We start from the raw sequence: 144,179 nt of genomic DNA, 5'->3' as shown, positions 1-144,179 counted from the left end.
GTATTTCGAGCCCTTAGGAGCTGCATATATTCAGAGCATACAGAACTTACACGAAAGAAATTTACCAATTGAGCATCCAAACAAATAAAGAGTTCCAACTACTATCACAAAGCGTTAATTAAACAACTATGATCCGAATTCACCAGTCAATTCGATAAAAATAAAAAAATTGTGTGAAATCTTATGGGACTTAACTGCGAAGGTCATCAGTCCCTAAGCTTATACACTACTTAACCTAAATTATCCTAAGGACAAACACACACACCCATGACCGAGGGAGGACACGAAACTGCGCCGGAACCAGCCGCACAGTCCATGACTGCAGCGCCCTAGACCGCTCGGCCGTTAAAAACATTTATCTAGGCAGCACCAAATGGTGCTCACAAACATCAGTGCTTAGAGTAAGCATTATTTAACTTCTTAATACTCTAAATTTCACATTTATCTTAGCATGAACTATAAGACTTCAAAATGAACAGCGATTAATGTAAGTCAGATAAAAGAATTTCTTCCAAATTACATTTTACATTCATGACATTCTTAATATCAATCTCTGCAGACTGAAGAGAGGATAAATGAATTTGTGACATAGACATGTTAGTATAATTACTCCACAAAGTAGTTGACTCTTCGCTTGTCTTATTTGCTATATAGAGGTATATAAAGTGGAGAGTGTGTATGTATCTCTGGGATCTCCTCCCAAACTTCTGAATCGATTTCAACAAAATTTGGTACAGAAATGAGTATCAGCACTGTAGGGTTTAAGACCTCCTAGCTCCACTATGGCAAATGACATCTTATTTTTCAGCACCTGGCAGCAACAGGCATGTTGTGTGGGAAAGGTGCTAGCCTGACAAATCAACCTACTTTTCAGGGGCAAGAATCAATTTCCCATGCCCTGACATGTAGACTGTTCTGCGAGACAGGTGTATTGTGTTGGAGTATTATCGGTCTGCTTTATAGACCTGCTTGCATGGTGGCCTGTATGTCAGGAACAAATAAGTGATTTTCAGGCCACTGATATGTAGCCCGTCCTGCATAACAGGCATGTTGTAGGAGTAGTATCAGCTTGTTTTATTGAACGATATTCCAGGGGCTACACAGCTGTTGAGCATGGCTGAGGATGTGTTGAGACGGATGGAGGAGGGGATGGACAGAGCGAGGTAGAGGAGGAAATCGAAACAGGGAAGGGATGAAGGGGAAATACATCAGGCAGGTGAAAGGTGTCGAGGGGTAGTGAGCAGACAGAAAAGGAATAGGGGGAGGTGGAGATGGAAAGTGAGAGGCAGAGGAGGAGGAGGAGGAGGAGGAGGATGTGTGTTCAGTACATGTGTCAAACACATGCACAGGTGAAGTTGTGGGTAAAAGGCTAATTGTACAATATATGCCAACATAACGAAAAATGTTAGGAGACGTAAAGTCCATTTCTGTTTCTGGCTGGGGAAATTTTCATATCTCCCTCATACTGCACACAAATAATCAGATTATTATGTGGCCACATTTTATTAGGCTTCTATAGAATGTGAGAAATGTAAGGCACACAGTATCTAAAACCTGACCTAAAGTTAGCATGCTATTTCCATATACTACAGGTATTTTTCACAGTAATGAAATTGCTTTTACTACGATGTTTGTGGGAAGTGTGTGGCCTTAAGTAACATTTTCTCTTCAGCCTGTGAGTTTTGATTTAAAATATTGATTCAGATTGAAATACAATATCAAATACAGATCTGTTAGGTATAATGTAATTCCATTAAGAGGACATAATTTATCCTTTGAAAAAATCATATAATGGCTCATCACAAGACCATGGAAACGGTGAAGGTAACTGAAAAATAACACTAAACTGTAGTGCCTCCGTCCATACATCGCGTTTTCAAAGCGACTTAGCACTTTTCCAGGAACATGGTCTGCACTGTACCAAATAAAAGTTTTCATTAGATCAAAAAATCTCATTTAAGGCTGTAGCTAAAAGTTCTGGGGATGCTTAGACTGGAGCAAAATTAATTCACGTGCCATTTAGCTGTTGAGGGAGGAAATACTAAAGAAATGGGGCTTACCCAGGAATACCTCAGCATGACTAGTACAATTCCGACATACCTTCTATGAAATATTTGGCGAAAGAATAAAATAGCCGGTGATGAGATGCTGAGAACGAAATTACGTTCACATGCGCCGCGGGAGAAGGAAATACTTTGTCCGTACCCACTGAGATGTCACAATGAAGAAATAAGAAGAAACCCTTAGCCCTTTGAAATTCTAAATAAGTTCTCGAAACGTCACCCCGTATACAACACGGGTAGCGCAAGCAGAAAATATCTGTTTTTATTACCATGAAGTTTCTCCGTTGAAGCTGGTGTTGAACGCTTTTAATAGGTTAAAATTATGTGCCTGAATGAATGCTTGAACCGAATATTTTGCCTTTTGTGACTCTACCATTATAGGATTTGTTATCTCGGAGATGAGCGTCACTGATACGAATGGGCAACGCCCTTTAATCTAATGCGAAGCAGGAAAAAATATTGTCTTCAAATAGTTATGCATTTTCCAAACAAAAGTCATAACTGATATTTTCTATTTACCTTTCCAGCAATTATGAGTCCAATAGAATATTATTTGATTGATGAGATATATAGTGTCATAAAATTTCATTACATTTATTACTTGTAACTCTTACACTATAGCTTTATGAACCAAACAACAGCCCTGTTTGTTTGAGACTTTTACCAGTGTGTTAATAACCAATTGTTTGGCACGCAAAGAACTCAAACGTATGATTCCCCCTTTCTCGTGGCCGGCCGCGGCGGCCGAGCGGTTCTAGGCGCTCCAGTCCGGAACCGCGCCGCTGCTACGGTCGCAGGTTCGAATCCTGCCTCGGGCATGGACGTGTGTGATGTCCTTAGGTTTAAGTTGTTCTAAGTCTAGGGGACTGATGGCCTGAGATGTTGAGTCCCATAGTGCTCAGAGCCATTTGAACCAGCCCTTTCTCGTCATAGTTGTCATGTTATCACATTACTATTACGCGCGTACTTCTACATTGCTACTTTATATGATTGTTATTCTTCGATAGTGTATTCTAGTAACATTCTCTATCTCTTACAGAGAATGGTTTTAGTCCCGACTGCCTTTTCCAAATAATAATACAAAGCTAGCTGCCAAAATTTAAGCATCATCAGAAAAAGGAAAAAAAAAAACAGAACATGTGTACAGTCATAGTAATTGGGCGTCAAGATTTCGCCAAAGATCAGAATTGTACTACCTGTGTAGGAAAGGTGTGCCCAGTGCTTCGAATGCGTGATACAGCACCCTGCATTGTATCTATGATATCTTAGTCGTGTTTGCACAAAGTGACAAATGGTAACTTGACCTTACAGGGTTATTACAAATGATTGAAGCGATTTCACAGCTCTACAATAACTTTATTATTTGAGATATTTTCACAATGCTTTGCACACACATACAAAAACTCAAAATGCTTTTTTAGGCATTCACAAATGTTTGATATGTGCCCCTTTAGTGGTTCGGCAGATATCAAGCCGATAATCAAGTTCCTCCCACACTCGGCGCAGCATGTCCCCGTCAATGAGTTCGAAAGCATCGTTGACGCGAGCTCGCAGTTCTGGCACGTTTCTTGGTAGAGGAGGTTTAAACACTGAATCTTTCACATAACCCCACAGAAGGAAATCGCATGGGGATAAGTCGGGAGAGCGTGGAGGCCATGACATGAACTGTTGATCATGATCTCCACCACGACCGATCCATCGGTTTTCCAATCTCCTGTTTAAGAAATGCTTCTGCTTTAGCCTTTTCCGTAAGATTTTCCAAACCGTCGGCTGTGGTACGTTTAGCTCCCTGCTTGCTTTATTCATCGACTTCCGCGGCTACGCGTGAAACTTGCCCACACGCATTCAACCGTTTCCTCGCTCACTGCAGGCCGACCCGTTGATTTCCCCTTACAGAGGCATCCAGAAGCTTTAAACTGCGCATACCATCGCCGAATGGAGTTAGCAGTTGGTGGATCTTCGTTGAACTTCGTCCTGAAGTGTCGTTGCACTGTTATGACTGACTGATGTGAGTGCATTTCAAGCACGACATACGCTTTCTCGGCTCCTGTCGCCATTTTGTCTCACTGCGCTCTCGAGCGCTCTGGCGGCAGAATCCTGAAGTGCGGCTTCAGCCGAACAAAACTTTATGAGTTTTTCTACGTATCTGTAGTGTGTCGTGACCATATGTCAATGAATGGAGCTACAGTGAATTTATGAAATCGCTTCAATCATTTGTAATAGCCCTGTATATACACGCCATTAGTTTTATAAAAATATCAGTCGGTTCTCGGTAAACACCCACAACACAGCAGCCATAATTGTTCCATAACATATCCCTTACCGTCTGCTTTACAATGGCACACACAGTAACGGCACATTTAAAATCCAATACGTGATTCATACACAGAACTTTGTTTCATAACACAGAGTTACTATTCTCAAACCATGGAGGTCGACGAGTAAATCATTTTCATGAACTTCACAACTTAATGTCCAAGGTGTCATTCGGATATTGTTTAACACGTTGGCTAAGCAGACGGCTTGAAACAGGCTAGGTTTCTCAGACAAAGGAAATGTTTCTCATAAGCCAATTAAAAGTCGAAGAAAGAAAGACCTGTGCTTGACGTCCCGTCGACAATTAAACCATTAGAGACGGAGTATAAGGTCGACCAACACTAACAACAACTCCATGAGGGGGTTGATACTTGGTCTTAGCTGCTCTATGAAATCCAACAACAGACAATTTCATTCCTAGTCTACAGCTGCCTCAGAAGTTACAGTTTCCCTACAGACTATTTATCGCAGACTCCCAAGTCAGTCCCGTTAGTCTGGGTTCCAGACGCACAACTGCACACGCGAGTACAAAGACAAACGCATTTGTTGTGGAATCAGCAGCATCGAGACTGGACAATGAGTATAAGAATGTCTTCTTCAAAAATTAGCCGGCCGCGGTGGTCTAGCGGTTCTAGGCGCTCAGTCCGGAACCGCGCGACTGCTACGGTCGCAGGTTCGAATCCTGCCTCGGGCATGGATGTGTGTGATGTCCTTAGGTTAGTTAGGTTTAAGTAGTTCTAAGTTGTAGGGGACTGATGACCACAGATGTTAAGTCCCATAGTGCTCAGAGCCATTTGAGCCATTTTCAAAAATTAGTCCAGATAAAATTCCGTTTCGCGATTCAGTTACCACTTACACCATTTCAAAGCGCTTCGCGAAAGGATATAAGGTGTCTTGGCTACCATTGTGTGCCTCGCCTGCAGTGGGCACTCAGCCTCGTTTTGTTTGGTGAGATGTAGATGAGAACAAAGGGCAGTCATTAAATGTTGCCAAACGAACCGAGAACCTGTTCAGGTACTGGAAATGGTCATGATCTCTACCCTGCGATTCACCGGCCAATCAACAAGTATTGAGCTCTGTAAAGGTAAGATGGAAAGCAACCTCACAGACAGATGTGGTAAACTTCGTACTGCCACCTGTGATGCATCCCGCGTGCTAGTTCATCCCGAGGGTATTGATGGTTGCTGACTGTCAGTGCTGCTATATTTTCTTATACAAAGTCACCCGTAGACATGAAACAGCTAATGTAGCAAGTACTCTCACAACGAGCGTGGGTTGTAAATAGCAAGAACTGAAGCGTAGAAGTGTAGATGAACTTTGTGGTCAGCTATTATTGTACTGTGGGCATCCATGGCTGTAGAATTGTACCAAGATGAAGAAGACTGCTTCAGCTGCATCATAAATTTGTGATCCAACTAGGTTCGAAGCATTAAAACCATATCTTCAGGGATACACACTTATTTCATAATTTATTTCAAACGGTAACCAGTAGATGTCCCAACACTCTTTGAGTAATTGTGAAAAAAGTTTTCAACCGTCGACCTCTCGAAAGTTGAATATTTGCATGACAATCAGACAAGGAACGTTGGGTCAGCTACTGGTTGCCGTTTGGAATAAATTTTGAAATAAATATGTATCTCTGAAAATGTGGCTCTAACGCAGCGAAACTAGTTTGATCACAAATAAAGAATTATGACACAGCTGAAGCGGTCTTTTTGATCATGGTAAGCGTGAGTGTCTTGTAGTGTACTAGTGAATAAGTTCAGGGTCATGTGTGGTACGGTACTGTAAGTGTGTGAACTGCACCAAAGACCAGAAGCAACAGCTTACAGTTTAATTGGCAGACAAAAGAGAGAACTAAAAAGTTAGTGCTCACTGCGTTAAATGAATTTTAAGCAGTATTTTTCATACATACAGATTAGAATATCGTTAAGACAAGAGATCGCATACACAGGACAGTAGGGAATTTATTCGATGCTATTTATTCTTTTTCTTTATTCACCAACGACAGTATCAGTTTACAAATCTATAGATACGTAAACCTTTTTCTCTGCGACCTATTGCAGGCATTGTTCACGCTTCTTTGATATGTCTCATTATAGGTGTGGATTTCTGAGAGTATAAATGACACAAAAGTCACATATTTCTTCTACTAGTCTTATTTAGTATGCCAAAAACACTATCACGTATAGGATGGTCAGAAACAGTCAGATATCCTTGTAAGGGTGTTGCAGAATAGGTTGTGCTGAGAAAAATTTGTCAAGAAAACAATTCGTTAGGTCTCGCCATTTCTGACTTGATTAGCGTAGATGACAGCGCACGAGACTGCTAACTTTTTGGCTCGGGTTCAGTCCTTACTACCGTCCCATGTCCAATTTTTGTATCGCTCTCTTGTTCGGTTTTAGGAAACCAAACGAACACATTTGGCGACACCATCCCTCGCGGGCCACTTGATTTTGCGCACGCAACGACCTGATTGGCTACCTTCAATTCTAATTAAATCAGAAACGTTCCAACGTATCGCATTTTCTTTTTAAAAATTACTTCTCCGCACAAACAACTATGCAGAACCCTTGCAAGCTTGCCACTTTATAATAATATATCAAGTAAACGACGTAAGTAACAGCCTAAGTAAGTAACACTTTAGGAAAGAGAAGCGTCAGATCTAAAATATACATCAACAAGCTAATGCTGGAAACTTCGTATGGAAATAGACAAGTGTATGTGTGGATAGAACAATGACCTACTTGTTTTCTCAGTGAAAATTGTCGATACCGCCAAGATTTTCATTTACCACTCATTGTGACATAAGTTCTCCCTTATCACTCGAATGAAATATGTCCAACCTCTCTGAACCTAGGCACAAAAAAAAACCAAACAAGCATTTAGAAAAAACGGGAAGTTGTATTGTGATTTACAAAAAAACCGCTGTAGATTTGCTGTTCCAGGAAGATTGACGCCAGCGCCGAGAGCTTGCGATATTGTTAGCTTAGTGTTCCGGAGCTGACCGCTGACGGAACTCCTCACTTTCCCTGCCCCATCCATTAACCCACTTAATGCCGATGTCACATGCGAAACCTCGCTCTTGACAAGCGGCCGTCTGGTACGCTTGAACGTTCATCTCAGACACGTTTATGGTTTCACTGCAAACCTATACGATTTCGGTAATCACAAATTCCTTCTCACGTTTCAGCTGTTCTAAGTATTTTGTAGTAGTGGTAGGAGATAGTTTATATTGGCATGCCATCACACTGAACTAGAAGTTTATGCACATGAGAGAAGTACGATAGACAGTTTCATGAAACTAAATTATCATTTGTTCAACAAAATCACATAATTACACATTATTATTTCATTTTACATTCTCATGACTAAAACATCCGCATAAGACCCATTATAGCGTGGGCGCTATGAAATACAGTTCCACAAACTCTCTTATGGCAAAAGAGTCTCCTGTTTCGTCATAGGATTTTCTTAATAAAAGGTTCATGTCTTGGACGCGAACTCTGGGATACTGTATAACATACGGATTCGCCTACGATTATTTGCAAGTAACAGACTAACTTGAAGAGGAAGCTGGCAAGATGAGCTGCAATCGTTTGATGGGTCATCATGGCAACAATAGCACGGGACACAGAGCAGAGGAAGAAGTTGAGAGACGCTTCTGAACAATAGCAAGATAAGATGGTTGAAATGGCTCTGAGCACTATGGGACTTAACATCTGAGGTCATCAGTCCCCTAGAACTTAGAACTACTTAAACCTAACTAACCTAAGGACATCACACACATACATGCCCGAGGAAGGATTCGAACCTGCGACTCCAGCGGTCTCGTGGTTCCAGACTGAAGCGCCTAGAACTGCTCGGCCACTCCGGCCTGCGAAGTACTGAAAGAACTCAAAGTTATGTCGCTGTGATTGGGCGGGGAAGTTCATCAGCAGTTTCCGCCTTCTCATGGCGTGTTTCGGTTAACAACAGAGGTATGAGACATTACAGCGGTAGCCCACAGTAGTAATGGCTGGTCGGCAATTTTATGCTTCAAAGCAGAGACGTGGAAAGTGGAGGCGCAGAAGAAGCTGGTATTGCTAATGTAAGGCAGCACATCGTGAAAATAATTAGCAGTTCATGCTTCTTAAATGGAAAATGAACTATGATGTTCCCGTGAGAAATGATGTGCATGATTTCCTGTGACTGCTGAATCTTTCTTGGTCTTTTCCTTTGCTCAGTGTTGTAGTTAGGAGTTAAGTGGAGAATGGAGCAATGTATTTTTCCTGTGCAGTGGTACGAATTTGGAACTTAAAGTATTGTAATGAGGTCTGTACAGAGCTGATAGTGGAATACAGGTGGTAACGTTTTTATCCTCTACTCGCTGGTCAACGCGAGGCTCGCTACCCTTGTCTAATCTATTTGAGTAACTCGTATGTGGTGGGAGTTGATCCGGGTCCGTTGATAAATGGCGTAGTTTTGTCACGTAGTGAGACGTCGTACGTTATCGCACCGGAAATGGGTTGACGCTCGTCACCACGATCACTAGCTGCGAAAACAAGAAAATGTCTATAACGCGTATTAGGGATCTGTCTGTTACTTAGGGACAAATCAACATAGAAAACTAACAGACGCAATGCTGTCTAAATGTTTAACATGTTCCCCTCTCATGTCATCTAATACCGTTGCTTTAGCATTTGTCGACTTCTTAATGACTTTGCCGACGGTAATGCCAACTATTGGGTTCCTAGTCTCGATATTTATTTCTCATTCTCTTGTTTTATGTTTATGCGACCTACTATTTGTCAGCTAAGCAAGAGATGATGAGCAATAGTATCAGCAGACAGTTTAATGTTCACAGGACGTATCTTGATGACATTGTTCTGTCTCTAAACCTTTTGACTGATTTGAAATCAAACGATTTCATTTATCTGCCGTTAAGCATTTCGGATACATCTCCCTATTACAGGATTCAGCTGAAACAAGGAACGATATTTAAGATATTCATGTTACACAACATTAGATTACGTCCAGGAACATAATTCACATTCCATCTACATGCTGGAGTTCAATGTGGGGTGAGCGCCTGAAACTATCGTTTACCGCTTCCACGACAAAGTCTCAGTCTGACACGGACGAAATTAAGTTGCCACCTAAATAGGTAGTTGTTCAGTATTACTCAGTATTTAATCAATTTACGTATGCGCAAAAAATTTTAATGTTGTTGGCTGACGCTGAGAAATTCTGGTATTACCAAGTGTGTGATTGAGGAATTTCAGATGTTTTTCATCTACAGAGCTAAGAGGTAGTGGATGAAGGTTATGAGAAGATGGTATACTGAGTGATAAAACAAAGCAGTAGGATTTTACCAGAAATATTGACCCTTAGACAATGTGTCTAATAGTGTAGGCACTGTATAACATTAAAACACTTGGTAATGGCATTGTAAAGCCGAAATCATGATCGTGTAAATGTAACACTGCAAATAAAAAACAGTCTAATGGCAGTACTGACTTTAAAGTTATGAGAAGACTTACGATGCAAAGGTTTTCTTAAGATTTCCTTGCCCATTGTCGGTCTGACAGATTAAAGAAGAGGAAATATGCAGACACGGTATAGTAGTTCTCCAGCCAGTTTCGAACCCATAACTAATAGAGTCATCGTTTCAGACGACAGTCACAGTAATGATGAGCTACCAAGCTACTGCTGTGTTTTCTGCTCTGTCATTGCCATAGTGGTGGCTAATTGGCTAATATACATAATTTCCCATGTAAAAGACGAGATTAGTTGTATTTTCTCCGTGGAATGACCTTCATGGACTCAGAAGCATAGATCTGATCAATTGATGTTAAAACTTACATGAAAATCATTCAGATATACCTAGTGGTTTTAGGAGGATAATTATGTGCCATTCCAGGAAGTAACGTTATCATCACGATGTTGCTAAATATATTATGCGATGTTGCCATGTATACTAGCCACAGGAGTAATACGTTTGCAGAGTCAATGGTTTCCCTGAGTGGGTTTGGAAGTGAGGAGCGTAGATCGCGTCTCAACAACAGAATGCCTAGATGAACCACGGCCATAATATCAACACTATAAGCCATTGACACTACTCTAATTTCTGTCACTAGGTTTACGGGCTAGAGCGTAGATACTAATAACACTCAGTGCACCAACTACAAGCTACAACGATAAATCAATAGCGGTAACAAGTATTATTGTTTTTCTTCATTAAGCCCATTGAAAACTCTAAAACTCATTCATCAGAAATTTTGTGGAGCGTCTATGCTAGTCGTCGTGTAAGCATTATGCATACGTAATACATCCCTTGATCTTTACGGACAGAAACAGGTATTTCTTGAGAACTCTGTCATTGCCACTACTCTCAAAACAGAGCAACGCAGATGAGAAGACTACAATAGAGAAATGGTTGCAAAACGCGAACATCCACAGAGAAATTCTGTAACCTGCAAGCAATATATAGCCTCAAATCATTCAAGGGAACTCGGAAAAGAAACAATTTGCCATAACCAAAAAAGTGGGCTGGGAAGGCAAAAAGATGTGGAACAATATTGTAGAACGGAACATAATACGTTGACAGTAGAGTCAGTGTCAGTCTAAAGTAAAACTCTCAGTCAGTCTACAATAACCAGAAGAAGGAAAAGTAACTTCTACCTAAAATGATGGCAAAACAGTGATTGCTGATTCATTTTAATAAAAACGAAAATCTTCTGATGAAGAAGTTCTTCAATTTGTTGTACCATAGAGAGATGAAAATGGCAATAACAGACTCGCCTTGCTGAGCGCAGAGCACATTTGCAAAGCAATGCCTCACAGCCAGTGCAGTTTTTCTTAATTTCTGTCTGGTGGCTTCTTAGTAACAAGTTCTCTTCGCCATCACAATATTTATATGAGAATCTTTGAGGCGTAATTGCTAGGACAAGTCGCTAGGTCATGTGTGACTTTGTGGAATGAAGCAGCTCTCACTGTTTGATCAATCCTTGAAGCGTACAGGATGTCCCAAAAGAGTCATAGAGCATGTAGACTACTGTATAGGTTTAATAAGGCCTTCAAGATAGCTATTGAGCATATTTACTTGTCTACAGATATTGTTCAGCTCTTTTTTTAACTCAGACCAGTCACTGAGGCAACTAGTACAAAACCAGAACGACTAATAGACGCTAAACCTAGTGATCTCACACGTGACATCACCATGGAGAAACATGGGGAAACCGGAAAATGAAATAGAGTCATACATCGCTTAACCCAACTTGCATCCTACAATGTCACAGAAACGTTTGCAGAATACGCAAATAAAAATAAAAACACGGTTTTTCCAAGTTTAACAAGCCTCATAGCCACCATCAAGCTCCATACACGGTTATATTCTGGATAAGGCTGCCCTCAGTTAATTGTACGATCTTCTTCTGTCGCCATACACTATACTTTGAAGAACTAAATAGCTGAGTCAGGCAGCAGCAGCCGTCCGAGACAGAAGCAGCAACAGGGAAACAACCGATTTTGTGACTTTCACGAGTTCCTAACCAGGAGCTCATTGTATAGTTTCATCTCTGTGCTATGATAGCTTAGTTTCTTGAGTTTCTGCGTGTTAGTTTAATATCTTGTAGAAACAGTTCTCGTATTTTCGTTTGTGTCGGAAAGTAATCCGATTTTGTGACATATTACAAGTTCCTAATCAGGGGCGAATTATTTAGTTTCACCTGAGTGCTTCGGTAGTTCGGTTTTTGAATCTCTGCGTATTAATACAATTTATTAAGCACAGGTCTTGCGTTTTTGTCAGGGTTTGCAGTAGAGGTCTGCAGCAGGTGTCGATAGTCCATTTGTCTTAGTAGTGTAATTTTCCACGGTCTTTAGTATGGATACGTACTGTGACTGTTTTGGGCAGATGCAAGCCGAGTTGGTGACACTTCGCTCTCAGCTCCAGGCCATGATGGCTTCGGTTACACAGCTTGAAGCTTCAGTGGATGGACATCACTGGTTGTGGGCCGACAGTGGGGATCCAACGGACGTCCAGCACGTCTTCCAATCGGTCCTCACCGATGACCAACCCACTTACTGCTCTAACTGAGGTTGGTCCCTTAACCACCGTCGAATGGGAGTTCGCCTTGGGGCGTGGCAGGTGAAAGACTCCCCAGTAGGCTGCACGTAAGGTCTCCCCAGTTAGTCTCACAAACAGGTTCCAGGTGCTGACTGTGGCGGACACCGTCACTCTCCCAGATGTAGCTGTATGGCCTGTTTCAGAGGAAATCTCCCAGCCTGCAAGACCTAGGAATTCACATAGGGCAGTTGGGAGCTCCAGCGTTAAGCGCATTATTGGGCACCTTAGGGACAAAGCTACCAAGAAGGGGAAGAAAACCAATGTGCGTTCCGTGTGCATACCGGGTGCAGTCATTCCAGACGTGGAACGGGTCCTTCCGTAAGCCATGAAGAGCATGAGGTGCAGCCAGCTGCAGGTGGTGGCCGGCCGGTGTGGCCGAGCGGTTCTAGGCGCGACCGCTACGGTAGCAGGTTCGGACCCTGCCTCGGACATGGATATGTGTGATGTCCTTAGGTTAGTTAGGTTTAAGCAGTTCTAATTTCTAGGGGACTGATGACCACAGATGTTAAGTCCCATAGTGCTGAGAGCCATATGAACCATTTCTGCAGGTGGTGGGTGACTCACGTCGGTACCAATGATATGTGTCGCTTTGGATTGGAAGAAATTCTCTCCAGTTTCGAGCGGCTAACAGGACTGGTAAAGGCTGCCAGTCTTTCTTGCAAGATGAAAGCAGAGCTGACCACATGCAACATACTCAGGGCGTTCCAAGATGGCCGCCGAGTAAGTGACGCCAGAAACCATTTCCAGAAAGTTAAGTGATTTAGACAGGAATATAATTTAGTTTAACGCCGACAACAAATTAAATACGTGCATTAGTGTATCGTTTAGTCTTGCCGTTAAAGGTTTGACTTTTCTCTGCGTAGTTTTTCAGAAAACACGAAAAGATCGTAACTTCGCGAAGTCGCGCTTAGGCTTGAATTTTGTAAACGTGTTTGTTTCTTGTTTCACGGTAATTTAACTAGTTTCTCGGTAACAAATAAGTAAACTACCGTAAATAGCGTATAACTTCATTGTTTTAATACAGATTTCAGAAAAACAGCGTAACTTTATATCAGAAACTTGCCTATATACATTTGTTTATAGGTCTAATTCTCATAACGTTTTTGGAGAATCAAAGTTGAAGTATCTCGTTTAACTGCCCTTTTTTTCATTCCATCGAGTGAAATATATAATAAATAGCGTATACCTTCATTGTTTTAATAAAGATCTCAGAAAAACAGCGGAATTTTAAATCAGAAACTTGCATACATTTGTGAATAGGCTTAATTCTTGTAACGTCTTTTTTGATTTTCGGTAATTTAATTGATTTATTCTAGCTAAAGTATTATTTTTGCCATGTGTGAGAAGTGCCTGACTTGCTGTAGAATTGTTAGTTCCGGGGTTTGGTGTGATGGATGCAGTAGTTTTTTTCACTGGGGGGACTGCAGTGGCGTGGGTGTTGGGAAAGTGGATCAGGCTCATCAGTGGTTATGTAGGATTTGCAGCAGGGATAGGAAGATAGTGGAACAGGAGGGGAAAATTGCTGCCCTTCAGGCCGAGCTAGATCAGGCTAGGGAAGATCTGGACAGGTTAAGGAGGGAGAAGGTCAAAGAGAGGTGGGAAGTGGCAACAGGTAGCAGAAGGACCAGGCCTAGAATCAAGTCTGACAGTTTTGTGGTGAATGTCAAAAATAAGTTTGACCTGTTGCTTCAGTTAGAAACTGATGAGCCTCAAGCAGAGGTAGGTGTAGACAGGACACAACAAACTTTCAATAGGAAATTGAAAAAGAATGTAGGAAAGTCATCGAAAAGGAAGAAAGTTTTGTTGTTAGGCAGTTCTCATGCCAGAGGTGTAGGCCAACTTCTGCAGGAGGAATTAGGACCAGAATACCAGGTCACAAATTTTTTCAAACCAAGTGCTAGTCTGGATCAGGTGACAGAGGATTTAGGTCACTCTGTAAAGGATTTACCAGGGAAGACACCGTGGTTATTGTGGGACGGCCAGGGAACAGCATCGACAGAGATCCTGGGTACAGTATAGAGTGTGACCTGGTAAAGATTGCGTCGGCATCGAGACACACCAATGTTGAATTTGTATCTGTCCTGAGACGCCATGACCGGCCTCATTTGAATTCTTCTGTTGGGAGAGTTAATTTGGAGTTGGAACGGGTGCTTGGGTCGGGTGCGGGGGCTCATATTGGTGTGGTTCCTGTCGATTATCTCAGTAGCTGGAACTATACCAGGCACGGCCTACATCTCAACAGGAAAGGGAAGGGGAAACTGGCTGGGGTAATAGCAGGAAATTTAAGGGGGGGAGGCACTACCATGAATGGTAAAATACCAGTGGTTACAGGTGTTGGAGCAGCACCTTTTTTAGGATAGGTAAGACAGAAAGATGTCAAGTTCTACGAGAGGTCAGGATTGAAACAAATCTTCAGTTCAGGAAGGAAATTAAACAGCACAATTCTAGCACATTGGATCACCAATCACAGCTACCAATTATAAATTTTCACCAATCACCAGAAATTTTATCTCCACCAAGTTGTATCTCAGTCCTAGGTAATTGCATTGATGAATTAAAGTCACCCAACCCAGTTGACATAATCTGCCTCTCTGAACACCATGTGACCACTGGTATAGGAACTAGGCCTAAGCACAATGAGAAACTCAGACAGGAGAGTACTGCAAATGTTAGAATAAGGAAAGGTTCTCATAAAAGTATAATTAAAAATAATGTAAGTATATTTCATCAAAATATTGGGAGTTTAAAGAATAAAGTAGATGAGCGTCTGGTTTATTTAGAAGATTTAGAAGCTGAGAATGAAATAGACATACTATGCCTGTCTGAGCATCACACTGTTACTGATATGGATAAGGTAAATGTAAGTGGATATAAGCTCTCTGCACATGTAATGAGAGAAAATATGGAGAAAGGAGGAGTTGCCATATACACTCCTGGAAATGAAAAAAGAACACATTGACACCGGTGTGTCAGACCCACCATACATGCTTTAACACTGGTAGCATGCCGCGACAGCGTGGACGTGGACCGTATGTGCAGTTGACGGACTTTGAGCGAGGGCGTATAGTGGGCATGCGGGAGGCCGGGTGGACGTACCGCCGAATTGCTCAACACGTGGGGCGTGAGGTCTCCACAGTACATCGATGTTGTCGCCAGTGGTCGGCGGAAGGTGCACGTGCCCGTCGACCTGGGACCGGACCGCAGCGACGCACGGATGCACGCCAAGACCGTAGGATCCTACGCAGTGCCGTAGGGGACCGCACCGCCACTTCCCAGCAAATTAGGGACACTGTTGCTCCTGGGGTGTCGGCGAGGACCATTCGCAACCGTCTCCATGAAGCTGGGCTACGGTCCCGCACACCGTTAGGCCGTCTTCCGCTCACGCTCCAACATCGTGCAGCCCACTGAGCGCCACAATCAGGACTGCATACGACCGAGGCACACAGGGCCAACACCCGGCATCATGGTGTGGGGAGCGATCTCCTACACTGGCCGTACACCACTGGTGATCGTCGAGGGGACACTGAATAGTGCACGGTACATCCAAACCGTCATCGAACCCATCGTTCTACCATTCCTAGACCGGCAAGGGAACTTGCTGTTCCAACAGGACAATGCACGTCCGCATGTATCCCGTGCCACCCAACGTGCTCTAGAAGGTGTAAGTCAACTACCCTGGCCAGCAAGATCTCCGGATCTGTCCCCCATTGAGCATGTTTGGGACTGGATGAAGCGTCGTCTCACGCGGTCTGCACGTCCAGCACGAACGCTGGTCCAACTGAGGCGCCAGGTGGAAATGGCATGGCAAGCCGTTCCACAGGACTACATCCAGCATCTCTACGATCGTCTCCATGGGAGAATAGTAGCCTGCATTGCTGCGAAAGGTGGATATACACTGTACTAGTGCCGACATTGTGCATGCTCTGTTGCCTGTGTCTATGTGCCTGTGGTTCTGTCAGTGTGATCATGTGATGTATCTGGCCCCAGGAATGTGTCAATAAAGTTTCCCCTTCCTGGGACAATGAATTCACGGTGTTCTTATTTCAATTTCCAGGAGTGTATGTCAAAAGTTATCATTGTGCAAAAAGTATAGAAACAAAAAAGTTTTGTGTAGAGAAACATATAGAAGCATGTGCCTGTGAGCTTAAATTAAAGAAAGGTACATTTATAATTGTAACTGTATATAGGTCCCCATCAGGAAATTTTCATCTATTTCTGAAAAATTTGGACTCCTTGTTGTGCTATCTGTCAGACGGGGGAAAGCAAATTATTATTTGTGGGGACTTCAATGTAGATTCTCTGAAAGAGGGTAATAGGAAAAATGACCTTGAAGTATTACTCGGTTCTTTCAATTTGACACCCGTTATTGATTTTCCTACTCGGGTGGTAAAGGATAGCAGCTCACTGATAGATAACTTCTTTATAGACCAAGATAAGTTTAACCAGATAAATGCTCAGCCTGTTGAGAATGGTCTTTCTGATCATGGTGCACAGCTAGTTACAATATATGACATAGCTCCATTCAGCAATACTAAACAGTCCTCCAAAGTAGTACGTTCAGTCAACGATTTAACAATTGCAAATTTCAGGGAAAGCCTACAGCAGTTAGACTGGGATGAGTGTACCGTGAACCTGATGAAAATTTAAAATATAATTTATTTCATGACATTTTTGTAAGTGCATTTGAAAACTGCTTCCCCAAGAAAATAGTTAAATATACTCGTAAGAAACCTTGTAACAAACCATGGCTTACTAAGGGTATAAAAATATCTTGTAACCGGAAAAGGGAAATGTATCTGACAGCAAGAAAGAGTAGTGACCCAGAAACTATCAAAAATTATAAAAACTACTGTGTTATATTAAGAAAAGTTATTAAAAAATCCAGGAGTATGTGTATCATGTCTGAAATCAGCAACTCTGATAATAAAATTAAAACAATTTGGAATATTATTAAAAGAGAAACAGGTCCACCAAGAGCAGAGGAAGACAGTATTACCATCAAATTGAATGAAAACTTTACGAACAAAAAGTCAGAAGTTGAAAATATTTTTAATAATCATTTTCTAAATGTTGTGGATATAGTAGGATCTAGGTGTTCATTAGAAGATGCTAGGCTGTTAATGGAAGAGGCCATACCTATGCAATTTGATACAATTGAAATCTCACCCACTTCTCCCTCTGAAATTAGGAAAATAATAAACTTGCTTAAAAGCAAAAACTCACATGGAATTGATGGCATTTCCAGCAAAATACTAAAAGCTTGTTCTCAACAGATAAGTAAGATTCTCAGCCACCTGTGTAATAGCTCTCTGGAACAGGGCATTTTCCCTGATAGACTCAAATATGCTATTGTTATACCTTTGCATAAAAAGGGGGATAGATCTGATGTCAACAATTACCGTCCAATCTCCCTTCTAACAGCTTTATCCAAAATTTTTGAGAAAGTAATGTATTCAAGAGTAGCTTTACATATCTGTAATAATGAAGTACCAACAAAATGTCAGTTTGGTTTCCAGAAAGGTTTTTCAACAGAAAATGCCATATATGCTTTCACCAGTCATATTTTGAATGATCTGAATAACCGAACACCACCCATTGGGATTTTTTGTGATCTCTCAAAGGCTTTTGATTGTGTACATCATGAAATTCTGCTAGACAAGCTCAAGTATTGTGGCATGAGTGGGACAGTGCACAAATGGTTTAATTTGTACCTAACTGGAAGAGTGCAGAAAGTTGAAATAAGTAGTTCTCGTAACATGCAAAGATCAGCACATTCCTCTAACTGGGGAACTATCAAGAATGGGGTTCCACAAGGGTCACTCTTGGGTCCTTTCTTGTTCTTATTATATATTAATGACTTGCCATTCTATATTCATGAAGAGGCAAAGTTAGTTCTCTTTGCTGATGATACAAGTATAGTAATCACACCTGAGAAACAAGAATTAACTGATTAAATTGTCAATACTGTCTTTCAGAAAATTACTAAGTGGTTCCTTGTAAATGGACTCTCACTGAATTTTGATAAGACACAGTACATACAGTTCCGTACAGTGAATGGTATGACGCGATTAACAAATATAGACCTTAATCAGAAGCATATAGCTAAGGTAGAATATTCCAAATTTTTAGGTATGTCCATTGATGAGAGATTAAATTGGAAGAAACACATTGATGATCTGCTGAAATGTTTGAGTTCAGCTACTTATGCAATAAGGGTCATTGCAAATTTTGGTGATAAACATCTTAGTAAATTAACTTACTACGCCTATTTTCACTCATTGCTTTCATATGGCATCATATTTTGGGGTAATTCATCACTGAGGAATAAAGTATTTATTGCACAAAAGCGTGTGATCAGAATAATAGCTGGAGTCTACCCAAGATCATCCTGCAGACATTTATTTAAGGATCTAGGGATATTCACAGTAGCTTCTCAGTATATATACTCTCTTATGAAATTTGTTATTAACAACCAAACCCAATTCAAAAGTAATAGCAGTGTGCATAACTACAATACTAGGAGAAAGGATGATCTTCACTATTCAAGATTAAATCTAACTTTGGCACAGAAAGGGGTGAATTATACTGGCACTAAAATCTTTGGTCACTTACCAAATAGTATCAAAAGTCTGACAGATAACCAACAAGTATTTAAGAAGAAATTAAAAGACTTTCTGAATGACAACTCCTGCTACTCCATAGAGGAATTTTTAGATATAAATTAAGAAAAAAGAAGAAAAAAAACAAAACAAAAATATTAAAAAAAATTTAAAAAATAAAAATAAAAAATAAAGGAAAACAAAAAAACACAAAAATATAAAGTTGTTATATTAACTTAATTATGTTGTTAAATTAACCTAATTATGTCATGTATTGGAAAATTCGACTCGTTCCACATCATTACGAAATATCGTATTCATGATCCATGGAACTAATATTAATCTAATCTAATCTAATTTAACTCGACAGCGCCGACTACGGACCTCTGGTACAAAGCCGAGTGCAGGGACTGAATCAGAGTCTCAGGCGGTTCTGTCACCATGTAAGCTGCAGATTCCTCAACTTGCGCCCAATTGGTCAGGATTCCACTACACGCAGGTGGCGGCTACACGAGTAACAAGGGCTGTGTGGCTTGAACTGTGAGGTTTTTTAGGTTTGAGGGTCTCGGGAAAACACAAAAAGTACTTCAGTCTCAAAGAGTGAAGGTCGAACACAGGAAGAACGTGGATACAAGAACCATCGGTGTAACAGTTGTAAATTGTCGTAAGTGTCTCCTGAAAGTACCAGAGCTCCAAGCGCTAAAAGAAATCTCCCATGCTCAAATCATTATAGGCACTGAAAGCTGCCTAAAGCCAGAGATAAGTTCAGCGGAAATTTTTGCGAAGAACCTAATCGTGTTCCGAAAGGATAGGCTAAACACAGTTGGCGGTGGGGTGTTCGTTGCTGTTAAAAGTAGTTTATCTTGTCGCGAAATTTAAGTAGATATTTCCTGTAGGTTTCTATATGCAGAGGTCGTTCTTGGCAACCGGAATAAAATAATAATTAGATCTTTTTACTGACCTCCCAATTCAGATGATAAATTTGCTGAAAGGTTCAAAGGAAACTTGAGTTCAATTTGAAACATATACGCGACTCATGCCATTATAGTTGGCGGAGACTTTAATTTACCCTCAATATATTGGTGAAAATGTATGTTTAAATCCGGAGGTACGTATAAAACATCATCCGAAGTTGTGTTAAATGAATTCTTTGAAAATTATTTCGAGCAGGTAGTTCATGAGTCCACACGAACAGTAAATGGTTGTGAAAACTCATTAGTCCTCTTAACAACAAATAATCCTGATCTAATAACAAGCATCAAAATGGATGTAGAGATTAGTGAACACAGGGTTGTGATAACGAGACTGAATATTGTAACCCCAAATCCTCCAAAAAGAAAAGAAAAATATATTTATTCAAAAAAGCAGATAATAATTCACTTGACACCTTCCTGAAAGACAGTCTGCACTCCTTCCATATTAACAACATAAGTGTAGACAAGATGTGGCTTGAATTCAAAGAAATAGTATCGGCGGCAACTGACAAATTTATACCAAATAAATTAACAAACGACGACGCTGATCCTCCTTGGTACACAAAACGGTTCACAACACTGTTGCAGAAACAACGAAAAAAACATGCCAAATTTAAACAGACACAAAATCTCCAAGATTGGCGATCTTTTACAGAAGCTCGAAATTTAGAGTAGACTTTGATGCGAGATGTTTGTAATAGATTCTATAACGAAGCTTTTTCTCGAAATCTGGCGGAAAATCCAAAGTGGTTCGGGTCGTAGGTGAAGTATGCTAATGGTAACACACAATCAGTGCCTTATCTGGGAGATAGCAATGGAAATACTATCGACGACAGTGGTGCCAAAGTAGAGTTACTAAACACAGCCTTCTGAAATTCCATCATCAAAGAAGACGAAGTAAATATACCAGAATTCGAATCAAGAACCGTTTCAAACGTGAATAACGTAGACATAGATATAGTCGGAGTAGTGAAGCAACTTAAATCACTTAACAAAAGCAAGTCTTCCGGTCCAGACTGCATACCAGTTAGGTTCCTTTCACAGTATGCTGATACAATAGCTGAACACTATAAGTCATATACGGCCATTCGCTCGTCGGAAGATCTGTACTCAAAGACCGGAAAGTTGCGCAGGTCACACCAGTATTCAAGAAAGGTAGTATGAGTAATCCACTGAATTACAGGCCCATGTCACTATCGTCGATATGCAGCAGGATTTTTGAATGTATATTGCATTCGAACATTATGCATTATCTCAAAGAGAACGGCCTATTAACACACCGTGAACGAGGTCTAGAAAACATCGTTCTTGTAAAACACAACTAGCTCTTTAATCAGACGATGTGTTGAGTGCTATTGACAACGGATTTTAAGGCAGAGAAGTCACAGTTCATAGTAACTGACTCAAAGTATTCAAGTAAAACAGAGTGATTTCTGACGTTTCCCAGGGTAGTGTTATAGGCAATTTGCTGTACCTTATCCATACAAACGATTTATAAGACAATTTGAGCAGCCCTCTTAGGTTGTTTGCAGGTGATGCTGTCGTTTATCGAGTAGTAAAGTTATCAGAAGATCAAAACAAATTGCTAAACTATTTAGAAAAGATATCTATATGGTGCAAAAACTGGTAACTAACCACAAATAACGAAAAGTATGTGGTCATCCACATGATTGCTAAAAGGAACCCGTTAAACTTAGATTACACGATAAATCAGTCAAATCTAAAGGCCGTAAATTCAACTCAATAGCTAGGAATTACATTTACGAACAACTGAAATTGGAAGGATCACACAGAAACTGTTGTGGGGAGGGCTACAAAAGACTGCGTTTTATTGGCAGGACACTTAGAAAATGCAACAAATCTACTAAGTCGACTGCCTACACTACGCTTGTCCTTCCTCGTTTAGAATACTACTGCGCGGTGTGAGCTCCTTACCAGATAGGACTGGTGGAGCACATCGAGAATGTGCAAAGAAGTGCAGCACATTTTGTATTATCGTGAAATAGGTAAGAGAGTGTCACTGAAATATACAGGATTTTGAGTGGACATATTTAAAACAAAGGCGTTTTTCGTTGCAGCGGAATGTTCTCACCAAATTTCAGTCACCAACTTTCTTCTGCGAATGCGAAAATATTTTGTTGACAAGGACCTACATAGGGGGAAACTATCATCATAATAAAATAAGAGAAATCAGAGCTCGCACGGAAAGATAAAGGCGTTCCTTTTTTCCGTGCGCTGTACTAGTTTGGAATAATAGAGGATTATTGTGAAGGTGGTTGGGTGAACCCTCTGCCAGGCACTTAAAAGTAATTAGCAGGTATCTATGTATTTGCAGATGTAGATCACCTGTCAGCACCGGAAGCTCCCATCATCCAGTCAAGCACATCTGCTTAAAACCACAACACTGGTTTTTAGATATTGGGTAATGGCGATGAAACTCAACATCCACTCATAGAAACAGAACTGATTCTTGTAGTCTTTCCATACACGAAATGAGCGGTATTAAGCCCTATGGATCTCAAGTGTCAATTTCGATAAACTGATATAGTAATGAAATAAATCTGCCTCCATTCGACCGGTACGACCTCTGTTGCATCTCCGACAAGGGGCAACAACCGACTCGTCGATTGCACGAGTTCCCAACGGTCCTTCAAATATTTTACGAACTATACATTTTCACTAATCGGTGCTTCAGCTACAGTTTGTTTAGCATCTTGCACACGTAGGCCTTTGAGCAAGTCTAGCCTCCTATGCTCCTAAAAGCAGTACTCTGTAAGGTACTGCCTTCTAGTCAAAGCTCAAGTAACTTTCTCGCTGTAAACATAGAAACGTTCTCATGACGTCAGCCAAAGCCGTCACATCATGTCCAGCACAAACGTGGGATCTCATCGTCAATGGCTGTACACAAACAGAGTCAGCCAGCTGCCGCAACAACCTCAGCCCCTTGCTCTTTAAATTCAATATAGCTCCCACAGATCGTACCATGATTAAGAGAAATCATATTTCAACCATTAATTAGAAACTGATTGGATCAAATTACTCCTGTACCAGTTCATTCCTGTAAGCTTGTAAATTAAAGTTTGCAAAGTAGATCAGTATTAACAAAGCACCCAATTATGACTGTTCGCACAAGATACTCAGTCAGGGCCACCAGGGAACATATGAATAGTTTTCAGCATGATATGTAACGAGAGAAACGCGCAGTATGTAGCTCTGTGAATTTTTCTCAAAACCAAGAAGTACCCGATACTTACAGTCAGGCTGAAACTGATAAGGGGTAACGCCACCTTTATAGGTGTATATGCGCCTGAAGAAGGGAAAGAAGATGAGTCTGAAACCTTCTATGAAGAACTACAGAAGACAGTAAATACAGTGCTACTGATAAGATTATTATGATGGGTGATTTCAGTGCCAGAATAGGAAATATCCCAGTAACAAACGTTATAGGTCCAGTTGGAGAACCGATATGTAACGAAAATGGAAAATTACTAAGAGATTTGGCCACTTACAACAATTCAAAAATCACAAATTCACTTTTTAAGAAAAAGGATATACACAAATACACTTGGGCCAGCAGAGGTCTTAGATCAATAATTGCCTACATCTTAGTAAATGATAAGCTAGTAGGCCAAGTAACGGATACAAGAGTTTATAGAGGACAAGATATAGGATTAGATCATTTCTTACTAATCTCCAGAATAAATCTTTTTACAAAATGGAAGAAAATAACTAAGAAAGTAACAAACCAACAAGATCAAAGCTTTTATAAGATATACTTGCTTGAAGAGGACAGTATCAGACACACCTATCAAAGGAGATTAAATGAAGAACTAGCAAATTTACGAAATAATGACAATATAGAAGAAGAATGCCAAACTATGAAGAATACTGTATGCAGAGTAGCATGAGAAGCTCTTGGTAAAAAGAAAAGAATAAGGAAAAGAAAAGGCCTAAAAATTTGAAACGAGGATATAATGAAAGCTGTCAAAGAAAAAAATGGATGCATACATAAAATACTTAAGCTCCCCACTATTGAGAACAAACAATACTATGAGGAGAAAAGAAATAACGCTAAATGTGTAGTAAGGAAAGCACATCAAGAACTCTGGGATAGGTTTATTTCTAATATCGAACATGATATCCACGGAAGACAACAAATGGCATATAAGGTTTTAAAAACCTTAAACACAACAGAAAGATAGAAGATACAAATACTTAATATTGAAGAACAGTGAATAAATCATTAAAGCGGATTGTGGTATGATCATAGAGCACAAGAAACTGAAATTGAACAACTAGATGAGAAAGGATTAGATGAAATACAGTCTGATGAATTAACATCTGCACATTTTTAAATGTGTGTGAAACGTGTGAACCTCCCCTCGTACCCCACTGCGCTGAGTTCCAGTGGACGGGCCTGGCCACCGCCACATCCACTCTAGCCGGCAGCTTGTGCGCTGCCCGCTGATGACAACACAACGCGCCACACAGTCTTGCGTGTAACTTCAGTGGTTTTGAAAAACAAAGACACTTGGCGTGTATGCTTGATTCAAACTATTAATTTCTAAGATGTTTTATTCACACTTGTTAAGTCATGTAATTTTCATTTGATGTTTTATGCTATTTATTCCTTATTCTTGTGTAAACATAATATTGTTGAAGTGTGTAAGTCCCTTTGTGACTCCTAGGAGGTCTTCAAAGTCTCTACACCCACCCCTAGTTTAAGGCCCCTGCCGTCTTCTGTGGGAACCTTTAACAGTCTAATAATGTTTACTTTGTTTTGCAAACTAAAATTGTCTACATTTAAATAACAATTACATTGAGCGAATTCAAATATAGTCTCCGCTCCTATGGAAGGGGGAGGAGTGTAAGGTTAAACCAGATAGTAGGGGATTCTATCGTTAATTTATTTGAAAAGGTTTATTTCATTTTCTCGTTATGGTCAAGCATTAGCCGGCAGCTTCAGCTGCCTGTAATTTTCTAGTCCCACAGTCTGTCAACAGCAAGTCAGCACTGCGGTGGGCAATCTCGATCACACACCTCCCCCGTGTGCTGAAGAGGTAACGCCACCTAGGCGACGCTGACCAGGCCACGCTTTGGAACTTTCCATGCCGCCCCCGCGGCTTCTGACCAATCAGGGCAGAGGAAGCTGCGTAGCCGTGCTGGATGTACCCTTCCGCCCGTCGCTGAAATGCTCTCTCTGACGCTTGCCCCGTAGCTGTGAACACCACCTGCCCCTCCCGGTGCTGCGGTGCAGTGGACTTTGTTTCTGTAGCTGCCATGCCATTCAGACTAGTCAGAATGGCAGATACCACTTTTCATTAACTTCGCCCTAGTTTGATGTGAACTATGCATCGCCTACCACTATGCTCTGGCTCACCCTCGCCTCCCTAGGCCTGACTCATGTTGCCCATTTGAATGCATTTTCTGTCAATAAATGGCCTCATCACAAAAATTGTCCAAATGATTTATTTCCGCCCACCGCCTTAGCCGCTCCTAACAGAGCCGATCCTGAACAACAACTTATGAAAAAGATCGCAGTATAAACCAATCAGAACCATGGTGCAAGGCTTTATGAACTTTTATAGGCTGTACTTCCTATAATCAGTTATTAAATAATACAGGCATCTAATGAAAATATGCGATTTGAAATCACATAGTAACATATCGAAAATCTAGCCAAAAGGCAAAATAACTGAACAAACACCACATAAAGAAGGAAGAAAGGATGAAGGCGGTTTGTTTTGACGATTATATTGTGACGTAGCACATAAACTGCATATTTTTTCGTAATACGCAGCGAAAACTTCTATTATGTTTAAACGCACGTCGTACTCAAAGACTACAACAGAAATGAAACATCCCCAAGGAAGATGGTGTAACAAGAGAGACCCAATATCTCTAAACCAAACACACACATGCAATAACATATGACATACACACACACACTCACTCAGCAAGCATGAGCACCATAACATGAAAGTATAAGTACAAACCTCAACGAAAATCCGAACAAAATCCGAAATTTTGATATTCCAACCACAGTTTTCAAGCACAGTGGACCTACAAACAAAATACTTCTGCACCCAAATTGCCTGTACAACTAATAATATGGAAGTGTGGTTCTGCCTTGACGAACATAGTTCTTCTCGTTTTAATACCCAGACATATGGTGGTGAAGTTCCTTGAGCTTCAGGGCGCTCATTTATTCTGTCTCAAATAACAAATGGTTCAAATGGCTCTGAGCACTATGGGACTTAACCACTGATGTCATCAGTCCCCTAGAACTTAGAACTACTTAAACCTAACTAACCTAAGGACATCACACACATCCATGCCCGAGGCAGGATTCGAACCTGCGACCGTAGCGGTCATGCGGTTCCAAACTGACGCGCTTAGAACCGCACGGCCACACCGGCCGGCCTCAAATAACACATAAACAACTTCTGCATCATTATACACAACATTTTTTGGGATTATGGTATTTATATTAACAAAAGTATTAACAGAAAAATATCAAAAGGAAATATATATATATATATATATATATATATATATATATATATATATATATATATATATATATATATTCGCCGTACACACTTCCGTACTCGACTCAGTTATTGACTTCACGTCTCCCAATGAAAGAGTCTCCCTGTTATCAGTAAAATCAGCTAATAAAGCATACACTCTGATCAATGTGCACGCCCCCACAAATCACCACAATAAAATCTACCCTGAAACAGTGGACAATTTCTGGGAAACACTAGAAGAAACAACAAATAAAGTACCTAGGCAGGATGTGAAAATCTTAGTAGGCGATTTTAATGCACAATTCGGGAAGGAAAAAAAATTCAGAGATACCACTGGACCCCACACCAAACACAAACGTACCAACAAGAATGGTGGAAAACTAATCGACTTCTGCAGAAACTTTGGACTTAAAATGATGAGTACCCAGTTTCAAAAACCTGCACATAAATTAACCACATGGAGATCACCCAGTCTTAGACAGCGTGAATACCAAATAGACAGTGTCGCAATTTCCAAAGAAAACATAAAAGAAATTCAAAACATCAGAACCTGCAAAGGTGTCTTTGAATCAGATTATCATCTTCTCCAAATAAAAACAAAATTCCAACCCAACAGAATGCTAAAAAGGCCACCCAAAAGTACCAAACGAGATCCGGAAAATCTGCAACTGAACATAGAAAAAATCATCATGCAAATTAATCAGGAAAAATCAACAGACTGCAAAAAACTAACAGAGAAAATTCTGGAAGCCCTCAAATTAGGACAACCCCCTCGCAACAGGAAACATCGCTGGTGGAATGCAACCTGTGATGAGGCAGTTGACAACCGAATAACTGCATGGAAAAAATATAGCAGTCACAAAACTGAAGAAAACTGGGAGAACTTTCTTAAAACCCAAAAACAGACCTCAAAAATAATTAGAAAAGAAAAACGGGCATATGACAACAACAGACTCTGAAATCCAGCAGGATTTCATCAAAATTAATACAAGAAATTTTTATAAGACTTTCAGAGAAACCTTACAGGGATACCAAGCGCCTAGCTTATGCTTCAAGAAACCCGATGGCTCTTTGGAAACCAACACGAAAAATAACTGCAAAATCTTAGCCGAATATTTCAGTTCCCTCCTCAACTGCGAGCCACCCCAAGAAAAACTTGTCTTCTCTTCTCCAGTATGCACACACCCAGACTCACATGCCCCGGATCTTGAAGAAATTATGGAGATAGTCAAGCAGTTGAAAAATATCAAAGCACCAGGAGAAGATAGGATCATTGCTGAGTTCTGGAAACTAAACGATCCTATACTTATGCAGAAATTACACCGTATAATATCAGACATATGGATAACGGAGCAGATACCAGAGGACTGGAAATGCGCTCTAATTCACCCGCTACACAAAAAGGGCGACAAGACAGACATGAACAATTACAGAGGAATTTCCCTGCTCCCAGTCGCTTACAAAATCCTTTCCAAAGCGCTTTTAAACAGGATAGAATCCCAAGTAGATACACTAATTGGTGAATACCAGGCCGGATTCAGAAAAGGACGGTCATGTGCGGAACAGATCTGGTGCTTAAAGACAATATTACAAATGAGGAAATGCAGAAACACAGTAGTTACATTCATCGACTTCAGGAAAGCATATGATTCAGTGGACCGTGGAACCCTGTTTAAAATCATGGAAGAATTTGGGATCGACCGAAAGACACGAAAAATCACAGAACAGACACTTACAGGAACAACGGCCAAAGTGAAATTCGTGGGCGAAGTATCAGGACCCTTCGAAATCAAATCTGGAGTCCGACAGGGGGATGGACTATCCCCAATCCTTTTCAATATTGTTCTAGAAAAGATAATCAGGGAATGGGAACCTCACGTAAAGGGTATCCAAATTGGTATCAAGAAAGAGAACCGAATTAAAGTCAAGTGCCTTGCTTTCGCTGACGATATTGCAATTATCACCAATAACAGAACAGAAGCGATTCACGCAGTGGAAAAACTACATGAAATTTCACAAAAAACCGGACTACAGATATCTTATGAAAAAACCCAATATATGGAAAGGCAGCCAGAAAATAAATCCCCTTTAATAACAATATATGGTAAAATTGCACAAGTCTGCCATTTTAAATACCTCGGTGAAACTATACAGTCCTCAGGATTAAACCGAATTGCCAATGAACAAAGAATCACCAAGCTCCAGAAAGCCTACAAGCTAACATGGACGCATTACAACAAGAAGTGCATTTCGACAGACGCAAAATTAAGGCACTATACAACAGTGATTCTTCCAGAAGTAATCTATGCAGCGGAAACAATGGTGATTGATGGTCATTCTAAAATTAAGGAAATAGAAAAGCAGGAAAGAAAAATTCTCAAGAAGATTTACGGTCCAATCAACAAAAATGGCATTTGGATGAAGAGACCACAAAACGAGCTCTATAGAAAGATCAACATAGTGACAGATGAAATCAGAAAGCGCCGAGCCAAATTTTATGCACACATCTACAGGATGGAAGACTCCAGAACAGCAAAGAAATTATTCAATATTATAACAAGGAGTAAATGTGGCACGGAATGGCTGAAAGAAGTCCAGAGGGATCTACAGCAGATCAACATAAAAAATCTCGAAGATCGCACCGAGTGCCGGCATAAAATCACAAGTGTGAAGTTTGGGGAAAGAACATCGCATCAGCCTGGTAAAAAATGGACAGAGGAACGGAAGAAGAGCATTCTGAGAAGATGAGGAAGTTTTGGGAAGCAAAGAGGAAAAACACCCGAAGATGAAATTATGACAACTATTTTTTTCTGCAGTTTGGCATTTGCAGTTAATCATGGTTTTTCATGTTATGTTATATAAATAGCAAAATTTCAGGCCTAAAATGAAATTATTGCTTTTTCGTTTACCTAATGTCGTATTATAGTTCTCTCGTCACTATATTACGTTCTGTTGTCACCAAATATGCGCAGTTTTATTCTTTAACTATCGTTTTTTAGGCTAAAGTACTAGGTGTTGTACATGGATATTTTCAGCTATTATAAGTTTCTGTGGAGGGCTGTTGCTGCATTTAAGAATTTTTATGTCTTTGTATATGTCTGTTCAAAAAATAGCTCTGATCACTATGGGACTTAACTGCTGAGGTCATCAGTCCCCTAGTACTTAGAACTACTTAAACCTAACTAACCTAAGGACATCACACACATCCATGCCCGAGGCAGGATTCGAACCTGCGAGCGTAGTGGTCACGCGGTTACAGACAGTAGCGCCTAGAACCGCTCCGCCACTCCGGCCGGCTTATGTCTGTTGGTCTGTGTTTCATGTCCGCAAGGTGATCAGCAGATGTGGAATGACTGCTCTTACTTAAGTTCCGCTCTGTTTTCAGTGTGTCTGATGCTGAAATTTCTACTTCTATGTCCAATAGAAATTGAGTTGCACCATGTAATCTGGTAGAGTCCAAAGGAGTTTTGTTTGCCTCTGTTAGTGTTAGCCACCCTCAGTTTCTTTTTTGTACAGAGCTGTCTATCAATTCGCGGCCTGCTGTCTTTATCACCCGTGTTCGAAAGTTCATTACTGGAATCAAACTGTAGAATCCAAATAAGGTTTCCAGATCATTTTTCCTACCAGAATCCATTAGAAAATCTATATTAATATCTCCACAGATTATTAAAGTTACTGAGGTGTAACCTATTGGGGAAGGTGATAGCTACTGAGTGTGTTAGTTAGTGAGAGAGTAGTGTTATCTCGGAAATAAATTTTTTGATTCAGTGTGTGAAATAATACACACACACACACACACACACACACACACACACACACACACACACAAAAATGGGTCAAATGGCTCTGAGCACTATGGGACTCAACATCTATGGTCATCAGTCCCGTAGAACTTAGAACTACTTAAACCGAACCAACCTAAGGACATCACACTACACCCATTCATCACAAGGCAGAGAAAATCCCTGACCCCGCTGGGAATCGAGCTCGGGAACCCGGGCACGGGAAGCGAGAACGCTACCGCACGACCACGAGCACACACACATACACACACACACACACACACACACACACACACACACACACACACACGAAAGTATAATAACTGATCTCCATGAAAATAACAGTGTATTATTTCTCAAAAATTATAGCATTTTGCGCACTTTGTAAGCACAACGGGGTTTCAAAATAAATATTTTCACATCTAAATTGCCTGTATTGCTTGTTAAAATACATGCAGCTGACTAATTGGCACTACTTAATAACTCTCATAGCCCATAACCTATTATCCATAATCATAACCCAAGAACTGCAACCTGTAACCTGTAACCTATTTTCTGATCAGCTGTCACTGGAGTGGCCAGTGATGGTCAGCGGTGAATGATGGTCAGTAGTCAATGATCATGATCACTGATCAATAATGATAGTTGGTTGTCAATGTTGGTCAGTGGTGAATTATGCTGATTAGTGGCCAATGATGATCACTGGATTAGTCAACGATGGTCAGTGGTCAGAGATGGTCAGTGGTCAATGATAATCAATGGTCAATGATAGGTGGTGGTTAATGATGATTGACAGTGGGCTACAATGATGAAAGCATTGTAAGTAGGCTGTTCATGTTTTCTCTATGTAAGTAGGCTGTTTATGTTTTCTTATTGGCAATGTTACGTAGCGCTCAATATGAAAATCACTGGCTGTGCTGTGTGCAGTCTGTGGCTGCTTTGCATTGTTGTAATACTCGCCATTGTAGTGTTAGGCAGCTGGCTGTGAACAGCGCGTAGCGTTGCGCAGTTGGAGGTGAGCCGCCAGCAGTGGTGGATGTGGGGAGAGAGATGGCGGAGATTTGTAATTTGTCATGAACTGATATATATATATTATGACTTGTGATGATATTAAGGTAAATACATTGTTTGTTCTCTATTAATATCTTTCATTTGCTAACTATCCCTATCAGTAGTTAGTGCCTTTAGTAGTTTGAATCTTTTATTTAGCTGGCAGTAGTGGCGCTTGCTGTATTGCAGTAGCTTGAGCAGCGAAGATTTTTGTGAGGTAAGTGATTTGTGAAAGGTATAGTTTAATGTTAGTCAGGGCCATTCTTTTGTAGGGAATTTTGAAAGTCAGATTGCGTTGCGCTAACAAAGTATTGTGTGTCAGGTTAAGCACAGTCCTATATAAATTGTTCAAAGGGGACGTTTCATATGTCGACCCTTAGCCTAGGATACCTCACTGGAATCTTCTGATTTTTCTTGTAGTTTGTGTATTTAGTGTAGCTTTTGTTTATTGCTAGCGCGTAATTGTAGAGAGAATCTCCTTTGTAGTTGTAGCCTTTCATTGTTGTACAGTAAAACAGTTGTGGCATGCATATAGATTTGCACCAAGTATTTCGCAGCTGTAATTAACTAGATATTATTTTCAGTGTTATGTTAATGTGTTCTCTTATTTTTGCTCTTCAAATTGTGTTTTTCTGTGTTGTCGTGTGAAATACTGTGACAATAATGGCGTGTGAAAAACGTAATACTAGGCTCCAAAGTAAACTGAGAAATGACAGTGAAAATGAGAGCAGTGTGTTAGCGCCACCGAGTAATGAATTAACTGATGTTCAAAGTAGTAATTTGGTAATTGTGCATAGGGAAATGGAGCGGGCGTCAAACAATGGCGTGGACAGTGAAACAATTAGTGAAGAGGGAAGCATTATCGATCGACCGGTCGGCAATAGCTCGCCTCAGGAAGCCGAAATGACACGACACGATCTCGCAAATACTGTAGATTCAGGTTTTGGGTCATCACCGTTTTCTCAAATAAGTCAAGACACATTTTCTGCTTGTCAAAATGTGAATGTTGTCGGTGCAAATGCACTGCCTAAAAGCGTAGAGAAACAGATTCCAGACACTAATACATTATTATTGCAATTAATGCAACAAATGGAACAAAATCAGAGACAAACACAGCAACAGTTAGACACAGTGGAACAAAATCTCAAAAAGTTAGACACAGTGGAACAAAATCTCAAAAAGTTAGACACAATGGAACAAAATCTTCAAAAGTTAGACACCACACTTGAACAAACACGTGAAGATTTAGCTAGTGAGTTACATAACATTGAATCGAAATGTCAAAAAGTCTGTAATGACGTAAAATCACAAATTTGTGAGCATTTCCAACCTATTTTTTCGCGGCATGAAAATGCATTACAGAATCATGAAGCAGCCATAAAAGAACTGCAAACTATTTTTCATGAAAATCACAACACCTTGCAAGCTAAAATTGACTCAGTTGCATCTATCGATTCGGTTACGCAACTTGCAAAAACTCAGGAAAACTTAAAGATCACAGTAGACACGATTGCAACACAAATGGACACTCTGAAACTTGGTTCAGAAAAACATACAGAGGAAATGATTTCACTATCGGATAAAGTAGCCGAACTTTCAGATCAGTTCACTAACTTATCTACAAAGGTAGATGATGATCTGAATGACACAACACCTGTAGCCTTCACTGACACAGAAGAGTATGAACAAATTAGAAAATTCAAACAAAATCAAAATCAAATCAATACACAGTACAAAAGAGAAATCCGGGAAGTGCAAGATCAGTTGGCACAAGTAGTACAAGAATTACGTATTTCAGAGGACACTCGCGCCCCAATACGGGAAGAGGGACATACAAATACGGAACAGACACAAAATAACAACACAGGGCACTTCGGAAATTGTGAAAGAAGTTGGCAAGGTACGCCGAATTTTGAGATGGAACCGCCGAAACGACGTAACTATGACCGAGATGCTACTCGCCGACACGATGATTTTGACTATAAGCTGTTCATTACTACACGTAAATTCAAAACGTTTAAGAATTCTGCCAACGACATTCATCCACAAGCATGGCTCCATCAATTCTCTCATTGTTTTCCTCCCAACTGGTCGTTGGAACACAGATTAGAATTTATGTGTGGCTACTTAGAGAATGAACCAGCTGTAAGAATGCGATCGGTAATTCACGATTGCCACAGTGAAGGAGAATTTTACCATGCCTTCCTCTCAGCATATTGGTCTCAAGCCACACAAGACCGCGTAAAACATGGTATCATAATGATGAAACATTTCGAACAATCTGAATTTTCCAGTCTTGTGAAATATTTTGAAGACATGTTGCATAAGAATCAGTATCTTTCAAACCCATACAGCCCCTCAGAACTTATCCGCATTTGCTTACTCAAATTGCCTGATCATTTACGACATATTATTTTAGCAGGACGTTGCAAAGATGACATTGAAGCATTTCAGGGTCTGTTACAAGAATTGGAAATTGACACTGACAATCGGGGTACGCGGAAACAGGAGCACAACAATTACAGATCACATCAGTCGCAATTCCGCGATGAAAGAAATAATAACTGGACGCGACAAGGCTATTCTCACAACACAAATCGTGACCGAAATAGACACTACCCGTATTACAACCGTTGGCAGAGTAGTAATAATTACAGGGAAAGATCACCTCTCCGCGGTAGTGACTATCACAGAGACAATCAGAGAAACAGACAATTTGGGAACCAAAATAATTATTATCAAGGGAGACAGAATAACTTTAGACGCAACGGTCCAACGCGCAGTTACGATTCAAGGATAAATTCTCCACCACATGACCGACACGAAAGAAACTGTGTAAACTACCGACAAAACGACAGACCTGAATTCCATCAGAACTGGCGAGCTTTAAGCAGAGCTGGGCCCTCTCGGCAAGGTGAATTTGTGGAAGTTAGGCCTCCTAATCCCAATAACGACGCGCGCCAACAAAGAGGCAGACAATGACTCGCGCCGCAGGCAGCCACCTGCGCCGGCTGGCTCAGGAAAAAATAACATAGACGCTAACCTTGAGCAAAATTCCAGTATTCTTTACCGACGAATACCGCATGATAATTGCGTTGAAGTTGAAACTCTGCGTACTAGGAAGAGTAAAGGTTTACACCACATTTCACATGTAAAACCATTTATTGAAAGATAATCTGCTTTTTAACTTTGTCTTTGTCATATAACTTTTCACTTCACATTTTTAGTATGCTTTGTCAGACTTAAGAAACTGTTAACATGCAACAATGTTTGAAGTTAAATATCCAGTCTAGAACCTAGGGAACATTTTTAAAACAGAAATTACGAATGCATTGTTATAGTGAACAGACGACACAGTGTTGTATTTGTACATTCTTGCTTGTTAGTTGCACGATTACGTAACGACTATCAGGGTTACATACTTAGGACACATACTGGTACTGCTAATGAGATTTTAATGCAACATTTTGGTTTACTTGAAAATACATTCTGGGTTTAAAGTACTTTCTGTGAGATACCAGACGACACAGTAGTTAGTTTATGTGACAGCTACACGATTTTATCACGACGCTACTAATGAGTGACAATTTACAATGTTGCTTTTGCGGTGTATCTGTTTTATATCTGCACAGTTTTCTAAATTCTTCTGGAAAGAAAAACATGTTTTAGTAGTAACTTTTGTGGTACAGCAACAATGAGACAGCCTTTTTCGTGGCGCAACATTACGTTACTGTACAGTACTTTCTTCATCACGCCAATAAGCATTATAACTACGATATCTATACGCAAAGCATTTCACTTTTGTTTATCATGAGGTAAGTACATTGGCTTCTGCAGAACTTAGCTTTCGGAGGACGATAACTACGACACTTCCACACAGATTATGTTGCAACAAGACGCACATTTAGCGCTACAGTACACGTATTTGAGTGATTAATTTTGTACTTGAAACATTTATTTTTAAAGATTTTTTAATTACAAAGAAAGTTTTCCGTGATACATTTCATTCCATTGCTGTAATTTGTAACACCTGAGGGCATAATTACATTTATCCTCAGGGGGGTACACGCTTACTTTGTGTACCATGTGTGTGGCAACCACAAGGAACCCTAGCTAATATGGTATTTGCTTATACAACTTTACACATCGGTATCATATTTCTCTAACACACAAATTATACAGCTATCTGATTATTTAACTGAGAGAGACAAACATTTATTTTACTACATCAGTGACACATGTTTACGCAATTATACAGTTGGATAACTTCACACTTATGAAACTGTATTTTGTCTGTACTTTGTAAACTGTTCATATTTTTTCGGAATCATTGTGATACTATGAGAGCTTTGAATGATGTATTTGGTATGAGATCATGATTTTTAAAGTACGTTTGAGGCAGCTGACACTTTTGACATGAGCAGAGAATTTTTTTAGGCTTAGAAATTATTGGAGGAAGTTACGACGATTTTGAGATTTGACTGAGGTGTTATGATGTTATTATTACGACGACAATGTGTATTATGTTGTTGAGGAATGTTTATTATGCTACGTATTTCTCATGATGAAATATTGAAGAAGTGTCGACGAATATGTATATGTATAATGAGGTAAGGAATAATGAGTAGTGTTTAGGGACTCTGATTTATGAAAAGGATGTTGGAAACCAAGAAACGTACTTTAAGAGTTATGAAATGTGTGTGTATATTCGGGAATGTATTACAATGCAGACGAAAATTTTTTTTGGACACTGTTATAACAATAGCATTTTGTTTCTACAGATTTGTAACGCAAATTCTTGACCTGTGAAATATTTTTATATGCGACTGTCTCTGTAGCGGAAACTGCTGTCGTAAATATTTCCGTAAGAAAGTTAACGGACCACCTACACATAATGCGTCGTGGGCACCCAGCTGTGTCAGACGCCTGGAGAAAAAGCCATTAGCGCGTGCCTTTCAGAGCACAGGAAAACACCTGGAGAACAAGCCATTAGGGTGTGCCTTTCATCGCTAATGCGACACCCTCGTTACTTGAAAACATATGATTACTCGCACTTTGTGCTAATTGCTGAAATGCTTATGAATTGATGGGAAATATTCGTACATCTGCACACCTGATTATGACAAGTGTCTTTCTATGAGAGTTGAGAGCTACTGACTTACGAAATGCCACATGACTATTGAATGATGTTTTTATGCTTTGGTTTGCGTAATTGCTTATTTCACTTGATATCTGGTTTCCAGCTGTGTTGCAGCATTGCTTTTATAAAATAAAATGCATTTGCTAATGTGAACACTTTCTGTCAACAGATCTATTAAATAATTATTTTATGATCCACATTCTTTAAAAAAGGAGCACTTGGAAAGGAAAGAACAATAAGAAGGAACTAGTAACTGCATACATAATATTCTTTTCAAGTACATGGTAATATTTCTTTTACAATAAGTTGTTGTGGTGCACCACTTTAATTACATAGATATTAAGATGTGAATATACATTTCCCTTATCTGCATTGTTGTTTTTACTGTATTATTTTTTTTGCTTGAGCTATGTCATGTTTCGATATAAGCTGCTGTTTGCTAGGCATAGTGTTATTGAATTTGACTTTTGCTCATTTATGCTGCTAGCTTTGCCAATTTGCATTTTTTGCATTGCTGTTTGTGTTGATTTGTTATGTGATGCTGCATTGCCTCGTCCCTTAGTTTAGTATCTGAGCTCAGTAGATTTAAGTTAGCTTAAGAGGAGACTATATAAGAAACTAACTATTATAAATTTATAAGAAATGCATTGAGAAGCTATCAGAAAATGGTCTGGCAAAATAAAAAGGATACTGTACAGTGGAGAAAAACTGTTATTGACAGAGGATATGAACAAAAAAAGTAGGGTTTAGGGACAACAGGTTTAGGTAGGATTTTCTTGGAAATAAATGTTGAAGTAAGAAATGTGTGAACATATAAATACAGAAAGCATGCTTAGATAGAATTTTTTTGGTGGAAACAAAGGATGAAATAAGAGGAAAGATATATGAAGTTTTGGGTTGGACTGCAGTACCAAATGTTACACTGAAAACGAACCCTGTCCTTTCCTTTTGTGTTATCCCACTATGTGTTTGTGTACCCTTGAGTATTTGTTTTCTTCCTGTCTCTGTGTAGTTTCATAGAATTTTTTCTTCTTTTAATATTAAGCTACATTCACTATGATGAGGAATACTGTTATCCTCAAATATAATTGGCATTAATAATATGTTATTTACTTTGTAAAGATGTTAGACATTATTCATTCTGTTTAAATGCTCATGTGTGAAGTTGATGTTTCAATAATTATTCTGATCTTCTATGTATGTACTCATGTCATAATTCCTGTAACACTGACGTATATGTCTATTTCTATTTTTTGTAAAGCCTGTACTACAAATGTTATCTGTATTATTATGTTTTTAATGATGTATTTTGTACCTTTGTAATTGTATTCTCATGTTATAAAATTGTAATTGTTACCAGTTCTTCAAATTAAGTAACATTTCACTGCACACGTTTCTGTTGGTCATAGTACATGGACAATATGTGAGAAGTAGGGACTGATAGTGTTTGCACGTGTGTTAATGATTCAGCAAGGGACTGGATAACAGCATTGCTCGTTCTAAGGACAATTCCAAAAACTTTGTGAGTGCACAAGTGGTGGTTTATGGACTTGCTATATTCTCCGCAAGACTCTTCGATGGTGAATGTGCACCTGCACAATCGCAACAGATGGCTGCTGGTCATCTCTACAAGGACTACAGTGGGTCTGCATCTATGATGACCCACCAACGCCATTATTTCTACAAGGACTGCAGTGGGTCTGCACCTCTGGTGGCCCACCAATACCACAATCTCTACCAGGACTCCAGTGGGTCTGCTCTGTGATGACCTACCTACCAATATTCTTCCAAACTACGACTGACTCTGCTGTGGGTTTGCTCCATTGTGGCCCATTACCTGTCTGCATGTCAAGAGTCAGCACTGTCTTTTCGTTGGAAGAACAACACTACTTCTTCGAGACTGCATGGAAATCCACTACTTCCATGTGCATTGTGTTTTACTGCTCAGACTTTGAGAAAAACACTGCTATTCTACTGTTATGTACGATTAGGACTGTCTTTATGGACTGTGAGAAAATTTGAGCTTTTGACCAACATAATATCAATAAGTGTGTGCATTTGATTTCTTTGTTATTGTAATTATGAAAAATTTTATCAAATCATTATTGGCCACTGCCCAAAAAAATTTTGTAAAATTTTTTGTGGGGAGCATGGGGGCTATGTAAGTAGGCTGTTCATGTTTTCTCTATGTAAGTAGGCTGTTTATGTTTTCTTATTGGCAATGTTACGTAGCGCTCAATATGAAAATCACTGGCTGTGCTGTGTGCAGTCTGTGGCTGCTTTGCATTGTTGTAATACTCGCCATTGTAGTGTTAGGCAGCTGGCTGTGAACAGCGCGTAGCGTTGCGCAGTTGGAGGTGAGCCGCCAGCAGTGGTGGATGTGGGGAGAGAGATGGCGGAGATTTGTAATTTGTCATGAACTGATATATATATTATGACTTGTGATGATATTAAGGTAAATACATTGTTTGTTCTCTATTAATATCTTTCATTTGCTAACTATCCCTATCAGTAGTTAGTGCCTTTAGTAGTTTGAATCTTTTATTTAGCTGGCAGTAGTGGCGCTTGCTGTATTGCAGTAGCTTGAGCAGCGAAGATTTTTGTGAGGTAAGTGATTTGTGAAAGGTATAGTTTAATGTTAGTCAGGGCCATTCTTTTGTAGGGAATTTTGAAAGTCAGATTGCGTTGCGCTAACAAAGTATTGTGTGTCAGGTTAAGCACAGTCCTGTATAAATTGTTCAAAGGGGACGTTTCAGCATCTTTTATCAGGCTTCTTCACAGCATTCTCAAAGAGGGCTGGATTAGTTGAAGTCGACTCAGGAACGGTCTTCTACATTTAAGAGGTGTAGTTTGAGCTACATTGCCAGTTCTTGCCTGTACGCTCAGTGAGTAAGAATGATTGAAACTGTAGTGCGTATCTCACTTCCTTTCCTGTTTCATTGCTTCCGCTATCATATTATGATTACACAACATCAGTGTAAATCCCACTTTGCATCACACAGTTGTTGAATGAAACAATGCGTTTGAAGTTCTGGCAACTCACTGCATCATTGTCTCAATAGTATTCATTTTCTTTATGTTTCAGATGGTTAGAGAACATGTACTGAAGGCACAGCAAGCTAAATCTACTACAGAATCCAGTGATGACAGACCATCATTAACTACTGACCATTATTGATCGCCAAGCATCGTCATGACTTCTAATCATAATCACTGGCCATTTATCGTCACCACTGGCCATTGTTCATAACATTGACCACTGAATGTCGTCGGTCATTGAAGCAATCCAGTGATCATCATCACTGACCGTTAAGGACCACCAATCACTGACCATCAATGGCCAATAATCATCATCGTTGACCATAGGCCATCATTGACCACTCCCAATCATTGCCCACCGACTATCACTGACCAGATCACCAATGACTACTGATCATCATCATTGACCACAGACCATCATTTACACAGACCACCATTTACCACTGAACATCATTTATCAATCCAGTGATCGTTGTTGATCATTGATCATAAAACAGGTCATAGAGGTTATAAGTTCCAGGTTATGAGTTATGATTTATGAGCCTATTAAATAAGCAGTGACATTAAGAGACCTGTGTGTATTTTGGTAAGTAATGCAGACAATTTCAATCACGAAATAGGCAGCTCACAGAAACGGGGCTCAGCTCACAGAGCCCTTACACCGACTACTATTGACCTCTGTACCCCAACAAGCCGGTTTGCAGTTGTGTCAGGCACATTCGGCGTGGAATCAGATTTCCTGGCGTAATATGTTCTTCAGTGACGAGTCCTGCTTCGAACTGCGCCCCGATGACCAACGAAGATGTGTCTGGAGACTCCCCGGACAGTGGTGGTATGCCAACTTGACTGTGGCTGTCCTACAGCTCGACAAACAGGAGCTACGGTCTCCGGTGCCATTTCATTTCACAGATGGACCCATTTGGTTGTCGTTCGCGGCATCCTTATAGCATAGTGGTACGTCGACGATATTCTGCGCCTCGGGTGGTTGCCCTTCATGGCGAGCCATCCTGGGTGTACATTTCAGCAAGATAATGCCCGTCCGCACAGGGTGAGTTTTTCTACTGCTTTTCTTCATGCTTGCAAAGCACTACTTTGGCCAGCAAGATCGCCAGATCTCTCCACTGTCGAGAAAGTTTGGAGAATTATAGGCAGGGACCTCCAGACACCTCGGGATTTTGACGATCTAATGAGCCACTTGCACAGAATTTGGCACGATATCCCTCAGGAGTACATACAGTTCCATCAGTCAATGCCAAGACAAATAACTGATTGCGTAAGTGCCAGAGGTGGACCGACGCGTTATTTACTTGCTCAATTTGTAAGCTCTTTCCCTTAAATAAATCATCCAATATTTCTAAAACTGTAATCATTTGTTTGTCTGTACATCTACCGATTTCCGTCCTATTCGAATAACTTCTCCATGCAAAGCATAACACTCACTTCAATGTGCTGTTACCTGCGTGCTGTCATCGCGAATGTCTCTCAGCAGAATGTCTCGATGCGTAATGCAGACGTGACGTCAGGTACTTCTGCCTGAACACCCTGTAAGCCCGACAGCTGCGTCTCGTTCGCTGTAGCCTACTCACCCTCGTTGCCTTCTGTGATGAGTAAATCCGTCTCATGACGAAATCTTCTTAATGAAAACATTCACGTAATCCAGAGACCGCGCACGTGAGTGCTACTTTCATACAGTTCGGAAGCGTCTAAGTTAAACACAGCCGCTAACCAAATATCCAGCACTCGCAATCACCTGGCATCAAATACCATTCAAAAATCCTTCTACACAGTTCCAACAAACTTCAAACAATTGACTATCTTCACTAGTTGTTGACAGCGTCACGTATTCAGATAATTATTAATTATTTTTCCCCACCAGGGTTGATCCCATCTACAGCGAAGCAGTACGACAGGGGGTGTTAATTGTGGATGGACACTAATTGTTAGGGTGCCAATTAACATTTTCAACAAGAAGGAATCAAAAGTCAATCTTCATCACAACAAGCGTCTTTTGTACTGCTACAGATGACAGGTCAATGTACAAATTTGTACTTTGAATGCAGAGCGTGCGAAGGACCATAGCTAGTGATGTACTAACGGATTGGCTTTAACAACCGACTGGCTAGCCGATTTTTTTTTCGTTCAGTCGTTTTCTTTTTCTTTTTCTTTTTTTTTTTTAATAAAATGAAACAACTGAATGAAACTAGTCCGTGTGGCAACGTCAGCTATATGAGTGTTTCTCACTCACTCACCGGATTTTAGTGGTTTTTTGCTTAATGTGGTACAGCCGATTGGCTCAAGATTCTGACGGTTACGTCTGTGTTTGAGTGATTTCACATACATTTATTTTCAGCATCAACTGCGACTAGGATTGCCAACATTCTCAGAAACAATTAATGTAAATGAGAGCTGAATAAAAACTATACTTGATGAGGGTAGTCGTCATTTACTTGTTTCACACTATGAAACATTCAACAGGCCAGTACTGAATACTGTAGGACCTGTGAAACCCAACAGATGTGCTGAGAGCTGCTTCATACGAGCGCCTACGCAGAAGTTGTTTGCGCAACTTGATTGCCCGATCTGAAACAGAAGTACAAGACCTGTGGCTACGCCTTCAACGTTGGTGGTATATGAATTATATAAAGAATTATATCTTATAAGACTGTCTTCTTGGCTTCTGCTTTCCTGCTAATACATTGGCATTTTGTGTTGACTAATACATAAATAAAAAGAAAACAGAATTAATATGATGCACAAAAGGAATATTTTGTTAATTTGTGTTTTCTAATTTTGTGTTTTCTTGGAATTTGAATTTTTTGTGTTCTTTTTAATGCTTTCCAATTTTTTTTTCAACTTTAGCTGGGCACGGAGTGCTGAGTAGATAACTTACACCTACGTTTGTGGGCTTGAGAGTGCTTATTTCAACATAGTAGTTGTACTGAAGTGATTATGCCCGCTATCATTGGTGGTGATATGGAGATAATGACAGTAGTACGTTAATTGGCTAAAGTCTACTGGGATGACTTAACCTAGGATCCTTAATTCTAATGATTAATGAATGTCAGTGTCCTGTGTTTACATGGGCTGTCGTATAGCGGTCATTTTGGCTGACACCGGTTGGTATGGTGATGGACGAGTGATGGCTGTATGTTATGGATGCCATTTAGCACTAATTTACACCTAACACATGTCTGACTCAGATTACTTACTTCCATCGTATACAATAAATTACCCCCCGTGTACCACAGATCTTGCCGTTGGTGGGTAGGCTTGCGTGCCTCAGCTACACAGATAGCCGTACAGCAGGTGAAACCACATCGAAAGGGTATCTGTTGAGAGGCCAGACAAACGTGTGGTTTCTGAAGAGGGGCAGCAGACTTTCCAGTAGTTGCAGGGGCAACAGTCTGGATGATTGACTGATCTGGCATTGTAACACTAACCAAAACGGCCTTGCTGTGGTGGTACTGCGAACGGCTGAAATAAAGGGGAAGCTACAGCTGTAATTTTTCCCGAGGGCATGCAGCTTTACTGCATGGTTAAATGATGATGACGCCTTCTTGGGTAAAATATTCCGGATCTCCAGGCGGGAACTACTCATTAGGACGTCGTTATCAAGAGAAAGAAAACTGGAGTTCTACTGATCGGAGCGTGGACTGTCAGATCCCTTAATCGGGCAGGTAGGTTAGACAACATAAAAAGAGAAATGGATAGGTTAAAGTTAGATATAGTGGTAATTAGTGAAGTTCGGTGGCAGGAGGAGTAAGACTTCTGGTCAGGTGAATACAGGGTTCTAAATAAAAAATCAAGTAGGGGTAATGCAGCAGTAGGTTTAATAATGAATAAAATCTAGGAGTGCGGGTAAACTAATACAAACAGCATAGTGAACGCATTATTGACGCCAAGACAGACACGAAGCCAAAGGCTACCACGGTAGTACAAGTTTATATGCCAACTAGCTCCGCAGATGACGAACAGATTGATGAAATGTATGATGAGGTAAAAGAAATTATTCAGATCGTGAACGGAGACGAAAATGTAATAGTCATGGATGACTGGAATTCGATAGTGGGAAAAGGAAGAGAAGGAAACGTAGTAGGTGAATATGAAATGGGGGTAAGAAATGAAAGAGGAAGCCGCCTGGTCGAATTTTTTCACAGGCCATAACTTAATCATAGCTAACACTTGGTTCAGGAACCATAAAAGTAGGTTGTATACATGGAAGAGGCCTGGAGATACTGGAAGGTTTCAGATAGATTATATAATGGTAAGAAAGAGAGTTACGAACGAGGATTTAAACTGTAAGACATTTCCAGAGGCAGATGTGGAATCTGACCACAATCTATTGGTTATGAACTGTAGATTAAAACTGAAGAAACTGCAAAAAGGTGGGAATTTAAGGAGATGAGACCTGGATAAACTGTGAGAACGAGAGGTTGTAGAGAGTTCAGGGACAGCATTAGGGAACGATTGACAGGAATGGGGAAAGAAATACAGTAAAAGAAGAATGGATAGCTAGTTGCTAGTAGCTAGTAGGTAAAAAGACGAAGGCTAGTAGAAATCCTTGGGTAACGAAAGATATGGCCAAGCGGTTCTAGGCGCTTCAGCCTGGAACCGCGCGACCGCTACGGTCGCAGGCTCGAATCATGCCTCGGGCATGGATGTGTGTGATGTCCTTAGGTTAGTTAGGTTTAAGTAGTTCTAAGTTCTAGGGGACTGATGACCTCAGTTGTTAAGTCCCATAGTGCTCAGAGCCATTTTTAACATAAGATATATTGAATTTAATTGATGAAAGGAGAAAATATAAAAATGCAGTAAATGTAGTAGGCAAAAAGGAATACAAACGTCTAACAAATGAGACCGAGAGAAAGTGCAAAATGGCGAAGGATGAATGGCTAGAGGAAAAATGTAAGGATTTAGAGGCATATCTCACTAGGGGTAAGATAGTTACTGCCTACAGGAAAATCAAAGAGACCTCTGGAGAAAATAGAACTACTTGTGTGAATATCAAGAGCTCAGATGGAAACCCAGTTCTAAGCAAGGATGGGAAAGCGGAAAGGTGGAAGGAGTATATAGACAATCCTTACAATGGCGATGTACTTGAGGACAATATTATAGAAATTGAAGAAGATGTAGATGAAGATGAAATGGGAGATATGATATGCGTGAAGAGTTTGATAGAGTACTGAAAGACCAAAGTCGAAACAGGACCTTGGGAGTAGACAACATTCCATTAGAACTACTGACATCCTTGGGAGAGCAGCGCTGACAAAACTCTACCATCTGGTGAGCAAGACGTATGAGACAGGTGAAATACCCTCAAACTTCAAGAAGAGTATAATAATTCCAATCCCAAAGAATGTAGGTGTTGACAGGTGTGAAAATTACCGAATTATCAGTTTAAAAAGTCACGGCTTCAAAATACTAACGCGAATTCTTTACAGACGAATTGAAAAACTGGTAGAAGACGACGTCGGGGAAGATCAGTTTGGATTCCGTAGAAATGTTGGAGCACGTGAGACAATACTGCCCCTACGACTTATCTCAGAAGACAGATTAAGGAAAGGCAAACCTACATTTCTAGCATTTGTAGACTTAGTGAAAGCTTTTGACAATGTTTACTGGAATACTCTTTCAAATTCTAAAAGTGGCAGGGGTAAAATACAGGGAGCGAAAGGCTATTTACAAATTTACAACCTGTACAGAAACCAGATGGCAGTTATAAGAGTCGAGGGGCGTGAAAGGGAAGCAGTGGTTGGAAAGGGAGTGAGACAGGGTTGTTGCCTATCCCAGCAGTAAAGGAAACAAAAGAAAAGATTGGAGTAGGAATTAAAACCCATGGAGAAGAAATAAACGCCGGCCGGTGTGGCCGAGCGGTTCTAGGCGCTTCAGTCTGGGACCGCGCGACCGCTACGGTCGCAGGTTCGAATCCTGCCTCGGGCATGGATGTGTGTGATGTCCTTAGGTTAGTTAGATTTAAGTAGTTATAAGTTCTAGGGGACTGATGACCTCAGATGTTAAGTTCCATAGTGCTCAGAGCCATTTATTTTGAAGTAATAAAAACTTTGAGGTTCGCCGATGACACTGTAATTCTGTCACAGACAGCAAAGGACCTGGAAGAACAGTTGAACGGAATGGACAATGTCTTGAAAGGAGGATATAAGATGAACATCAACAAAAGCAAAACGAGGATAATGGAATGTAGTCGAATTAAGCCGGATGATGCCGAGTGAATAATTACATAATGAGACACTTAAAGTAGTAAATGAGTTTTGCTATTTGGAGAGCAAAATAACTGATGATGGTCGAAGTAGGGAGGATATAAAATGTAGACTGGCAATGGCAAGGAAAGCGTTTCTGAAGAAGAGAAATTTGTTAACATCGATTATAAATTTAAATGTCCGGAGGTCGTTTCTGAAAGTATTTGTGTGGAGTGTAGCCATGTATGGAAGTTAAACATGGATGATAAATAGCTTAGACAAGAAGAGAATCGAAGCTGTCGAAATGTGGTGCTAAAGAAGAATGCTGAAGACTAGATGGTTCAAATGGCTCTGAGCACTATGGGACTTAACTTCTGAGGTCATCAGTTCCCTAGAACTTAGAACTACTTAAACCTAACTAACCTGCCCGAGGCAGGATTCGAACCTGCGACTGTAGCGCCTAGACCCGCTCGGCCACCCCGGCCGGCGAAGACTAAATGAGTGGACCACATAACTAATGAGAAGGTATTGAATAGAATTTGGGAGAAGGGAAATTTGTGGCACAACTCGACTAGAAGAAGAGATCGGCTGGTAGGACATGTTCTGAGGCATCAAGGGATCACCAATTTAGTACTGGAGGGCAGCGTGGAGGGTAAAAATCGCAGAGGGAGACAAACTGATGAATACACTAAGCAGATTCAGAAGGATGTAGGTTGCAGTAGGTACTGGGAGATGAAGAAGCTTGCACAGGAGACCTGCATCAAACCAATGTCTGGACTGAAGACCACAACAACAACAGCAATAAATTAATGGGGGTGAGGGTTCTTGTGATTTACACTGAACACATCTCCGCCTCACGACCCCTTTATCCATCGCACCGGTAATATCTGTGCCTGCAGCACAGAAAGGCGCGCAGCCAGGCTTCTAGTCTGCCAGGAGAACAGCCGGACGTACTAGGTAACGATCTCTAGCTCCCAGCGGTCCATAGCGGAGCGACCGTGGATGGAGCTGTAGAAACAGGCTTGCTTAACTGTTAGACTGAACTACCAGTACATGACTGTGAATTGCACTTCTTCATGCTAGGTAAATACTATACCTGCAATTTCTCGAAGGCTGAAAACCATAAACAGATTTTGAGTGCATGCTTATGTTGTATAAGTAGCCGGTAACGTTATTTCCGCACAACGTATTTTACTTTCTATACAAATACAAGGCTGAATAAATTTTTAGTAAAGTCTAGAGTCAAATAGCTTGTAATTAATGGACATGATCACACCTTTCCAGTAAAAGCCTTGCACACGACATAGTAGCGTGGAGAGCTACATTAAATCAGTTTTCAGACTGAATGCTACAGCAACACCCAAAACAATAACGACAACGTGTATATTGCTTATTTTAACTTTGGCGTGCTCCTGGGATTTCTTTTCGTACCCACGTATGTTAGGGCTATCCTCCGTGATATGTGTATCCCAGTTGTATACTACTGCCTTAGTTCAACTAATGAGAGTATTACACACAAGTTTCACTCGAACAATGAACAGCTAGCTTAGTTAAATACATTATTAAACAGTTATTTCAGTTGAAGGAACGAGTATATATGGTTCAAGTGACAGAAAAGCTACAGACTGGTTTCACTTTAAAGGAAAAAGAGAATAACTCAGTAAATATGCAAAACTAACAGACTGAGTCGTCTGTTTTCAACCGACTACTCCCACAGACTGGTTTCACAAGAAAGAAATGAATGAATTATAGTCCACGCGTTACGCGGAACTACAACCGACTGAATCGACTTTCCTCATTTGGTTGCTCTCACACACTGGTTTCACTTGAAAGAATGAATGACTAACTCGACCAATATCTATATCTACAATCGAATGAGTCGACTTAATCGACTGTTTTCATTCTGTTATTCTCATCACTAGCCATATCTGTATTCTGCCATGTCAATGCAGAACCCGAAAAATGTAATTTGACCAACCCACTGCCTTCTGCGGATGTCCCAGTGCGGAAGTAGTTGGTAGGTTGTGGAGTTAGGCTCTCTCGACATGAGGCTGATAGAAAATTATTAGGGAGTGGTCTAAGGCTCTCTAATTACCAAATGATAAGTCCTGTTTAAATTCAGGGATGCCAACAGCCTTACTTAAACCAAAGGACGTAGTGGACAAGGCTGCAAACCGCTGACTACCAATACAATAAAAGTTTGACTACAACGTCACACGTTACACAGTTCGCACGGCTAACACTGCTAATACTTGTTCATAAAATTTTACACAAATTACTTGACAAAACGTACTTCTTGTATACACATTCGGCTCTGCACTGCACGCAGGTTCACGGTACATAAATATTTACATAATCGCTGAACAAATGACATTTTATACATGTAGCCTTTCCAACACCGCTGCAACAGCGGGCTGACCCATCTCCCTCCAGCAGTAGACTACTATAGTCACCCAGAGATACTTTGTTTGGCTCTCATTGTTGGTACACCGATGTCGCACGAAATACGTCGTCTGCATCTACTAACGTAAGTAACTAGTAATGGGCAGAATCTGAAAATTGTGTATGGCAGCTTACTTTCGAGTCTCACTGTTATAATTATCAGTCAAATCTGAACGTAGACATAAATGATTGGTAATAAATGAAAATATGTCTCCACCACACTCCATTCATACGTTAAACGATCACCAGGAGTTGTTATCAAAGTCTCTAGTAGGCCCAAGTCATTTGTAATAAAGGCAATAGCTGCCAATCACTATCATCCATTATATTTTTCTGGTGTATAACATGATGCAGTATTTTTGTCCCACTCAGAATTATGCTTCAGAAAATGCAAAACTATTTAATTTGATGCTGTACTGCACTTTACACCAAGAGTAGATTTAACTAATTACATTCTTCCGATAAATCATAGGCCTATTGCCTATTTGTTTGTGTGCCTGCCTGCTTAGCGTAGTATTTTACTCGTAGCTAACATAGGTTTTCTCCAGTTGCAAGCCTGGTCACGTTAGTTGAATCACATTTGCGTTCTCTTTACGAAGACATTCTACAATGAAAGTCTGATTACGAAGTATACATACTTGTTCAGATTTTGCATCAAATGGGGCGTTCTATTGTGACAACTTATACAACCAATGTTACTTCGTGTGTTGACAACATCACTAATTTTCATGTCTAATCTTTCGATAACAATTACAGCTTCGTTTATTTCGTCTGTGCTAAGTGATTCTACATTAATAGTCTCACTGCTAAGTTTAGATTCTTCCTCAGGTACTGAAACGATATTTCTTATCTAATGTTGTTTATTTATATGACTAAGCTCCCTGACCTTACTAGGTATTTCGTCAGCTTTGCAAACTTTAGAATCTAATGCCTCAGTGACAGTCTAATTACATTTGTGTAATCTTCGCTAGCTGATTCTTCGTCAGAAATTTTACTGTTGACTTTCTATTGATATTCGTAACAGTGTCTAAATCCGGACATTGTTGTTTGTGCCTTTGTTGTCATGTTGCAACACCTTCGGTTTGTATGTGACTGAGTTTGAAAAGCTTCTCTTTTAATCCTTTTATAATCTTTACTTGAGTTTCAATACTCCCCTTATAAGCGTTTATTTAATTCTCGGTTGCTGTCAAGTCATGAAAGTAAACACTGCGAAGACGAATTCACAGTAGCCAGATATTGATAGCTCCAGTACGCAAGTATCGCACATGGAGTGCATAGGGGCCTGATGATGGCATTACTGAGATGCAAAAACTGCTCTAGGCTAACTAGGTGGTGCATGTTTGAGACACGAACTATGCTCCTTGTGTCCTAGCCCGTTCAGAGAAATCATCGGTTGTACAAACATATTAATCCACTGCCTTATATAACGAGCAGCATTGCGTAATAAATTTCGCAAAACCGTGACCATGAAGTTAGTTCTTTGACACAGAATTATCCTACTAAATTCACTAGACATTTTCTTATCATTTACATTAAATGATCTGAGTGATTAATACATTGGGTGTGACGTCGGACAACCATATGTATGGTTTCGAGCCCAAGAACGTCGTTCGTCAGTTCCTTAGTTGCAGTGACCGAGCGAGGACGTTTGTCTATGCTCTCTCCTGCGGTGCGCCTGCGCCTCCGAGGCACCAGAAAAGGTAAACTTTCTGTGGTTACCCAAATAGTAAATAAGGAAAGATCAATACGAAAATCTAGGATTAAGTTTGGATTCGAATGCAATTAAGAGTGACTCACGATTGCAGAAATAGACATTTGGTTTCTTGACAACACCAACTTAAGAGACTGTAATATCCAAGGCCTTCAGTAAGATTTCGTGTCTAGTACTGTTATCTCAAACTGTGTGATGAGGAAACACGTTTAAGAACAATGAAACACGATCGCCAAGTTTTGTCATACGATCGGGGAAGTTAGTAACGTAACGATTACTTTTGCCGAATTAGGGCAGAGGACCATGAGAGTATTCAGTTTACCTTTTGAAACACCACATGACATGAACCGAAACGCAATTGCACCACATCGCATAGTGCTACAAATGACCAATGAGAAGTGGAACACGAACAATTATTTTAGTGTCGATACTGATAAAAGAAACGTAAAAATGGTAATGGAGAGACACGTCAGTATGATAGAAGAGGGCGTTCTGGAAAAACGCTGATGTCAGCATTTGTTAGCGTCATCTCACTAAAAATTTCACTGTGTCAGCGCATTTCAATGTCAGCATTCCAAGAACTGGCGACGTCAGCATTTTTTTGCTGTCAGCGTTTCTGGTGCTGTGGCAGTTGTACGTGTTACATTCAAGATCATTTATCTCCACTACCCTTCCTCATTTTGCTCTCGACCGACTGCGAAATGTCATCGTGCACTCAGCCAATTGCCGGGAGGATCCAATTGCTTTTTTATGCTGACATGTATCTGCCTGCTGTGTATATGTGTCTATCCTTGCAGATAATATCCGTGCAATGCAAATATAACCACATATTCTAAATAATTAACTGTCTGGCGTTAACTGCAGGTCTTCAACCCACTGCTCTCGAGCAACACCAATCATAATGTAGCTTGTGCTCCAAATTATCCGGAAGGTCTGAATAATTTATCAGCCATGCACTTTTGTTCTCAGACAGTAACCACAGTGTTCCACTGCCCTCAGGCAGTTTTCAATACATTCTAGGCCTTTGCTCTGTCAGGAAAAATTAATTTAATTACACTACTGCTCATTAAAATTGCCACATCAAGAAGAAATGCAGATGATAAACAAGTATTCATTGGACAAATATATTACACTACAACTGACATGTGATTACATTTTCACGCAATTTTGGTGCATAGATCCTGAGAGATCAGTACCCAGAACAACCACCTCTGGCCGTAATAACGGCCTTGATACGCCTGGGCATTGAGTCAAACAGAGCTCGGATGGCGTGCACAGGTATAGCTGCCCATGCAGCTTCAACACGATACCACAGTTCATCAAGAGTAGTGACTGGCGTATTGTGATGAGCTAGTTGCTCGGCCACCGTTGACCAGACGTTTTCAATTGGTGAGAGATCTGGAGAATGTGCTGGCTAGGACAGCAGTCGAATATTTTCTGTATCCAGAAAGGCCCGTACAGGACCTGCAACATGCGGTCGTGCATTATCCTGCTGAAATGTAGGGTTTCGCAGGGATCGAATGAAGGGTAGAGCGACGGGTGGTAACACATCTGAAATGTAGCGTCCACTGTTCAAAGTGCCGTCAATGCGAACAAGAGGTGACCGAGACGTGTAACCAATGGCACCCCAAACCATCACGCCAGGTGATACGCCAGTATGGCGATTACGAATACACACTTCCAATGTGCGTTCACCACGATGTCGCCAAACACGGATGCGACCATCATGATGCTGTAAACAGATCCTGGATTCATCCGAAAAAATGACGTTTTGCCATTCGTGCACCCAGGTTCGTCGTTGAGTACACCATCGCAGGCGCTCCTCTCTGTGATGCAGCACCAAGGGTAACCACAGCCATGGTGGCCGAGCTGATAGTCCATGCTGCTGCAAACGTCGTCGAACTGTTCGTGCAGATGGTTGTTGTCTTGCAAACGTCCCCATCTGTTGACTCAGGGATCGAGACGTGGCTGCACGATCCGTTACAGCCATGCGGATAAGATGCTTGTCATCTCGACTGCTAGTGATACGAGGCCGTTGGGATCCAGCACGGCGTTCCGTATTACCCTCCTGAACCCACCGATTCCATATTCTGCTAACAGTCATTGAATCTCGACCAACGCGAGCAGCAATGTCGCGATAAGATAAACCGACCTTTATCAAAGTCGGAAACGTGATGGTACGCATTTCTCCTCCTTACACGAGGCATCACAACAACGTTTCACCAGGGACGCCCGTCAACTGCTGTTTGTGTATGAGAAATAGATTGGTATTTTCCCTCATGTCAGCACGTTGTAGGTGTCGCCACATGCGCTAACCTTGTGTGAATGCTCTGAAAAGCTAATCATTTGCATATCACAACATCTTCTTCCTCTCGGTTAAATTTCGCATCTGTAGCACGTCATCTTCGTGGTGCAGCAATTTTAAAGGCCAGTAGTGTATTATGTCAGTTCCGTGAGTTGCATCGTTTGAGGTTAGTTCGTTGTAGTCAGAAGACAATCGGCATCAGAATTATCCTACTTAAGGGATGACTGCAAATATTATCAGGTAAGATACTTTGAGTGATTAAATTAATGAAATCAGCGTATTGCTCAGACTCTCGGCAAATATTAACGTAGGATACTTTGACATTATAATTTAATACGTATTGGTAAATTCTGCAAAAATGTTAATCCTCTAGGCGAACTGTGATGACCATTGTCTAACCCACCAAAAATGCGTGCCAGTATTACAATAATTAATGGCTGCCTTCAACTTTCATAACTTAGCACAATTATCAGCAAAATGCTCGGCATATTCTGTATTTTTATATAATTGCAGCTAATTTTTCACATAAATGCACACTCTAAGTGCGAGACTGACACAACTACTACAAGGAAACATATCTTCCACTACCTTCTGTGTACATTGTCACAAAATACTAGCTGAGTACCATGCTTTGGCCAGGCATGTATTTATTCCAATTCTGTTAGTCCATCTCGTGATGCCCCCTCTTTGGACATCTCCTCCTGTCCCTCTCTCTTCCATCTGCTCCTCCCCCTCTGTCCATCTGATCTTTCCCCCTATATCCATCTCCTCCTTCCCTCTCCTTCATTCTCTCTCTCTCTCTCTGTCTATTTCCTCTTCCTTCATCTTTGTATTTCCTTCTCGCCGACTCTACCCGTCTCCGCCTCCTACCTCTCTCTGCCCTTCTTCTCTTTCCATCCTCTATCCATCCACTCCTCTCCCTGTTTCTTTCCTTCTTCTCTTCTTCACCTACTCTGCTCATTTCACGCTCTTCCTCACTCTGGCCATCTCCTCCTCCCTCATATCTGTGCCCGTAACTTTCTTCCCTCCTCTCGGTCTGTTCATCTCTTCCTACTCTCTTCTCTCACCACGTTATCACCCTCATTCCAACAGGAGATTACTGGTTCACACTCTCGTAGTATTTGTTTCCAAATAGTAAGTCATATGTATAAAAAATTTAGCTTGTTACTTGTTTACGATATTGTGTAGTGGAAGTTACGTGAACATCTCAATAAAGTACAGTTTATGTTTTAGCGTATTCTTACACGCCATCCATTTGATTCTTTAGTAAGTAACCGAAGTGAAAAGTTCCGAAATAAGTGAAAAGTTTATGTAGTGTAGGCTCAGTTCCTTGTTTACTTTTTGTTACGTAGAGAATACAGGTTTCATCGTTTCTGTTTCTTCGAAAGTCCTGAATTAGTATCCGAACTTTAGGCCAAAACTTTCTAAGAAATTTAATATGTTAATTAAGTAGTCTAGGAAGTTATTCTTGTTCAACTTATAATAAAGCTAAAATTTCTTTGCGATAAGTGAGAAGCGTATGACCTGCCGTTGGACTGTTAGTTCCGTGTATGGTGTGGGAGTTGTTTCAGTTTCTTTCATGTAGGTGACTATAGCAGCATGGAAATTGGGGAAATGAACAAGGCAAATTGGTTGTGCATGATTTGCTGTAGAGATAGGAAGATAGTGGCACAGGAGCAGAAGATTGCTGCCTTTCAGGCGGAACTAAATGAAGCAAAATAATATATGGAAAGGTTAAGGGGGGAGAATGGGAAAGAGAGGTGGGAAATGACAACAGGTTATAGAAGAAATAGGTGTATTACTTTCTCAGACAGTGTTGTTGTGAATGTGGAAAACAGGTTGGATCTGTTGTCACAGTTGGAAACTAATGAACCACAAGTAGATGCAGGAGTGTTTGCAAAGTAGGAAGTCAGAAAAAGTTGTGAAGAAGAAGAAACTTTTGTTGATAGGTATCTCACATGGTAGAAGTGTTGGTTAACTGTTGCAGGATGAACTAGGGTCAGGTTACATGGTTTCCTAAACCAAGTGCAAGTAGATAGAGGATGTAGGTTCACTTTGCAAAGACTTGACAAAGGAAGACACCGTGGTAATAATGGGTGGGGTGGGCAACAGCATTGACATGAAAGCTAATAATTCAACTTAGAGTGACCTGGTAAACATAGCTTCAGCAGCGAGACATACTGGTGTTGGGCTTGCGTCTGTTTTGAGGCGCCATGACCAGCCCCATTTAAACTCTTCTGTTACGAGAGTTAATTTAGAGGTGGAACGGCTGCTTGGATCAGGTATGTGGTCTTACATTGGTGTGGTTACTGTTGACTATCAGCAGGTGGGACTACATACCTACCATATACTTACATCTCAACAGAAAAGGGAAGGGAAAACTGTCTGGACTAATAGCAAATACTTGAGGGGGGTACTATCGCAAATGGAAAACTACCAGTGGTTACAAGTGACAGAACAGCAGTTTTTCAGGGTAGGGAGGGTAGAAACAAAAGATGTTCAGGGACAAGGCTGAAAATGGCATTCACATTGATAAAACCGGCAGCCAGAAAGCAAATTTTAATGTACACAATTCACGCAGACAGGAACTGATTGAAGCTGGAGATATTCAAAAACTGACAGAAAATTACGTTCATCCGGTTATAATTCGGCCAGTTCACAAAATATGTTATCCTTAATGCATCAGAATATCTGAGGACAATGCGGTAAGCTTAATGAGTTGCTTATTTGTGTTGAAGAACTAGACTTGAGCAAACCAGTTGATATAATCTGTCTCTCTCTAAAGCGTGTGACCACTGGTATAGATATGTTAAATGTTACAGGATTCAAGTTAGCTTCTTACTTCAGTAGCGAAAATGTGGAGAAAGGATGGGTTATAATATTTGTCAGAAACTACTTTGATTACAAGAATACTAATATTAATAAATTTTGCTCAGAGCAGCACTTAGAAGCTTGTGCAACGGAATTAGTATTTCATAATAAATCCTTTATAATAGTAAGTATATACAGATCACCTTCAGGAAACTTAAACCTCTTCATAAAAAATCTGGAAGCTCTGTTGTCCCATCTCTCAATAAAAAACAAGGAAATAGTGGTTGCTGGTAATTTTAATGTTGAATTATTAAAAAGCTTTGTCAGTGAACAGTTATTGCTATCAGTAACACTGTAATTCAATTTAGTTCCCACTGTGAACTTTGCGAATGGAATATGTAAATGGTCTGAGACTGCTATTGATAATATGTTTGTACACAAATATAAGGAAAAATGTCATATCATAAAACCAATAGTAAACAGACAATCTCATCATGACATGCAGTATCTTGTCTTAAATGTTGAACCTTGTCAGGATAAAAAATCAGGAAGATAGTAAATCAATCAAAAATTGAGAAATTCAGGAAACTGCTGAAATACGTGAAGTGGTTGGATGTTTACAATACTTCTAACTCAATTAGAAAATGCAAAGCATTCATTAATAGAGCTATTTCCACTTCTGAAAATTGTTTTCCCCTAAAAGTAACTCAAATCACATAGATGTTAAAAAATACACCAAATTCTGCCGAATGGAGCCAAATTTTTACGTATGATACTTCGACATTACAATGTGTAAAAACATCCAACACACAATGCCAACTACGAAATCCAACTCTTATATACACTGAAACAGATACATGGATTGCTAGGTAGATATCTTAAATACAGATTTATATCTACTAATTCTTATTAAAAAGGGCTGTCACTCAATAGCCATCTAACAATGATGACATCCATCTGTACTTTCCAGTTTATTAATAACACAGACTGCCGTTCAACTATGGCTCTTACATAAATCTTGCAACTTTAGAGTACATTTATGAAGTTTTGCCAGCCGTACTTGGACTGTATTTGTTGTGTCCTCGCCAATGCACAAAGGCACAGCTGGTGGGCTGAGACAGATTCTGATTGGCGGCAAGGGCGGCGCTTTGAAGTTAGCCATCATCCACAAGCACATACCAATCAGCAACCTCTGTGCCACCACCAGTGAGAGGGACTTACACGTTGTGATTAGCGGCAGCCACAGGCAGCAACAGATGGTTGATGTTTGGCATTGGCATACGACAGTTCTAGTATGGAGTTTCAGGGTTGCAGTTTGTAGCTATAGTTCGTAGTGGAGATCAGCCTACTAGACTTAGTCTATAAATAGAGTCGCCTATAGCCTTTGCAGAGGGACAACTGTTTACTACAATGAGTGATTGGGTGACGCCCAGGGCGGACATAGGCTTATTGATATTGTATTCGTTAATGCACGCCTTGACAGACCACTGCTTAGTTGTATCTGTCCGCAAGCACATGCAACGAGTTGCTGTACAGCTTAAGTTAAGAATAGCAGTGCAATGAAGTGTATATTTTTGTGTCGCTACTTTGTTTGCACTGTCACAGTTCCTCTGTCCACCTCAGGGTACGTAAATCTAAGAACAGTGTGTGTGATGCGTTCTGCCCAGATGACGCATACACATCAGTATTCTGTGTTATCAAAATGTGGAAAAGTACAAATGGATGCCATCAGTGTTAAGTGATCATGGCGTGATAGATTTTTTGTAAGAATAAATAGACATAAAGCTGTATTTAAAACATCTACAATCAGCAATCAATGTGCGTATGTTTCAGCGTGTATAATGGTTGCTTTTGATAGTCAGCATTGTGTGCTGGATGCCCATACACAACGTAAAGTCGAAGTATCTTACGTAAATGTTTACCACCTTTTGCAGTAATTTATACACACCGTAATGTCAAAACATTTTAAGTAGGATAACTCTGATGCTGAAGGTCCTCTCACTCCAGCATATAGATGTTAAATGACAAAATTTGTCTACTGCATATAATAATAAAATTAATTTGTTATAATAAATGCCCACACCCTGAGCCTCTGGCCATACAGCACAGGTATGGAAAGGAGAGTAAACTTCCTGAGAATAGTGGAGCCCTGCAGCTATTACCTGAAAGTAACAGTGCATGATCGATAAATAAGATCATTTGGATACTTTTGAGCACTGGCTACATTGTGTTTACTTTTGTTCGAGAGCAATGAGGCAAATACCTATACCTAAAATCACGCAGCTAATCATTTACAGTGTGCAGTTATATCTGTACTGCAAGAATCCCTATCTGCAATAATGGATGCATTTATATAGCAGACAGATGCACATCTGAATAATGTGTTGTGAGTTGAGGTGTGATGTGTGTGACATGTGTGTTATGTGTATGGGCTGTCAGCACAACTGTGTGTGATTTACATTAGCATAAAGTGTTCAATTTTTTGACAAGTACATCTGCATAGTTAGCATGTCCTGGAAATTTTACAAGCAGTTTTCCAGAATAATTGTAATCCTTGCACTACAGAACACAGACCTCGAATGGAGAGCAAACGATCAGAAAGTAGTGGGAGAGGGGGTAAGGAGTCAGCTGTACATGTGGTTCATATGGCTCTAAGCACTATGGGACTTAACATCTGAGGTCATCAGTCCCCTAGAACTTAGAACTACTCAAACCTAACTAACATATGGACATCACACACATCCATGCCCAAGGCAGGATTCGAACCTGCGACGGTAGCAGGCGCTGTTCATGTGCTACTGTCATGAGCATCAATGGAAAGTTACTGAAAGGTGGTGAAACCACAAGTGGGTGACAAGGTGTCAGAAGTCTATGCCTCCTCACAGAACATGGAGGTCGGATGCTTGCTCGCTCTGTAAAACAGGATAGACGGCGAACTGCGGGAGATCTGACGACAGAGTAGAGCGGTGGTGCAGGCATTAGTGTTTGGAGCGGACCCTTCAGTACACATTGTTGAACATGCAGCTCCACAGAACAAAACCCTTAAGTGTTTGCATGTTTACCCAAAGGCATCGTCAGTCAAAATTGCAGTAGGCACAGGGTCTTCCAGATTGGACCGCAGATCAATAGAAACCGGTCACCTGGTCTGATGAATCATGGTTTTTGGTACACTAGGTCGACAGTTGTTTCCAGATATGTCGTCATCCTGGACAACGACTGCTCTAAATATACACAGTGCCACAGATACAGGCTGGTGGAGGCAGTGTCATGCTATGGGGATCATTCACTTGCGCTTCCATGGGACCTATGGTAGCATTGAAAAGCACCATGGCAGCTGTGGATCACATGAACATTATTGCAAACCATCTGCATCGCTTCGTGCTCGATGTGGTAGGTAAGGTAAGCAAAGAGAGCCTTGGAGGGAAATTTTCGGAAAATATAAAATACTTATCATCTACTTATCAAATCCTGCAGGCAATAATTTTTGTGAAACTAAATCCAGAACATAATGTAATACACAGTAACGTATATAACTACAATACACAGGGAAGGGAAAATTTTGACAGAATCGCAAGTAAAATTAAAAGGCTGCAGGCCATAGTCCATGCACAACTGAACAATGTTTTAGAACAGACTGTCATCCGAGCTCAAGATAGTTAATTGAACCACCTTAAAGAATAAACTGAAGCATTTGGTAACAGAGAAAAGCTGTTATTCAGTAGAAGATTTCAAGCTGTAATGTCTCTTTGTAAAAAGTGTAGATAGCCATAAGTTTGTTTTTGTAACAAAAGGCTGACAATTTCTGACCTTCAGTCTTTATACCTATGTGCTCGTACACAAACACACACACACACACACACACACACACACACACACACACACACACACACGTGTGTGTGTGTGTGTGTGTGTGTGTGCGTGTGTGAAATAAAGCTTTGTATATGTGAACTAAATGTATGAAATGTCCGAAAACTGATTGTTATATGGACAGCAAACAGATAAGTAGAAAACAAGATGAGACAAATTGGGGCTCGTATGGATACTTACAGACAGTCGTTTTCCCTCCCTCTATAAGTGAGTGGGATAGCAAAGGAAATTAGTAGTCGTACGTTGTACCCCCACCATGCATCACACGGTGGCTTGCGGCTTATGTACGAAGACGTAGACGTAAGTTTAGATGGCTTCTCGGATAGCGATGGCTTCTTCCAGCAGGACAACAGTCCACATCACAAGCCAGAATCATGCGACCAGCGTTTGAGGAGCAAGGCAGTGATCTTACTTGGCCAGCAAATTCACTGATGTGAACCATACCGAACACATCTGCGACGCCATCAGATGCCACGTCCGCAATCAGCAAACACCTGGCCGTAATTTTTGGGGACAAACGTGAGGTGTTACGTACCTACAGAGGACTTGTCGCATCCATGCCACGCACAATAGCTGCTGTAGTGCAATGGATCAACAGGCCACTAAGAAGATGCTCGTGTTTCGCTAGTCACTGTGCATATAATTATAGGAAATCTTCATCTACCGTGGAATACTTTTTGTAGCTACATGTCTACAAATACCATTAACTGTGCTACTTGACGGGATTAGCCAAGCGGTCTTAGGTTCTGCAGTCATGGACTGTGCGGCTGGTACCGGGGGAGGTTCGAGTCCTCCCTCGTGCATGGGTGTGTGTGTTTGTCCTTAGGGTAATTTAGGTTAAGTAGTGTGTAAGCTTAGGGACTGATGACCTTAGCAGTTAAGTCCCATAAGATTTCACACACATTTGAACATTTTGATTTTGTGCTACTTGAAGCGTAATAAAATAATAACACCAAAACATAAGTATTTCTAATGATTCTGAAGTATGTGATAGCCAGTCACTCAATGAGATACTACAGTCTTCTTGCTCCTCACTAATACGATTACCATATTTTTAAGAACAGAAAACAAAAAAGTCTCCAAATTTAGCATCTGAGGTAGTTTCTGAGGATAATGATGTCTGCTGTAATCTGATAACGTTATATTTTTATTTGAAGTTCCTCGCGTCCTCCACTTCACGTCACACAGCTATTAAGATATAATGGAATGAATTAAATCGCTGCATAGACTTCGCGTTACGAAAAATTGAGTTCAGTGCCACGAGAGATTCGGTCCGATAGGAGATGAAGAAACCCGACACTGTGTTCGGCTGCGGAAGGCGGCACTCGATCGTCGCACATTAGAGCGACAGCATTTACGTCGCAAAGAAAAGCAATTTCGTTGGTGGTTTCGTGCTTCTGTCATATGTTATTTCGCTGAGAGTATTGTAGTAAGAATTGGAAATATAAGTGTTTGACATTTGCTTCTAGTTTCACTGCTAAAAGTGTAACACGTTAAAGATGATCATTTAATGCAACTTGAAATACGAGATTTATTCTGCAGATCACTGCTAATGCAATGAAAATATGCACACGAGTATTTATAGCAGTGAACACCATTACAACTGTCATGGGATAAATTACTCTTCTTTAGCACTCATTCGTTTCCACTGATTGGTTGCTTTACATTCCATGTGAATAGTTTTGTTATACCGTAGTTGTATCCATATTTGCCTTTTACGATAAACGGTTTTCACATCATCGTTGTCAAGGATACTCAAAAGTTATCGATAACTGGGGGTTTGTGCCTTTTAATAGCATTTATTCATATATCCAGTTCCTCGGCAATTTTGCATTATCGTCCGCTTCACATCCCATCCTCAAAATTCTCACCTGATGAACTGAAATTATAGTACATATACGAATCTTAAAGTTACACGTCGCCTTGTTTCCAAGAAACTTTCAGATCGGATAGCAGTTGTCTGTGGCCGTTGTTTTCCATGCCCTTGAAATACGAATAACTGCCCACTTTTTAGGTGTGGTGGTGGATTAGTTCCAGCTGGTCTTAATAAAGTTCTTATACCACTCGCACACAGCTCGCAACCAAATACATATTTTACACGTTTGCAGGGAAACCATAACTTTAGCACGATACATGCCTGAAATCTTACAAGTTCGGCTCTTCTCTCATGGTCCGTCAGCGAAGCCTAATTTCGGATGATGTACCGTGTGATTCGAATGATTGGTTTCTATCGTTTCGAGCAACAATTCTGTAATACCTCTCAAAGTTATATGGGCTATACAGTATAAATTGAGTATTTTGAGATAAGGAGGCAACGGTCGGATATTAATAGTTTAGACCGTACAAGGTCTTGAATGAAGATTACACGTGATTTACGTGTTTGTAAACCGAGCGCGCTTCGTAAAGAACAACTGCATCAATTAGCAACCGTCCACTTGTCCGTGAAATGCACCTTTCAAAGAACACAGTGTAAAAAGTACTGGGCGGCAGCTTTTACATCCTATCACAAATAACACCAGTAAGCAATGGTGCTAAAAGATCAGAGATCAGTTGTGTCGATGGATATCACGCAATGCGTGCATCGAGACTGCCAGTCTTGCAATGAGCTTAGTTGTTGCTATAAGGTGTAAGTTGCTTTTTTCAGTAGTAACTTGAGCATTCATTTCATAAGTTTCTTATCTCAATGTACTAAGGTTAACACCCATATATATTGACCCTAAAGTTTCGCGCACACTGTATACATTCATGATATGGGACTGTGTAATATTTTGAAATACCAAGGAGGAGTATTTGCTGCCGTTCATATTAGTCAATCCATTGAACAGTGTTGTTATACCCTGTATGCAGAAAATACTTAGAGTTTTATGTTGAATACGCTTAGCTTGGTATTCGGTTTTCTCTCGGGTGAATAATACGAGGTGTGTTTTGTAGGACGTCTTGGAAACCCGCAACCTACCCTGATTTGAATGTTCCATGGGCTGCGAAAACTAGAATGGTGGCTGCAATTACTTCTCACTTTTTGTCTTGTCCGGGTGTCAACTCATGACACGCCGTGATCACTATCATGCAGTAGTGTAGTGGAGTTCAGTACTGAGCAAACCAATTAAATTCCAGAAAGTGCATGAAATTTTCTCAAACTTTTCCGTGCTAGTGGGGAATGGTAGCTTATGGTTACTGACCGGTCGAATATACATCTAGTTCGAAATAATAATCAGTCTTGATCGCAATTTTTATTATAAATTAAAAATCACATGTCACTGATAGCCGGTTTCGATCATATCTAGATCATCTTTAGACCACGTCTCTAAAGTTCAAGGAAATAATTCTCCTTACAGGGCAACAAGTACCAGAATTATACAGTCCATATACATAATAAAATATGGAAACATGATCATAATAAAATACAAAGTTTTTATATCATTAGGTGGTGAGCAGAGACGTTAAGCCCACACTGACCAGGCACCTCCGGCAACTACTAAATAGCGTCAAAACGCTACGCATGATGCAGGGGAAGCTCCGCCTTTCGCCCACTGCATGAACTCGTGTGGAGATAATAGGACTTAACATTTGTAACCCTACGCTCGGGCGCACGATACTCTTTAAAGCCTGTTCTATGGTAAGTTGACGGGCTTCACCTTATAAGAAAGGATTTTGGTATATATGTTGACCGCGTGTACCTGAATGGAGGCGAAATCAGACTTTCACGCACTCATTAACAACAATGATACGTCAAGCAAGTCTGAAGTGCAACTACACGTTAGGACGGACAAGAAACAACACAGCAGATGCTACCAAATTGTTGATAATACGGTCGCCAGCCTAATTAGGCATTAACTGAGTTTCTTCCCAGTACAAGTTGATGCACGTTCATACAAAACAACACGTAATAACACTGCATAATATGGTAAATTTTAGAACCAGAAAATCTACTGGACTAATAATTTCACTTTCTGTACTAATATGGACAAGCCATAAATACACAACAATACACTACAATGTTTACTACAAACTTCGTACTGTCTATGGATCTGATTAAAATCGGGCATAGGTTACCCTAGAAATAGCACTTTCGGAACACACATACAATGTCAATTTTGTAAAAGGTAAAACACTAATAAATTTTGGTTTTATATTGACTTTAACTTTGCTGGTCAAATCTGTTCAGTACACTTCAGAATTTAAATGAATAGAAAAGAAAAGGGGGGGGGGGGGACCCTGAAACTGTTATGATCACTGTACTGAAATTTTTGATTATCGAAATCGTTAAGCACTCAAGATTTCCAATATATGAGTTACTACTCTTTTTGTCTTATTTCTTGCTCATTTAACTACCATTATTTTTTGTCTCAAATGAATTAGCCTTCATTACTAAACCAATTTCAACATTATCTTCCAACTTTGTCAGACCTACATTATTATTTACCTATATATTCATTAACAACAAAGTTCTTTAAACATCATTCTAACATAGATAGGTCTGCAGGTAATTATTATTAACATAAATTTTAAATCTTCATCTCGGGACACTCGGATTGCACAACATGTGGAAAGGACCCTGTCTAGGTTAGTGATGAGGATAATTAAATGATAGGACAGTTCTGGTAAAAGTTAAGTTGTTATTGAACAGTAAGGAATAAAAATAACGCTGGTCCATACGAATACAGTACTAAAAGTTTCAACCTGTTCGTATCGATGCGGCGAGATGGCAAGGCGCAGAGCACACATACAATCACAGCTATGGCTCTTGATGTATCGGCACTTTACTTCTTCATAGCGTCGCAATATTTTTCCATTTAGTGCCTATGGAATTTTGCCATGCTGTATAGTCGTCGGAAACGGCACATCCGAGGCTCAATGAAACTACGTCTTCCAGGAGAGCCTCCTCGATCCAGAGCGTGTTTCTCAGACCGATGCCCAACTCCGACTACTACTGCTGAACCCGTTATGCCGTACAGTGCCCGTGTGCATTTTCCCGCGCTCGCCTACCATCCACCTTTTACCGCTCCCCTACAGACAGGGTATTCACCCAAGGTTTTGCATTCTACATATCCTAATACATTGCCTACGTATGGACCAGGCGCACAATTACAACTTTAACATCTTACAACAGTTTCAACATTTCTTACATTTCAATTTTGTTATAATATTGCTTGCAATTTGACATAAACCTTAATATTTACATCGAAAATTGTTTACAGTTTCTTTAACATAATGCCATGAAAAGAAAAGAAATGAATTCAGAACATCGATTACACTAATTTATCGAAAATCAGAAGAAAAAATTATTATATGTACAATAGTACAGCGTTGTTGTTGTTACACATTCACTGATAACGTGTGTGTAAACTTAAAATACAATCTAAATACAGATAAAATATCACATAAAAGATTACGTAAATGTAAGTTGGCCGTTGTAATAACAACTTTACATTTCCAAAGGATATTTACAAACGTGCATAAACAACTAAAAGAATTAGATGTCCGAACACTAAACTGCCATTTACGGGAGTTGCGGGAAAATTCAAACTGAGATGTGGAAGCAAAGATAAGCACAGAGACGCCAGCCGTTGGCCTGGAGACGGTTGCGTAAAACCTCTCGATGTGCAGCATCAGTGGCAAGGAGGTACAATGGCGGAACAACGCCGTCGCCCGCCATGGAGACAGGGATCGATGAACGGCGATGAGTATTGCAACTTTGAAAACATAAAACCTAAAACTCGATGATAAAAGCGTATAAGCGGCGAAGAAATATCTGAACACATGTCAAATTGGTCGCACTTAAAACGATACAAAGATAGTATAATGACAACTAGTCCGAAAAAGGACCATATATATGTTACTAGCTTCTTTTGGTACCTGTTACCCTCTCAGGAATCATTTTCTTGCGTTCTAGAGACATGGTCTGATGCTGATCTAGATGTGATATGATTCTGAGTTTGAATATAACAAAGATCTGGAGACTGAAAAGCTTATGTTTACCATTCAGCTTAGAAAGCGTTGCTCTTCTCAAACTCAGATTTCTCTTTCCTCTCATGATATACCGCGAACTATGGATGAAGGGCAACAGATAGATCCCATATATCTAGATTTTCGAAAAGCATTTGGCACGTTGCCTCACTGCAGACTGTTAATGAAGGTACGAGCATACGGAATAGGACCCCAGATATGTGAGTGGCTCGTAAACTTTGCGAGGTGCCGGGGTGGAGAGATGGGATGTTCAATTGCCTGATACAAAACTGTATCAGAAAAGCAAGTACACTCCATCCTCCCACCCTCTCCTTGAGCTGCCACTTTTCCTATCACACAATAGATAATAATTAACGCTACAAGGAACTGTTTGTGCCACCGTTTGGACATGTCAGGAGTTGACACCTGCGTCATAGCTTATTGTAGTGATAGTTTAATTAACTAATATCTCCCAAAATGTATGGTACAGGGACAGGATATTAAAAGTGGTACTTTAACTCCAGAAATGATAATGAGATTAGATATCGTTATGAGAGTTATTATCCTAGGACAAAGAGGTAATTCAGTACACAAAGCAAACACTCTGTAATATAATCAACAACAAAAGTAGTTCAGAATGAGCGGTGGGCAAAATCAAATGGGCCCTACTATGTAACTACGGTTCCATACGATCTATTCTGAGCAGAGTGGAATTCCAAATAGATTAAAAACTCAACTACGCTGTGGAACAGTGATCGAGTAAGGTTACTAGCGATAAACTCATGCGTGCAAGTAATCCCTAGTTGCTCACTGTGAGATTGTGCACGTAGCCGAGAGTGGCAGCATGAAGCAGCAAGTCCCTACTTTGCCAGTGCTGCATATACTTCCCCAGTCTGAGAATTCGGGTCGTGGGTAGACAGCTATCAGCTCTTGATCGCTCTGTAGGCTGAAAACAGGATTGCCGACCTCCGTTACAAGCTGCGGCCGTGGATTATTCCCCAACAAGTCAGGGATTTGGAAGATAACTTATTCTGACCAACTATTTCAAATGGGACCTGCGAAACTCTGTCCGGGCTACCATGACAGTAATCACTGTTATATAGATCAATAATTTGGTCTTCTACTCCAAAATGAAACACTAACTCAGCAGTCCAGAAGAGACGCCACGATCTCTCCATCTGGCAGCCTACATGAGACACTCCGAAAAACTCTCCTCTGTGTACCAACTCTGGAAAATTAGCGGACCTCGGTTACTCCACGGTTCTATACTTCCCATCGTGGCTCTGCGGGGGATAATAATGGTTCTGAGCACTATGGGACTTAACATCTATGGTCATCAGTCCCCAAGAACTTAGAACTACTTAAACCTAACTACCTCACACAACACCCAGTCATCACGAGGCAGAGAAAATCCCTGTCCCCGCCGGGAATCGAACCTGGGAACCCGAGCGCGGGAAGCGAGAACGCCACCACACGACCACGAGCTGCGGACAATGCGTTAATCGTTTCCTTACTGTATGCCGTACGCAGGCCCTCCAAGAACAACATGCAAAATCCTGCTCCAGTGCTGAGACTTCCAAATTTGAGCAGCGCTCTATGACTTCAGCATCAACCATCTGCAGTCCTCGAATCATCTAACTCAATTTTGCGGCGTGCGTGACAGATACGTGAGATATTGCACACGAGAACTGTAAAACAGCGTCTACGTCTGGCACCACCACACGGTGCCAGACATCAAGTTCTGATAACGGCAGCCTCACAATGCACATGCCTGCCACCGAGACGGCAACTACCACGTCATACTCAGCAGTAAAACTATTTGGCGAGGCGCCAGCCAGTCGCTCCAAACTTCTGCGGTGCCGCTGGCCTCTACATCCCAGCTGATACAAAGGCGTGCCGCAGACCGTCCCCCAGGGGCAGCTTCTGTCGACACTCCGCTGTTGTTACCAACCATCCGCCTTCCGGTAACTCTCCGGCCCGACCACACGCGATTCTCTTTTGCACCACTGCTCGCAGAACGGCAACACTAACAGACTCAACAAAAAAGTAGGAACGAGACCAGAGCCAACACCCAGTTTAATCAGAGCAAATGAAGTTATAGCTCTCAGTATCTGATCACGTGTTATTCCATGACCTTCACCGGCCCACTCCCAGTGATGACATTTCGAGTGAGTGTTAAAAAATAGAGAAAATGGAAGACGCCACAGTCTGGAACCGCACGACCACTACGGTCGCAGGTTCGAACCCTGCCTCGGGCATGGATGTGTGTGATGTCCTTAGGTTGGTTAGGTTTAAGTAGTTCTAAGTTCTAGGGGACTTATGACCACAGCAGTTGAGTCCCATAGTGCTCAGAGCCATTTGAAAATGGAAGACGACAAGCCCACAAGGGCTTGGAATCTTTCAGCTTCTTAAGCAATTGAACCCAGAATGTTGTCCTGGATGCTGGTGTTCATCAGAGACGTGGGTATCGTCAGGAGTGCCCCAGAGAAGTGTAATAGGATCGCTATTCTTTCTTATATAAATAAATGATCTGGCAGACAGGGTGGACAGCAACGCGTGGTTGTTTGCTGATGATGCTGTGGTGGCTGTGGTGTACGGGAAAATGTTGAAGATGAGCGACTGTAGAATGATACAAGATGACTTAGCAAAAATTTCTAGATAATGTAGTGAATGGCAGCAAGCGCTAAATGTAGAGAAATGTAAGTTAATTCGGATGAGTAGGAAAAATAAACCCGTAATGTCTTGATACAGCATTAGTAATGCCCTGCTTGACACATCCATGTCGTTTAAATATATGGATGTAACGATGCAAAGCGATATGAAATAGAACGAGCATGTGAGGAGCGTGGTAGGGAAGGTCGATGGTCGACTTCAGTCTTTGGGGAGACTTTAGGAAAGTTTGGTTCATCTGTAAAGCTGACCACGTATAGAAAGCTAGTGCGACCTATTCTTGAGTACTGTTCGGGCGTTAGGGATCCGCACCAGGTTGGATTAAAGGAAGATATCGAAGCAATTCAGAGGCGGGCTCCTACATTTGTTACCGGTAGGTTCGAACATCATGTAAGTATTACGTAGATGCTCTGGAACTCAAATGGGATCCATGAAGAGAAGGCGATGACCTTTTCGAGGAATACTATTGAGAACATTTGGAGAACTGTCATTTGAAGCTGACTGCCAAACGATCCTCCTGTCGCCAACATACATTTCGCGTAAGGACCACGAAGACAAGATATGAGAGATTAAGGCTCGTACGGAGGCCTATAGATAGTCGTTTTTCCCTCGCTCTGTCTGCAAGTGGAAAAGTAAAGATGATGACAAATAGTGGTACAGAGTACCCTCCTCTACGCACTGTTCGGTGGCTTCCGATGTAGATGTAGATCGAAAGTTACCATTGACATGTGATTTTTAATTTTAATAAAAATTGCGATCGAGACTGATTATTATTTCATATTGTCTAATCAGATCGCTGCTGCTTTCACATGTTTTCAAAAATTATGAATGTACATATGTCCTGGATTAAATTACGAACTTCTTTGCAATGTAATGGCTAAAAACTCCTGTCGTTTGTGGTCCGCCCGGATGTTAAGCTCTGACATATATCATTGAATTTACTCATTTTGAGAAAACCGTAGGAGCTATCTGTTTTATATGCTAAAAACATTCCAAAGCCAACATCGCATAAATATTTCTTTACTGAAAACAGCCGATTTCGGCAGACGTTGCTGTCATCTTCAGATAGTAAAAAATGTTTTGTTATAAAATGTGTTCATTTTAAGTTGGACCTTACCCCAAATTGTCAAGTGAATAAAAGCCAGCACATTATAAGAGTGTTTTATACGCTTTAAAATATTTTAGTTATGATAAACCTTTTATAACATGCTGTTCTTTATCCAAATTACAACTTGGCATGAGGTACAACTTGAAATGAACACGTTACATAACAAAATATTTTTTAAGATCTGAAGATGACGGTAAAGTAAACTAAATTTCTGAGAAGGAATGGGTATGAATGTTTGTCCTGTTGACGTTGTTGCACATACAATAACATTTGTGGTATTACTTTATCAGCGCATTGTTGTAACGGAGCAAACATCTGGAAAGCTACCTGATATTTCATACTATTCCTTCTTTTTTAATAAATTATTATTGACTTACATGTTCATTTGAAGATAATTAAGATCGTATTACAATATGTAAGCGTATTCATAATAAGTATACAGGAATGTTTTATTCCCGGAGAATAAACTGAGCGGTGCTTCCTCTAAAGAGATATGGAACACTGTCTACAAGCTTCTACCCGAAACTAGTAATCAGTGCTAGGTGTCGTGTAGACGAGTCATAAGTTCCGAAAATGTGAATCAGAGTAGTAGAAAGGCGAGTGGAGCTACGTACGGTATGTTAAAAATGTAGCTGTAAATATTTTTCTCCATAACAACGTAGCCATTAATGAAAGTATTCAAAAGCTTACTTATCCGTTTCCTCCAGCATTACATAAGTAGCCTGATACACAGAATCAGAGCCGTACGCGCGCAACTGTGGCGTACGTTAGCGCAGGAAACCACGCTCGTAGACTGCCAAGCGGTGTCGAGGTTTCTCCGGAAATCGAAAGCTTATGCGTTGTTTAAGCATCCAGATTTAACGTCTACCTGGAAATTGCCTTCGTGCCAGAAGGGTGAGATGCATGAAAAATCCCTATACGTGGATACTCGGCACACTCGAGCTACAGTGCCACGGGTAGAGTTAACGTGCTATACTGCAATCAAGCAGTAAAGGAAACCAAAGAAGAATTTGGAATAGGAATTAAAATCCATGGAGAAGGAACAAAAACTTTGAAGTTTGCCGATGACACTGTAAATCTGTCAGAGATAGCGAAGGACCTGGAACAGCAATTGAACAGAATGGACAGTGTCTTGAAACGATATAAGATGAACATTAACAAAAGCAAAACGAGGATAATAGAATGTAGTCAAATTAACTCAGGTGACGCTGAGGGAATTAGATTAGGAAATAAGACACTTAATGTAGTTAATGAGCTTTGCTATTAGGGAAGCAAGTAACTGACGATGGTCGAAGTAGAGAGGATATAAAATGTAGACTGGCATTGGCAAAGAAAGCGTTTCCGAAGAAGTCGTTTCTGAAAGTATTTGTCATGTATGGAAGTGAAACATGGACGACAAATATTTTAGACAAGAAGAGAATAGGAGCTTTCGAAATATGATGCTACGGAAGAATGCTGAAGATTAGATGGGTATATCATGTAACTAATGATGAGGTACTGAAGAGAATTGGAGAGAAGAGGAATTTGTGACACAACTTGACTAGAAGAAGGTATCGGTTGGGAGGACTTGTTCCGAGGCATCAAGGGATCACCAGTTTAGTATTGGAGGACAGCGTGGAGGGTAAAAATCGTAGAGGGAGACCGAGAGAAGAGTACACTCAGCAGATTGGAGATGAAGTGGCTTGCACAGGATAGAGTAGGATGGAGAGCTGCATCAAACCAGTCTCAGGACTGAAAACAACAACAACAGTGCAATCAACTAAGAATGCATGTCACGAACCCGACTTACCATTATTTGTTGTACATCACACATTGCTACTGACTGTACATTATCACTACAGGAAAACAGAAACATTCGCTGTCAACGTCTTAACCTAAGTTCACTGTCAATCACTTCAAATGAATATGTAAGTCAGTAATAACTAAGTTTTGAGACCATCTCTAGCAATTCCTTCATTCAACAATTATAAACTTTTTTATCCCACTAGGTTCAGATGAACTCTTTGACCGTTTGATTGATCAAATGACGAAAAGGAAAAACAAGCTACTTGTACAGGGTGTTACAAAAAGGTACGGCCAAACTTTCAGGAAACATTCCTCACACACAAATAAAGAAAAGATGTTATGTGGACATGTGTCCGGAAATGCTTAATTTCCATGTTAGAGCTCATTTTAGTTTCGTCAGTATGTTCTTCCACCTACGCTCAATGGAGCACGTTATCATGATTTTATACGGGATACTCTACCTGTGCTGCTAGAACATGTGCCTTTACAAGTACGATGGAGCTCCTGTACATTTCAGTCGAACTGTTCGTACGCTTCTCAACAACAGATTCGGTGACCGATGGATTGGTAGAGGCGGACCAATTCCATAGCCTCCACGCTCTCCTGACCTTAACCCTCTTGACTTTCATTTATGGGGGCATTTGAAAGTCCTGCCTACGCAACCCCGCTACCAAATGTAGAGACTCTTCGTGCTCGTATTGTGGACGGCTGTGATACAATACGCCATTCTCCAGGGCTGCATCAGCGCATCAGGGATTCCATGCGACGGAGGGTGGATGCATGTATACTCGCTAACGGAGGACATTTTGAACATTTCCTGTAACAAAGTGTTTGAAGTCACGTTGGTACGTTCTGTTGCTGTGTGTTTCCATTCCACGATTAATGTGATTTGAATAGAAGTAAGAAAATGAGCTCTAACATGGAAAGTAAGCGTTTCCGGACACATGTCCACATAACATATTTTCTTTCTTTGTGCGTGAGGAATGTTTCCTGAAAGTTTGGCCGTACCTTTTTGCAACACCCTGTATATAAAACAAATAATTACAATACGCAGACGTGAGACACAAACATTCTTTAGCTAAGTTAACTCTTGTGGCTAATATGAGGCACAGGTTAATTATCGTAAGCAGGAAAAGTATAAAAGCACATATAGAGTAAAAGAATCAACATATCTGATTGCATCACCTGAAGACATTTTCTAAAGGATAAAGTGAATTCGTGTATTGTCATTGGATAGAAACTCAGTGGAACGCCCTCCATTGGATACACTTTTTTCCACTTGTCTCATGAGTCAGATCGTCGTTTCGAAGTAAAAGCTTAGTGTGTTATACGGTACTATTTACTGTAGACAGCTGTGAAGAGTGTGTTTACAATAATGAGAAGCAAGAGTGTGCCTGGAAGGACAGCGCTGTATTTTGGGACTACCTGACGTGCAATACGCCCAGCGAGTCTTTGATCTTTATTACGTTGTGTTACGTCGCCTAAAGCTATGCGCTGTAAAGGAGACAGTGCTTCAGCTTGTATATGCCCGAGTTTATGAACAGAGCCACCTGATTCTCTATGAAGCACAAATAGGCACAGTCCTGCCATCAACGCTGTTGCTTACCCAAACTAGAGGGCCTATTCATTTGTTCCTGTTTTTGGTGGCAGAAAGGTGTCTAAATTAAATACACCGTTAAACTCACAAATTTTTTCAACACCATTGAGTTTATAAAATGTGAACATTGTGGAACGATACATAAAATAATGGAATCCATCCAGAATCAAATTTTCGCTCTGCAGCGGAGTGTGCGCTGATACGAAACTTCCTGGCAGATTAGAACTGTGTGCCGGACCGAGACTGGAAATCGAGACCTTTGCCTTTGGCGGGTAAAGACAAAGGTTCCGAGTTCGAGTCCCGGTCTGGCACACAGCTTTGATCTGCCAGGAAGTTTCATAATGGAATCTGTGCCACATATGATTGCTGCTAATGGAGTCACATTTTTGAATTATTAAAAATGCCGTTTCATGTGAACTTCAAATCTTGTGTAAGGCTCACTTCGCGGTCCGCAGATATGTGAACGACTGCTGTTACACATCCGGCCGTTAACTATTTTTTACAAATTTTTTGAAGGGAACTTTAAATTCATTCCGTCAGAGGTAGACACGAGGATTTAGAAATAAGTGGAATGAGCTACTGTGTAAAGTCACTGCTCAGGCATGACTTCTACCGTTACGAGTAAAGACACAGCAGACTCTCCATTTCATTGCAATTCTAGCGCCTTACATTTTTATCAAATGTTTGACAGAGAATAGAAGCCTTCGAAATGTGGTGCTACAGAAGAATGCTGAAGATGAGATGGGTAGATCACATTACTAATGAAGTGGTATTGAATAGAATTGGGGAGAATAGGAGTTTGTGGCATAACTTGACAAGAAGAATGGACCGATTTGTAGGACATGTTCTGAGGCATCAAGGGGTCACAAATTTAGCATTGGAGGGCAGCGTGGAGGGTAAAAATCGTAGAGGGAGACCAAGAGATGAATACACTAAGCAGATTCAGAAGGATGTAGGTTGCAGTAAGTATTGGGAGATGAAGAAGCTTGCACAGGATAGCGTAGCATGGAGAGCTGCGTCAAACCAGTCTCAGGACTGAAGACCACAACAACAACAACTGACGGAGGCGCAAACAAGACTAACTAGAAATTACACAATTAATTTTTGTCTGAATTTTCATAGCCAAACAATGAGCGAGGAGTGAGCAGATAATTTATCAAACTGACAACGTAAGACCTACACTTGTGTTCAAAATTAAAGCAACAAATCTTTGTTTCCCCGGCCTGTATATTATTCACGATGTAATCATAGAAACTGTCAACAGATGTCCGTACGATGGTGTTCTGGACGGAAGATAGCATTCCGGTCAATGGACAACCACGCCAGCGATGATGTCAGGGCACGTAACGAACGGGGTAGAGTTTGCCGGGTAGTTCCACATCCACAATCGCAGCATGCTGTCACAGGCGATGCAGCGTGGCACAGAGAAGACGCCTTCCAGGCTCATTGCGGTGGAGGGCCATAGGAAGAATGGAAGCAGGACAGTCGCAACCTGATGTGCCCCGATGGCTTAATGTGAATCGTTCTGTCGTTTCATGGGTGTGGCGACAGTTTACAGGGATCGAGACTGTATTCCGAAGACCAGCGCATGGCCGACCACGTGTGAAATCAGAAAGAGAGGACTGTTATTTGGCTGTAAGGGCACTACGGTACCGCATTGGTACTGCAAGGCAACTGGCATCTGACCTCAAAGCATCCACTGGACGTGTTCTACCGGGGCAAACTGTGTACGAAAGGCTTCAGCAGAGTGGCCTTTATTGTTGGAGACCTGCTGTATGTGTACCACTGACACGTCTTCACAGAAGGAAACGTCTAGACTGGAGTCGTCAACATGCCATCTGGACTGTCGAACAGTGGGCCAATATTCTTTTCACGGATGAGTCCCGATTTGGTATGGAGTGCGATTCTCGACGGATTCACATGTGGAGGGTACGTGGAACACGATTTCTGGAAAGAGACCGATATCGAAGATTATCCGTAATGGTCCGGGCAGGGAATTGTACGGGGAAATCGGCAATGTTTAACTGCTGTCAAATGCCATGACGAGATCTTGGGATCTAATGTGCGTTTGTTGCGATTTGCTGTGGGCCCAGACTTCGTATTAATGGACGATAATGCTCGACCTCATAGAGCACACGTGATTGATGGTTTCTTGGAAAAGGAAGATACTGCAAGCATGGAGCGGCTTATTCACTCTCGTGATTTGAATCCCATAGATCATGATTGGGATGCACTAGGAAGACGGATTGCATCACGACACCATCCACCAACCATTTGTCCATACTTGCGACCAGATCTGCAGGAATAATTGGCGTTATTGCCTCAACATGATATTGATGATATCATTCACAGCATACCCCCTCTTTATCAGGCCTGTAATCCTGGCAGAGGTGGTCACACTCCACACTGAGCACATTAAACAGTTGTAGCTGCAACTGCGTTAAGTTGGAAAAAACCAAGAACATTTTTGTCTGTCGTTATGTACGTTGCACTTATTTACGTTCTGTATTGGCTCAAAAATGGCTCAAATGGCTCTGAGCACTATGGGACTTAACAGCTGAGGTCATCATTCCCCTAGAACTTAGAACTACTTAAACCTAACTAACATAAGGACATCACACACATCCATGCACAAGGCAGGATTCGAACCTACGACCATAGCGGTCGCGCGGTTCCAGACTGTAGTGCCTAGAACCGCTCCGCCACCCCGGCCGGCCCGTTCTGTATTCTTTACATTGTTGCTGCTTTGCTATCACGTGTTTATACTGTTTTCCGACAAAATAAATGCGATCTTTTAAAATTTCTGTTTATTGCTTCAATTTAGGACACCAGTGCACTTTCACAAAAGAAGGATTTGATTGCTTGAAAGTAGTCGAGCAATTAAGAAAAACTTAGCGATTTGATAGAAAACTGAAATATTTTGCGAACAGCTGCTACTAGCCATGTAGTAAATTAAGTGTCAAAAAGTTCATCTCTTCAAGGCCTAGCTATTGTATGCGTAAGAAGTTACTTTAGTGAAAAATATTTGAATTCTTTCTTTCGCGTTCAAAACATAAAATGAATGCCCACTAACAGCATAAAATGAAACTTCTTTGCCTTCTCTTGACCTATATTCTCTTGATAATAGAATAACTATCGATATTTCATGTTTTCTGAACAAAATTATAGGAAAGATTGAAAACAAACAGGTGGAATGTTTTGTGAAAAGGTTTGTCTAAACGAAAGTAACGAAATACATTAAAGAAACGGTTGACGCACTTCATTTGCTGTACGTGATTTTGAGCATCATTCAAAGGCGAGTCAAATGTTTTTCTGAAGTGTTTTATTTCTTACTTCCGGACAGTTCATTTCACTGCTTTTTTATTATTTTTTAATCCTGTGTACAACTGTGAGTCTACGGATGTCAAACACTTTGCTCAGCAGGTTTCGTTTTAGAGTGTGACGGATGCTGAGGCACTTGAAAACTACTTGAAAATGGCTGAAGGCTGAAATCTGTAGTGCGATATATTGAATATCGTACCACAAAACTTTGCCTGGTGAAAATATCGGATCGTAAATAAAATTCGAATGTGATACCACCTAAGATTAAGATATTGAAAACATGCTCGTTTCTCAAATCTTTATATATCTCAGAAGTTCTTATATATTTTCATTGTAAATATATATGTATAATGTTTAGGGCTTAACCACATATTGCTCTACGATTTGAATTGTTGAAAGGATGAAACTGCTTCGCAAGCAACGAGTAATAGATATTGTCTTCTATATTTTACTTACCTCATGAGTTGTGGAACATGATGTAGTAGATGAGCAGTGGCTATATTTTGCAGCTATGGAGCCACGCAGTGTGGTGCTAAATGAGCGTAGTAATAAGGCGATGGCGCACTCACAAAGACTCTACGTCGTAGTGCCGGTGATTGCGTGGCTGCCTAGAAATTGCTGAGCTTTTCGTTGGAAGAAATGCCATTTGACAGTAACTGAGTCTATTTTTTAAGGAGTATGTCGACTCAGTGGACTATGTAAGACAATGAAGACTTCATATATCAGGATAATCGTTCAAACACGAGTTGCGTTGCTGCCGGCGCTCGTATCCACTGTACATGTATACACTATCTCGTCTTACAACTAGCGAACGATATTGTTGCTCGTGCACTTAACTGCCGTTTTGGGGGCATAACCGAATATTGTACTTGCTAGTACCGAATAACTTAATCTTCCAAAACTTCATAACAATATTTTTGTTTCAGTCTTCAATTGCATGGACACACTCGTGCGTGAATCAAAACTAATAGATCCTGAATTCTGTGGGAACTTAACGGATTTTGAAGACAAACAGTTACGGCTAAATAAACCAGTGTAATGGGACTGGTGGATTCCTAGTGATTATGGAACATGTGATTAGACTACATTCCTCTGATTCAATGTACTAACACATGCAGGAGTCCAAAAATGTTAAATCTAGTAGCCTTCAGCTCGCTATAGTCAAAGATTATGTGACAGTAGCACATGTATGCTTCTATTATGTTTATTTGCATTCACAACATAAAATGGGTCAAATATACAAATATTAGTCACTATTAGGAACTTCCCATGGAGATATGCACGCATAGTAATAATGATTTATCAGTCTCAGCTGCTAAGATGAAGTTCAGCGTACTTGGGGTGGCTGACGGTCTGAATTTTAGGTTATGACTTACAAAGAAAACTACGAAATAGATAGGAATTTCTCTTGCAGGTTAGTAACCATTACGCTCGGTGCAGTAAGTTTTATCGTTTAAGCAAGCTCATGAAGCAAATGGACTCTAATAAGTAGCATGTGGAGAGCTAATAGTCTGAACCATGGCTGTCAGTTAAAAATAAAATTCAATCGAATCGAGAAAAATGAAGCAGAGAAGTGAGATATTGAAACGTCCCCTTAGAAAAATTATATACGACTGTGCTTAAACTGACACACAATGTTTTTAGCGCAACGCAATCTGACTTTCAATAATCCCTACAAAAGAATGGCCCTGACTAACATTAACCTATACCTTTCACAAATCACTTACCTCACAAAAATCTTCGTTACTCGAACTACTGCAATATAGCGAGCGCCACTACTGCCAGCTAAATAAAAGATTCAAACTACGGAAGGCACTAACTACTGATAGGCATAGTTAGCAAATGAAAGATTTTGATAGAGAACAAACAATGTATTTACCTCAATAGTGTTCAAAAGTCATAATGTATATAGCAGTTCATGAGATCCAGTCTAACAAATTTCCAAACTCCGCCATTTCTCTCCCCACATCCACCACTGCTGGCGGCTCACCTCCAACTGCGCAACGCTACGCGCTGTTCACATCCAGCTGCCGCTGCCCAACACTATAATGGCAGACAACAATGCAAACTAGCCACAGACTGCACACAGCACAGCCAGTGATTTTCATACAGAGCGCTACGTAACGTTGCCAATAAGAAAACATAAACAGCCTACTTACAATATGAAAACACATTGTAATTATATCGTGACTTTCTAATATTACAGCCGCAAGGGCAGAACACTGACGCGTTTGCGGTCCACACAAAACACTTCACTGGAAGTTACATTTTTCACACGCATTCTTGTAAGAATGGTCTTACTGAAAATCAGTCTGAAATCCTCTATTTATTCACGCAGTTACTACGATAGCACTGAAAGGAAGATACTACAGAGAAAGCCGAAATAGTGAATATGTTTTCACGTAATTCTTTCACCGTGCAAGATCATAGCACAGTCCTTCCGTCCAACAATCGTCTGAAGGCCGAATGGCACTTTCTGAGGTAACAGATCGCGGAATACAAAAGAAACTACTGTCGCCTAATAGTGGAAAGGCTTCAGAACCAGAAGATATGCCTATAATATTGTACGAAGGTTATGCTAAAGAATTTGCTCCCATTCTAGAAGCAGTTTATCGTAGATCTCTGGAGAAACGAAGATTTATAGCGATTGGAAAAACGTGCAGGTTATTTCTGTTTTCAAGAAGTTTAGGACAGATGCACATAATTACAGACCTACGTCGTTGACGCCAATCTGTTGCAGAATTATGGAATACATTTCATGCTCAAGAATTATGACGTTCTTTGACAACGAAAATTTTCTCTCTAAAAAGCAACATGAATTTCAAAATCAAAGATCTTGCGAAACTCAGCTCGCTCTGTTCATCCATGAGTTCTATAGCGCTGCAGATTACGAGGCCCAGGTTGATACCGTGTCCCTTGACTTCAGAACGGCATGTGACACTGTCCCGCACTAATGCTTTGTAAAAACATGCGAGCTTACCGAATATTGGACCGGATCTGTTACAGAATTCAAAACTTCCTTGCAGAATAGAACTCAACAAGTTGCTCTTAACTAAACAAAACGACAGACGCAAAACTAATTTCCGGAGTACCCCCAAAGAAGTTACTTGTTTACAATGTATATACATGGTCTAGCAGAAAGCGTCGGAAGTTCTTTAAGACTGTTCGCAGATGATGCGGTTGTCTATAAGAAAGTAACAACGCCAGAGGAGAGTATCGATTTGGAGAATGACCTGCAGAGGATTAATGACTGGTGCAGGCTCTGACAGTTGACCTTCTTCGCAGATAAATGTAACACACGTTGGGCATACATAGGAAAAGAAATCCACTACTGTACAGCTACACTATTGACAACAAATTGTTGCTAACAGTATCCACCGTAAAATACCTAGGATTAACTATCCATAGCGACCTGAAGTGGTATGATAACATGAAACAAATAGTAGGAAAAGCAGACACCAGACTGCAATTCATGGGAATAATCTTAACGAAATGTAACTCACCCACGAATGAAGCTACTTACAAGGCGATTCTTCGAACGATTCTTGAGTACTGTTCATCAATCTGGGACGTTTCCATCGCTACCGACCCTTACCAAACTGGCGATCGCTGATAATGTTAACCTTCTGTGAAGGATTTAGCGTGACCATGACTGTACCTAATAACATGGAATCGGACTATAATTTCGTAATCGCGAAGTAAATGAAACAGTAACAAAAGCAATTCAAATGGCATTTGAACTGGCGTTCTACTAATACGAAAGTAAACTGTAATTATACAGGGTGTTTCAAAAATGACCGGTATATTTGAAACGGCAATAAAAACTAAACGAGCAGCGATAGAAATACACCGTTTGTTGCAATATGCTTGGGACAACAGTACATTTTCAGGCAGACAAACTTTCGAAATTACAGTAGTTACAATTTTCAACAACAGATGGCGCTGCGGTCTGGGAAACTCTATAGTACGATATTTTCCACATATCCACCATGCGTAGCAATAATATGGCGTAGTCTCTGAATGAAATTACCCGAAACCTTTGACAACGTGTCTGGCGGAATGGCTTCACATGCAGATGAGATGTACTGCTTCAGCTGTTCAATTGTTTCTGGATTCTGGCGGTACACCTGGTCTTTCAAGTGTCCCCACAGAAAGAAGTCATAGGGGTTCATGTCTGGCAAATAGGGAGGCCAATCCACGCCGCCTCCTGTATGTTTTGGATAGCCCAAAGCAATCACACGATCATCGAAATATTCATTCAGGAAATTAAAGACGTCGGCCGTGCGATGTGGCCGGGCACCATCTTGCATAAACCACGAGGTGTTCGCAGTGTCGTCTAAGGCAGTTTGTACAGCCACAAATTCACGAAGAATGTCCAGATAGCGTGATGCAGTAATCGTTTCGGATCTGAAAAATGGGCCAATGATTCCTTTGGAAGAAATGGCGGCCCAGACCAGTACTTTTTGAGGATGCAGGGACGATGGGATTGCAACATGGGGCTTTTCGGTTCCCCATATGCGCCAGTTCTGTTTATTGACGAAGCCGTCCAGGTAAAAATAAGCTTCATCAGTAAACCAAATGCTGCCCACATGCATATCGCCGTCATCAATCCTGTGCACTATATCGTTAGCGAATGTCTCTCATGCAGCAATGGTAGCGGCGCTGAGGGGTTGCCGCGTTTGAATTTTGTATGGATAGAGGTGTAAACTCTGGCGCATGAGACGATACGTGGACGTTGGCGTCATTTGGACCGCAGCGGCAATACGGCGAACGGAAACCCGAGGCCGCTGTTGGATCACCTGCTGCACTAGCTGCGCGTTGCCCTCTGTGGTTGCCGTACGCGGTCGCCCTACCTTTCCAGCACGTTCATCCGTCACGTTCCCAGTCCGTTGAAATTTTTCAAACAGATCCTTTATTGTATCGCTTTTCGGTCCTTTGGTTACATTAAACCTCCGTTGAAAACTTTGTCTTGTTGCAACAACACTGTGTTCTAGGCGGTGGAATTCCAACACCAGAAAAATCCTCTGTTCTAAGGAATAAACCATGTTGTCTACAGCACACTTGCACGTTGTGAACAGCACACGCTTACAGCAGAAAGACGACGTACAGAATGGCGCACCCACAGACTGCGTTTTCTTCTATATCTTTCACATCACTTGCAGCGCCATCTGTTGTTGAAAATTGTAACTACTGTAATTTCGAAAGTTTGTCCACCTGAAAATGTACTGTTGTCCCAAGCATATTGCAACAAACGGTGTATTTCTATCGCTGCTCGTTTAGTTTTTATTGCCGTTTCAAATATACCGGTCATTTTTGAAACACCCTGTATATACATACGGTCGCCAGCCTGACTGGGCAACGCGATATCAAGTTTTATGATAAAGCGCAAATAAACTTCACCTAATAAAACTAACCTCACTTGCTACCCTAACTAATCTCTTCTAACACAATTACCCTCAATATTATACAGCAACTTGCCCTAGCAAACAACGCAACAGCAAACCCTTATGCAGAACATAGAATGGCCAATAAATGCAGCATTACACCCTGTCTCACAATAACTTCAGTGGCAGACATTACAAGAGAGACGTTGTGCATCACAGAGAGGTTCGGTATTGGAATTTCGAATGAGTACTACCAGGAAGCACCGGACAACACAATACTTACTCCCACACACATGTCCCGAAATGACCACGACGAGAAAATTCGAGGAATTAGAAATATACAGAGGCTTGCCGACAATCGTTCTTCCCACGAGTGGAACAGGGAAGAGGGAACCAGTCATTGTTACCAGAAGTACCACAAACCGTTAGGTGGCTGCCACAGTATCGTGTAGGTGCAGAAAAATGAGAAATCATGCTAAATTGCGAAGTACCTCTCTAACACTGTAAGAATTTTAAAAAAATGAACTTAAATCTCAGAAAAAACTACTTATACATAGTGGACTTGTGTCCATCTACATCTACATGTCTACTCTGCAAAACACACTGAAGTGCCTGGCACAAAGTTCATCGAACCACCTACACAATAATTGTTTTTTATTCCTCTCGAACAGCGCAAGGAAAAAACGGCACCTGTACCATTCCACGTGAGCTCTGATTTCACTTATAAGTCCATAATACCGGGAGAGCGTTTACAGAATACTTCACTTAGGCAGATATCCCACTATCAAATTTCTTCTACAAAGTTTGTTTGTGAAATATACCTGACGCAGTGTAATAGGGAACTTTCGTCAACTGTTGCGTTTCGTCAAATTTATTTGATCAAATCTAGCACATCGCCTTAGATTCGATCAAGGAAAGCGATCATCATCTGTTTACTGAAAGGAGAAATCTCACCACCTGTTTCTTGCGGATATTGCATTTCTGAAGAGATTTTTGTGTAATATCATAAGCCACTTTCCTGAGATCATACTGAAATGTGCTCTCACCTTTTTTCAAATAATTTTCATACGACTTTATGTCCTCGAATTGTAGCTCCCTTTGTTGAATGCATTTATTGTCTAGCCATGAAACCGATGGCTTCAAGCAGGTACATTTGCTTATTTTTTTATGCTTCTCCTCAAGATGTAAACACAATGCAATTGTAGTACACAGGAGTAGTGGGACTAGGCCAATGTCACCCCACATTCCATTGTTGCCAGATGTATCCAAGATGGCATCGATGACATCATCGAAGACAGCCGCGTGTAGACCTGTGTAACAGTGCATTACATTACGTCATCCAAAATGGAGTTCATGACATCACTCAACACGGCGGCTTTTGGATTTTTGCGGAAAGATAGGTCATTTGGGCTACCTCCACTAACCAAACCCCCCTCCCCACACCTCCCTCCCCCCCAGAAAAGTGGCAGGACATTCAAATTCCAACAGGATAGTGCATCACACCTCTACAGACACGCAAACAACCCTAACTTACCGAAATAATTTCAGTACAGACTTGCAAACTGCTCCTAAATAATGCAGCACACTGATGTTAGACACGCTCAGTACTCGTAAACTGTCCAAATAGTGCATAGCACAGCCTACAGAGCCACTCGCAAAATAATGCCACAGACATGCGCAGATATCGTCCGCCGGGCCCTGTCTATTGGAGTGCACATGCTCCCAGAAGCCGGGATCCACTGACAGCCCGTCAAAGTGATGTGGCTGTCAGCTGTCAAATGACACACAGGCACCAGTTCAGATCCCGCACGCATGAGGTGGCAGTATCCCTTTCATACTCAACACCTGAGAAATTCCTCTCGAAATATATGTTCATATAGGTGCTATTGATGTCGCTACTGCATGGGAGCGAAGACCTATATAGAAAGTGCAGATACTCCAAGGTGGGCTGCTCACACATGTTCACTACTGCTGGCGTGAACCCTCCCTCTACCTGTGGTCCGGTGAAGAGCTTATTGCTGAGCGATGCTGCAGAAATCCGTTCCAGAATAGCACAAGCTGATTTCTCCCCAGCAATTGTAACAGACCATGCATGACGTGTGGCTGACACATCGCTGTATGTAGGTACATGCCATTGCAAGCACATCCAACAAGTTTCTCAATCTTATACTGATGTCACATGACTGTGTAAAAAATAAAAACCGAGTCGACCTAGTGGAAATTGATGTCTCAGCTTGTATGCGCGGAAATTCTTGCCCTAACAGAACCTGTTCACGAAAATAGCGCAGAATAACTTCTAGATCTCTTGGTGGGGACACTGTCTGTTGCTGTCTTGGATTACATCACAGACGACAGTGTCCTCTGGTGGCAGTACTCTGTACTATGTCAGTTGGAGTTCAGACCCGTTGGTGACCACACTGGATGGTGGTAGTGTCTCTAATTGTAGTGCCTCTAATTGTGGAAGGACTCTGTACTACGTCAGTTGGAGTCCAGACCCCTTGGCGACCACACTGGATGGTGGTAGTGCCTCTAATTGCTTCAATAAAATAGTGCATGTAAAATAAAGACTTATGTCCATTACTGGTCGAGTCCTTTTCCCACGAATCCCTAGGAGGAGGTGGTGGTCGGGTTACTTAGGTTAGTGGAGATAGTCCAAGTGTCCTTTTCGCGCCATTTTCTTGGCTTAGTAGAGATACGTGAATTGACCTTTCTTTACCGCCAAAATTCAAGCTTGGCGCCAGTTCCTAGGAATAGGTGGTGCTTGGATGTCTTAGGTTAGTGGAGGTAGCCTAGGTGACCTATCTTCCGACAATTTTCTTAGGTTAGTAGAGGTGTGATACATTATCCTGTTGGAATTTGAACTTACCGCCATTTTTCTGGGGGAGGGGATGGGAGGGAAGGGGATTAGGTTAGTGGAGGTAGCCCAAATGCCCTATCTTCCCACAAAAATTCAAACTTCCCACCAAAAGCCGCCATCTTGAATGACGTCATGGCCGCCATCTTAGATGACTTCATGCACTGTTGCCAAGTCTACTTGCCATTATCTTGGATGACGACATCGACGCCATCTTGGATACATCTGGCAACAATGGAATGTGGGATGGCATTGCCCTAGCCTCACTACTCACGCAACTTCAGAGCATTGTAATATTTGTTGCCACCTTTGTGGCTCTGATAAACGGATACTACAGTCTCTGGGTGGATCTGTTTAAGATGAATATTTCAGACATACTAGTAGTACTGTCTAGATGAATGCAGCAGTTAGGGAAATGATGCAGATGTGTGCAAAACCTGTCACAGTCACGATTGTTACTATCTGCAGCTGTTAAACTATACTGCAGTCACTTGCGTGAAGCTGTTAGGTAATCGTTGAGGTAACGTTTGTGGAATTGGGGAATTGGACGGTGAATAACGTGGAAGCCCTACAGCTATCATCAGAATACGGAACAGATGAGTTCAGGAGTACCATATTCAACTCCATGCAAGATCTCAACCGCTCCAAGTGAGTAGTGACCGACAAGTCTGGCGTACGGTTCGCTCGGCTGTTCAGAATCGTACAGCCGCGTCACGTACCGTGTTTGGGCTTGTCTGTAGCAAGACAAGACGTCCAGAGCACGACAAACTACCCATGACGAATGCTGCGCTCTTTCATAAGGAACTGCGTTTAGCAGCATGATAGGCGATCCATGTATAGAGGCTACAGTAGAACCAACTTTGCCAGATAACATTCGGCATCGTCATGCAGGCCCAGCCCAATGGTGTGGTGCTATGGGGTGCCATTGGGTACGCAACGTGATCACTTTTGTTTCGCATAACCGCTAATTTCGATTCTAACAGTCACGTTTTAGACGTGTTAAGATCAATAGCTTTGCCCTGTCTTCGAGGTCTCCGTGACGTTATCTGTTAGCAAGATAACGAAAGACTGTCAATTAGGTGTCCTATCCTAAGACGTTATCTTTCAACCAGACTTTCTACTCTGAATGTGAAAATATTTTATTTTCGCCAGCCTACATAGGGATAAATGATCATCGTAACGAAATAAGAGAAATCACAGCTCGTACGGAATGATTTAAGTGTTTATTTTCCCCACGCGCTGTTAGAGAGTGGAACAGTAGAGAATTAGTGTGAAGATGGTCCGGAGAACACACTGCCAAGCACTTGAGTGTGAATTGCTGAGAAGTATTGTAGAGGTAGATAATGCAGGACTGCATATTTCCCTTGCTGTCCTGACCTACCTCGATAAACCAGCTGTTTAAATGGTGTGTTCGGGAGCAAATTCTCCAGATCCCTTAGTCACAGGAAACATCTTATCATGTTTTACCGAAAGGCTGTTACGCCAACACTCACAAGCCACTTATAAGAAATTTCGGTCATTTCTTCTTTCTTAATGATAGGATAATACAATTTATGAAGTGCACGACGCAGCAAAAACTATTCATAATTGTCATCTGTTAGGTGTCTATCGCAGAATACTCCATTTCCACTACAGATAATGTCAAAAAATTGCAGCATATAGTATTATGTTTGAAAATCTCAAAAATGTGAGAACTTTTATTTAAAACCAGCTGATAATACCCCCATCGCTGGGGTTTTACTTTTCTGTCAGTAGTTTTACAAATATAATAAAGGACAAAAAAAACTGCAGTGAAAGACTTTTTAGTTTCGTTTCTTTTTTTTATTTGGTCAAATATCTCACATATAAAGTCTTTACATTCTATTACTGTCTTATACTATACTTGATGTTTGATTGTGTGGCGCAGACGCGCATATATTTTCTGCTTGTCCGACACTCGAAAACGCAACGTAGAGCTGACCATGTGAGAAGCAAGGTTTCTTCAAATTAACTCCCCAGTAATGCAATGTTTGGCCCTGAGCCTTACTGACTGACACACATCAGCTAATTTCACAGGAAATTGTAAAATTTTTAAAGAAAATGGCATATGAGTTAAGATCAGTGTGATTCTTGGTATGAACATCGATTTTTCTTTTTGTTTACCAGTTAAAATTATTGCTTCAATAATATTATGAAGTAGCTGTATGACACATAGTCTTATGCCATTACGTAATTTGAATGAGTTAATATTTCGTAATAGTATTATTGGCAATCCAGTTTTCAGCTTCAGTGCATGCAGAGACATACTGGACGGATTTAATGAGTTCAAAAAATCATTTGGAATATTGATACTTTCTTCTTCATCCGTTATTGTACTATCGATTTATACATTGTTTCTTCTCTTGTAATCAGCTTCGGTATTTGCTGATTTATTTGTTGCACTACGTCATTCCTTGGTGTTAAAACTGTTCGCGCAAACAACCAGTCTTTCTTTAGGTAGTTCATTTCTGTCGATAGATACACATTTCAATAAGTTGTTACTCGACTTCTACCACACTGCGTAATTCTTGTATTAAAATAAGCTTACCAGAGTATGGATCAAGAGGGTAAGTGCCATTTCCAATTTTCAGTAAATTTCCGACAAATATGTAAGCTTCTGGATCTCCAGTAGCTATTGCACACACATTTTCTTTCAAAGATAACTTTTCAAATTCATCCTGAAACATTAATCTCTTTAAACTGGTGTTTACTTCGTCTACCGGTGTTGATTTTGGAATTAACTGTAATGTTACCCGAAAGTCTCCTGATAGGAGCAATAAAACTCCTCCCATTAATACACTACTCGCCATTAAAATTGCTACACCAAGAAGAAATGTAGGTGATAAACGGGTATTCATTGGACAAATATATTATATTAGAACTGACATGTGATTACATTTTCACGCAATTTGGGTGCATAAATCCTGAGAAATCAGTACCCAGAACAACCACCTCTGGCCGTAATAACGGCCTTGATACGCTTGGGCCTTGAGTCAAATAGAGCTTGGATGGCGTGTACAGGTACAGCTGCCCATGCAGCTTCAACACGATACCACAGTTCATCAAGAGTAATGACTGGCGTATTGTGACGAGCCAGTTGCTCGGCCACTATTGACCAGACGTTTTCAATTGGTGAGGGATCTGCAGAATGTGCTGGCCAGGGCAGCAGTCGAACATTTTCTGTATCCAGAAAGACCCGTACAGGACCTGCAACATGCGCTCGTGCATTGTACTGCTGAAATGTAGGGTTTCGCAGGGATCGAATGAAGGGTAGAGCCACGGGTCGTAACACATCTGAAATGTAACGTCCACTGTTCAAAGTGCCGTCAATGCGAATAAGAGGTGACCGAGACGTGTAACCAATTGCACACCATACCATCACGCTGGGTGATACGTCAGTATGGCGATGACGAATACACGCTTGCAATGTGCGTTCACCGTGATGTCGCCAAACACGGATGCGCCCAGCATGATGCTGTAAACAGAACCTGGATTCATTCGAAAAAATGACGTTTTGCCATTCGTGCACTCAGGTTCGTCGTTGAGTACACCATCGCAGGGCCTCGTGTCTGTGATGCAGCGTCAAGGGTAACCGCAGCCATGGTCTCCGAGCTGGTATTCCATGCTGCTGCAAACGTCGTCGAACTGTTCGTGCAGATGGTTGTTGTCTTGCAAACGTCCCTATCTGTTGACTCAGGGATCGAGACGTGGCTGCACGATCCGTTACAGCCATGCTGACAAGATGCCTGTCATCTCGACTGCTAGTGATACGAGGCCGTTGGGATCCAGCACGGCGTTCCGTATTACCCTCCTGAACCCACCGATTCCATATTCTGCTAATAGTCATTGGATCTCGACCAACGCGAGCAGCAATGTAGCGATACGTTAAACCGCAATCACGATAGGCTACAATCCGACCTTTATCAAAGTCGGAAACGTGCTGGTACACATTTCTCCTCCTTACACGAGACATCACAAGAACGTTTCACCAGGCAACTCCGGTCAACAGGTGTTTGTGTATGAGAAATCGGTTGAAAACTTTCCTCATGTCAGCACGTTGTAGGTGTCGCCACCGGCACCAACCTTGTGTGAATGCTCTGAAAAGCTAATCATTTGCATATCACAGCATCTTCTTCCTGTCGGTTAAATTTCGCGTCTGTAGCACGTCATCTTCGTGGTGTAGCAATTTTAATGGGTAATAGTGTATGTTGTTTTCCCGAAGATCTTTTAATGTATTACTGAGTGCTTCAAGAGTTTTTTTGTGGGCCATTGTACACTCATCCCATTCCGTAGATCTCGTTTATGACTGACTGGAAACTCTAGGCAGAGATTACACCACGCAGTTTGTGTTGGTAGCGCCGAGTCTTAATTACAATTTTTGTCACCGACGACCACCCACTGCCACCCACCGCGACCAAAACATCATAGTGCACAATGCGAAACTTAAAGCTACTCCCATGGATAAACGCCATTGGTCTGTAGCGAATAGTTTTGGCTACAAAGTGAAATATACGGATACACACACGCACACTCATAACGATTGCAAGAAACGTCATGCGATAAAATCACTTTCGATCATAATGATAACTTCTTCCATTTTCGATTAAGAGAGTGGCGAAAACTTCATTGTGTAGGATGTGCACATATGGACGGAAGAATCACCAGTAAATCAGTGGCACCGGCAAGTATGAAATAAATGAGAATTACCGAATATGAGGACACGAGAAATAACCAACTTTCTTCAGTTTAGAATTAATTTCTTTCTTAAGAAAATTTACGTAAATTAGTACTTCCTAATAGGATTGGCACGATCATCAGCTCTTTGTTAGCTTATCGAAAACACAGGTAAAGGTCTAAAATTCTGCAGGACGACGCATGATATGCAATAGTAAATTAAAGTTTCAACCATTCTGTATAGAAAATAACAAAGTCGGATTAAAGTTAAAGGAATATCAGTCTGCTGAAGTTAAAAACTGACATAGGGTTAAAAACTAAATTTATGATACCCTTCGTTACGATCAGTTCAGTATGTTAAAGTAGAACATGAGCTTCAGAGATATCTAAACAGACGCAATGAAATTCTCTTGGATGTACTGTTATAGACACATTGGGCAACACAGTTATAGCATCACTTCCTCGAAACTCCGTAATTCTCCACCATGGCGAGGCAGAAGTTTGAAACGTTCTCAAAGGTGCCAACAGTCTTCCTCTGTAACGGTTCAAGAGCATAGCGCCCTGCGACGTTACCCTCGGGCACAAAGACGCGTCTGACAGCAAGGTGTTGACACATGCGAGAAAAGGACCGGGGTTCAGAAGGTCATGTGACGGTTAAGAAAGGTTTATGATATATCATTGGTACCATATTTGACCAAAATTCTATCCAAGATTACAGTGGACATATCATATCATGCGAATGTTTTCACATCCCCTCTTACCACATTTCACCCATTACTTAGACGCAGTGCCGGCCGCAGTGGCCGTGCAGTTCTAGGCGCTACAGTCTGGAGCCGAGCGACCGCTTCGGTCGCAGGTTCAAATCCTGCCTCGGGCATGGATGTGTGTGGTATCCTTAGGTTAGTTAGGTTTAATTAGTTCTAAGTTCTAGGCGACTGATGACCTCAGAAGTTACGTCGCATAGTGCTCAGAGCCATTTGAACCATTTTTTTTTTTTTTTTTTTTTTTTTACTTAGACGCATTTGCGATAAAGGTCAGAACAACGATTCCCAACATTGAAATCTCTCTGTTTTCTAATTAGTGGCAGGAGAAAACATTTCAGACACACCACCACTTAGAATCGACACGGAAAGGCCCAAGGGGTGGCATAAAGGGCGTCTATGAAACTGCCCCTTTCCTTGGGTCCTTCAAGCGTTGATTTCCGCAGATATCGGTGTCGAAAACTACAGTTGGCAGTGTGATGAGCAATAGGACAACCTTTAACACTGCTGACACCGCTGGACGTTTGAACAACAAAGTGACAAGGGTGTGTATGAATCTTCTCAAGCGTGCTCACGTTTGTGTTGAAGTGGACAGAGGGCACTTTCAGTACCTACGCAGAAGGCGAGTTATCATTTTCAATACATTACATTTCATTTTACGTTCATGTGTTGACTTTACGGGCCGGTTTTACGTGCCGCACCCTTCGCAATACGATGGCAGTGCAACTAACTGATTCCTGGATCATATAACTAATTTTGCTATAGCGAGCGCTGTTCGTACTAACAATGACTGTAACAACTCTCGACCGCTATTTACTTCAATTCTAGATCCTATTCAACAGTTGTGTCAAAAATAGCCTGTCGCGATATGCCAGTCCAGTTGGCCAGTGTCCCTCAACAAGACTGAGTAGGCAGCCCCGCGTAACTTGCCATGCCGTCTCCCGCAGAAGGAACTGTAGCCGCACAAAACTTGTGGGACATGTAACGAAAGGCAGTACTCGTACGTAATTAACAGCACTATCGAAAATTTCCTCCACGCGCTGAGTATCGAGTAATGGAACAGAAAATACACCAGGCCATCACTGACAATTAAGAAGACGAGCGTCACAACGGAGAAATGTCATTACTATGTACAATCAGAAGCTTCACAATCAAACCACCTAGCAGTCTCCAAATGAATGCGTGTATCTACATCTGTACTCTGCATAGTATTGTAGACTGCATGCCAGGCCGTACTTCCCTTGTAGAATTTATTAAGACTTCTTGTATTGAGCGCGAAGAGAAAGACTGCTTAGATGCATTTGCGTACGCTGTAACCTTGACTTCGCAGACCCTTCGGGAGAGATACGTAGAGACAGTACTCCTTCCCTAGGTTTCTCACATAATGCTGGACCCCGAAAATTTTTAAGCAGGCCTTCTAGGAATAATTGGCGTCTATCTTCAAGCGACTGCCAACTCATGTTTGTAAGCATCTCCGTGACGCTCTCTCTTGGGTCAAACAAATTTGTGAGCGCACTTGCAGCCCCTTTAAGGACAAGTCCGATATCCCGTGTTAGTCCTATTTGGTATGAGTCTCACGTCTCTGAAAAATAGTCTTATAAGCAATCTCCTTTGCAGTCTTATTACATTTTCCCAGTATCCTACCAACGAATCAAAATCTGCCAACTAATTTACCCACAAATTAGGCCATGTGATCATTCTATTCACACCCCAACAAATTGTTACACCCATGCGTACGCGTTTACTGATTTCAAAAGTCACTCATGAACATTCAAGTCATAGAATACTACGTTTTTTCATAACGAAGATAAGACCAAATTACTAGTCAAGATTGTGCTATGCTTAATTACATGTGATGATTGTGATAAGTTTAACATTAGTCAACCAGGCAGATAGAGCTAGCGAGGTGGCGCAGTGGTTAGACACTGGACTCGCATTCGGGAGGACTACGGTCCAATCCCGCGTCCGGCCATCCTGATTTAGGTTTTCCGTGATTTCCCTAAATCGCTCCAGGCAAATGCCAGGATGGTTCCTTTCAAAGGGCACAGCCGACTTCCTTCCCCGTTATTCCCTAATCCGATGAGACCGATGACCTCGCTGTCTGGTCTCCTTCCCCAAACAACCCAACCTCAACCAGGCAGATACGTGATAACAAGCTTGGCTGAACGTGACCGCAGATGGAGCTTGCAATGTCATGACTCCACATTTGCTAAGCATGTACTGAGGGAGGGCCACAGCTACCAGCCACAGTCCCCATGTTTCCACTTTGTGAATAAAGGCCAAAAACTCAACCTGTTGCAAGCCCTGAAAACCAACAAATATCTAGCCAACAATCCTGATTTAATATTAAATGACTCAACACAGTTCAACACTTCCCCTCTTCTACACTTCACTTAATCCCCACAGTTTTCCGATGATTCACACTGTCTGTTAGTTCCTATACCTCCATTTTACTGCATTTTTTATGTATTGTTCTTGCCTGCGTACTCTGTTTATTCCGCAGCTCAAATTGTCATTTTCATCTTTTACTGTGTTTCTATATCATTTTACATTTAACACTTCATCAAGCTATTACAAAGTACACTTGCCAAGTACTAATTTTATTTTTTGGAGGTTGTTAGTTTTATTTCAATTATTATACAGTCAATGTTTCTCAAGTTTCCTGTTAATGTTTTTATTGGTTTGATGCTACATTTTACCATCTTAATGGCATTATCACTACGCTGTTCAAAGATAAGATTTACTGTGTGTTCGTACCTTGACCTAGATCAGTAACCTTTTTTCCCATTGTTCTTTACAAATAATGTAACTCCTTTGACGACCGTAGTCAGTTCTTCATCTGTAGCTACATGGCTACTCTGCAAATCATACTTAAGTGCCTGGCAGAGGGTTCACGGAACCTCCTTCATATTAATTCTGTATTATTCCACCCTCGAACAGCGCGCGGAGAAAAAAACACCTATATCATTCCGTGTGAATTCTGATTTCACTTATTTTATTATGATGATCGTTTCTCGCTCTGTATATTAGCGTCAACAAAATATTTTCGCATTTGGAGGAGAAAACTGGTGACTGAAATTTCGTGAAAATCCGGCTGCGACTGAAAACGCCTATGTTTTAATGATTTCCACCCCAAATCCTGTATCACATCCGTGACTCTCTCTCCCTATTTCTCAATTATACGGACCCTGCTGCTCTTCTTTGAAATTTCTCGATATATACTTCGTTAATTCTATCTGATAAGGGATCCACACCGAGCAGCAGCACTCCATAAGAGGACGGGCAAGTGTAGTGTAGGCAGTCTCTTTACTAAATCTGTTGCACCTTCTAAGTGTTCTGCCAGTAAAACGCTGTCTTTGGTTCGACATTCCCATAGCATTTTCTGCTTGTTCTTTCCAATTTACGTTGTTCGTAATTGTAATTCCTAGGAATTTAGTTGAATTTGTGCCCTTTGTATTTGATTGATTTGTCGTGTAACCGAAATTTAACGGATTCCTTTTAGCACTCGTGTGGATAACATACTTTTCATTATTTAGGGTCAATTGCCAATTTTTGCACTATACAGATATCTTATTTAAATCGTTTTGCAATAGTTTTGATCTTCTGATGAAAGCATCATCTGAAACAACGTAAGACGGCTTCTCAGATTGTCTTCTAAATTGTTTATATAGATAAGGAACAGCAAAGGGCCTATAATACTACCTTTGGGAACGCCAGAAATCACTTCTGTTTTACTCGATGACTTTCCATCCGTTACTATGAAGTGTGACCTCTCTGATAGGATATCACGAATCCAGTCGCATAAGATAGGCGATGTTTCATAAGCACGCAATTTGATTATAAGCCTCTTGTGTGGTACGGTGTAGAAAGCCTTCTGGAAATCTAGAATACGGAATCAATTTGAAATCCCTTGCCGATAGCACTCGAAACGTCATGTGACTAAAGAGCTATTTGCGTTTCACAAGAACAATGTTCTCTAAATCCGTGTTGACTGAGTGTCAATAGAACGTTCGCTTCGAGGTAACTCATAATGTTCAAACAAAACATATGTTCCAAAATTCTGCTGCATATCGACGTTAATTTAGTGGCTTAATCCTACTGCCTTTCTTGAATACTGGTGTGACCAGCCCAACTTTCGATTCTTTGGGTTCGAATCTTTCGTTGAGCGAACGGTTGTGTGTTATTGTTAAGTATAAGTTATTGCATCAGAATATTCTGAAAGGAACCTAATTGACATAAAACCTGGACCGGAAGTCTTGCTTTTATTAAGCGATTTAAGTTGTTTCACGACTCAGAGGATATCTTCGTTACTCATGCTGGCAGCTGTTCTTGATTCGAGATCTGGATTATTTCCTTTGTCTTCTTCAGTGAAGGAGTTTAGGAAGGCTGTGTTTACTAACACTACTTTAGCAGCAGTTCCTTTGATAGAATTACCATTGCTATCGCGCAGAGAAGTCATCGATTGTATCTCGTCGCTTGCATACGTTACATACGACCCGAATCTCTTTGGATTTTCTACCAGGTTTGGAGACAAAATTTCGTTGTGGACACTATGATGAGTATCTCGCTTTCAAGTCGGGGCTAAATTTCGAGCTTCTGTAACAGATCATCAACCTTGTGGCTTTTTTGTCCGTTTAAATTTGGCATGCTTTTTTAATTGTTTCTGCAACAGTGTTATGACATGTTTTGTGTACAATGGAGGATCAGCTCCATCTAGTACTAATTCGTTTGATAAAAAATTTCTTAATGGGTGACGATACTATTTCTTTGAATTCAAGCCACATCTGGTCTAAACTTACACAGTTAGTTTGGAAGGAGTGGAGACTGTCTCTCAGGAAGGCGTCAGGTGAAAATTTATCTGATTTTTTTAATAGATATATTTTTCGACTATTTTTGGTGGATCTGAGAGTTACGGTATTCAGTCTCGGTATGAAAACCCTATGTTCACTAATAATTCTGTCGTTTCTATGATCCTTAGCTCAGAATTATTTGTAGCTGAGAGATCAAGTGTGTTTTCACAACCGTTTATGATTCGTGTGGACTCTTGAACTAACTGCTCGAAATAATTTTCAGTGAACGCACTTAGCACAATTTCGAATGATTTTTTATGCGTATCTCCGGATTTAAACATGTATTTTCGCCATCAAATGGCTCTAAGCACTATGGGACTTAACATCTATGGTCATCAGTCCCCTAGAACGTAGAACTACTTAAACCTAACTAACCTAAGGACATCACACAACACCCAGTCATCACGAGGCAATTTTCGCCATCATATCGAGGATAAATTGAAGTTATCACCAACTAAAATTGTATGAGTCGGGTAAACATTTGAAATTAGATTCAAGTTCTCTTTGAACAGTCCAGAAATTGTATCATCTGAGTTGGGAGGTCGGTAAAAGGATCCAGTTATTATTTTATTCTGGTTGCTAAGAATGATCTCTACCCAGAACAACTCACATCTGCTTACTTCAATTTCGCTATAAGATAAATTACTTCTAAAAGCCACAAACAGGTCACTGCCAACTGCATTCAGCCTAATCTTTCTGAGCAACGAGTCCTTCGCAGAAATTTAGGATGAACTTATCTCCAGCATTAGCCAGTTTTCAGTACGTATGACGATTTCAGCATAAGTGCTTCCTATTAGTGCTTGCAGCTCTGGTACTTTCCCAACAAAATTACAGAAATTTACAACTCTTATAGAAACTTCCTGGCAGATTAAAACTGTGTGCCCGACCGAGACTCGAACTCGGGAGCTTTGCCCTTCGCGGGCAAGTGCTCTACCATCTGAGCTACCGAAGCACGACTCACGCCCGGTACTCATAGCTTTACTTCTGCCAGTATCTCGTCTCCTACCTTCGAATCTTTACAGAAGCTCTCCTGCGAACCTTGCAGAACTAGCACTCCTGAAAGAAAGGATATTGCGGAGACATGGCTTAGCCTCCAGACTGTGGCTAAGCCATGTCTCCGCAATATCCTTTCTTTCAGGAGTGTTAGTTCTGCAAGGTTCGCAGCAGAGCTTCTGTAAAGTTTGGAAGGTAGAAGACGAGATACTGGCAGAAGTAAAGCTGTGAGTACCGGGCGTGAGTCGTGCTTCGGTAGCTCAAATGGTTGCACAAACTATACCATGAAATCATCTACATGTTCCTTTTAACAGAGTGATCTTTATGAAAAATAAATACATAAAAATAAAAAAAAATAAAAAAATGGTAGAGCACTTGCCCGCGGAAGGCAAAGGTCCCGAGTTCGAGTCTCGGTCGGGCACACAGTTTTAATCTGCCAGGAAGTTTCATATCAGCGCACACTCCGCTGCAGAGTGAAAATCCCATTCTGGAAACTCTTATAGAGCTGGTTGCTTGATCTACTTTCTTCCTGTATTCGACATCTACCCTTTGAGACTGAAGCCCTTTTTGTGTTTCCCCGAATCCCTTTAACATAAAAAACCGCCCAGTTCACACCACACAGCCCCCACTATCTGTGTAGCAGCCTTTTACTTGTAATGGATTCCTGATCTATTTGGCAGAACCCGAAACCCCACCACACTATGGCGCATGTCGAGGAATCTGCAGCCTACACTGTCACAGAACCATATGAGCCTCTGATGCAGACCCTCGACTCTGCTCTGCACCAGAGTTCCTCAATCGATCCTGTCTACTATGCTGCAAATAGTGAGCTCTGCTTTCATCTCGTAAGCACGATTGGCAGCATTTACCACGTCAGACAGTCGCTCGAAACCATAGAGAATCTCTTTCGATCCAAAGCGACACACATGAATGGTACCGCCGTGTGCCACCATCTGCAGTTGGCAGTACCCTGTGTGCTTCATGGCATCCGGAAGGACCTATTCTGCGTCTGGAATGACTGCATCCAGTATGCACATGTAGTGCCCTTCTTGACAGCCATGACCCTTAGAGGCCCCGCAACGCAACTGCTATTGGAGCTCCCAACTCCCAGTAATCCCCCTCTCTGCGACTGAAACCTCAAGCTGTGTAACCAAACCCAACGAAGCCTAGAGCTGAAAGCGAAGTGTAACCAACTCACCTTACATCCGAACAAGCAATCACATCCCCTATCAGTAGTAAAGGTGGTGGAAAACTACGTTACGGAGACAAAAAAACGACTATGGACATGTACTGCGGAACTCTATATTAGACACAAGCGAAAACGAGAGAACTGTGTGGTAAATATTAAATTAGCACGTATTAATTCAAAAAATATCTACCAAATTACGTAGATTAGACTTTAAAATTCACTACTGATTAAGAACTCGTAACACGTCACAAAATTGGTTATTTCACTGTTGTCTGGCCGGTGGCTACTGCTTGAGTGATAACTACCAACGAGCGACCCCAAGTTTTCAAAACAAACGACTACTGACAAGTGTTACGATACTCTACTGTAGACACTGACGAGATGCAAGAACTTCGTCTAATAAACTAGATTAACACGGAGAGGTTCACAAACTAAACCATCAAAGCACATAGGTGAGACTAAATAACTCGTTCCTGGTTACGAAACTGTAAAATATCATAAAGTCGGTTATTTCCCCGTTGTTCGGCTGGTGGATGTTGATACCTTTGGAAGCCAAACACTGTTTATGTAAGTATATTAATCTGGCTTGGTTTCGCGAGGTGAATGAATTTATATTTCTGAACATCTGAAGCAACTTGCGAACCCTTGTACCACACTGTAATCTTATAAACATTTTAGTGAAATTATATGGAGCTCTTTCAGACAATTTAGATAACCACATCATCTGTAAAATGGCTGAGGTAATTATTTATAATAACTGCCAGCTCATTAGTATCAAACATGATGAACAACTATCTCAACCCACTTCCACGATGCACATCTGAAATTACTTCTACATTCGTCGATTACTCTGAATACAAGAAAACATGCTGCGTCCGTCCTATCAGGAAATTGTAAACCCAGACACACATTTCAGTTCATACCTTATGTCACTGTACGTTCATTAGTAAGTCCCGCCAATATGCGTAATATAAATGCGATTTCAAGAACGAGAATCTGGCAACCTTGTAGCTATGTGCAGCATGGCCAAGAACGGGTGGCGTGAACTCTACACTGACCTGTAGCTGTCCAACTAGCTCAGTAAGACGAGGCAATTCCCTGCGGAACAGGTATGCAGATTCACTTTTTTTTCTTCAGTTAAAACATCAAATTGTATTCAATTTACATAAACACATTGCAGGATCTTGGGTATTTTTGTCTGTTACTGTTACCATTATTTCAGCATTCAGACACAACATGAACTTCTTACAGACGTAAACGACCACCTTTTTTCGCCCCTAAATCAATAAAGCCAATAGAAAATAATGATGAATACAGTAACATTGTCTGTATCCTGTGAGGCACAATAGACACAATAGGTTACGCTACGTACAATAATTCCATTCTGAATGTTTGACATCCGGGCTTATCTTCATAGAGAGCGCACACACGTACGAGCAACGTTCACTTCACAGAAGATTTTCAAGGCGAATGCTTTGAATTTACAAACACTTCACCATTGCTGTATCATACTTTGCTGGAGCCTACTCAACACATTTGCATCCACCATAGCTGAAGCGGACTGCATGTGATCTGTTGGATCGTGTACATCCAGGGGATGAGTACTACAAACGTGTTTCTTTAAGTGCGTGTTTCCCCTTTCTCCCCCCCCCCCCAACCCCGAAAATAAACAACTGGTTTGTTAATGGAGGCCAGAACACTGGATCTCCACCGCCAATCCTCTAACCTGGAAACGCTTCATTTAAATAGTTAAGCCCATTCATTTAAAAGTGTGGCGGTGCAGCATTATGGTGAAACCGTAGCTGTCGCCGAACACCAAGTGGAACGTTTTCTAATAAGTCAGATAAAATATTGTAAAGAAAAGTACGACACAGTGGGACATTAAACTTGTTCGTAAACAAGTAATGGCTCAAAAGCACTCCTCCAACGATTGCAGCACACAGGTTTATGTCAAAGCACGCCTGAAAGCCACCTTGGTTGTGTTCCGACCAATGGGGTTTAAAATACCTTACAAGCGAAGATAGTCCATGAAGATAGTACATATCATGTCATTTATTAAACTTTCGTTATCTTCCACTTAGTGCAAAAGCTATTCACAACAGCGTACTCGTTGAATGTGATATTCTGGCACCTGATGTTGAGTTAATGTGTGATGATATGGATGCAGGTCTTCATCGTCCAACACTGTAACAACCAGTCGTTCAGATATCTGGAACTGTCTTGCAATATCAAGGGTACTTCGCAGAGGTGACGGGTGAACGGTTTAAAGAATTGCGTCTTTTGTTTTCGGAGTACGTTCAGTTCTTGGATGACCTCTGTCCATTTGCTTCTATTAACTCTCTCTGTCCATTTCCCTCTTCCCCATTTTTATGCTCATCTCTTTTTTCCCACACTCTGTGTCCATCTCCTAATTCCCCCTCTCTGCTCATCACCTTCTTCCCCTTTTCTCTCCACGATATCACACTCACCTCAATGGGATGCTGTTAGTTCTTACCCTCACAGTATTTGATTCCAGATGTGTACAGAAATTGGTTGAAATTATTCCAGGAGTTTAGGGATAGCTTTTTACCCTTGGCTTTGCCCGCGTACGCGCATGCCAGATGTACTTAACATGTTTCATACGTATTTGTACACATAATTCACATGTATCTCTGGGAATTTTGTCCTCAGTTTCATTTTCACGCAGCTCAATGTTTATGACGTCGTATCTCCTGAACTATGTGCTGTACACTGACATAATTTCACTGATACATCCAGTGGTAAATATGTAATACTGTAACCCCCAAATCCTCCAAAAATAAACGAAAAGTACACCCACACAAAAAATCAGATAAAAATTCACTTGACGCCTTCCTGAGAGACAGTCTCCACTCCTTCAAAATTAACAATATACACTCCTGGAAATGGAAAAAAGAACACGTTGACACCGGTGTGTCAGACCCACCATACTTGCTCCGGACACTGCGAGAGGGCTGTACAAGCAATGATCACACGCACGGCACAGCGGACACACCAGGAACCGCGGTGTTGGCCGTCGAATGGCGCTAGCTGCGCAGCATTTGTGCACCGCCGCCGTCAGTGTCAGCCAGTTTGCCGTGGCATACGGAGCTCCATCGCAGTCTTTAACACTGGTAGCATGCCGCGACAGCGTGGACGTGAACCGTATGTGCAGTTGACGGACTTTGAGCGAGGGCGTATAGTGGGCATGCGGGAGGCCGGGTGGACGTACCGCCGAATTGCTCAACACGTGGGGCGTGAGGTCTCCACAGTACATCGATGTTGTCGCCAGTGGTCGGCGGAAGGTGCACGTGCCCGTCGACCTGGGACCGGACCGCAGCGACGCACGGATGCACGCCAAGACCGTAGGATCCTACGCAGTGCCGTAGGGGACCGCACCGCCACTTCCCAGCAAATTAGGTACACTGTTGCTCCTGGGGTATCGGCGAGGACCATTCACAACCGTCTCCATGAAGCTGGGCTACGGTCCCGCACACCGTTAGGCCGTCTTCCGCTCACGCCCCAACATCGTGCAGCCCGCCTCCAGTGGTGTCGCGACAGGCGTGAATGGAGGGACGAATGGAGACGTATCGTCTTCAGCGATGAGAGTCGCTTCTGCCTTGGTGCCAATGATGGTCGTATGCGTGTTTGGCGCCGTGCAGGTGAGCGCCACAATCAGGACTGCATACGACCGAGGCACACAGGGCCAACACCCGGCATCATGGTGTGGGGAGCGATCTCCTACACTGGCCGTACACCACTGGTGATCGTCGAGGGGACACTGAATAGTGCACGGTACATCCAAACCGTCATCGAACCCATCGTTCTACCATTCCTAGACCGGCAAGGGAACTTGCTGTTACAACAGGACAATGCACGTCCACATGTATCCCGTGCCACCCATCGTGCTCTAGAAGGTGTACGTCAACTACCCTGCCCAGCAAGATCTCCGGATCTGTCCCCCATTGAGCATGTTTGGGACTGGATGAAGCGTCGTCTCACGCGGTCTGCACGTCCAGCACGAACGCTGGTCCAACTGAGGCGCCAGGTGGAAATGGCATGGCAAGCCGTTCCACAGGACTACATCCAGCATCTCTACGATCGTCTCCATGGGAGAATAGCAGCCTGCATTGCTGCGAAAGGTGGATATACACTGTACTAGTGCCGACATTGTGCATGCTCTGTTGCCTGTGTCTATGTGCCTGTGGTTCTGTCAGTGTGATCATGTGATGTATCTGACCCCAGGAATGTGTCAATAAAGTTTCCCCTTCCTGGGACAATGAATTCACGGTGTTCTTATTTCAATTTCCAGGAGTGTAAGTGTAGACAAGATGTGCATTAAATTCAAAGAAATAGTGTCGGCAGCAATTGAGAGATTTATACCAAATAAGTAAACAAACGATGGGGCTGACCCTCCCTGTTACAGAAACAACGAAAAAAACATGCCAAATTTAAACAGACGTAAAATCCCCTAGAATAACGATCTCTTACAGAAGCTCGAAATATAGCGCTGACTTCAATTCGTGATACTTATAAGAGTTCCCACAATAAAATTTCGCCTTGGAACATGGCAGAAAATCCAAAGATATTCTGGTCATATGTGAAGTATGTTAGCGGCAAGACACAATCAATTCATTCTCTGTACGATGGCAATGGAGGTACTATCAGCGTCAGTGCTCCCAAAGCAGAGTTACTAAACACAGCCTTCCGAAATCCCTTCACAAAAGAAGACGAAGTAAATGTTCCAGAATTCGAATCAAGAACAGCTGCCGACATGAGTAGCGTAGAGGTAGATATCCTCGGAGTAATGAAGTAATTTAAATCACTTAATAAAAGCAAGTCTTCTGGTCCAGACTGCATACCAATTAGGTTCCTTTCAGAGTATGCTGATTCAATAGCTGCATGTTTAACAATCATATACAACCGTTCGCTCGACGAAAGATCCGTGCCCAAATACAGGTCACACCAATTTTCAAGAAAGGCAGTAGGAGTAACTCACCAAATTACAGGCCCATATCATTATCGTCGAAATGCAGCAGCATTTTGCAACGTATATTGCGTTCGAACATTATGAATTACCTCGAATAAAAGGGTCTATTGACACTCAGTCAACATGGATTTAGAAAAGATCCTTCTTGTGAAACACAACTAGCTCTTTACGCGCATGAAGTGCTGAGTGCTACTGACAAGGGATTTCAAGTTGATTCCGTATTTCTGGATTTCCGAAAGTCTTCTGACACTGCATCACACAAGCGGCTTGTAGTGAAATCGCGTGCTTATGCGATATTGTCTCAGTTATGTGACTGGATTCGTGATTTCCTGTCAGAGAGTTGACAGTTCGTAGTAATTGACGGAAAGTCATCGAGTGTAACAGGAGTGATTTCTGGCCTTCCCCAAGGTAGTGTTATGGGGCCTTTGCTGCTCCTTATCTGTATAAACGATTTGGGAGACAATCTGAGCAGCCTCCTTACGTTATTTGCAGATGACGCTGTCTTTTATCGACTAGTAAAGTCATCATAAGATTAAAAAATTGCAAATTGATTTAGAAAAGATATCTGTATGGTGTGAAAATTGGTAGTTGACCCTAAATAACGAAAAGTGTGAGGTCATCTACATGGGTGCTAAAAGGATTCCGTTAAACTTCGATTACACGATAAATCAGTCACCTCTAAAGGCCATAAATTCAACTAAATACCTAGGAATTACAAGTACGAACAACTTTAATCGAAAGGAACACAGCCGGCCGTGGTGGTCTCGCAGTTCTAGGCGCGCAGTCCGGAACCGTGCGACTGCTACGGTCGCAGGTTCGAATCCTGCCTCGGGCATGGGTGTGTGTGATGTCCTTAGGTTAGTTAGATTTAAGTAGTTCTAAGTTCTAGGGGACTTACGACCTAAGATGTTGAGTCCCATAGTGCTCAGAGCCATTTGAACCATTTTTTGAAAGGAACACACAGAAAATGTTGTGAGTAAGGTTAACCACGGACTGCGTTTTATTGGCTGGACACTTAGAAAATGTAACAGAACTATTAAGGAGACTGCCTACACTACGCTTGTCTGTCCTCTTTTGCAGTTCTGCTGCGCAGTATGGGACCTTTACCAGTAGGATTAAGGGGGTATATCGAGAAAGTTCAAAGAATGGCAGCTCGTTATGTATTATCGAGATATAGGGGAGAGAGTGTCACTAATATGATGCAGCATTTGGGATGGACATAATGAAAACAGAGGCGTTTTTCGTTGCTGAGTGGTCTCACTAAATTCCAATCACCAACTTTCTCCTCCAAATGCGAAAATATTTTGTTGACGCCGACCTACATAGGGAGAAACGATCGCCACGATAATATAAGGGAAATCAGACTCGTACGGAAAGATATAGGTGTTTGTTTTTTCCTCGCACTATGCGAGATTGCAATAAGATGGAGGGTCGATGAACCCTCCGCCAGGCAGTTAAATGTGATTTGCAGAGTATCCATGTAGATATAATACAGATGTAGATGTCTACTGTCAGCTGAAAATGTTGTGAATAAAGTTAATAGTAAAAAAGCAATAAGTTAAAAATCGTCATGCATGACTGCGCAGTTTTTCATGCATCTAAGTGTTTATGATCTCATACTCCTCAAGTACGTGTTCGTGCTGTAAAATGCTTTTTTTATTCAGCTTCATATATGGATACAGTCTGCGAAATTTGTTGCGCATAGAGTTACTAATAAAGGTGTAACATTGTGAAACGTCATACATGTTGAAGTAGTTTTTCACGCATCTGAGTATTTGACATCATATCTAATGAACTATGTGTCGTACAATGATATATTTATGTAAGTACATTCAGCGACATATGTGGACTCTGCCTGCGAAAGCTGTTAAAACCTCGTGCATGATGTGTCAGTTTCTCACGCATGTTAGTATTTGATGTCATATCTCGTGAACTATATGATGTACAATGATATAATTTTGCTGGTACATTCAGTGGTATATGTGAATCCTGTCTGCAAAATATGTCACGAATGTAGTTAGTTGTAAAGAAGCAATAATTTAAAACATCATGATTCATGGAGCAGTTTTACCCCATGAACACTCTAGATGTAGCAAACAGTAGACTTTTGTCAATCATCACTTTGTTTGGGTTGTCAGCGAGAATAGTTTTGTAAAAACTGGAAATTATATTTAAAGATTGTTGCTAGTCGCTAAGTACCATCATTCTCAAATACTGGGTGACCAAAGTATGATTTTCACGTGTCGTGGGATACACTGCTTTTTCTCCCCCATCCCTTCGATAGGTTGTTGGTTTTGACCCCCATGGTGAGTTATATATGTACCAAATTTGGTTGATTTCAGTCCAGTGGTTTAGAATGAGAAGTGGAACATGCAAACATATATACTCACATCCATCTTATAATATGTTTGGATTCCATCAGTCATCGAGTTATATAACGTAAACACAAACTGGTTCATCGTCTTTTTATTTCCGTTTTCGACAGCAACACTGGTGTCCCGACACTCTTTGGTGGCCAGAGTGCTGCTGACTTGCTGTCATGACTCACGCAGACCTAGTTAGGTACTTTATCTCCTCCAGCACTTCTGGACACTGCTTGGTGACGCAATAATTCTTTTTGACAACAAATTTAAGACAAGATAGCACATGATAAATTGAATTCTTCCTGCCACTCAGCAATATTTTCCACGAATTCCTCCTATTTCTTTCGTAAGATATGTGTGATGATCCTAGTCATATACCAGTAAACTATTAAAACTACGTGTATAACTTAACTGTTGTCAAATGTCATTCATTAACATTGGAGTCACGGCAAATTATTTTTTTTAAGTTTTGTGCAATGCAGAAATTTAAATTACTGGACGTTTAAAGCGACTTTCCAATATTTGTCCTGAGGTTTTGCTCACAGAACGAGATCTCACCCAGTTGGTACTTCATGATGGTACCACAGGTAAAGATAATCGCTGTGTGACGTGTCCACGAATCGAAGACATCGGCTTCGCCACATCCTTACGTGTTTCCTTGATCCATTGCAGCTGCAAAGCTAACAATGTCAGTGGACATCACCTTTATTCATATTAAAAACTCTGAGATGCTTTACATCAAAGCCACAGTAAACCCACAAATTGTAGTGAATTCCTTTCCTCTCACACAACTGGAGGAATTAATATAGAGATTGCGGCAGTGCAGATTCTTTTCAGTATTGATTTATGCAGTTATTATACTTACAGTTACCTGTTGAGGTGCTGTGCAAGCAATGTTATGCTATTAACATTCATTGTGGCATGTCCCAATTTCAAAGACTACCAGTCGAAAGTGCTTCGGTTCTTGCTACTTTTCAGTGGTGCCTGGAACAACTAACAGCCAAAGTCCCTTCACATACAAACTATCTGGAAGATATTGCTATCACAGTCGAACGTCTGCTGAATATTGTCAAATTTAATCTGTTTGTTTGAAGTTCTTTCTGTGGCTAGCTTAAAGTGCAGTGAGGAAAAGTGCTCCTTCTCCCATGAGGAACTTCAGTATTTAGAACATGTTATAAACGCAAAGAGGAATCTATCATGCTAATTTGTTATTGTCTGTGATTAAAGACTTTCCAGAGCCCCATAACATCAAAGAGCTACAGACTATCATGGAGAAGCTTACATGTTACATTAAGTTCATTGCTAATGCTGCACAAGATGCTGCTCCACTGAACCAGCTGCGCCAGAAAGGTAACCTGTTTGTGTGATGTCTAAAGAATATCAGGACGATATCAGCAGTTATTGAACACATTGTTAAGTCCTTGTTCTCTTGTTCATTTTCATCCAGATAATCCTGTTCTGTTAGCTGCAGATGCATCTTGTTGTGGGATTGGGGCTGTGCTCTCCTATAGAATTGATTCATGTGATAAGCCCATTGATCTTTCTTCGAAAACAGTAGTATAGACATGCCGATTTTGGCACAAAGAGCATTTTCAAGTAAAATTTCCAGTTTACTAACCAAAACTCTACTTTCGCAGTTTTTGCCCAAGCAAAGAATCTCCTTTGCCTATATCAAAATAACCAAATTCTCATTTTCCCATTTTAAAATTTTCAGATATATTAAATATTGTTCTTTATAAATTAGAACAAAGAATCTCATATGCCTATATTGAAAAAAAAATTCTGGTTTTCACATTTTAAAATCTTCAACCAATATATTTTATCCTTTTTAATTAATAACCATCAAACCTAAATTCTCAATGGTACATTCTAACTGTAAATGGCTTAAATAAAACATTAAGAATCAAATATAATTCTCTGTAAATCAATGGCAACAAAAATCAAAAACAAAGTCGAACTATTTAAAAACTTAAAATATTATAGTAAAAGAAAGTATGGATTGAGTTATAAAGATTTCGAAACTTATTGTAAAGAAAATGGTTATTCAAATGGAAATAAAGGAAATCTCTTAGAGTTTATTGATTATTTTAATAGAGAAAAATTAATATAGAAATGATGAAGCAAGAACTGAAGTATGAACCTTTAAAGGAACTTTGATTAAATGCTAAAACAGAAAATTTAAAGAAGTATTCCAAACTTAACAAAGAAAAGTTAATCATTAAATAGGATTAACAATTTTAATAACAATGATAACGATAATGAACAGAATAAAAAATCTTTAAAGGAACTTCATAAAATATGTAAAACGAAAAAAATAAAAATCATTCTAAACTTCCCAAAAGCTGACTATTTGATCTGATAAAGAATCTGAAAGTATAATTCATAATGATGTTGATCAGAGTAAAATTCCATGAGTGAACTCCATATAATATGTGAAACACAAAATTAAAAAAATACATTAATCTTAATAAACAACATTTAACCCATCACATCCATAGATCTGAAAAAATATTAATAATAAAGATCAAGAAGAATATTTTTAAAAATTCTAATAGAAGAAATTAAACAAAAAAATTGTCAGAAAAATTTACCAAGTTTCAATTTTCCTACATAATGACGATTTTCTCATATCACTTACGACTTTATAAAAAAGGCTCTGGTTTTAAATCAGAGAAAAATAATTATGGATCTAATAATAATGATACATTGTAATGCAACAAACTTTTTTAATCAAACTACATATGAAATAATTACAAATTAAAGAATATTTTAATTCAAAATAGGTCACTTGAAGTTAATATGATTAATTATTATATTTATAAAAAACAAGATGAAATACAAGAATTTAATTTTGAAAGAATTAATCAAGTTTTCTTAAGAACAATATATTTACAAGATTACTATCAATAATCAATGAATAAACTATTAACTGGAATAGAAGAATTGCAAAGGAAAATCTCATTAGTATTTCTTTTATATGGATAGTTTAGAATTAAATGTAAATAGACACAATCCAATTTTGGTTCTCTTTATATAGATTTACAAAAAATAATTAAAGACAAAAAAGCAGTAGTTAATATAAGCAATATTAATCTAAATTTTTTCTTTATACAATAATATCAGCATTATATTCTGTAGAATGTGATGCAAAACGAGTTAGAAATATATAAAATATTTGACTAGAATTAGATGAAATTTTTGGACAAGAGAAAATAATTTTTCTGTTCAGTTAATACACTCCTGGAAATGGAAAAAAGAAGACATTGACACCGGTGTGTCAGACCCACCATACTTGCTCCGGACACTGCGAGAGGGCTGTACAAGCAATGATCACACGCACGGCTGCGCAGCATTTGTGCACCGCCGCCGTCAGTGTCAGCCAGTTTGCCGTGGCATACGGAGCTCCATCGCAGTCTTTAACACTGGTAGCATGCCGCGACAGGGTGGACGTGAACCGTATGTGCAGTTGACAGACTTTGAGCGAGGGCGTATAGTGGGCATGCGGGAGGCCGGGTGGACGTACCGCCGAATTGCTCAACACGTGGGGCGTGAGGTCTCCACAGTACATCGATGTTGTCGCCAGTGGTCGGCGGAAGGTGCACGTGCCCGTCGACCTGGGACCGGACCGCAGCGACGCACGGATGCACGCCAAGACCGTAGGATCCTACGCAGTGCCGTAGGGGACCGCACCGCCACTTCCCAGCAAATTAGGGACACTGTTGCTCCTGGGGTATCGGCGAGGACCATTCGCAACCGTCTCCATGAAGCTGGACTACGGTCCCGCACACCGTTAGGCCGTCTTCCGCTCACGCCCCAACATCGTGCAGCCCGCCTCCAGTGGTGTCGCGACAGGCGTGAATGGAGGGACGAATGGAGACGTGTCGTCTTCAGCGATGAGAGTCGCTTCTGTCTTGGTGCCAATGATGGTCGTATGCGTGTTTGGCGCCGTGCAGGTGAGCGCCACAATCAGGACTGCATACGACCGAGGCACACAGGGCCAACACCCGGCATCATGGTGTGGGGAGCGATCTCCTACACTGGCCGTACACCACTGGTGATCGTCGAGGGGACACTGAATAGTGCACGGTACATCCAAACCGTCATCGAACCCATCGTTCTACCATTCCTAGACCGGCAAGGGAACTTGCTGTTCCAACAGGACAATGCACGTCCGCATGTATCCCGTGCCACCCAACGTGCTCTAGAAGGTGTAAGTCAACTACCCTGGCCAGCAAGATCTCCGGATCTGTCCCCCATTGAGCATGTTTGGGACTGGATGAAGCGTCATCTCACGCGGTCTGCACGTCCAGCACGAACGCTGGTCCAACTGAGGCGCCAGGTGGAAATGACATAGCAAGCCGTTCCACAGGACTACATCCAGCATCTCTACGATCGTCTCCATGGGAGAATAGCAGCCTGCATTGCTGCGAAAGGTGGATATACACTGTACTAGTGCCGACATTGTGCATGCTCTGTTGCCTGTGTCTATGTGCCTGTGGTTCTGTCAGTGTGATCATGTGATGTATCTGACCCCAGGAATGTGTCAATAAAGTTTCCCCTTCCTGGGACAATGAATTCACGGTGTTCTTATTTCAATTTCCAGGAGTGTAGATATTCAAAAGTTTGAAAAGTCATCAAGTATTTCAATTACTGTTTCTGCAAATGAAAACAATGAAGAAGGCGAAATAATTATTGTATATTGTCTTTACCATACACAAAATGAACAATGGTATAATGTTAACATTCTTTTAATTCGAAATTAAAAATATTCGTAATATAGTTAGATAACAAATCTTTCTAGATTTATTAGGTCACAAGCAACTAAAAATAGTCAAAATTTATCTTCATGATTGATGTTTAAGATCTTTTCATTTATAATAAAAATTAAACAGTCATGAAAATGATAGTAAATAACACAAAGAAGGAAAAATATATATGCCTTGTAAAAGTCTAAAAATTGTATTAAAAGTTAGGATAATTTGTTACAAGATCCTTTTGTAATTTACACAGATTTGCAATGTTTATTAAAAGATATAAAAGCAAGTCAGATCCAGAAAAATTTATATTAACATATTATAAATATTAACCAATTTCATTCAGTTATTACTATATTCTAATATAAATTACAAAAATACAGTTACATATTCAGGAAAAGATGCAACAAGAAAAAGTCATAGAGATGTTAAGAGAAGAATCATGAGAAATATATGAATGAAATATTCTGATGGAATTGAATAAAGAATGCATAGTCAATTATAAAAATTCACTAACTTGTCAATTTGTGAAAAGAATTTACTTTTCCCGAAAAGAATGTAAGAGATCTTTGTCACTCAACATGAAAATATCATGAAGTTGCACATGAAGATTGTAATCTTAATTCAGTTTATATTCCTAATTTGGCAAATTATGATATTCAGTTGATTATTAAAGAATAAAGATATGATACAATTTTAAATAATGAACTAAAAAGTATTTCCTTCTGTAAACACGTTGGAAATGGATTAACTCTAAAAATTTTAAATACATTAAATTCATGGCTTCAGGTATTCGTAAATTATCTTCTAATATTACAAAAGAAAAATTTAGAGATACAGTAAAATCTTTTAAAGGTGGTCAATTACGTTTAATAATTAAAAAACAAACTTATAATTATGAGTATATGGATTCTGAAGAAAAATTACAAGAAACAGATTCACCTAAAAAAGAATGTTTTTATTCATGAGTTAATAAAGATAATATTTTGATGAAGGTTATGAAAGAGCAAAAACAGTTTCGATAAGATTCGAAGTTAAAATGTTAGATGAATATACAAAATTATATAATAAATATGGTGTTTTAATTTTAGCAAATAGTTTCGAAAATTTTATGGATACATGATTTTAAATCTTATGCACTTGACCTTTCTTGGTATTTTACAGATCCAGGATTTTATGCTAAAAATGACAAGAAATGAATTAGATTTATTACATGATTTCTTGAGAAAGGAATTCCTGTTAGAATTCCTCAAACTATTAAGAGATATGCTAAATCAAATAACAAACATATGAAAAATTTTAACTTAACAAAACAATCAAATTACACTGAATTTTAGATAGAAATAATTTATATGGTGGGGAAATACCTGAATTTTTACAATTTAAAAATTACAGTTCTATAGGACCTATGTTTCAATTCTGAAAAAATACTTAAAACGTTAGATGATTATAAATATGGTTGTTCATTTAGTAGATATATCAAAATTAAATGATGTCCCTAAAGATTAATCTTTAGAACCAGAGATAGAAAAGAAATTATTAAGTACATTAATTAACAAAGGTAATTGTTTTACGTAAAAGGACAGTGTTTAAATCTTCGATTAAATTTAGGAATATTCAAAGAATATTAGCATGTGAACAATCGGACTGTTTGAAGGTATACATCGATTTTAAAACAGAATTGTGAAAAAAACCAGGTAAGAGTTCTGAAAATGATTTCTATAATCTTATGAATAATTCAGTATTTAGAAAAACTATAGGAAATATTAAAATGAGACAAATTATCAAAATAATAACAGATACAAGAAAATTAACAAATTATGAACCAGAACGAAATTAAGAACATACTACTGAATGTTAAGAAGTTTTACTAGGAGTTCAAAATATGAAAATTAAAATTATGTTCAATAAACCAATTTAACTTGGAATGAGAATTTTAGATATATCAATACTAAAAGTGAAAATATTGATTTATGTGTAATGGGTATGATTCTTTCATCTATTATATAATAACTGAAGATTTCTGTTAATATAAGAAAACAAAGCTAAACGAATTTAATGCATGTGTTTAGCCAAATGATAATATTTATTAATTTTCGCAATTAAATAAGAAAACTTATGGAAAACGAAACATGAAATTTGTGGAAAAATTTGTGAGAACACACTTAGCTAAGGATCCGAAATGTTTGCATGTAAGGTTGGTGAAAAAGAAGAGAAAAACATCAAAAGGAGTCAAGAAATCAGTTATGCAAATTGATAATACTTTTGATGATTGTAAAAAATGTTCAACTGGGAAAAGGAAACAATACAGAAAAATGAATTTGACTAGCTCATTTAAACAAGAAGTTTTAAGTTCTCATGATGATAATTTTCATGTATTACAAAATAGGATGAAAACTTCACCAAATCGACAATTTATATTAAATACAAATCAAATAAAAGATGATTAGAATGATATCATAAAGGAATTAAACGGTTCCACCAAAGATTACATAAACATTAAAAACATAATTAGAATTTAATAAATATTCATGATAAGGTAACTTTAATGTCTTCGAAAATAAAATTTACAAACACATTTTCCACAAAAACATTCAACTTTCTTTTAATCTCTTTCTTTATCATTTTTTAAATTTTTAAACTAAATTCTTATCTTTTGTATGATCACAGTTATAGATATATTGAGAATACTTCCTTTCCACAATTTTCTCAAATAAATGTTATAATCTGCCAATTATGAAGAAGTTCTGTTTCTCTCTTTCTTTTATAATCTTTACAACCTCATTTTGAAGGCTATTATGTGCTGTTATTTTAAGATTTGTATGTATTTCTTTTTCTTCACTGCAAACTGGGCTAATCATTTTCTCTTTGATTACCATTTACATGCAAAAACTTGCTTGGATTAAAACATAAAAAATATGTTAAATTTTCTATGTATAAATAAGTCATTTGTGGATCTTAAAACAATAAACATATTTATAACAAGAAATATATTGATGAAAAGGATAATCTTTTGTTTTATCCAATTCAAGTGCTGATATCTTTAGATATGAAGATCCTAGGAAAGTAAGTAAAGGCCATGTTAACCCATATCATTGTAAAATGTATGAAACTTTCATTAGTACTAATTTAGTGCTATTTAAGAGTATTCATCCTCATACAAAAGTTGTTAAGGAACCTAGTTCATACTCTTTAGTTATGAATCCAAAATGTCTTTTGCAGAAATATTCAAGACTTGATTTATGAGCAAGTTTAGCGAGCAATTCGTGAACTGGGAGAAGATAAGAATAGAATAGAAGTAGTACATGTCTTTAAAAATCAGATAAATTATCTATAAGAAAAGAGTAAATCAGATGAGAAACGAATTGAAAATTTGGGAGAACAGTTAACATTTCATCAGAAATAATAAACATAGTTACGTTATTCGAGCTCAATTTAAAAATGCACAAAACCAAATATATACTTCAGAAACAAACATCTAAATCACGAATAATTTTATGAAATAATTATTTACCAAATTTAGTAAAATTGCATCAACAAATGAAAGAAAATTTAAGAATTGTGTATTACCAAAATTATTTCAACACTCTGGTTTGATATTCACCAGGACAGTTCTATGAAGATATAAACAATAAAGTAAATGTATCTTAGAATAGAAGGCTAAATTTTGAAGTACTTCATCAAAATTAAATACATACAAAATTCATAACTATTTTTATATATTTTTATAAGAAAAACTTACTAAGTCCACCATTTGATTCTAAGAGCTCAAATTTCAAAACCTCAAATCATTTTGGCATTACATCGTTTTTGTGAGCCTTTTAATGAAACAATAAACACAGTGGAAAATTATACTGATTATGAAACATGTTCAAATTTTAAATAACGAACTCCATTTATACATATATAAATTTTATTAGCATTTTAAAAAACTGCATTACTCTTATTTAACCAACTGATGTGAGAATTATCGAAACCTAGCCATTCAACATAACCTTTATTACCTTTCTTAGTTAAATCTTTTTCACCCAGACAAACATCTGGAAATTTTGTTTTCTGTAAAACTTGTTGATAAAAATTTCCTTTTATCTGTACACTATTAGCTGTACATCCTTTTCAAAAATCCCCTTAGATGAAAAAGATAATCATTTGTTTTACGCAAATCAAGTTGCTCATATCTTACTTATTCTTACTTTTTCGCCAGTTTTATAGTAAGGTTCAGTATCTATCAAATTTCGTCCATAAGCCTTTTTCAGTTTCTTTATGTATGTCTTTTGTTGCCATTTTTATCATTGAATGTTTTGTGTTCTTTCATTCACCAACTAATTTAGAAACTGTCAACCCAATTATAATATCCTTGAAAATCAAATTTCTTCCACAATTTTTCTTCCAATCTTCTATAAAACCATTCAAAAACAGTGGTTTTTAATTCAATAAAAGTTGAATAATAATTAATGTTAAATTTTTACATTAATTCTTGAAACTCCTTATTATAAAACCTTTGCGATTACCTGTTTTATAAAAGAATCAACTATAATTTTACCTCTCTTACCTTAACTATAATCGTACAAACAAATTTTGAAAACAACATCTATAACAGTTAATAAATATTTATATCCTTTATTTATTTTCTAATTTCCTTTCAACTTCCCAGAATCCATTTGACTAATTCAGCCTGTCATAAAACATCTATTCTGAAAAAATACATTTTTTCTTTTAAAATTGTTTCCAATTTGATTATGTAATTCATTAATAATTTTTTCAAGAAATTTATCTCCTACAAATTATTTTTAACGAATTTACTCTTTTTATTTTTATGTAGTGTACAAAGACCTTTAATTGCTTGTTTTAAGATTGTAGTTGTTAATCGATGAGGGTGAAGTGTTTCAGTAAACTTTTTGCATGTCAAACAATGAATGTGATTATCATTTCTCAGTTATAAAAGTAAAAAATAATTACACTATTTCACCTAATACAATTTTAAACTGGAACAGTTTTAACAGAATCTTTTAACTTTACAACTGTGAAATTTGATTTGAAAAATGTTGTATTTGCTTGTATTTCAGGAATAATTTTATAAAGTTTGCCACCAACATTTATCGAAATTTCAAAATCATCCAAAATTAAATCTCTGTTTATGTTTTCACTGGCAACAAGATCTTTCTTAACAATAAAATGATACTTATTTAAATGGTGCAGTTTTTTAAGTCATAAAATTAAATTCACTTATTTTCTTATCATCAACTTTATAACTGAGTTCCTTAACTCATTCAAGTGTGGAGTTAAATCCTCCCTGAAAAAACTATAAATTTCCGTTTTTAAATAGTTATTAGTTAGTTCTTGTTTATTAATAAAATTGGATGAAACATACACAATAATTTTCCTGGAATATTAATTTTGAAACATAGTGCATTTACATTGTTGTTTACATTCTAAAAACCTTTTTTCCAAATATGTTTTACTAACTGCCTCCAAATCATCAAGTGGATCGATAATATTAACTAATCTTCTACTTTCAAAAACAGTATAATATTTATTTGCTTTAAAAAAGTTAGTTAATTCATTCTAAGGCTATTCAGTTACATTAACTGTTTTTGAATCTACTGATGACTCAATGACTTAAAATTCTGAAAATAATTCATTATTAATTTTTTAGTTTAACAATCGAAAATTTTTTAGTTTTCAGAAATAGCTATTGACACTATTTTAAAATGTGCATTTAATAAACTTAACATTTCGTTATACTTATAATTTATATATAACAGTATTAAAATAAACAAACAGAATTATGCACTAATTATTTCACCAAACTTCTGTGTTCTCTCGATATTGTACTGTAAATTATTTTTTCCGAAATAGTTAACTACTTGTTTAGGTACATTGGCTACATATAAAGCAAAAACAAATTTTAAGTTCTTATTTCTATATTAAATAGTCCAATGAGTTCCAACATGATCTATATTTACTATTTCATATTCTACATTTTTGGGCTCATTAGGTAATTCATCAATTATAGATATGTCACGAAAATGATTAATTTTTTATGTTTTAACTGTTCTTCTATGAGAAAATTAAATAAAGGATTGTTCTATTTTTCAATTACTACTTCAAAACCTGCTACACCTTTTCCTTACTTTCCCATTTCCCAATTATGTTTTTTTTTTCTTAAAAGTCTTTATCACCTTTTATCTTATTTATAAGTACATTTGCAATTGTTGTAAGTAATGCAGCTAACAATAATGGTAAAAATCTACCTTCACCTTGGCATATTTTTTGTTTGTCAAATATTCTACGGACCTTTTCACAACCGGAATAGTTAATGAAGCAAGTAAATTTCCACCAGTTTTTTCCTCTTTCTCTCTTTTTTTGAATATCAGTTAAAAATGGGTAAATTATTTTTGATTATCCATTATTGAGTTTAAGTTTAATTGGTTTTGGATTAGTTTTACCTCTAGGTAACAAAGTATAATCAATTTGAAAGTTATTCATTTGTATAGAAAAAATAATAAAAGAATTTTTATAAACGCCATCCATCTTTATCAACTTCTATACCCATACCTAATTTTCGTTATTGCACATAATATCTCTAACTGCAGTTGCAGCAATTTTTTCTGCTAATGAAGCATCACTAGCACGAATTCTTTCTTTCACAACTTACTGATGTTTTTTATTTGCTTTATGTCTTTTTCCTAATTCTTTATCATCTCTATAAGAAACATTGTGTTGTTTGCATGCTTCATCTAATGGATTAATTCGTTGATCTCCTTTAGCTAATCTTTCTTCTAATTTGTTTCCTGGATTGAAACCCAATTTCATGGAAGGTGCATTCCAAATGGTAGCATGTTAATTAAAGTAGTATCCAGTCCTCTACCATATTTTTGATATTTCTGATATGTATGTGCGAAATTATTCAACAATCTAATCGAATATGGAATTCCTTTTGAATCATTAATAATAAAATTACTAAATTTATTTGTTAACATTTGTGTTATCCCAACTGTTTCGTTATGATAATTTTTAATCCCTGATAATTCTTCGCCTTTAATTACTGTCCATCTGTCAGTTACATCACTCATCCAAATATATTAAACTGATAGAGTGGATTTTTTTATTAAACTTTCACCAACTTTTTCTAATAACAAATTAGGATTTCTTTTGAAAAACTAGGAAATATTCTTCAACTATCGTTTTTATCAAATAATTATATTTATTTCTGCTACTTGATTTTATTCTATTTGGATGACTTTCATTATATATAGCATTTCTGCATATTCTTATGCAAATTCTGGCCTAATTTTTTAAAATCAAGAGATTCAAAATTCTATTCCTATATCATGATTAGTTACTTGTTTTCTAGTTAAAAGTTTCATTAATCGATCTGTTCCTTAAAATTATTTTCCACCAATTTTTAATTTATTATTATTGAGTCCTGGTGTTAATTTACCAATATATTTAAAAGTACAAGCAGGACTTAATCCAAAAACATTATCTTCATTATGATTGAGAAATTCTAACATTCTTTCATTTGTATTTATTTTTTAACACATGTTTCTTTTAATTTTCTTTTTTTTCTGTAATTTCCTAACAAATTATCTGTTTTTGATTCATTTCATGTATAATTTCTTTTATCGTTTTCATAATGTATAACTGTAGGAGTAACATTAAAGTCTTCTAAATAATGAAGATTTGTTTTTCAACTTTATTTTCTTCAATTATTTTTAAATCTTTTTCTACAAACCTTTCAGTTCCTTGGCTAACATTTCCAATTGTATCTATAACTAATTGAACGTCGTTCTTAAATTTTCATATTCTTCTTTAAACTCTTCTTTTAAATGTTATTCTGCTTCTTCATTTCTATTGGCTTATTTAACAATTTCTGGGTCTTATATTACAAACATTTTTAAGAATAAAAAATTTTTATAATCGTGTTTATTCTACATTTATGTATTATGTTTATCTTTTACATTCATGTTAAATATTTACTTTCATTGCTTAAGTTTAACATTTACATTTAAAGTTTATTTAATGTTTATATTGAATGTTTAAAATTTTATTGATATTTTCTCTATATTTACCTTCATTAATTTTTCTTGTCATTGTAATAAAACCAAATTTTTCTTTATTCCTTCGTTTACTAAATATTTCCTTAAATTTATCAAACTTTAAATCACCACCAACAAACTCAGGATAAATTTGATTTAAATTTGTATCATCTTACCTAAAATTATTTAAAAAATTAAATTATCTCTAAGTAATTGTTATGGTATTTTTTCAATTCCCTTATGTCTTCCTATAATGAAATCTTCCCTAGCTAATTCTTGATTTTTAAGAAGGAAATCATCTAAAATTGCAAGTGAATTATCCTTACATGCAACTAACAGAATAATTTAATCAGTTTTTCCATAAAACTAACCATTTTTTATTATTTTATCAAACATTTTTTCACATCTTTTTATAAATTATGGATATTTTCTTTGATGTAAACTTTTTGAATAAAGATATAAATGATTAATTTTCTTAGTTATCAATCATTAAAAATGTTTTTACACAATCACTTGGTCCAATGATTGTGCAGTGAATAGAATTTGCTAAAAATTTGTCATGTTTTTATGATTTCTTTTCTGAAATTCTTATTTTTTGTTCCCAATCTGTCATTCATTTACATAATTTTACTTAATATAAATGAGTAGATTCAACTGAGTGATAATTGTTCTGTTCAGTAAAAGCAATTAACTGTTCCAATTAGCTAAACTTATAAAAACTTACCACTAGTTGGTTTTCATTCAACTTTTTAACTGCAAAAATTATAACAGAAAATGATAAACTTTTGTGGCAAAATAAATGCAACCTTACAAAATTTCCGTTTTTTGCTTTAATTTTGGACACCAGTGTATGTCCAAACAGTCTCTATGTAATCAGGAAACATTTGTAATCATCGCTAAAGACGACAGTATCGTAGTAGTACATATGTGGATGCATGCAAATGGAACATTTATTCAGAACTCTTTGAGGTGGTACATTCATTCTCTTTGAACGAAGTGCTAAATGTTATAAGTGTCAGCGGCACCATAAATACATGCTATCTGTGGGAACAATAATTATTTACAAATTTAAGTATTTACTGTGCTCAAGTTTTAATAAATCACTAATAATATGTGTGTGTGTTGTAATATCTGCTCGACCTTCTCTTGAAGTAATCTAGCTGCTACAGTGCACCACATGTAATACTTTAAAACTTATTGAGATCTGACTGAATGTTTGTGCAGCTTTTTTCAGGCACTATAGGTAACCACTTAATCTGCGAAAAGGTTGAGGTTATTATTTATATTGCCTGCAGTCTAATTAGTATAGAACATTCACATCAAGGGTCTCAACACACTTCCTTCTGGTACACCTAAAGTTATTTCTACATACGTCAGTTACTGTCCGTCAGTCCTGCCAAGAAATTATAGAGCCAGACAAATAATTTCATTTGAAATCCTGTGCCATCGTATGTATTGAGTCAAATGCTTTTTGGAAGTCTAGCGTATTTAGAGATGTTCGATAGGTGTTCTCTCCTGCACATCAGTGGTTCATCGAATAACGAGGGGCTCTTCTGCTAAGGAAAATTTTTACATCCATTACAAGTGCCATTCCAATATAAACAGTTCATACAACAGGCAGCTGTTTCTCTTCAGTGGGAAAGCTCATAGGAGTTCCATTTCCTCTCATAACGAAATACATATATACGTCTGTGACAAGCAGATGTGGTAAAACGTGTGGCTTTCAGAGCATTATTCAGATCTGAATGTTGCCACATTTCCTCCTCATAAATTCGTACTTGGAAGAAATACAGGGCACAGAAAATAAACTTCATATTAAGGTCTAAGCAGAAGTACAGGACCGAAGAAAGAAACTTTGTATCAAGGTCAGAGCATGGTCAGAACGTCCAGCTGTGCAAATATCGATCATGATGGCAGTTGCACAGTGACACAGAATGTACCTTAATATCAGGACCCTACAGTTAGCGCTTTCAACAGACCTGTCTGCTCCGAAAGCCCTATGAACGTCGGCTGAATCTATGGAGCTCCCTATGTAATCACACAAGAGACGATACACCTGGATTTTGACCTGTACCCTAATTAGACAAATTAACGAATACATTTTTGGACATTTTGTATTTTGGTTCTTTGTTTTTTTTTCATAATGATTACTTTGACATTACTCCAAATTTCTGATACCATTGCTGGAGTCAGTTCATCATATAATAGTATTGTCAGAAAGAGAACAAGTTGTGCCACATTAAGTGAAAAATTACAGAGCGGCTTATACCATCGGGGGCAGATACTTTAACCTTTTGCAGATTTAAGTTGCTATAGTGACCTTGTCATGCACAAAGGGAATGATTACAGTTTCCATTTTATAATTTCAGATCTAGACAGCTATTAATGGACATTAGTATGGGGTGTGTGTATATTCGTCTTTATGATGGCTTCAGCTCTGCTGATGACACGTTCAATAAGGCATCTGAATATATTCCTCAATAGCTGATACCTGAGAAGGTAGTGACGATGGACGCTGGGGTCTGGAATGTAGTCGACGTGGTGACGTAGTCCAGAGTTATTCCATTGTGTTGTCTCTCAGGGATGTTGCGATCCAATAAACCATTGCCCCACAGATGCTGCTGTTTGGAAGAGTGCGTTGTCATGCTGATACAAACGTAGTTTCCGATATGCTCCTCGAATGTACACAGTACAGAATGTGGTAAAACGTATTCATATCCTCCCGCGTTTGGCGTTTTCTTAAGCACAATAAGTGTACCACACCCCAACCACGAGAAATAGCCCTATATCGTAACACCAACTCCTACATACTTCATTGTTCTACATCTACATGGATACTCTGCAAATCACATTGAAATGCCTAGCAGAGGGTTCATCAAACCACCTTCATAATCATCTATTATTCCAATCTTGTATAGTGCGTGGAAAGAACAAACATCTATATCTTTCTGTACGAGCTCTGATTTCCCTTATTTTATCATGGTGATCGTTTCTCCCTAAGTACGTCAGCGTCAACAAAATATTTTCACATTCGGAGGAGAACGTTGGTCATTGGAATTTCGTGAGAAGATTACTCTGCAACGAAAAATGCCTTTGTTTTACTTATGTCTATCCCAAATTTTGTATCTTTTCAGTATTACTCTCTCTCCTATTTCGCGATAGTACAAAACGTGCTGACTTCTTTGAACTTTTTCGATGTACTCCATCAATCCTAACCAGTAAGGTTCGCACACCACGTAGCAGTATTCTAAGAGAGGACTGACAAGTGTAGTGCAGGCAGTCTCCTTGGTAGATTTGTTACATTTTCTAGAAGTACTGCCGATAAAACGTTGTCTTCGGTTAGCCTTCCGCAAAACATTTTCTATGTGTTATTTTCAATTTAAGTTGTTCATAACTGTAATTCCTAGATATTTAGCTGCATTTATGGCCCTTAGATTTAATTAATTTGTCGTGTAACTGAAGTATGACGGGTTCCTTGTAGCACTCATGTGAATGACCTCACACATTTAGTTATTTAGGGTCAACTGCCAATTTTCGCACCATGCAGGTATCTTTTCTAAGGCGTTTTGAAATTTGTTTTGATCTTCTGATGGCTTTACTAGTCGATAAACGACAGCGTCATCAGCAAACAACCTAAGACAGCTGCCCAGATTGTCTCTAAAATCGTTTATAGAGATAAGGAACTACAAAGGGCCTAGAACACTCCCTTGGGGTACGCCAGTAATCACCTATGCTTTACTCGACGTCTTTCCGTCAATTACCATGCACTGTGACCTCACTACACAGTATGGCAGATAATGTTCTACAGACACTTGTCAAATTCGAACCCTTCCATATAATTATGGCAGGGTATGGCATGATTTGTCACTCAAAATCGTTTGTTTCCAGTCTTCATTGTCCAGTGGCATCTCCCTTAGAACACCTCAAGCGTTGCTTAGCACAGAATGCAGAAATGCTTATGAGGAGCTGCTCGACCAGTGTACATCACTCTTTTTAACGTTCTGTCCACATTAATTATCATATATGTACAGCTGTAGCATTGTGGAACTCACGAGTGATTCTCTCCCCCCTTTTCTTATGTTTTTCTTATAACATACCTACGTGCCTACTTCTAACAGTAATAGGCAGCCTGGGTGGCTGACTGGTGGAATAAGGATATCAAGTAGAACAAAGCGGGTATTATATAAAAATGTTATATGTAGTCCCAATCTAGCTACAGAAGCCCATTACAAACAGTATTGTAAGGTGCTTAAAAAGGCTAAGAGTATGTGATATGCAAATAGAATAGCTAATCCACAGGACCAAATTAAAATCATATGGTCAGTTGTGAAGGAAATGTTAGGTCAGCAGCACAAGGTCAACGATATGAAGTCAGTGTGTAGCAAAAATATGTCTGCGACTGATAAATCTGATACATGTACAGTATTTAACAATCATTTTCTGAGCATTGCTGGTGAATTGAATAAAAAATTTCTTTCTACAGGGAATCATATAACATCGTTTGATGTCTGAAATAGTCTTCTGTGTTACAGAAAAAGGGGAGATTGAGTCAATAATTAAATCACGGAAGACCAAGGACTCTCATGGATACGATGGAGTGCCTAGCAGAATATTAAAATACTATGCTGCAGATGTTAGTCTTGTATTTAGCCACATTCTAATTTTTCCTTTAGAAACGGTCAGTTTCCTGAACGATTAAACAACTTAGTAAGCAAACTGCTTTATACAAAGTGGAGAAAGGTATAATGCAGGCAAATTTAGACCTATTTCTATGCCATCAGTGTTTGGTAGAGTTATCGAAAAGTATACCTATATAATAATTGACCATTTTATATCATACGATTTGCTCATGAAAGAGGCCTGGTCATACTGGAAGGTCTCAGATAGATTATATAAAGGTACGACAGAGATTTAGGAACCAGGTTTTAAATTACAAGACATTTCCAGGGGTAAATGTGGACTCTGAACACAATCTATTGGTTATGAACTGTAGATTAAAACTGAAGAGACTGCTAAAAGATGGGAATTTAAGGAGATGGGACCTGGACAAACTGACAGAGCCAGAGGTTGTAGAGAGTTTCAGGGAGAGAATTAGGGAAGGATTGACAAGAATGGGGGAAAGAAATGCATTAGATGATGAATGGGTAGCTTTGAGGGATGAAATATTGAATGCAGCAGAGGATCGAGTACGTAAAAAGGCGAGGGATAGTAGAAATCCTTGAGTAACAGAAGAAATATTGAATTTAATTGATGAAAGGAGAAAATATAAAAATGCAGTAAATGAGGCAGGCAAAAAGGAATATAGACATCTCAAAAATGAGACCGAAAGGAAGTGAAAAATGGCTAAGCAGGGATGGCTAGAGGACAAATGTAAAGATGTGGAGGCATATATCTCTAGGGGTAAGATAGATACTGCCTACAGGAAAATTAAAGAGACCTTTGGAGGAAAGAGAACCACCTGCATGAATATCAGGAGCTCGGATGGAAACCCAGTTCTTCGCAAAGAAGGGAAAGCAGAAAAGTGGAAGGAGTATATAGAGGGTGTACACAAGGGCGATGTAGTTGAGGACAATATTATGGAAATGGATGAGGATGTAGATGAAGATGAAATTGGAGATGTGATACTCCGTGAAGAGTTTGGCAGAGCACTGGAAGATCTAAGTCGAATCAAGGCCCTGGGAGTAGAAAACATTCCGTTAGAACTACTGACAGCCTTGGGAGAGGCAGCCCTGACAAAACTCTACCATATGGTGAGCAAGATGTATGAAACAGGCGAAATACCGTCAGATTTGAAGGAGAATATAATAATTCTAATCCCAAAGAAAGCAGGTGTTGACAGATGTGAAAATTACCGAACTATCAGTATAATAAGCCACGGCTGCAAAATACTAACAAGAATTCCTTACAGACGAATGGAAAAACTGGTAGAAGCCGACCTCGGAGAAGATCAGTTTGGATTCCGTAGAAATGTTGGAACACGTGAGGCAATACTGACCCTATGACGTATCTTAGAAGATAAAGATGTTTCTAGCATTTGTAGACTTAGAGAAAGCTTTTGACAATGTTGACTAAAATACTCTTTCCCAAATTCTGAAGGTGGAAGGAGTAAAATACAGGAAGCGAAAGGGTATTTACAATTTGTACTGAGACCACATGGCAGTTATAAGAGTTAAGGGGCATGAAAGGGAAGCAGTGATCGGGAAAGGAGTGAGACAGGGTTGTAGCCTATCCCCGGTGTTCTACAATCTGTATATTGAGCAAGCAGTAAAGGAAACAAAAGAAAAATTAGGTGTAGGAATTAAAATCCATGGAGAAGCAATAAGAACTTTGAAGTTCGCAGATGAGATTGTAATTCTGTCAGAGACAGCCAAGGACCTGGAAGAGCAGTTGAATGGAATGGATAGTGTTATAAAAAGAGGATATAAGATGAACATCAACAAAAGTAAAACTAGGATAATGGAATGTAGGCGAATCAAATCGGGTGATGCTGAGGGAATTAGATTAGAAAATGAGGGACTTAAAGTAGTAAATGACCTTTGCTATTTGGGGAGCAAAATAACTGATAATAGTCGAAGTAGAGGGGATATAAAATGTAGACTGGCAATGGCAAGGAAAGCGTTCCTGACGAAGAGAAATTTGTTAACATGGAGTGTGGATTTAAATGTCAGGAAGTCGTTTCTGAAAGTATTTGTGTGGAGTGAAGCCATGTATGGACCTGAAACATGGACGATAAATAGTTTAAACAGGAAGGGAATAGAAGCTTTCGAAATGTGGTGCTACAGAAGAATGCTGAAGATTAGATAGGTAGATCACATAACTAATGAGGAGGTATTGAACAGAATTGGGGAGGATAGAAATTCGTGGCACAACTTGACTAAAAGAAGGGATCGGTTGGCAGGACATGTTCTGAGACATCAAATGATCACCAATTTAGTATTGGAGGGCAGCGTGGAGGGTAAAAATCATAGAGGGAGACCAAGAGATGAATACACTAAGCAGATTCAGAAGGATGTAGATTGCAGTAGGTACTGTGGGATGAAGCAGCTTGCACTGGGTAGAGTAGCATGGAGAGCTGCATCAAACCAGTCTCTGGACTGAAGACCACAACAACAACAACACGATATGCTATCAAACGTACAGTTCGGCATTAAAAGTCGTTTGACGACTGAAAATGTTATATTGTCTTTTCTCTGTGAGGTACTGGATGGGTTAAACAAAAGGTTTCGAACGCTAGGTATATTTTTTTGATTTAACTAAGGCTTTTGATTGCGTTTATCACAAAATATTGCTCCAGATGTTGGACCATTATGGAATACGGGGTGTAGCTCACAACTGGTTGACTTACGTTAGCAACAGACAGCAAAAGGTCGTTACTCACAGTGTTAAGAATGGCTGTGATGTGGGGTCTGGGTCAGGTACAGTCAAGTGTGGGGTGCCCCAGTGATCAGTGTTCGGGCCACTCCAGTTCCTTATTCATGTACATGATATGCCCTCTAGTATTACGGGTAAATCTAAAAAATTTCTGTTTGCTGATGACACTATCTTGGTAGTAAAGGATGTTGTGTACAGCATTGGCTCGGTTTCAAATAGTAAAGTTCATGACCTAAGTTCATGGCTTGTAGAAAATAAACTGACTCTAATTCACAGTAAGACTCTGTTTTTACAGTTTCTAACACAGAATTCAACAAAACCTGACATTTTAATTTCACAGAATGGGCATTTAATTAGTGAAACTGAACAGTTCAAATTTCTAAGTGTTCAGATAGACAGTAAACTGTCGTGGGAAGTCCACGTTCAGGATCTTGTTCAAAGACTTAACAATGCCATTTTTACTATACGAAATGTATCTGAAGTGAGTTAACGTTGGAAACAAAAATTAGTCTACTTTGCTTATTTTCATTCTTATGTCAAATCGTATTATATTTTGGGGTAACTCTTCCCATTCTAAAAGGAAAGTTTTTGCTCAGAAATGGGCTGTTCGGGCAATAAGTGGTGGAAGTTCACGAACCTCTTGTCGACCCCTCTTCACAATTCTTTGACATTGGCATCTCAATACATATAATCCTTACTGTCATTTCTTGTTAAAAATATTGGCTTATTCCCAAGAATAAGCAGCTTTCACTCAGTTAATACTCGGCAGGAATTGAACCTGCATTTGGATCGGACTTCCTTAACTCTTGTGCAGAAATGTGTACAGAATACTACTGCATCCATTTTCAATAAGCTACTGCTCTAATTCAAATATCTTAACACTAATCCAATTGCTTTCAAGTCGATACTGCAAATTTTCCTCGTGAACACTCCTTCTATTCTGTCGAGGAGTTCCTTGAAAACTTAAGGTGATTTTTGTTGTATTGTTGATTGTTTTTGCTTAAGCTAATGGATTGACTTTTTTCGGGTTCATAAACATTTTATTTTTATCTGTTATTACTTTTATGTTATAATTTCATTTGTTGACACTTTCCATGACCTTGGAGATTTGCTCCTCAATTTGGTCCTACGGAACTTGACGTGTAAATAAATAAATACTGCTCGACAGTCCCTGTCCATCAGCACATGGGATCTTCCTGTTCTTGATTTAGATTTGGTTGTTCCTTGAGTTTCCACTTTACAGTTATATCACCAACAGTCGACCTGGACAGCTTCAGACGAGTTTAAACGTCTCTGATGGATTTCTTATTCGCATGACATCGAATTACTATTCTACGATCAAATGCGCTGAGCGCACCTGACCGATCAATTCTGATGTTACTTATTTGCTACAGGCAACACAATACACCAGAACACCCTGTCTCCTTATATACCGTAGAATTCGCCTCTCGTGACGTATCGTGATCAATTCCACATTAGATAGGATACTTTTGATCAGGCAGTATATACTGCACACAGAATTCATTGTGTAGAAATATATCAAATTCTAATAACGATAATATGGAATGAAAACAGTGCTTTAAGGTGACTCACATATTGGAAGTCTTAATATCCGGTAATCGGTATCACAAAACGTAGCACTGAGAAACACGTCCTTGTCTCTACGGGCATACTGAAAAGTCTCTAAATCAAAGGTACAATCATTCAAGAAACATTGCGCTAATTTTAAGGCACACGAAAGAAACCGAAGGACTTTTGTTTGAAAGGTAGGCATTTCGACCTCGAGAGGGATTAGAGAGAGAAATAGCATGACAATTACAGAAGGAGGACAAAGGAGGGTGCTGAAGTACAGTCACGAACAAGTGTACAGCGCAGACTCGTAAAGGCATTTTCACCGAGAATTCCCTTATAAATGGGGTTACGGAACAACTGAATCAATTACCGCTACAGATGCCTCTCGCGAAGCATTAGGGAACAATGTAAAATACCGAGTTCGTATTAGGAGCTGCGTCAGAGCTTTTCTCAGAACAGAAGTGTAGAGCATAAAGGTCATTGGTAGTAGGGCTTACAGTTACGCGAAAACTTCCGCCTAAAGGAAATAAATTTTGATATACATCTCATACTCACTGAAATGTCTTATTTCTTGTTCTACAGGAGTGATGAAGGTATCATATAATTTGCTTTCTTGCACCATAGTTCATTTTTAAGTACTTTTTTATTTTATGTTATGACCTCTATGTCGACGTGAAAATAAACGGTCTAAAACGTGAACGTTAATGAAAACTGAAATACTCGTAAAGAATGGCACGAATGAATGCGAAAAGAGAGGATGAATAGAATTTTGTACCAAGATTATTCGTTAACACTGCATAGAAATGATGCACACGTAAACCCAACATGACTATTTCTTGTGTGAACGGAAAGGTCGGTGTTACGCCTAATTGACTTGGTGAAGAGTTGGCAAAAGAATAGTAAACGTGATATAAATTGCCACTATGTTTCGTTGATACCAGATGGCACAATTTTAGCACGCCGGTAACCTTCACCAATATAGAAATATCCGTCTACGATACACGTATAACGTGAACTTTTGGCACATATATGTCTTCATGCTACGACAGTACTCCGTGTTCGAACTAATGGATAGAGTTATACGATTTGACAATCAGGTGCAACATAACCATAGCATAGTTTGGAAGGGCTTCTCTTTTCCATATTTATATATACATTCCGCAAGAGATTTTGGAGTAGCAATTCGTAGTAATGTTATTCTATTCCATTCCCATAAAATGACAGTGTGCGTGTCCCAGTAAGTGCCTTAATAACTCTAACTTTATTTTCATGGCTCCTACGTAATATACACGATTGAACAGGAAAACTTGCAATTTTCCTCGAATAACTGATTTCTAAATTTAAACAACAAGGTTTTGCAAGAATAACATCACCAAAGAATAACATTTAAGGCTTCTTTCAAGTTACGGCCGTACTGAAATGTCACTATTCTAGCAGAGCGTCTACATATTCGCCAATGTGTACTGTCCTGCCTACTTCGAACGCTGGAACAGTACTCTACAACTGGTCGCAATAGTGTTCGGGTCATGATTTCCTTTTTAGATGCAAGCTACTTTCCAGAAACTTTCCTACAGATACAAGTCCTCCATTTACTGCCCCTGTAACTGACTGCGAGTTTGTCTCATTTTTTCCATTGCTTCAAACTAAAAGAGCATGTGGACGCCACCGCTGACGGCGTGAGTGCTAAGTAAAGCTGCAGCTAACCTGTCCTGCAGTGATAGCTGCCTACATCTACATCTCCATAATCCCCAAGCCACCTGACGGTGTGTGGCGGAGGGTACCTTGAGTACCTCTATCGGTTCTCCCTTCTATTCCAGTCTCTTATTGTTCGTGTTTGACACAGCCATGCTTTCAGCAGTTGCTACACATTCATGCAAATTGACACTATGACATGGCTAAAACTGGTAATATAAACAGTTAAATGAAGTGTACATATACAGACTTAAGCTGCGAATGAAAATTGTAGCAAGACTTGGATTCGAACCCAGGTCTCCTATTCACTTGGCAGTTGCGCTAACAACTATGCCACCCTGGTGCAATGGCTTTGTACAACAGTCCTTGCAGTTTTGCAAAGCCACTGTTCCAGATTTGCATAGTGGTTATAGCATCTGCCTCGTGAGTCAGAGGTGTGGGTTCGACTCCTGGTCTCGTTACAAATTTTCATCCGTACCTTCAGTTTACATACATACATCACAGATGTTTGAAACATGAAAAGGTTTCATTTATTTGAATGTGAATTTGCAAGGAAATAAAGTTTGTTTAAATCAGTGAGAATCATTAGCGAATACTCACCAGTCGGGCTTCATTTGTGTTTTCTTGTGTTGTCCCCCCAAATAGTGTTTTATCAACAGCGGAACTATCAGTGACCCTTATTTTTGGTTGCCTGCCTAGTGTAACGGTTAGCGAAGTTGGATACTGACGTGGAGACTGAAGATATTATTCATTGTCATCACCTCACATTTTACTGTGGTTTGCAACTAAAGGGACGAGGTCTACTGAAGTTGGTGAGTCCAGATATGAAGTTCATTAATAAAATAAGTAGCGAAACTGACGCGGCAGCACTCGAAGGGGTCTCAGAACTTAAGATTTGCGCCAGGCTAGGATTTACATGACAGTTATCTCATTGATAGTTACTGTCTCGCATAATAATTTCCTTCATAAATTAATAGATAATATTGTTACTAAACATTCTAATTTAGACGCTTTCTAAACGCGCTGGCTTACGAATAATTGTGATGGCACTAAAACAAAAATGAGTACAGTTATCCGACTTATGAATTGCGCCACAAGCGAAAATGTTCTTACATACTGCTCTTACAATAAGGTCCTTGGAAAGTGTTCTTGACAACACTTTGGATGGAAGAGAGTGGGACGGATAGGATCGACTGCAGTTTCTTGTTGAAAACGACCTCTGCATCCCTCTGTTGAGTTCAAAATGGTTCAAATGGCTCTGAGCACTATGCGACTTTACTTCTGAGGTCATCAGTCGCCTGGAACTTAGAACTAATTAAACCTAACTAACCTAAGGACATCACACACATCCATGCCCGAGGCAGAATTCGAAACTGCGACCGTAGCGGTGGCTCGGTTCCAGACTGTAGCGCCTAGAACCGCACGGCCACTTCGGCCGGCCCTCTGTTGAGTAATCACGGTCGAAATCCAATCTTGTTCGAAAATGGAAGAGCTTCGCGCCCCCAGAGATGCAACTTTTCTCATTGTCTTTTGCTCTGTTGATGAACTCGTACATTTGGCAGTTTGCTCTCAACCACCCAATGGAAATTTTCGAATTCTAAAACTCTAACGACATAGAAATTTAAGTGTCCATTGCGTCGGTATAGACTGCAACGTTTTTCTCTCTGATTCTTACATAGTGCATGGCTTGTAAGTGTATCAACACTGGAATGAGTTGGCCGACAATTTTCTGTTATATTCCATAATTGAGTCGTCTAAGAAGTGTCTCTTCAAAGTTTGTTAACTGATCGTGCGCGGAGTTGATTAAATATACACGGCTGCTGACACCTGCAACTTTGTTACCAGAGGTTCGCCCACACGAGTGTCAAAAACTTAATACTTATAAGAAACTAACAATAACCATTATTAAAAAGTAAGAAGTGAAAGATTTTAACATGCGTATAAATTCAGTCACTGGGTTACAGCAGCTTATGGTAATGGAATTTGATACGAGGGTTGGAACTTAAATAGTGGCTACTATTTATTCACAACCGATACAAAGGAGTTACATGTTTGCACATGTTACTGTCCTTCGAAGTAGTCACCAGCGTTGTGTAGAACCCGTTGCCAATGATGTGGAAGGCGTAGAATACCCTTAGCAGATCCTGTTCTGTTGATGGTGCGAATGGAGCGGTCTAAAGTTATGGTGATTCTCGTGTACGACTGTGATGATGTTACCCTAACGCATCACATTTCTCCACGGCAAACCGTCAATGTACAGTATTACTGTTCGTTTTTGGAGCATCACCTGCGACCAGCTTTGGGAAAGAAGTCACAACACTTTCTGCGCAACCCACCCATCATTTTGCACGACAATGCGCGGGCGCATACGGCGCAATCTGTGGCTGTTCTGTTCGGTCGATGGGACTGGGAAGTATTGTATCATCCACCATACTCCCCGGAATTACGTACTTGTGACTTTTATTTGATTCCGAAGATGATCTAACCACTTCGTGGCATTCGCTTTAGAACTGTTCCAGAGATTCGACAGGCAACAGACCGCTCCATTCGCACCATCAACAGAACAGGCTTTGCTAACGGTATACCACGCCTTTCACATCGCTGGCAACGGGTTCTCCACAATGCTGGTCACTACTCTGAAGGGCAGTAACAGGTGCAAACATGTAACATTTCTGTATCGGTTGTGAATAAATAGTTGGCACTATTTAAGTTCCAACCCTCGTACAATGTATATCGTGGTTTCGTAACCATGTTTCCAGTCAGTCTCATTCTATCACCGATCCCCCGAAGATTAAGTTATCACGAAATTATTCTAAAAATTCATTACATCAGCAAACCTTATCGCTATTAAAACTTTTAAACTTTTTGTCCTGCTCATGCCTCAAGTAACATCCGCACAAAACATAAAACACATTAGCTTGTTGCGTGCTTTCGACTGTAAAATACTTTTCAAATATGTGAAACAATCGGTTTTAGTAAATATTACAAAAAATTTCATAAGTCTTACACATTCATTTATTCATTATTTACATTAAACTTGTATATTTATATTGCCAAGATGAACAACACTCGAGCGTTACGAGGGCTGTTCGGAAAATAAGGGCCGATCGGTCACGAAGTGAAAACCACAGTGAAAACGAAAATTTTTTATTCGCAGCAGATAGCCACACCTTCCAACTACCTCTCTAAATAGTCGCCGCTCCGACTTAGAAATTTTTGTGGCGTTGAACCAACTTCCCAGTACCCTCGTCACAGAAAGCCGCCTGTGTTTTCCGCCAATTCTCTACGCTGGTCTGCCTTCCGTTGTTTGTGCCAAAATGTGGTCCTTGTAGCCAGCGGTTCATGTGAGAAGAGATTAACAACGGAGGCTGTCAATTAAGGGCTTTATTGTGAGTAATCAAACACTTTGCATCGAAAACGCCGTAGGAGCGTCTTCATTGCCCCCGCAGAGGTGCGAAAAGTGGCAATTGACCCAGAATAACGAAAAGTGTGAAGTTATTCACATGAGTACTAAAAGAAATCAGCTAAATTTCGATTACGCGATAAGTCACACAAACCTGAGGGCTGTAAATTCAACTAAATACTTAAGGATTACAATTACAAATACCTAAATTGGAACGATCACGTAGATAATATTGTGGGTAGAGCAAACCAAAGACTGCGATTCATTGGCAGAACACTTAGAAGGTGCCACAGCTCTACCAAACAGACTGCTTACACTACGCTTGTCCGCCCTATTCTGGAGTATTGCTGTGCGGTGTGGGAACGGCTTCAAGTGGGACTGACGGATGACATCGAAAAAGTACAAAGAAGGGCAGCTCGTTTTGTATTATCGCGAAATAGAGGAGATAGTGTCACAGACATGATACGTGAATTGGAGTGGCAATCATTAAAACAAAGGCGTTTTTCGTTGCGACGGGATCTTCTCATGAAATTTCAATAACCAGTTTTCTCCTCCGACTGCGAAAACATTCTGTGTGCACCCACCTACATAGAGAAATGATCATCATGATAAAATAAGAGAAATCAGGGCTCGCACAGAAAAATTGAAGAGCTCGTTTTTCCTGCGTGCCACTCGAGAGTGGAACGGTAGAGAGACAGCATGAAGGTGGTTCATTTAACCCTCTGCCAGGCACTTTATTGTGAATAACAGAGTAATCACGTAGATGTAGATGTAGATGCAGAGTGCGGCTGAAAATTGTCTTGAAGAAAGAAATGACTGACATTTATGTTATGAGGGATACATAGCTTCAGGCGAAATCGCTCAGCAGATCCACATACCTGGCGGGAGACACTGTTGTTTTAGGCATTTCTACGCTCTCACTTTGCGCTCTGAACTGAAAACAGCGACGTGAAGCGAATCGACATGCACACTAAAGTCACTGCCCAATACATCTGTGCAAAGTTCCATCGGATTTTCCATTTTTCGCCTAATCGGACCTTACTTTCCGAATAGGCCTCGTACTTGTAGAATCTACATATATGTTCCCTCATATTGTCAGCTGTCGGTGTTTCGTACACCGTATTTCTCAACACTCCCCAGACAAAAAATCCATTGTTATGAGGACAGGAGAGCGTACACGTCATCTAACCTTGACACAGCATTCTGTCTGTAAGTCTGGATACGTTCCATTCAGTATCTAAAGTACAAGTAAAATGTGCAGGATAACTACGAAGTGTTGCGCTGAAGCCAAACATTCTGGTGATTGTTTCTTGAAGCGTTCCCGCCGGATCGAGTGTTCCATGATTTTAGGGCGTGCATGCGGGATATTCGTAATTCTCGCTCCGATATTTCGTCTGACAACATTTCAGCCATTAATAAGGAGTAGGTCGCTTACAATATTTTTAAATCGCTTTACAAAATACTCTACAGTAAACTCCCATGCGTCAGAGGTAGCACCGTTGGTGTCAAGGGCTACGGTCATAGGTAAAGCTTTCAGCCTCTACGAATAAAACAAAACTAGCGCAGAGTCAATGAATCCACAGTGCTTACGAAGTGTGTAGTTGATTATTATGGATGGCAAACATTGGAATATCAGGCAGTGAAGACATAGAACAATATTTCCTTTGAAAGCGCAGACGGGAAATGATCGGTTTCCATGATTTGTCGAGCTTGGCAACATTCATTTCGTTTAGCAGGTTGTTGCTAATTTTATTTCCACAGCTTCGTTGATCGCCGAGTCTTAGTAGGATGAGGCTGTGGCCAGTTTCTTAACTTTTCCTTAATCTATGGATGGCCGCAGGAAATACAATGTTCAGCCACTGCAAATTTATTAAGCTACAGAAAGCTTGTGTATGGCTGGTGTTCAATGCAGCGTTCTTGTACAGTGCACCTCTTAGCACACTCACAAGTAATTTCGTGCACACCCACCATCGCAAAAGCAAATCATCCTTCATATATCCCAGAATCATTGTCGTCTTGGCCTATGGAAGGATGATCACATCAACTTCATGGCTTTTGATTAGTCTTGCGGATTCTGAAGAAATATTTCCCACATACGGTAGAAAGGCCGTAGGCTTTGTATCTCTTTCTTCACATTCTTCTTTTGGTTGGACTGGAGTTTTGCTTGCAGAGCTCTGTTATCGCACAACACTAATTTGGGACCGCCCTATCGAATGTGCAAGATAATACCGCTTTAAAAATCATTTTGTCTGTAACAGGAGACAAACCAACGCTTTACTTCGACAATGGACGTCGCATGAAAGAAGACGTGATGAGTATTATTTGCTTGGGCTGACTCTAGCTACGTTCTGCAAAAACTAAATTGCAAGTATCTGCCATAACATCAGAAACAATGCACCTAAGACTCTTACGTGGGACAAACTGTATAGAATAAACACTTCAGTTCCTAATGTTAAAAAATCAGTTCGTTGTAACGGATTATTTACCAATAATTTATCAATAATATACTGATCCTGAGACTGTTTACGAGTATGCGAGGATGGCCATGTTCTAGAAAAGGAAGGCTTCTGTTTCGATCGGAGAGAAGATCGGAAATCGGCTGCAGCTCTGTTGACGAAATAGCGCAGTGAATTTTGCGAGAAATGAACTCAAAACAAATGGATCCACGTTTGATATAACATCCTCACGAGCTCTAGACCTCGTTAGTGACGCAGTAACAAGAAGAGAAAGACGGCACATATTTTTTTCCGTTAAATCAGATGGCTGGAGCGATATGAATCACGGCGTTCAGAACTATTTTAATTAGGAACCACTACTGTAACAACATTGCTGTTTTGTAAATTATAGACTGCAGCGATCTATAATTTACAAGTCAAAATAACAGTCGCTGAGTGCAACAGCTTTCTGAATGGAAGGTAACCTGATGAACATTGCAGTTATATGAGGAATACTCCATAGTTTTAAGAAACATCCGAACAACGCATTGATTCCATAAGAGCAAGGGGAAAGGTGACCTTGATCAGACCATTGAGTTTGGAACTGCTACAAAATTTAGTTTCAGGAAATGTGATTACTTTATGAAATAGTAGATACACATTTTCTCACTCGTTGTTCCCACACGATTACTGCTAAATTTATGATTCAGATCACTATTACTTAATTACTACAGATACAATGTGTTAAAAAATTTAGCAACCACTGCTAATTAATCTATCTCAAAATTCATATTTAATAATATACTGAATATTACTTGAAAGCATTTTCCTGCTTGATGAACGGTATTAGCTCGCAATGATTTTAATATACATGGTCTCTGTATATGTACTGGTGTAATGAGTAACGAGATTCACACAATATGTGAAGGCCTCATTCCCAAACACAATCCATAGTGAACTTTTTTACATTGTTTTATTTTTCTGGTCTCGATTTTCGTTATTTCAAATAGTAAATGTTCTAAGGCCGAGATGATTCTCTCCGTATTTCATATTGCTATATAAAGCAGAAATGTGTCTGGATTTAATATTGTTACATAGAGCAGAATTTTTAGGTGTATGATTCAAGCTGTAGCACTGAGAGAGCACAAAAATTGTGTAACAATTTTTTTTTCTTTTAATTTCGGCCAGATGTGACACTTGTAAATTCTCATCAGCAGCTTGAATCCTGCCCACTATGTTTAATTATCTAACTCTAAGTCGTCCTCCTCTCCGCTGGTGTTAATTGTGTTTGGACACTGGTTCTCGTTCTGCCCCATAAGTTATGGATAGTCTCAAGCGAGGATTCGTAGAACTCTCTTTCAAGCAATTCTGCAACGTTTAAGAGTTTTTGCATTTCTTGACTCAAGAGCACCTCAGAGTTATCTATTTGTTTGGTCCTTTCCCCCCCAAATCAACTAACCAGCCAACCAAAGTTATCGATTATAAGGAATTTAAATTCGATTATTAGGTCAACTTTTCCGTTATGTAGATGTGTCCGAGAAACGTTGTTCTCGTTTTCGTTATAGTTCCCGTGGACGTTTACATTTGGGTGTACTCTTTTAGTTATCTTACATTGCGCATCGTAATACGATCCATCATCAGTTTCTCGGCACCGATTCCCGGGTTCGATTCCCGGCGGGGTCAGGGATTTTCTCTGCCTCGTGATGACTGGGTGTTGTGTGCTGTCCTTAGGTTAGTTGGGTTTAAGTAGTTCTAAGTTCTAGGGGACTGATGACCATAGATGTTAAGTCTTATAGTGCTCAGAGCCATCAGTTTCTCGAAGACTATTTTGCTCCCGCCTCCCCCAGTCCCTCTTATGATCGTTCCTTTATTGAGTTCAGACATTCGTCTCGCTATAGGGTTTTAGAAATAACCGTAAAAAAAAATTGGAAATAAAATATTAGATCACCGAATTGGCTTCAGTTCTTGCATATTCTGGCCTAAGTAATGCTAAATGGACTTTTAAAATTACATGTATAAGATATCCTTGTAAAATATGATTTTCTTTAAAAATAAAAGCTTCGTAGTCCTGTATGTAAGTTAAAATCTACCTCGTGTTTCTATCTTCATTCATATAGAACATACTGTTTCGCGCACCTGGAGAACTCCATTTGAAACACCACATAATTATGTCGCAGAACGTTTGTTGGGAAATAAGCTAAATAAGCTCGGTGCGTGGTCGAGAGCCCAGAGCCGAGAGGCTCTTGTGTGGTGTCCGCGTGGCTCCCGCCTCCTGGGCGTGCAAGTTGCACAAGTGCGGCCTGCGGGACTCGGCGTTAGGACGCCGACCTGCCCAGCGCCTGCAATCTTCATGAGCGCCGCACAACGCTGCCGAGCGCCGCGCCCAGCTAACCTCCGAACGAAAATATGTCTATTTCCTCTGTATTTACGCATATTCTGCACTATAAACTTCAACTGTAATTGAAAATGACCTCCCTCGGAAAAAATACAAGTTGTTTAGGCCGAGCACGAGGTTTCGAAAAGGTTCTACGATAATTTATTATGTACACATATGAGATTTACGTGCGTGTCCCGTCGTACAGGTTCCAGCGTTCTGTATTTACGGTTCCGCACTTTGGCAATTTCTCTATTCTGGTGTTTCGATGATTCACGACAAACCTATAGAACAAATTATTTTTGACTCTTATGAGGTATAGACAGTCCATTAAGTAGAGCTCCACTATATACACGTCTTAAAAATTGTACTTCGGTTACCAACAAGTAAGAAAAGTCCAGGAGACGCTCTAGAGTTCCAGATGACCAAGGTGTCCACATCGAAGTTGAAAGACAACCACAGTAAACGTACAAGGAAAAGTAACAACTTTTGATATCATTGAGGAACCACAGCGATCGTAAATTACAGTTTTAACAAAATAAAAACACACCAGATCGCAATAAATAGTGTGTCACGGATTTAACCTAACTGTAAGTTTTGTCTGGACAAATATTCATGCTTTATTTTATCTGACAGAGTGATCTGTGACGCGAATAACTCACATGCCAACACCTTTTCAGTAGTAGTATGATGAGGAGTGGTCACAGATTCAGTTGAATTAAGTTGATAAAGACTACAAATATATTCCTCGTCGTAAGTAATTCAGGGGAAGAAATTCGGGTCATCGTGTTTGTTGAGAAAGCAATTTCAGATTAGCGGAATCGTTGAGATATTCTGTTAACGGAAAATACCTAAGATTAAGACGATTATATTATTCATTTTTGGTACTATGGTGACAATTTATTTGTGTACAACGTTCACCCCATTCATCTCAAACATGATTTCTTTTAGATATAAGATGATAATGCCATGATATCTGCAACAGTGTAGCATCTAAAGCTAGAGCGTAAAAACGGAATTCGTATGAGGATGCGTCGTTGGAGAAAAAGGACGTTGTTGTAGATGGAGGTAATGTAAAGGCAAGCTCCCAAACAGGTTCCCGAGAGGACTATAACTAGGTGCCATTGTCTATATAGAGATAAGTATGTTGCAGAATTTAACGAGACGGAACATGATACGCTCTAAGGGAAAAAAAAACCCTTATCTCCCTGTTAATTAACCACGGAAAATGTTTAATAAAGTATCGAATAACAAAGTTTGCACATGCTTAAACTGAAGCACCATGTTCTAAATTTCAGTGACGTGGACTCGTAACCAGCGCGTAATGAGATTGTTAACTAAGTAAAATCAGATGTTAAATATCTAATTTTTTCACCAGCAGCGAGACGTTTGAATCTGAAATGGGGACACAAGTATAGACTAGAAACGACAATACCTATGGTTATTGTTGACAACACATGATTTGTCACTAGTAGTTCCATGCGCACTTGCTAGGGTTTGAAATGAAACCATGACTATTTTTGTGCTGGAACAGGATTCGAACGCACATATATGCCATTTGTGGAAAACTAGAGGAGTTTGCAGCCTTGGGGAAAACAACAAAATGATCGAACTACATCGTTCTGTGTGGATCAGATACCACTAAAAAGGAAATCCGAATTCGAACCCAGTCCAGCACAAATTTTTCAGTGCCTCAAGTTCGAATAAAATAACAGCCCTGTGACCTGACGTAATCATTGGCGCCGGCCGGCGTGGCCGAGCGGTTCTGGGCGCTTCAGTCTAGAACCGAGCGACCGCTACGGTCGCAGGTTCGAATCCTGCCTCGGGCATGGATGTGTGTGATGTCCTTAGGTTAGTTAGTTTTAAGTAGTTCTAAGTTCTAGGGGACTGATGACCTCAGATGTTGAGTCCTGTAGTGCTCAGAGCCACTGACCATTGGCTCATTAAATAAAATAAAGTTTATAGCGTAAGCAAGCTCACTGGCGACGGAGTTTCTATTTGCCGCGGCATCCCGCCTCTGCTATGGCCCAACGTCAACCGGCTCTCCCCCACTACGTGGCGAAGGGATGTGACGTTTATAATGCGGATTCTGAACTACGGTGAAATCTGATTTACTTCAGTTGCTATCATTAGAGGTAAAGGAAACCTATTCACATGTGTTTAAAATACATTCCAGAAGTAGCCATCGAATCCATACCTCGCAGCGAAGAAACTAGGATTAATCCACTTAAGCCCACTTATGCTAATTTCATGATTGCGTCGTAACGTCTGATGCCCTTAGCTTACACATTAGACACGGTTAAAAACATCGGTTCTCAATTATCTGGTTAGTTGGCTTCTGACACGTAAATTATGTCAGTCTCATGTCAGCAGGACGTAAAGACGCTTTTAGCCAACATAGTTTGGACATGAAGCCTTTTTGAAATTTTCACTATTTCAAGAAATTTCTTAGATCGAGAACTATAGGAAATTACGAAATACTTCGATTATGAATCCCATTATCGCTATTAACTTCTTCACTTTTCTGCTGCTGCAAGCGTTCTTGAGCGAAGAATTTAATGCCTCTTGCTCATTTTTAGAAGCAGTTGCCCAAAAACAGGTGAATATTCGGCCCGTAGCAAAATACACTCCTGGAAATGGAAAAAAGAACACATTGGCACCGGTGTGTCAGACCCACCATACTTGCTCCGGACACTGCGAGAGGGCTGTACGAGCAATGATCACACGCACGGCACAGCGGACACACCAGGAACCGCGGTGTTGGCCGTCGAATGGCGCTAGCTGCGCAGCATTTGTGCACCGCCGCCGTCAGTGTCAGCCAGTTTGCCGTGGCATACGGAGCTCCATCGCAGTCTTTAACACTGGTAGCATGCCGCGACAGCGTGGACGTGAACCGTATGTGCAGTTGACGGACTTTGAGCGAGGGCGTATAGTGGGCATGCGGAAGGCCGGGTGGACGTACCGCCGAATTGCTCAACACGTGGGGCGTGAGGTCTCCACAGTACATCGATGTTGTCGCCAGTGGTCGGCGGAAGGTGCACGTGCCCGTCGACCTGGGACCGGACCGCAGCGACGCACGGATGCACGCCAAGACCGTAGGATCCTACGCAGTGCCGTAGGGGACCGCACCGGCACTTCCCAGCAAATTAGGGACACTGTTGCTACTGGGGTATCGGCGAGGACCATTCGCAACCGTCTTCATGAAGCTGGGCTACGGTCCCGCACACCGTTAGGCCGTCTTCCGCTCACGCCCCAACATCGTGCAGCCCGCCTCCAGTGGTGTCGCGACAGGCGTGAATGGAGGGACGAATGGAGACGTGTCGTCTTCAGCGATGAGAGTCGCTTCTGACTTGGTGCCAATGATGGTCGTATGCGTGTTTGGCGCCGTGCAGGTGAGCGCCACAATCAGGACTGCATACGACCGAGGCACACAGGGCCATCACCCAGCATCATGGTGTGGGGAGCGATCTCCTACACTGGCCGTACACCACTGGTGATCGTCGAGGGGACACTGAATAGTGCACGGTACATCCAAACCGTCATCGAACCCATCGTTCTACCATTCCTAGACCGGCAAGGGAACTTGCTATTCCAACAGGACAATGCACGTCCGCATGTATCCCGTGCCACCCAACGTGCTCTAGAAGGTGTAAGTCAACTACCCTGGCCAGCAAGATCTCCGGATCTGTCCCCCATTGAGCATGTTTGGGACTGGATGAAGCGTCGTCTCACGCGGTCTGCACGTCCAGCACGAACGCTGGTCCAACTGAGGCGCCAGGTGGAAATGGCATGGCAAGCCGTTCCACAGGACTACATCCAGCATCTCTACGATCGTCTCCATGGGAGAATAGCAGCCTGCATTGCTGCGAAAAGTGGATATACACTGTACTAGTGCCGACATTGTGCATGCTCTGTTGCCTGTGTCTATGTGCCTGTGGTTCTGTCAGTGTGATCATGTGATGTATCTGACCCCAGGAATGTGTCAATAAAGTTTCCCCTTCCTGGGACAATGAATTCACGGTGTTCTTATTTCAATTTCCAGGAGTGTATTTGTAGCGCCCTGTGGCCACTGGACAGTAAGAAGTAGTTATTTAGTTCTTCAGTGTCTAGAAAATATTTTTCAAGTTAATGTCGGACAACATCTTTTATTCTTAGATTATTTTAAAACTAAATTAAGGAACCAAGACATTATTTCATAAAGGAAATTGGGTTGCATTACTTCATTTACTTGCGCTTAGCAACGACACTTGTAAAATGCTAAAATTGGCGGTAAACGAGACTTTCAAAACCAGAGGATGTTAATATATTATATTAAATGTCACGATCATTGTCTCCAGATGACGTGTTCGATGTCACCTAATTCAAGTAGTAGAAGGAATAAATTTTAGCAGAAGACCAACTGGTTTCCGTTGCTATAAACGCATTGTACGTGGTCCAAGTTCACATTTTGGCAGAATTTATCTGTAGTAGAAAAATGTTTGAACGGTGCAAAAATCGGCCTCAGAGCACTTACACTGAGCCGCCATCCAGAAATTCTAAGTCTGTGGAACAACAGTTTCAGTAGACTGATGTAGCGAAGATTGTTTCCCAGTGCTCTTTCTCAACAGAAAATAAGCGGTTGACTTATTGAGCTCTATAAATATACTGCAGCAGCAATTCCGTGAGCAAGCAGTGCATACGAAATAAAGAATCCCATAGTGCCGTGGCTTCCGGTTTTGTATATTCCTGACGTAAACTGGCTCTGCGTCATTTCACGTCACAGTTACTACAACTTCACAACCAACAGTGTGCTCGTATTGCCATCTTTACTGTTCGTTTCACTTCATGTTTTAACCACTGAAATAAAAGTCACATTACCTCCTAACATGAGAAGTTTAATTTCGTTGCTCCTGTCCTTCTGGTAAGGCCTCGCATATTGACATACGGCCGGTAGAGCGATGTGCTGTGCACATGACCCTCCATATCCGCATTCAGTGACGCCTGTGGGCTTAGGATGACACGGCGGCCGGTCGGTACCGTTGGGCCTTCATGGCCTGTTCGAATGGAGTTTAGTTTAGTTTAGTTTTTCTTTCTGGGAGATTAGTTTTCAGGTCTGTAAGCTTTTTCCCTTCTAACTATCGAAATGAGGCAAAATACGACCAGTAATCGATTCACAAACCTCTAATTTCTACTGTTAAGAAGATTACTTTTAACTTTGTGGTAGGCGAAGTAATTTAGCTTAACCCTAAAACGTCTTAAGTAACAACGTTCACAAATTTACCGAACAAGAAAGGCTTATTGTCCAGCTAGGAAACGGTTTAAAAACAGAGTCTGCACAGTCTGGACCATGTCGATCATTTCGTCTGATAGCGCTGCATTATTCTTCGCCTAAGAGGTATCATACGTTGTGTCCACGTAGCTATCGAAACCTTTAGCTGAAGCCGAGTTTAACATCTACGGGTATGGTACTCCTAAAAATTCAAAACGATTAACAATCGAAGACTCAGTTCATCCCCAATCTGAGGTTTATTGGTAACAGGGAAACCAGAGGAGACTGTTCTTGCGTTCCTCCAACGAGCATAGGAAGCCATATACACAAATGTTTGCAGTACTACAAGTAATTTGAACGTTACACTTGGCACTGTCCTCCTACACTAACAGTTCTCGATTTACAACGAATTAAAATTTGTAGAAGCGGGAGAATTCTAACCCTATGATAAGAAATTACAAACTTTACTACCTTACCACTTGTGTGAAGCGCTGTTACGGACTTCTGTGGTGTGATATGTTGGGTAACACAGGTGGCTAAAATACGATAGCTGAAGAAAGGTGACCAGCGTCACAACTAGAAGTTAAGTTTTACCTTTAATCTCTGAAAACGGTCTCATTGTTATTACTATGTTTGATGTGAGGACACAAAATATATTTACATGGTACTCTAACCAATACTCACAAGGAACTAATTTATTAAATCTTTTTTTTTCAAAGCATGTAATCGTGAACGAATTTTACTTCTAAGGCGAAGGAAGTGCTCTCCACCTTGTATCACACTTCTTTCCCACCTGCCTTGTCAGTAGGTTCTCACTTGGGCAATATCATTGCTCAATGAAAGGATGGATATCAGCAGGTGGTTGGGGCTTTCTGTAGAAGACCGTTCACCTGTCCGCACACAGGACTGTGTGAAACACTGGTTTCAAATGAACAGAGAAATTGAGCTGTTGGACTGGCAAACCGAAGGTGTAGACCTCAGTCTCACAGAGCACATATGGGCAAGTATAGAGAAAATTATAAGGTGTAGCAGACCAGCACTAACAACTAAGCCACTGCTGACGAAGCGGTTTATGAGGCATGGGAAAAGTTGTCGCAGAATAACAGATTCATCTGCCAACTTCTTGTCTCTGTTCCCCGGTGGCTAAATGCAGTTGCAGAGGAGGCCAGGGTACTGCCCTATTATGTTGTTAGGGAGAAAATTTTGTTTGCGGCAAATGAGTCTTTTGATTTTCCTCGAAGACGAGGAAATTCGTTTGCCTTATCTCTTTTTAAAACAAAAAACGACGAGAAGATCATACATAAAATCTAGGCTGTATATTTCATCCTTTTCAGTCGTACAATAGACCCTTCATTTTAAATTATTTTACGACCATTGATCAAAAAAGCAGAGACGAACATGAAACTTTTTTTGATCACTTGGGGCATGACGTCAATGCCGATGAAGGCGTCAAATAAAAGTATTTATTTTTTTATCATGTTAACTTCTGTTTTTTTTATTTACATGAAAACAGGACGTCAATGGCGACGAAAGCACAAAGGAGATATGATTTTCTTTTCATGCCAAGCGGAAACCACAGAACCTTAAAAGACAGAAAGTAGTGCAAGACCGGCGGCGTAGACGAAAAGTCGGGCGTTTGAGTCCACTACATCCTCAGTGAATACTCCTGAATTATTTAAAATAATGGGTAATTAATAATTCTTGTTGTCCTCCTAATCTAATAACTCTCACCGTTAAATAAAATTTATGGAAGTGTTACTATACGAACCCCTATCCTGTAAATTAGAAATCGTCTACCTTAACCACTACGCCTTTCTACCAAACGCATTCACTAAAATTACGAAATGGTGTGATATAGTGTGTAATGTCACACCTTTTCCATGAAAAAGAAATGACATACAGAATGAAAGCAACGTAGTGAGTCTTCGACGGAAATGCAGACAGTCTGACTTTGAAGAACATAAACTCACTGAAAGTGACACAGTTGATATTCAGCTAGGTTTTAATAGATCGGCCTGTTGTGGAAATGCCACGTGTGGGAGAGTGAACGAATTTAATGGCTGATAACGTAAGGGTCATAAAACTTCAACATAGTGATCACAAAGTAACTCATGTGGCAACTGTTCCTGCAGAAAACAAATTCACACATTTTGCAGCTGCTATACGATATATGTATAATGGAGGAGTATCTTAATCTAAAAATCAGTCGCCGGCCGGTGTGGCCGTGCGGTCTAGGCGCTTCAGTCTGGAACCGCGTGACCGCTCCGGTCGCAGGTTCGAATCCTGGCGCGGGCATGGATGTGTGTGAAGTCCTTAGGTTAGTTAGGTTTAAGTAGTTCTAAGTTCTAGGGGACTGATGACCTCAGAAGTTAAGTCCCATAGTGCTCAGAGCCATTTGAACCATTTTAAAAATCAGTCCGATATACAAATCTTTGGTTCAGTTACCTTTACTTCACGCTTTACCGTAAGGATGAGATAATTTTTTGTTGGAGCACTTCGGTGAAGAGAGTTGCTATGAAGTGTGCATCATTTTCATCAATATGGCACAGAAATCTGTGTTGTGGACAAGACGTGGTGCCTCAGAAGAACTCTAACTTCGACAGAAGCAAAAACACGGAACAATAAGACAACGAAGAAAAAGCACCTTTCGGAGATGTGGTTGATTTATTTTGTCTTAAGGATAATGGAATCCTCGTTAACAAAAGAGGATGTACTTATTTGTCTATTTTTTTAATTGCATGATTGAAAACTTTAACATATTATTTACAGTTCCAGAATAGAACATTATAGGCAGTGAAGTCAGACCGAGTAAGAAGTCTGTAAGCGAGTGTCACGACAGCATGAATGGGAGTTAAAAGGCCGGATAGTAAAATAAAAAAGAAAGAAAAGGTAAGCCTCGTGCTGTCTAAACATAAAGTTCCAGTCCACTCCATTCCCTAGTTTCTTTAAATCACATATCGGATATATGCTAAAGTTATCAGTCAGATGGAATCTCATATGTAATTCGTTTCATTTCATAATCGACCTATAACAGCAAGAAGTACGAGAAATATTTCCACCAGACAGTTCGTGGCTGCTTCAGGACCAGAATATTTTACATTCGAGAGTATCTTCGCTCCACAGCAGTTACCGGGCATATACCGCCCGCCGCCATCGTTAGACGCCTTCGACCAGGTGAACGAGGTGCGACGCTATGAGTGTATTTACCAACTGCCACTTTCTTATCTGAGGTTTTCGTATTTATCTTGCAGTTGTGATTTGGGTTTTGCACATCTGATACTTATGAACTTGTTCAAGTGTGATAAAATATAGTCGCAACAGGAAAACGTCTTACATTTCCAACATATTGTTCGTTTGGATTTAGAAGAGGGGTGAAGGCAGCAGAGGCAGCTCTGAACTTTTGTATTGTATGTGGGGCGACTGGTTCTGTGCAAAACCGACATAAAAAGATTTTTTTGCTTCAAGAAAGATCGTTCTGGCATCCGAGTCTTAAAAAATTACATCATTGCACTTCGTTTTAAACATGTGCAAACTTTATTACGTTGAATTATATTAAACATTTTTCGTGGTTATTTAACAGGAAGATAAGAGTGTTGACAGGATCCCAGGCACAGCAAAAAAATTTTGAAACTCGATTTGTTAACTGATAATGTTGAAAACTTCGATACCTCACAACTCTTTATCGCTGGCACCAATGGCGAACGTTTCTGTGATCGAGTCTCTGTCAGCCACGAGAGATTTGGTTAGTTACAATGGATGTAGGTGCTTGGTTTCAACCCAGATCCATAACAAATAAGTTCTTCGTGTCGTTTAAAGTTAAAAAAGTACACAAATAATTACTCGATAATGAGT

The sequence above is a fragment of the Schistocerca piceifrons genome, chromosome X (assembly GCF_021461385.2).
Source record: "Schistocerca piceifrons isolate TAMUIC-IGC-003096 chromosome X, iqSchPice1.1, whole genome shotgun sequence".
NCBI classification, from domain to species: Eukaryota; Metazoa; Arthropoda; class Insecta; order Orthoptera; family Acrididae; genus Schistocerca; species Schistocerca piceifrons.
The sequence above is the reverse complement of the archived record's forward strand: the minus strand, read 5'-3'. Positions refer to the sequence as shown.